Source organism: Colletotrichum jinshuiense, chromosome 6 (assembly GCF_051148585.1).
Source record: "Colletotrichum jinshuiense chromosome 6, complete sequence".
NCBI lineage: Eukaryota > Fungi > Ascomycota > Sordariomycetes > Glomerellales > Glomerellaceae > Colletotrichum > Colletotrichum jinshuiense.
The window spans coordinates 2,090,110-2,211,697 of record NC_139313.1 but is presented as its reverse complement, the minus strand read 5'-3'; the positions used below and the strand labels follow the sequence as shown (position 1 = coordinate 2,211,697).

At 53.0% G+C, this 121,588-nt stretch overlaps 22 protein-coding genes across 22 annotated transcripts in view; 12 read left to right on the top strand and 10 right to left on the bottom strand.

Moving 5' to 3' along the window:
• The window catches only part of EsH8_VI_000566 (protein kinase RIM15), a gene marked incomplete at both ends in the record, with an annotated part of 5,723 nt that extends 2,463 nt beyond the window's left edge, over positions 1–3,260 (top strand). The window contains one exon of the mRNA XM_083271819.1: positions 1–3,260. This exon is cut by the window's left edge and continues 1,912 nt beyond it. Coding sequence (XP_083126993.1) covers positions 1–3,260 — 3,260 coding nt within the window.
• A 4,991-nt stretch (positions 3,261–8,251) lies between these two features.
• Positions 8,252–10,355, top strand: EsH8_VI_000565 (major facilitator superfamily domain-containing protein; the record flags this gene model as incomplete). The annotated part of the gene is made up of 2 exons (XM_083271818.1): positions 8,252–8,758; positions 8,820–10,355. 2 exons carry the CDS (start codon positions 8,252–8,254, stop codon positions 10,353–10,355), a joined length of 2,043 nt encoding a protein of 680 aa, XP_083126992.1.
• A 13,353-nt stretch (positions 10,356–23,708) lies between these two features.
• Positions 23,709–24,704, top strand: EsH8_VI_000564 (uncharacterized protein; the record flags this gene model as incomplete). The annotated part of the gene is made up of 1 exon (XM_083271817.1): positions 23,709–24,704. The coding sequence occupies one exon, from the start codon at positions 23,709–23,711 to the stop codon at positions 24,702–24,704; it is 996 nt and encodes a 331-aa protein (XP_083126991.1).
• Positions 24,705–26,389: 1,685 nt separating this feature from the next.
• On the top strand, positions 26,390–27,969 carry EsH8_VI_000563 (ankyrin repeat domain-containing protein; the record flags this gene model as incomplete). Its single annotated transcript, XM_083271816.1, has 3 exons — positions 26,390–26,705; positions 26,793–27,818; positions 27,926–27,969. The coding sequence occupies 3 exons, from the start codon at positions 26,390–26,392 to the stop codon at positions 27,967–27,969; spliced, it is 1,386 nt and encodes a 461-aa protein (XP_083126990.1).
• A 2,888-nt stretch (positions 27,970–30,857) lies between these two features.
• On the top strand, positions 30,858–31,631 carry EsH8_VI_000562 (riboflavin synthase; the record flags this gene model as incomplete). Its single annotated transcript, XM_083271815.1, has 2 exons — positions 30,858–30,888; positions 30,967–31,631. The coding sequence occupies 2 exons, from the start codon at positions 30,858–30,860 to the stop codon at positions 31,629–31,631; spliced, it is 696 nt and encodes a 231-aa protein (XP_083126989.1).
• A 126-nt stretch (positions 31,632–31,757) lies between these two features.
• EsH8_VI_000561 (crossover junction endonuclease MUS81) lies at positions 31,758–33,530 on the bottom strand (the record flags this gene model as incomplete). The annotated part of the gene is made up of 1 exon (XM_083271814.1): positions 31,758–33,530. The coding sequence occupies one exon, from the start codon at positions 33,528–33,530 to the stop codon at positions 31,758–31,760; it is 1,773 nt and encodes a 590-aa protein (XP_083126988.1).
• A 754-nt stretch (positions 33,531–34,284) lies between these two features.
• On the top strand, positions 34,285–35,957 carry EsH8_VI_000560 (phosphoacetylglucosamine mutase PCM1; the record flags this gene model as incomplete). The annotated part of the gene is made up of 2 exons (XM_083271813.1): positions 34,285–35,043; positions 35,097–35,957. 2 exons carry the CDS (start codon positions 34,285–34,287, stop codon positions 35,955–35,957), a joined length of 1,620 nt encoding a protein of 539 aa, XP_083126987.1.
• Positions 35,958–37,288: 1,331 nt separating this feature from the next.
• Positions 37,289–40,680, bottom strand: EsH8_VI_000559 (uncharacterized protein; the record flags this gene model as incomplete). The annotated part of the gene is made up of 2 exons (XM_083271812.1): positions 37,289–40,109; positions 40,223–40,680. 2 exons carry the CDS (start codon positions 40,678–40,680, stop codon positions 37,289–37,291), a joined length of 3,279 nt encoding a protein of 1,092 aa, XP_083126986.1.
• A 7,204-nt stretch (positions 40,681–47,884) lies between these two features.
• On the top strand, positions 47,885–49,291 carry EsH8_VI_000558 (Zn(II)2Cys6 transcription factor domain-containing protein; the record flags this gene model as incomplete). The annotated part of the gene is made up of 1 exon (XM_083271811.1): positions 47,885–49,291. The coding sequence occupies one exon, from the start codon at positions 47,885–47,887 to the stop codon at positions 49,289–49,291; it is 1,407 nt and encodes a 468-aa protein (XP_083126985.1).
• A 1,096-nt stretch (positions 49,292–50,387) lies between these two features.
• EsH8_VI_000557 (protein-arginine omega-N methyltransferase HMT1) lies at positions 50,388–51,803 on the bottom strand (the record flags this gene model as incomplete). The annotated part of the gene is made up of 6 exons (XM_083271810.1): positions 50,388–50,866; positions 50,952–51,283; positions 51,352–51,461; positions 51,545–51,564; positions 51,633–51,646; positions 51,721–51,803. 6 exons carry the CDS (start codon positions 51,801–51,803, stop codon positions 50,388–50,390), a joined length of 1,038 nt encoding a protein of 345 aa, XP_083126984.1.
• A 675-nt stretch (positions 51,804–52,478) lies between these two features.
• EsH8_VI_000556 (DNA-directed DNA polymerase IV) lies at positions 52,479–54,905 on the bottom strand (the record flags this gene model as incomplete). Its single annotated transcript, XM_083271809.1, has 1 exon — positions 52,479–54,905. The coding sequence occupies one exon, from the start codon at positions 54,903–54,905 to the stop codon at positions 52,479–52,481; it is 2,427 nt and encodes an 808-aa protein (XP_083126983.1).
• A 1,042-nt stretch (positions 54,906–55,947) lies between these two features.
• On the bottom strand, positions 55,948–57,686 carry EsH8_VI_000555 (ammonium transporter AmtB-like domain-containing protein; the record flags this gene model as incomplete). Its single annotated transcript, XM_083271808.1, has 4 exons — positions 55,948–56,528; positions 56,606–57,366; positions 57,433–57,497; positions 57,570–57,686. 4 exons carry the CDS (start codon positions 57,684–57,686, stop codon positions 55,948–55,950), a joined length of 1,524 nt encoding a protein of 507 aa, XP_083126982.1.
• A 5,754-nt stretch (positions 57,687–63,440) lies between these two features.
• On the bottom strand, positions 63,441–66,721 carry EsH8_VI_000554 (mediator complex, subunit Med16; the record flags this gene model as incomplete). The annotated part of the gene is made up of 8 exons (XM_083271807.1): positions 63,441–64,681; positions 64,729–64,842; positions 64,897–65,016; positions 65,071–65,290; positions 65,340–65,779; positions 65,826–66,075; positions 66,129–66,483; positions 66,540–66,721. 8 exons carry the CDS (start codon positions 66,719–66,721, stop codon positions 63,441–63,443), a joined length of 2,922 nt encoding a protein of 973 aa, XP_083126981.1.
• A 2,428-nt stretch (positions 66,722–69,149) lies between these two features.
• EsH8_VI_000553 (uncharacterized protein) lies at positions 69,150–71,243 on the top strand (the record flags this gene model as incomplete). Its single annotated transcript, XM_083271806.1, has 1 exon — positions 69,150–71,243. One exon carries the CDS (start codon positions 69,150–69,152, stop codon positions 71,241–71,243), a length of 2,094 nt encoding a protein of 697 aa, XP_083126980.1.
• A 1,473-nt stretch (positions 71,244–72,716) lies between these two features.
• EsH8_VI_000552 (chromatin-remodeling ATPase CHD1) lies at positions 72,717–77,748 on the bottom strand (the record flags this gene model as incomplete). Its single annotated transcript, XM_083271805.1, has 5 exons — positions 72,717–72,879; positions 72,929–77,045; positions 77,111–77,198; positions 77,255–77,281; positions 77,335–77,748. The coding sequence occupies 5 exons, from the start codon at positions 77,746–77,748 to the stop codon at positions 72,717–72,719; spliced, it is 4,809 nt and encodes a 1,602-aa protein (XP_083126979.1).
• Positions 77,749–80,701: 2,953 nt separating this feature from the next.
• On the top strand, positions 80,702–82,639 carry EsH8_VI_000551 (Fe-S cluster-binding ribosome biosynthesis protein; the record flags this gene model as incomplete). Its single annotated transcript, XM_083271804.1, has 3 exons — positions 80,702–81,161; positions 81,224–82,554; positions 82,610–82,639. The coding sequence occupies 3 exons, from the start codon at positions 80,702–80,704 to the stop codon at positions 82,637–82,639; spliced, it is 1,821 nt and encodes a 606-aa protein (XP_083126978.1).
• A 757-nt stretch (positions 82,640–83,396) lies between these two features.
• On the bottom strand, positions 83,397–86,086 carry EsH8_VI_000550 (uncharacterized protein; the record flags this gene model as incomplete). The annotated part of the gene is made up of 6 exons (XM_083271803.1): positions 83,397–83,597; positions 83,657–84,430; positions 84,482–84,598; positions 84,650–85,697; positions 85,746–85,894; positions 85,946–86,086. The coding sequence occupies 6 exons, from the start codon at positions 86,084–86,086 to the stop codon at positions 83,397–83,399; spliced, it is 2,430 nt and encodes an 809-aa protein (XP_083126977.1).
• Positions 86,087–86,701: 615 nt separating this feature from the next.
• On the top strand, positions 86,702–88,633 carry EsH8_VI_000549 (TRAPP trafficking subunit Trs65-domain-containing protein; the record flags this gene model as incomplete). The annotated part of the gene is made up of 2 exons (XM_083271802.1): positions 86,702–86,879; positions 86,931–88,633. 2 exons carry the CDS (start codon positions 86,702–86,704, stop codon positions 88,631–88,633), a joined length of 1,881 nt encoding a protein of 626 aa, XP_083126976.1.
• A 224-nt stretch (positions 88,634–88,857) lies between these two features.
• On the bottom strand, positions 88,858–91,808 carry EsH8_VI_000548 (DNA replication regulator SLD3-domain-containing protein; the record flags this gene model as incomplete). The annotated part of the gene is made up of 5 exons (XM_083271801.1): positions 88,858–89,420; positions 89,478–89,989; positions 90,041–90,762; positions 90,812–91,564; positions 91,626–91,808. 5 exons carry the CDS (start codon positions 91,806–91,808, stop codon positions 88,858–88,860), a joined length of 2,733 nt encoding a protein of 910 aa, XP_083126975.1.
• Positions 91,809–105,319: 13,511 nt separating this feature from the next.
• Positions 105,320–107,072, top strand: EsH8_VI_000547 (uncharacterized protein; the record flags this gene model as incomplete). Its single annotated transcript, XM_083271800.1, has 2 exons — positions 105,320–105,467; positions 105,811–107,072. 2 exons carry the CDS (start codon positions 105,320–105,322, stop codon positions 107,070–107,072), a joined length of 1,410 nt encoding a protein of 469 aa, XP_083126974.1.
• A 2,687-nt stretch (positions 107,073–109,759) lies between these two features.
• Positions 109,760–111,138, top strand: EsH8_VI_000546 (histone-fold-containing protein; the record flags this gene model as incomplete). The annotated part of the gene is made up of 4 exons (XM_083271799.1): positions 109,760–110,056; positions 110,166–110,299; positions 110,434–110,552; positions 110,675–111,138. 4 exons carry the CDS (start codon positions 109,760–109,762, stop codon positions 111,136–111,138), a joined length of 1,014 nt encoding a protein of 337 aa, XP_083126973.1.
• Positions 111,139–114,545: 3,407 nt separating this feature from the next.
• Positions 114,546–116,813, bottom strand: EsH8_VI_000545 (chromatin remodelling complex Rsc7/Swp82 subunit-domain-containing protein; the record flags this gene model as incomplete). Its single annotated transcript, XM_083271798.1, has 5 exons — positions 114,546–114,913; positions 114,968–115,396; positions 115,457–116,302; positions 116,428–116,511; positions 116,747–116,813. 5 exons carry the CDS (start codon positions 116,811–116,813, stop codon positions 114,546–114,548), a joined length of 1,794 nt encoding a protein of 597 aa, XP_083126972.1.
• Positions 116,814–121,588: the final 4,775 nt, after the last annotated feature.

Here is a 121,588-nt window from a genome sequence, read left to right as displayed (position 1 = left end):
TGAAGAAGTACCTTGGTGAAGTGGTTCTCGGCGTAGAACATCTTCATAGCCGGGGCATTATCCACCGCGACCTCAAGCCAGACAACCTGCTCATTGACCAGAAGGGTCACCTGAAGCTGACGGATTTCGGCTTATCACGTATGGGTCTGGTCGGACGACAGAAACGAGCCCTCGACAGCCAAAACTCCGATCCGACGCCCGATCTCCTTAGACAGGGGCCATTTGCTCGCTCGGCGTCCCTGGCATCATCTCGCTCCACTTCGCTCGACCTTCACGGTCATGCCCACTCGCCCAGCATGACGCCGCAGATGACACCCGACACCGGGTCTAGCGGTGGACACCCCTCTTACTTCGCCCTGGGAGGGTCAGAGGCGCGGCGTGTCTCCAGCCACCGTAGCGACAGTGGCGGTAGTGAGACCCTCGCACGTATGCTCAACAGCTTTTCGTTGAACGACCAAGATCACAACTCGCAGGCCCAAAACCCACCCCCGGCGCAGGAGGACGCAGCCGAAAGCGCTAGTCAAGTCTCACCAGACCTGGCGGCACTACACCATGCCAGCACTCAGTCCAGCACTGACTTCCTGGGCAAGAGCACCCCTCCTCAGTCGTCAATGATGCCGCCGCCAATGGCTCTTTTCGATCCAGAAGACACAAATCGCCGTTTCGTGGGAACGCCCGACTACTTGGCCCCCGAGACGATCAAGGGCGAGAAACAGGACGAAACCAGCGATTGGTGGTCCGTTGGTTGCATCATGTTCGAGTTTCTCTACGGATTCCCGCCTTTCCATGCAGACGAAGCCGAACAGGTCTTTGAGAACATTCTGGCACGCAAGATACAGTGGCCCGACGAAAATGAATGCGAGCCAATTTCCGACGAGGCGAAGGATCTAATCAACAAACTGCTCTGCATGGAGCCTCAATCACGCCTTGGAGCCAACCGAGAGGAGAAGTTCCCCTGTGGTGGCGACGAGATCCGCAACCACCCATGGTTCGAGGCTATCAACTGGGAGACCCTGCTCCAGGATGAAGCACAGTTCGTCCCGCAGCTCGAGCACCCCGAGGACACCGAATACTTTGACGCTCGTGGGGCCGTCTTGCAGTCTTTCGCCGAAGAGATGGAGGATCAGCTGTCTCCGCCTATCTCTGGCGCAGGTGCCGACTACCATGATCGACCGCACGACGCCCTGTCCCGCGTTCGATCTCAGGTCAATTCCATCAAGCGGAACCTGATGCCTCTCCATATCCCTCCGCATGTTAGAGACTTGAAGAGCAGACGGCTTAGCGAGCCCGTTGTTGCCGATGATTTCGGCAGCTTTGCCTTCAAGAACCTTCCAGTGTTGGAGAAGGCCAACAAGGATGTCATTCAAAAGCTTCGGGCAGAGGCTTTGGCGTCCCAGAACAAGCCAACTGTCATCAGTCCTGGGGGCAGTGTCACATCACCTGGTCCTGCTCTCGAGGGGAGCCCAGTGTTGTCCAATCCGGTCCAGAGGACGATTTCGAATGCGAAGAACCGGCCGCAATCGCCGTCTGGTCTAAGCCACGCCAACTCGTCCCCCAGCAGGGCATCTCAGCCATCATCGCCGCTGCTTGTCTCGTTCGTCGCCGGCCAAGGCACCGAGGGCAGGCGCAAGGCATCCAGCAACTCATCGAGTCTCTCCCAGCAATCGAGCGCGTCTCACCAGCCCATCTCACTCGATATACCACGGGTTCCGCCAAGCTTGCAGAAGGCGGCGACGAGCGCTGCCGCCTCCCCTGTAAAGGGTCGTGGGGCGGCGCCTCCGCCGTTGGCTCTTTCGCCGCAAAAGATAGTGTCGACACCCCGGCAGGCTTCGAGCAGCCGATCGAGATCCTTGACTGTGGGCTCACAATCTCAGGAAGGCAGCCCAATCACTTCGGATGTTCTGTCGCACCATCGCAACCGTCGTAGCCAGGTTTTCGATATGTCGCCTTCTTCGTCCGACAACGAAGGCGACAAGCACAACGCTCTTCTCCGGGTGCAGCGGCGCCGCCAGAGCTCTCGTCGCCTCTCACAGATTGCGTTTGATGGGGGCCCGATGTTTCGGCCGTTGGATGTGCTGATTTGCGAGGACCATCCGGTCTCCCGCATGGTCATGGAAAAACTCTTGGAGAAGCTGCGTTGCCGAACCATTTCAGTATCCAACGGATCTGAAGCTGTGAGGTACGCCATGAGCGAGATCAAGTTCGACATCATTTTTTTGGAGTATAGGCTGCCTCAGATCAACGGCGCCGATGTGGCTCGGATGATTCGGGAGACTAAGAACACGAATTCTCACACACCCATCGTCGCCATCACAGCATATCTGAAAGAGCTCCAGGCTCCACACTACTTCGACTCGTTGATTGAGAAGCCGATATCGAGCTCCAAGCTTACGGAAGTCCTCAAGAATCTCTGCCAGTGGAAGCCAGAATCGCCTGGCGTCAACTACTCGATGTCCCTGTCGCACCCCCACCCCGTTCCGTCCGGACTTCGTCAGGCCAGTTCGCGGGCTGACGACAGTCCAACATCGAGCTCATCCATTTATGCTGGACGCCCAGGTAGCAGCTTGGTCACGTCGAGCAGAGAGGACTCTATCGGCTCCAGTCTTTTCGGCGACTCTGAATCCGTCTCGACCGACGATGTGCCTGTGGTCATCAGCCGAAAAGCCACTGGTGATTGGGACGAAGGCGGGTTGGGCATCAGGGAAGATGAAATTGTGCAGCCGCTCCACTCCCCCAAATCACTGCCGCAGCTCGTGACGCAACAGTCCGCACCAGGACAGCTGGAGCATACCCGAAAGCCCGCGCAGCAGCATTCGGTGGAGAAGCTGAAAGCCAGGAAAGAGCACATGGAGAAGCGCCTCGCGGATGGCACGGACTCGGCCGACGACGAGGACGAAGAATTGGGCCTCGGCCGGGAGAAGCTATTTCGAGGCAAGCCGCTGTTGCCCAGCTCCAAGCTGGGGATCGAGATGATGAGGGCCGACAGTCACGACAGTGTCACGATTGGATCAGAAAGCACACCGGAACCTGTTACCCAAGTCGTGACACCCTCGAAGGAGTTTGACATGCCTTCATTCGAGACTTTACACGACGCAGCGACCCGAACCCCTCCTGAGAGTGGCGACAGCTCGGGAGACCAGACGCTCGTCCCTGATGTCGACGAGACACCGAGACCGCTACCGGTAAACCGCGAAGACGTTGCCGACGAGGAACCCACGCCGCGTCCATTGGAAAGGTCTGGTCTGCTGAGCAACCAGTAGGACGGGAGCACCCACCGCAGCTGAAGAGGGGGTGCATACATTTATCCGCCATCGAACCCCACATCGATTGGGCGGCTTCCAACAGATACGGATCATCTTTTTCTTATTCTTTTTCTTCAGTCGTTTTCTCGACAGCGAGGCGTTCAGTGGGGACAACAGCGTCACGCAGACTGCATCTTTTCCTTGAGTTTGCCACGGGTTGGGACGGCTCCGGCGTTTATGAATTTTACTGGAGTGGTTCGGTCTTGAGGCCCCAGGGGGAACGATGGGCTGGCTTGTGAGATCGAACGATGGGAGGTTTTCTATTATGTTGCATTTGCATGGCAAGGCAGATGCGAGGATGTTGCATTGTCTTGCATGCCACCTTTCATTCTTGCACAGAATTCTTTTTTGCGACCATTGCGCGCACCACTACCAAAACACACTACTCTGGAACTTTTCCCTTTTTCTTTCTTTTTTTCCTATCTATATTGTTCAGTGTCTACACAATTTAGGCTCTCCTACAAACTGCATCGGGTCAAGAAAAGGGAGAGGTGGAACGGGACTCCAGGCGCGACAAGGTCAGGTTATTGCAACTTGGGCTTTGATACTGAAGTTGTAGACCGAGTAAACACAGCGTGGTTCTCAGGCATCTCAACATGGCATCGTTGCGTCAGGGAAGGGAGGGCTTTTTGGTCGAATTTTCCGTTTTGGTTTCTTTTGTACTTTGGTCTGATAAAGTGACCGCTAAAAGAAGGGGGGAGTCACGGCTAAAGCGAAACGACTGGCCCCCCCCAAAGACAAGACTGAATACAAACACTTTTCAGATTTGCACACATAAAGGTGGCCAAAGGCAGGCGTGTCGTCACCTACACTTCCATATCGTTACGACGTGGTTGATTAGGTTCTCGCTTTTTTCTTCTTCTATTTCGTCCGTTGTTTGCGACGTGGCTGCGCCTGTGTGGCGGTGATCTACTCACGTAGACGATCTTGGCGTTGTGACATGGGGGACACGGTGCCCTCTCGGTGAGACCACGCTTGCTGATGAATGTGACGAGTGCGATGACGGCAGCGGTGAAGTTTAAACTGCGGCTGAGCGCATCACGGAGGAGGTGGAGGGGCTCGGACTCTGGGATGGCGAGTTGGCCGGGGAGGACCTGGGCATTGGGCTTGGCGGTGAAGAATGAGGGATAGCAAGACAGGTTGATCACAGGATGTGAGTGTGTGTAGTTGACAGCTATGGCCAAGTCCGTCCGAAGAGGAGAAGGGCAAAACTAGACGGGAGGGGAAGGGGCCGGCCATTGGAGGAGAGGAGGGGGAGGATGAGGAGAAGAAGGGGGGGGGGGGGGGATTCTGGGCCGGCCCGTCTTGCTAATATCCAGACTTCCTGGCTGGGATTTTGCGTCGGTGAACGCGGTGGTCCATTTTGTCTTGTGGGCGGTAAAGACGACGAGGTTCTGGCGATGCAAACTCTACGGAAAGAAGAACTACTTGAAAAAAACCCACGCCGTCATTGGGGGAATAAGCTACGGTGGCATATTCCCGCGGGCATCGTGAGGGGTGGTGCTTGGCGGACGACGACGAGGTGGTGTTTTAAGGTGTTCGGGCCAGATGATTTTAGTATGTCCGTAACACCGAAAAAGGCAGGTGCGGTCACTACTTAAGAGAGATAGATCACCAAGCGGCAAAAGACTGGGCGGCGCGAAGTCAAAATAGAAGCAGGAAGGAAGGGAGGGCCCGGTGGGTGATGATGTGTTCGGTGGTTGTCGACAGAAAGAATAATTATGATGCATCAGTAAGGTTTGTTGTTTCTCACACACCCATTGGCTCAGGGAAGATATTCATCCCAAATGCAAGAGGGCTCCGTCCTGTATCATTCTGATGAAATAGAGAAGTTTAGGGTTTACGGCGCCAAGGATAGCTCTTGTTTTGGAACACGCTTCTCCTCGGGCTGCGGATTTTTTATTTTTATTCTGTCTGGATGTTTAGGCTCGGGTCATCACAGAGCTGACGTCTTGGGCGTCTTGGCGGTTTGGGAAGAGAAGAGGGGGGTGGGTTAGTGAGGAGCTGTGGGTGTGACGGTGTGACGGTGTGAGCGGGAAAAGTGAGAGCGAGAGGCAGAGAGAGAGGTGGAAAGGAGGATGGCATGGACGGAGGGACGAGTGAGAGAGAGAGAAGGACGTGGTAGAGAGGGACGTGAGGATGAGGGCGAGACGAGAGTGCAAAGAAGCTTTGCCAATGTGCGTGGCTTGGGAAAATCACTTGAGCTTGGCACTTGGCGAGCTACGGTTGTACGAGGGCGCGAGGGAAAAAGAGGAAAACGAGCACGCGAGCAGTTTCTCGAAGGCGGCTAGCGAGAAAGGGTGGAAAATTGCAAAAAGGCTTGGCGATGGCTCGGCATGCGGGAACGTCATGGATCGAGTGAGATTGCTCGCATATTTTTTTGGCCGTACGACTTGTCGTCGGCCGGTCGATTCTCAACGTCCATCAAACGCAAGCAAGCTTCATGCAGCCACAACGACACACCTGGGCCAGCCATGCCGGAAGTGCGGGTTGGCTGGCAGTCAATAGATCTGGCACGTTTTCCATCTGGGCGACGTGATTGGTTAATCTGGCCAGTTTTGTTTCGGTCGGGGGTGGTTCGGCGGCTTGTTGCTGAGACGTAATTCCTTTAAGCTCGTCGGTTTTTTTTAGGGGGTCCAGGAGGGAGGGGCGGCACAGTGGCAGCAGGGTGGGGAATGGGATGGGTAGCAGCGGGGTTATTTTATGGAGAGGATGGTGAAGAATGGGAGAAGATTGGCTCGAGCTGGGTTCTTTGTGGGATGGGCGATCCGGTCGGTGGTCATCTCTCTGCATCAGAGAAAAGGTGCAGGGCTTTTTTCCTGGGGGGAAGACGGCGGAGGGAGTGGAGGGGTGGGCGAGGAACCAAAAAGACTGCAGCATCTTCCTGCAGGCCGTGCAGCAAGGGCTCTGCAGCCGCAATTGGCGGGGGCGAGTCAGGAGGGCAGGCATGGAACGACTGGGCGACGTGGACCGCCAGACAACAGCTCGACCTCGGCCGGGAGGAGACATGATGTTGGGGGGATTTGGGGACAGCAAGATGGTCATGGGAGACTCCCGGGGGGGACCCGGGTTGCAGCGGAAAAGGAGGTTTCTTAGAAGGTGGCCGCGGGAGGGGACTGCCTGGTTGTGAACGTGGCCGACGATGGAAAGCTAAAGCCCGAGCTCTCTCTCTCTCATATCATGGAATTGAGGCGGGAATGACAAGAGCACACACAGGTCCGGGCTGAAGGCAAAGGCAAAAGATACCTAGCACCAGCCAGCAATGCATGGGGGCGGAGAGCAGATGGTCGGTCGCCCGTCTCGTCTCGCCTCGCCTCGCCTCACTCACCGCAGACATCGGGCCCGATTGATAGTCCAAGCTGAATGAGTACGTACTGCGCGTGTACTTACTTGTACGCATCCACACATCTTGGCATCGTACTATGGAAGATACCTAGGGTGCATAGCATCCAGGCGCCAGAATTGGTACGTACTGTGTGCTTGATTGAAAGTGGTGAGTGCTCGCGTGTCCTGCTACATGGCTCTTCTCTCGCTTATTAACGAAGGCGAAGACAAGAAGCTCCGAAAGGGCACAGGTAGGCAGGTGTAGGTGCCTGGCCTTACTGGCTCGGGTTACTGCGGTTTGAACGAGACCAGCCCAGCTGGGTGACGTAAAGCTAGTGCGCCCCGCCGTCCTCGGGTTTGCCGCAGCTGGTCCCTGGTATCAGGTTTTTTTTTCTTTTCCTCCCGAAATCTTCTTCACTCAGAGCGCTAGCAACGCACACAAAGCACTGGCTTTTTGGCCGCCCTTGTTGCCCGCCTCTTCAACGGCATGTGTCGCCTCCTCGGTACCTCTCTCTGCATATGTGCAGTATTGCCATTCTCCCTCCGGGACCCATGGATCTTCCGCAGTCTGCTGGATCATGCAGATAGAAGTGGATGTGCGTCCGAGGTCGCCGTGGACGAGGACGCGGGAGGCAAGGTCAACCAAAGGGTCCTCCTATGCATTGCCCGCCTGATTCTCCTCCTCTTCTTCTTTCTTCTTCCCACACAGTACTTTCCCATTGGATATGGATGCTGCCAATACCGTGTTGACTATGGGCGTTCCCCTCCATACCATGCTGTCCCATGCTACTGCCATGGATCACAACCCAACCCCCAGTGGGGGTGTAAGTGGGCGGAGTGGCCACACCCTTCTCCTCTTCCGTCTCTGTCCACATCGATCCCCCGTCCATCTTGGATTGGGGGGGGGTTTGGTCTGTCCATCCAAATCACCCGGCCCAACGCGCTTACAGCAACTTTTCACTTGTCTTTGATTACTGTTATCATTTGTGTCTGTTTGAAATTGGTACGGACACCCCCTTTCAATTTCTTACGCCTAGCTTGCTTTGCCGCCGTCAAACGCCCAGTCTGGAAAAAGACTCGACACTACCCTGGACCGAGGGGGCCCGTTCGGCTCATAGAGAACCGTTGACCCGCCGGTGAAGCACCACGGGATCTAATTCTCAACGGAGACTGGTCCAGAGTCGAGCGGCTCCTCGGGGTTCGGCCGTTTCCACAGACCAAGAACATCGATCTTGTCACTGAGGCAAGGCGTCGTCCCCGGCTAGACCCTCCACCATCCCGGGATCAACTTGGCCTATATCTGCTCCCGTCCCTCTTGGCCGCCCGTCCTTCTTCCCTTTCTTCTCCCGCCGTGGCCAACATCATACCCCCTTCTCCCCTTGCCTGCTTTCTTTGGGTAAAGCAAGGAGCCACTGTACTAGTGAACCTTGTTCTTGGGTATCATCCCATTGTCTCGAGGTTGCGCTTGGTCTCCCCGCAACTCCCGCCGAGACGCATCTAAATACCACACCCGCCCGCCTTCGACACCGGCGCGCCTTGGTCTTTTGCCATCTGAACCACGTCGTCTTCGTCCAGCCTTCGCCCAGGACCCAAGCCCGTGTCTCGGACACCACCCTCCCTTCACAATGGCGACCCAGCACCAACGCCATTCCGCCCCCATCGGCGTGATTCCCGTGCCCCACGGCCCAGAGACGGGCCAGGAGCATGAGGATTACCCCCGGGAACACACCACTCACCATGAGCGAGAGATCTTCGGTCATGTGACGCGTCCCGACGACTCGTACACACCGGACGGCACCTACTGGGCCGACTTGCCCTTCTGGAAGCGCGTCACCTTCGTGAGCAAGGTCGACCGCGCCGAGGCCGCCAAGGAGCTCCGTGCCACCGCCGAGATGATGAAGAAGGACCCCCTCTCACCTATCAGCTGGTACTTCCGCAATGCCGTCCTCCCCGGTGCCGGTCTCGGTCTCGAGGGCTACGTCCTCTTCTCCATCGGTAACCTTGAGCCGCTGTTCGCTGCCGTCTGGCCCGAGTGCTGGGGCAAGGCGCACACCGTCTGTACCCAGAACTGGGTTGCCTCTGTCACCTATCTCGAGATCGTCGGTATCATGATTGGTCAGGCTGCTATTGGTGTAAGTGCTAGATTCCAGAAAAGAAGTTTTGGAAAACAACAAATTCTGACTTGAGTAACAGGTTATTGGTGACTGGATTGGCCGCCGCTTTGGTCTTATTCAGGACGCTGCCATCATGTTCGTCGGTCTGCTGCTCCTAACCGGAAGTTGGGCCAGCTCTCTCCAGGGCTGGGTCATTTTCTACGCCTGGTCCCTCTTCTTCTACGGTTTCGGTGTTGGCGGTGAATACCCCATCACTGCCACTTCCTCCATGGAGAACTCTGTTACCGCCGGCCGTCTTTCTACCCGCGAAGATCGTCTTCACCGCGGCCGCAAGGTCACCATGGCTTTCCTGATGCAGGGCTGGGGTCAGCTCATCAACCAGGTGGTCCTCATCGTCCTGCTCGTCATCTTCAACCGCGGCTACGGTAATGGCCCGTACACGGTGTCCGCTGCCCAGTACACCTTCCGCCTCTCTTTCGCCCTGCCCGCCATTGGTACCCTTTGGCTCGTCTACTACCGTACCTGGAAGATGCCGCGCGCAAACCAGCAGCTTGCGCTGGCCAAGAAGAAGCAGGGTGTCACCGGTTACGACGTTAACGCTCTCAAGTACTGCTGCCAGCACTTTGGCGGCCGTCTGCTCGCTACCGCCGGAACTTGGTTCTGCAATGACGTGTTTTTCTACGGCAACAAGCTCTTCCAGGGCCAGTTCATCTCCATCATTTCCAGCAACCCCGATTCCCTCCTGACCAAGTGGAAGTGGAGCTTGATCAACGTCGTCGTCTCCCTCTGCGGTTACTACCTCGCCTCCCTGTTCATCGACAACAAGCTCTACGGCCGCAAAATGATGCAGCAGGTTGGCTTCTTCATGTGCTTCGTCATGTTCGTCATTCCCGCCTTCAACTACGATTACTACGTCAGCCCTGCCGGAGTCCACGCTTTCCAGGCCATGTACTTCCTCAGCTCTTTCTTCAACCAGTTCGGTCCCAACTCGGTCACCTTCCTCGTTGCTGGTGAGGTGTTCCCCACCCCCATTCGCGCCACCGCCCACGGATTCTCCGCCTGCATCGGCAAGGCCGGAGCCCTCCTCGCCTCTGTTCTGTACAACTACATCGACACCCGAACCAAGTTCCACGTCGTGCCCTGGTTTGGTCTCGCCGGCATGCTCCTCACCTACCTTTTCCTGCCCGACACCACGGGCCTGGATCTTAAGGAGCAGGAGCGTCGCTGGACCTACATCCGCAACGGCAAGGAGGCCGAGTACCACGGTGTTGCGGTCCACCCCAAGCATCTCAGCGTTTGGGAGCGCCTTCGCGGCGTCGGAAAGTACTACGACGCCGAGAAGGACCACAAGGCCCAGATCGAGGACATGCGCAAGGAGTGGGAGGAGAGACAGGCCATGCAGGGCGAGAAGGAGCCCGAGGTCTGGGAAGACCCCGACCTGTTCTCCGAGGCGATGCACGGATACTTCAAGGGCCAGCACAAGGGCCAGAGCTCAGGAGGCGTGATGGCGAACGACGCCCAAGCGTCTTCGTCCTCGTCGGCGCGGGAGAAGGAGGCTGACGACGAGATCCGGCCCACTCCGGCCGTCGGGGAGCTGGATGAGAAGCGTGGATAATGAGATGAACATACATCATAATCAGGAGTACAAAAATGGGGTCTGGAGTTTCTATGGGGGCGGCTTCTTGTTTTGAACTGGGTTTGAATAGAAGCATACTTAGCATGGCGTATGACACGCCCGAATATTCATGACATATTATGACTACTGTCATTTGGTTCCATTGTTCACTTCTATCTGTCTTGGTTACGGCGGTATTATTTGTTGCCAGCTCGGTACACTCGCGTTTCCTTTTCAAGCATTGGATACCATCCGGCATTTCAACGTTGGCGGCTGTCGACGTGCCCACGAAACGGGACGCTGCGAGTGAAAGTCGACATTCATTGCCTGGCTTGTAAGTAGAAGACATGATACTTGCGGAGATGATATCATATAACACCACGCCGGCAGTGACGTAACATATTTGCTAGTAGCAACAGACGCAGTCGGCATGCCTAACGGAATGAAGACGTGGGGAAGAAAAGGGGGACGGATGAACTTTAGACTGATGAGCCTTGCGAGCTTGCCGGAACGTTTGGTGGGTGTTATCGTATAAACACCTGTAGACGAAGACGTGGAGAACCCGCCCCTGCTACGCCCATATCTTTTGTACGTTTCGATAAAGGTCGTGTGCCTCCTATTCAAATCAACCCCATACTTATAGACTGTGGTGACTTTGAATGTGCAAATGCTCTCAATGTTAGTCGCATGCGTGTTTGAGGTCTTGAAGACCCATCAGATGATTTGAAATCTGCAACGGCTTTGCTTCGAACCGGCTACACTGGGGCAGCATCTGCCTTCAAGGTCGATGGCCGACGCCTCCAGCCGCACAAACCCACATCCTCTCTCCCGAAGACGTCACGGCCGCCGTTGTCAGCGCATCACCGCCGCATCCTCGAGGTTCTCGGCGTGAGCTACTTGGTACCAATATTGCCAGGTTGTCCATGCCATCCTTGCTCACTCAATCCGGTATTTGTTGCAACTATTGAAAACCTTGAGGAGGGCGAAGACGACGAGAAAGACGAAGAGAAAGACGATGTGACTGTAAAACGGCGAATAGGCAGTCTAATTTCACGCTTGCAAATAACTCCAATGACTACACATCGGCCCCCGTCCTTCGTACTCGCGCGGGCTACCACGAACTTACCCCTATCTTTGGCCTCAACCGAACCCGATATAAACATACTGGGCACTTTGATTGATTCGGGATGCTTCCTCGAATGAGACAGATACTTTATAATCCTGCAACAGACTCTCAGGATAAGACTTGTTGAGTATTTCCGTTCCGTGATACTTCTAGCTTCCCAGAGGAAACCTGCGCCCTGGTCGAGTACGTGCGTTCGGTCACCGGTCCAGAACCGATGGGAAGGTCACTAAACCGCACCAAGCTGCTTTCATGGGGGTTATCTTTGACGATTCTGGTGATGTTACTAGGTTTGTTAAGCCGCCCGAAAAGATGAAGCTTCTTTCAGAGGTGGAAATGTGCCACCATACAGGAGGCGTATACGTCCTTCCAACACCGCCAACTGCCGGAGACCCGCAAAGTCAGTGTTTGGACCTGAGCAATGGACCTGGAGTTTTTTTTTTATCGGGAATGGATGAGCATCTTGACTGTCTTTGATAGAGCTAACGGGTTCTCGGTGACGGGATGGACTATCGATGTTGCAAACACCTGGTTTGCGATGTGTTTGACCTGTACGAATGGATTGTTCTGGACGGCACCTATGTTAACCATGGATTGATTTGACCGGTCAAGCCACAGCCTTCTCCGGGACTCGACTCCAGCAGCGTTGTCAAATACTAGCAACAAGAAAGCATACGAAGTAGAGAAGTAAAATGCTCACCAAGGTGATCGTAACGTACAAGTTAACGACACACTTCTTCCTAGCATCAAACAGTTTTATTGACTGCCCATGATTACCAATTCGAACAATCTAAGATGGTCAATTTCAAATAGCCTGAGTTGATCTGGAGAACCTCTGTTAGGGTCTATAGGTTTCTTGTGAACTGCTCTTTAGTACATACGGCCATACCCACTGGAGAACTCGGTGTGCATTTATTGTATATTACTCTTATTTCCTTTTGTCAGATGTAAGCTAGTTAAGTAATAAGAGCACCAAAATCAACTTTTTCTAGCCTCCTCTAGCTGTCGATTAAGTACGCCATCAGATACGAAATGATTGTAGAAAGGCACAGCTGGCTGCAGCATCTCATAAAGGGTGTCTCCAAACCCTGCAAGCCCATGACTACAGAATGTCACACTAGGAGAGCTGTATTTCGGATGGAGATGGGCAAATAGCTGCTGCTTGCGGGGTTGCCATTCGACTTCAAGATAGCTACCAAAGCGACTTGCATTGGAGTTTTTCTTGAGTACGTGAAACGTCTTTTCGATGTGAAGCGCCTCCTCCCAAGGCGCCACCTCTACATCGTTATCGCCATCGTCCTTAAAGCAGTTGAGAGCGAGGATTTTCCGCGCATACATGCGATCCATGATGCGCTCAGGTAGAAACCAGGAGGCCGCCTCAGTCTTATCAGCAATTAGTAGGCGGCTCTGGAACTCCTCCTCATGGTGGCGGATGCAAGCCTCCACGCGCTCATCGTCAGATAAGGATGGCGGCAGGGGCAACGTAACAACCTCAATCCGGTCTGGTTGCCAATCTCGCGCTCTGCGATAACTGATTGTGCGGTCAAACAGAGCTCGCGCGAGCCGGGCACTACGGGTAGGGCAAGCGGTATGTGTTGCATCGTAGACAACGAGGGCAAATGGGGGACGTAGAGGCCGGAGTTCAGGTTCCGTTTCTGGGGTGCTCGCTGGGACTTGGTACGCGGCAAAAATTGGGGTGCCGTCGTGGCTGGGCGCAGGTTGCACAATGGTTTTTTGCACTTGGAATGGTGTTGATGGTGGGCAGTATTCACCCTCCTCTTCCTCTTCCACTTCCTCTTCCTTGTTGTTCACTTGCGCCTCTTCCAACTCTCCTCTGGAATTATAGCGGGAGGGGAACGGACCGGGGCAAAGCTGACACATGGTAGGATGCGATATCTACGATGGCTGAGGAGCATAGATTTAAGCTGATATTTGTTTTTTTCGTGTTGTTGTTTTAGGCAGCCTGACGGCTTGTGGAAACTCCATATCGGCGTTAAAGCAAACCCGAAGGTCCAGGTTCATAGGGGCTGCCCGGAGGTGTGGAGCAGGTGGGAATGGGTTGCGCCGTACGGAGGTGCCTCGCAAAAGTTTTGACTAACCCCCCTGCCAGCGTACCCATTTATTCACCAGCCAACCGGGGATTCGCCGGCGCCTTACCTAAATAGGCAAGGGGCTCTACCCCTCCCTATTGCTCTTCCAACTACTGTAATCTCAACCAAACACCACATCCAGCAGCAGCCATCAGCAGCCAACAGCAGCTAACAACCTACTTTTCGCCGTAATGGCTCCCAACTCTACGCCGTACGAACGGGCTCTTGTACTTGCCCTACGAAGTCCCTATGGAGGCAAGACTACCTAGGAAGTATCCCGGATTCTCGGTATCGATGTTTGTAAAGTTAACCGGATTTATACCCGGGTAATCAACTGCGGGTTTAAGCCTAACCTTCCTACGTTTGTAGTTAAACTAGAGTTTGTTGAGGATGCTATACGGTCTGGCAGGCCCTTTAAACAAATAGAGGATATAGTTAAGGTGGTATACTTAAAAGTTACCTGCGATCGGTATGGAAGAGAGAGGAGCTATGCTGATATTACTGGTGACGTCAGCAAGAACGGCATTAAGATCTTAGCTACTACAGTTTAGAGGATTCTCTATAAGGCAGGCTTCTATAAGACGAAGCTAATAAGGAAGCCTAGGTTGATGAAGAAGATGAAAAAGGAACGACTTGATTGGTGCCTCGCCTACCGTTACTAGACCCTTAACGACTGGAAGAAGGTCATCTAGTTAGATGAGACCTCTGTTGTACTCCTCTACCGCTAGGGATCGTACTACATCTAGCGACGCCCTTACGAGGCCTATACTTAAAGCTGTATATACAAGCGGTGGAAAGGATACTCTAAGTTTATTGTTACGACCCAACAAGTTACTAAACATAACGCCCCACCCAGCAGCAAGGACGCAGGCGGCACAAGCCTTTATATACGTAAGAACATAGGGATCAGGCTCAGCCTAATCGGTAACGGAAGAACTACAGGAAGTCACGTGATAATAAAAAGGATTAATAATTAATAAGCGGTCCTATAGGGTAGGACTAACGGACGGGAAGCGGTCCCATAAGGGTGGACCAACACGCTAAAGGCGGTCTAACATCAGGACCGACTTCTAAGTATTAGTCCTAGGCCTACTGTAAAGGATTATAAAAGAGTATAAGACTCTATAACTAGAACTAGATAGATTACTTCCCTTAGCTCTTTAGTAATTAACTTTGTAATTTATTCCGGAATAACTCTCTCTATCCTATATTAGTAAACTACTACTAACTCCCTCTATTAAACGTATAACTAATTACTATACAACCTACAACCCCTAGCTACGCTATAACAACTTACAGTACGTATAACTACTATTAAGTATCTACTACAACGCCTGTTAGTAGAAAACACTACTATCGGATACCTGACTGTAACACTTTAATTGCTCCTGTTTAGTAAGTTACCCTTAATACTTACTAAACAGTAAAAACAACAACATTATATCTACTAGAAGCGCTACCCTACAACCCCTAGCTGCACCTGCTACTCTAGTATAGAAACCAGCCCCTACAGTAGCCCCAGCTATACCAAACAATCAGCAACTATTTAACATAATAACGCAACTCCAGGCTAAAAATAAGGAGCTGCACGCTTAACTTGCAGCTCTACAACCGGTTCAGCCCCCCCAGGCTAAGTACCCTAACCTAGACCCCTTTAATAGAACTCTAGAAACGCTTTAAGGATACCTTACTAGGACTAAAGCCTACCTATAATTCTATAGTAACTCCTTTACTATAGAAGCAGACAAAGTACACTATATAGTATCCTTTTTAAAAAAAGATACCCTTACCTAGTTTAAACCAACTATAAGGGATCACCTAGAGAACACCAAGAAAGACCAAGACGATAAAACCAAGAAGGTCTTTAATAACTTTAACTACTTTAAAAAACGCCTTAAAGAAACTTTTAGTAACCCTAATAAGGAATAAGTAGCTAAACGGAAACTTATAAACCTAGTCTAGAAGACCTCAGCTAGTAAATATACTACTGAATTTTAATAAATCACCTCTAAACTAAACTAAGGAGAAGAGGCACTTATAGCTAAATTCTATTAAGGACTTCATAAAGAAGTTAAAGACGAACTTACTTATACTAATAGGCTAGATAAATTCCCTAAGTATATCGATATAGCTGTTAAAATCGACAACCGCCTATATAAACGACAACTTAAACAAAAGGGATAGCAAACTTAAAACAGCAAGGTTGAAGCTAACGTTAGTAAGAAATACCAACTAAAGCAGGGTAACTAAAACTAATATAGGAACCATTACAACAGCACTACCTATAGCTACTATAGTAGACCTATAGACCTAAGTGCTAGTATTTAAGACGATAAACGCCTACCTTAAGACCCTAAGACTATTAAATATTATAACTATAACAAGATAGGCTATATAGTATAAGACTACAAGCAACCCAAGCAACTTAAATTCCAACCTATACTAGAACAAACAAGAAGTATTAGTATTATAGAAGCTACTAGGAAAGAGGAACAGCTATATAAACAACTCTTCTAGACCGCTTGCTTTAATAACGACTATTCTACATACTAAGACAGCAAGAAACAAGCTGGATAATACCCTAAGAAGACTAGTACTAGCAAGACCCTAGCTGTCAGCTATAAGATAAGTATAAATAAACCCCTTATTAGTAAAAACGACGCCTAACTACTAGAATAAGGAAACAACCAACTTATCCTTAAACTCTATATAGTAAGAGACTACGTTAAACAACAAATTAATAAACTATATATAACAGACATACTGGATGCTATTAAAAAACGAATTTATATAAGGATTACAGTATAGGGAAACTCTTAATAGCAGTTTCACCTTACCTATAACCTTATACTAGCTATAAGAAAAGAATCTAAAAGGACCTATAGATTTAAGGATCTTAACGATAATAAAGAAGACTAAATTAAGAACGTTATTACAATAGGAATCCTAAATAGATAACTCCAACTTAGTTCTACCACCCTAATAGAGGAAGAAATACGTAACCCCTAACTTTAGGCGTAAAAGAATACCACCCCAAATGAGAAGGAGGACGTAAAGACCCTTTCTATAGGATTTAGATTCACTAGAAAAGTAAACTAGCAACTAGACGAAATATTATAAAACTAATAGATTATAGGGACTTATTTAGACACCTTAAGGCTAGAACTTTAGTAGGCTATTATTAGGAGTACTAACAATTACCACCTTAATAAGACGGATAAAGAATCCTAAATAAAGGATGATCCTAGTAAAGACGATAAAGAATATAACGATAAGTATAACGTGCTTAACAAACTTATAAAAAAGGAAATCGACCCTTATAACAATAAGCAAGAAATTTACCTCTTTAGGATTTACCTAAAAGATTTAGAATACTTCTTAAGCGTAAGCCTAACCCTAGGGGACTATAAGACTCTAGAAATAGAATACTCCCTCTACTATACTGTATTCTAGGCTGAATATATTAAAGACGAATACACCCTTTACTTAGAAAAAAAATATAACTATAGATTCTTCTTATAACGATATAAAGTAAACTTCATTCTAGAAGTATACTAAAACCAACAGCTACCTAAATAAAAGCTTAAGAAAATAGAAAGAGGTATTACTATATTTACACCCTCTCTTAAATACCCTATAAAGTATATTAACAACAGCAACCTTTACTAATAATACTACAGAAAGGACTAATACTAACTACACTATATACTTAAGGCTGCCGCCTAGAGGCATACTAAAGAAGTAAAGGAAGGACGACCTAGCCCTCCCAGGCTAAGGATCTAATCTTTAAACAGTAAGGGATTAATAAAAAACAACCCCTATTGCCTGTAAAGGGACTCTAGATGATAATAGAACGTAAGTCCCTATACGCTACTAAGGGCTAATAAAACGACAAACACCTAAGAATTAAGGTGACTATTAATAAAAGAACAGTAACTGTAATTATTAATAGTAGTATATAAGGAAACTTTATATTACTATAAATAGTAAATAAACTTAGTATCCCCTAGAGGAATAAATAAAATATATATACTTTTAGGAATATAAAAGGAACTACAGTTAAGTATAGTAGAGGCACTATTAATAAGGAGACTATATAACTCCCTTTAGTTACCTATAGCTAGAAAGAACAACTTAGCTTTAATATTATAACGATAGGAGATATAGATATCATCCTAGGAATCCTATAGCTATAAAAGTATAACCTATAGATAGATTAGAGAACCAGCCAGCTCTAATAGATAGACTTAGTTACTAAGTAGTACTATAAGGAACAGGCCTTAAATAAGTCTTTAAGACGACGATATATTACTTATATTAAAACCAGTATAATAGAAACAGAAAAACTATTAACGAAATACACCTTAGCAGACATCCTAAAGGAATACTATAAATATACTAAACTATTTATAAAAGAACTAGAAACAGGGTTACCTAAATATAGCGTATATAACTATAAAATTACCCTTAAAAAAGAAATACACCTAAAGTTCTATAAGATCTATAGACTTAACGAAACTAAACGAGAAGCCCTTAACAAGTATCTTAATAAAAACCTAAAGAAGGGTTATATTTAACCTTTTATATTACTAGCAGGATATCCTATCCTCTTTATACTAAAGAAAAATAGAAAGCTCTAATTATATATAGACTACAGGCAGCTTAATAAGATTACTATTAAAAATTACTACCTACTACCTTTAATTACTAAGCTACAAGATCTACTATATAACGTAAAATAGTTTACAGCTTTAGACCTTAAAGAAGCCTACAACCTAATTAGGATTAAGAAAGGTAAGGAATAGAAAACGGCGTTTTATATAAGAAGAGGATACTTTAAGTACCTTGTAATACCCTTTAGACTTACTAATACACCTACTACGTTTTAAACTATAATTAACTACATCCTATAAGAGTTCTTAGATATTTTTATAGTTGTCTACCTTAACGACATCCTTATCTTTTTACTAATACTTAAACTTTATAAGGAACACGTATATAAGGTACTTTAGAGACTACAGGATGTAAAGCTCCTAGTAGAACTTAAGAAAACAGAATTTTACAGTAAGAAAGTCAACTTCCTAGAATTTACTATTATACCTAGCGAAATCCATATAGAGAAAGGAAAAGTCGCTATAGTTAAGAACTAGCTGCAACTAAAAACTATTAAAGATATTTAAGTATTCCTTAGATTTATTAACTTCTATAGGCGATTTCTTAAAGGATACTCTAGTAAAATCAACCTACTCGTTAAGCTTACCTAGAAAGATACTCCCTTTAAATAAAAGAAAGAATAAAAAGAAGTATTTTAAGAAATCAAGCAACAAGTACTCTTAAAACTAGTTTTAGTTATACTAGACCTAGTAAAACTATTTAAACTTAAAACTAATGCCTTAGACTATACTATTAGAGGACAACTTAGATAACGTAATAAAGAAGGAAGACTACACCCTTACGCCTTTTTCTCTAGAAAACTAAGTAGACCTAAGCTAAACTATTAAATCTATAATAAAGAGCTTATAGCTATTATTAAAGCATTTAAGGAATAGAAGCTACAGCTGTTAGGAACTAAATATAAAGTTAAGGTTTATATAGACTATAAAAACCTAACATACTTTACTACCTTAAAAGTACTTAACAAGTAATAGATTTAATAGTTGGAATTCCTTTTAGAATTCAACTTCTAAATTATTTACGTTAAAGAAATAGAAAACGGACGGGCAGACGTACTAAGCTGAAGGCTAGATTATAAAACCTTAGTACTAGAGGAAATATTAGTTATCTTTAAAACAGACGACTAAGGCAACCTAGTGTTAATATAAAAACTCCTAATAATTAGTAATAAAGTTAATACCAGCTTAACTAGTAGAATAACAAGTAAAGTAATTATAGAGATTTATAACGCGCTAGCATATAGTTACTAAGGTGTTACTAAAATATAGAAATATATATAATAATACTACAACAAGAAAGCTATATAAGTAGAAGTAGCCTAAGCAATAAAGGACTATAAGCTCTATAAGAAAAGTAAAAACAGCCCTTATAAACCCTATAGAAAACTACAACCCCTACTAGTACCCCCTAAAGTATAACACTTAATCTTACTAGACTTTATTATTAAACTCCTAAAGTTATAAGAACTACTTAGTAAAATATAGTATAACAGTATACTTGTTATAGTAAACAGACTTACTAAGTACGCCTACTTTATCTTATACCTAGAAGCAAGTACTATAAAGGAACTTATATACACCTTCCTAAAGTATATTATTAGTAACTATAGATTACCTAAAGAAATTATATTAGATAGAGATAAACTGTTTATATTTAAGTTCTAGAAATCCCTAATTTTACAGCTTAAAGTAGATTACAAGCTATTAACCTCTTTCTACCTACAAACTAACAGACAGATAAAATAAACAAATTAGATATTAGAATAATACCTTAGATGTTACGTTAATTACAATTAAAACAACTAGGTATTACTCTTACTACTAGCGTAATTTATATACAACAGCACTATAAGAGAAAGTACTTTTAACTTACCTTTCTACCTAAACTATAGATTTAAACCTACTGTATATAGCGAACTACAGTAAGGACCTAGAGCCTTAAAAGCCGTAGCAGATATTAATAAGATGTACGACATCCAGAAGGAAGTTATAAAAGACCTAGAATTCGTTAGATAAAGAATAAAAAAATACGTAAACACCTTAAGGATTAGAGGACTAATCTTTAAAGAGGGGGATAGTGTATATCTTATACAACAAAACATTAAAACAAAGCAACTAAGCAACAAGTTAGACTATAAAAAACTTAAACCTTTTAAAATTTTAAAAAAGGTCTTAACAGTTAACTACAAGCTTAAACTCCTAGATATAATAAAGTACCACCTTGTTTTTTACATCTTACTCCTTAAACCAGCACTATAAGGATTATATATAGAGGACTATATTATTATAGAATCTAATAAACCGGAATATAAAGTTAAACGAATTATTAACTACTATATAGAAGATAATAAAGAATAATACTTAATTAAATAGAAAGGCTATAGATATAAAGATAATTTATAGGAACCCGTTAAGAACCTCTAGTACTACTAGAAGATGCTTTAATAGTTTTACTAGATCTTAACACTAACAGCCCTAAATTAGCAAACTCGCCACCTAAACTAAACGCCTCCTAGTTAGTATCGTTAGGAATATTTAGCGCCTGTAAATCGCTTACTACCTAATACTTGTAAGCATCTAACGCTAAAGAGACACCATCTTCCTTATCTAACTCCTATATACCCCGTTTAAACGTCTCCTGCTGACGCTTATACACCTTCTTCTAGATTATATAAATCTATAACAAACGACTTACAGCCTCAGCCATCTAGAACTAAAGCTAAGCAAACTGTTTATAAAGAGCCAGGAGCTCCTCACCCGCCTTTTCTTCTTTCTCATCCTACTCCTTTTGTTAAGAATTTAAACGCTATACTATAAGAAAGTCAGCCTAAATAAAGATAATACGAAAACACTAGATATACAAGTAGACGCCACTAAAACACCATTATAAGGCTTTTTAGCCTTAATATATATATAATACCGAGAAGAACCCTCACTAAAGCGACAAGATACCTTAATATAAAAACAACAAGTGTAAGGCATATCAGTAATAATACTTTAAAGATTAACGTAATTAAGTAAAGTTTAGCGCTTATAATCCTTAAGGACGGTTTTTATAGACTTCGCTTTAGAAATACAACCTAACATGATGTTAGTATTATTAAAGGAAGTATAATTAAATAATTCCCCAACCTAGAAACTACTACCTACTTATAGGCTAACAGTCTATAGGACTTAAACCTAGAAGGGGAGACCTAATGTTATAACCCAACAAGTTACTAAATATAACGCCCCACCCAGCAGTAAGGATGCAGGCGGCACAAGCCTTTATATATATAAGAACATAGGGATCAGGCTTAGCCTAATTAGTAATAGAAGAACTACAGGAAGTTACATAATAATAAGAAGGACTAATAATTAATAAGTAGTCCTATAGGGTAGGACTAACAAACGGGAAGCAGTCCCATAAGGGTGGACCAACACGCTAAGGGTAGTCTAATATTAAGACCGACTTCTAAGTATTAGTCCTAAGCCTACTATAAAGGATCACGAAAGAGTATAAGACTCTATAACTAGAACTAAATAGATTACTTCCCTTAGCTCTTTAGCAATCAACTTTATAATTCATCCCGGAATAACTCTCTCTATCCTACATTAGTAAACCACTACTGACTCCCTCTATTAAACGTATGACTAATCACTATACGACCTACAACCCCCAGCTACGCTATAACGACTTACAGCACGTACGACCACTGTTAAGTATCTACCGCAACGCCTGTTAGCAGAAAACACTACTGTCGGATACCTGACCGTAACATTTATGTTCTAGGGATGCTTTTTATACAACCAGAAGGGGCCCTGCTACTATTGGCTCCCTGAGACTGCCTAAGAGAGGAAGGCCTCTACTAATAAGATTACTGCTCTGAATACTGTAATCAAGCCTATCAAGCGTGCTAAGTAGGAGCTGATAAACCTAATGTCTCGTCTTAGGCTGTGGAACCATCCCGGCTGTAAGCCAACGTGGCGGTTTAATAAGACTAACGGTATGCTTACTTGTAGTAGGAAAGGAGGGATCGACTGGTATTAATACCGTAAGGAGATCCTCCTAAAGAAGGTATTCCCGTTTGCCTAGCTACTCGGCCTAGGTACTATTATACAAGAGGATAAAGCTCCTGCCTACGACCACTAGTATATCTATTATACCTATAGTATTACTAATATACAGAAGCTGCTCTAGCTAGGTAATAGTCCTGACCTCAACCTAATAGAGCCCTATTGGCCCTAGATGAAAAGGGAGACTATAAAAAAGAGGGCACCAAAGAGCCAGGCTGAGGCTATTCGCAAGTGGGAGAAATGCTGGGCCGATTTACAGCAGCAGCGAATTCAGAGTTGGATTAAGAGGATCCCGCGCCATATTAAACAGATTATTGCTTTAGAGGGCGGCAACGAATACAAAGAAGGTCGATTAGCTGGCAGATACCGTAAAAAATAAGTCTTCCGCATTCGGTCAATTCTGCTGCTGAATGCCGCCGACAGGGGGCCCTGGCCACTACCCCAGTTTAAATCAGCAGGGGTAGTCAAAACTTTTGCGAGGCACCTCCGTATATGGAGGTGGAATTACCTCTGCAATTGCCGCGCCCGCTTAAAGTCATACCCCGAGGGGCAACCCCCAAGTGTTAAAAGGGATTACCTTAAAAGGTAAATCAAGAAAACTAGCTGTCGTCTGGAGCAATTGTTCTTGATTCACGAGCTCATCATTTGGTAATGACTCGGTCTCGAATTGTACATAGTAGTTGACCTCCCTTCCAGGGCAAACACCACAATTGTTAGCGTCATGGCTCCTGGTATTATACCGTGGGCTATCAGATGCGGCCATGGGACCCACCTCTACATAGGTACATAGCCAGATTGATGCATCGGTATATTGGTGTAGTTCGCGAGGCAACCGATGGCACGCACGCTTCGCGATACCGAGGTTCCTCTCGATTCACGGTGGTTTAGAGACAGGTGAGTTGCAAGGCTCTAACAGCAGGGCGCCTGCTGTGCTGTCAGCCCGTAGGTCACTCTACATAAATGCCAGCCATCATCGTGAGACCTGTGTCAGATGCAAGCATTTCAAGCGCCGTCAAATCACGCATCACAGCCAAGCCAGTTAAGACCAGGAGCATCCAATGAACAGTGAAATACTACATATATAACGCAGGGAAGACACCACAGCGGGATACACCGTCTTTTGGTAGCTCGCTCACCGAAAGACGAAAAGACCTATGCCGTCCAACAATTCATGCAAGCCCAGAGCGAATCTGTCTTGCTGCCGCGGCGCCTCTGCGATCTGCAGCAGCTCTAAGGCGATTCCTTTGTCTACATCCAAGTCTAGTTGCCACATATAGGTTGGGTAGGCTGCCTCTTCCGCACGATCATCATCCCTCCCTCACAACACTTCCCCGCGTTGGGCGCTCTCCAAGTAACAAGATCAGGCTACCACCAACAACCACCACCAACCCTTTTCATTCCCCTCACAAATATGTCGGACCCTCAGAATTATACTGTCGGCTGGGTCTGTGCCATAACCACAGAGTTTGTCGCTGCACAGGCTCTTCTTGACGAAGAACACGAGGGCCCCCGGGAAGTCGCCCAGAATGACAACAACAGCTATGCTCTGGGCAGGATCGGAAGTCATTGTGTTGTGATTGCCGTCTTGCCGGATGGAGAATACGGCACGACCTCGGCGGCAGTCGTCGCTACGGACATGTTACACAGCTTTCCCAACGTCAGACTGGGATTAATGGTCGGCATCGGAGGCGGCGCGCCGAGTCAAGAGCACGACATCCGCCTCGGCGACGTCGTGGTCAGCAGCCCACGCAACGGCAAAGGCGGGGTTTTCCAGTACGACTTTGGTAAAACGATACAGGCCCAGGCTTTCAAACCTACAGGATTCTTGAATCAACCGCCAGTAATCCTGAGAACGGCAGTCAGCGGGCTAAAGGGACGATACGAGATGAGGGGTCATCAACTCAATGAGACTATTGATAAGGTCTTTGAGCAATGGCCCCGGCTTCGAAAGAAATATTCCCGACCAGCAGCGCACTTCGACAGGCTCTACAAATCCGACGTCATACACCCTCCAGATTCTTCCCAAATCTGTACTCAAGTGTGCGGCAATGATCCGCAATACCTGGTGGCTAGAGCAGATCGCGATGATCACGAAGACAATCCAGCAGTTCACTTTGGTTTGATTGCTAGTGCAAACCAGTTGATGAAAGATGCCAGTATCCGGGACAAAATGGCAGCTGAAAATGATGTCTTATGTTTTGAGATGGAGGCCGCGGGCCTGATGAACCATTTCCCGTGTCTGGTCATCCGGGGTATCTGCGACTATTCCGACTCGCACAAGAACAAGGAGTGGCAAGGGTTTGCGGCCATGGTCGCTGCAGCATACGCGAAAGACCTCCTTCGCCAGATCTCGCCAACCAAGATAGAAGCCGAAAGGAGGATAGCAGAAATCCTAGAGTCTAGTTAGTATTTCTAACTCTTTCTAATAAAACTGTCTCTAATTATTCTAAGTGAGCGGACAACTAGATGTTATTCAGTCTACAGCAGGCGAGATCCGGACTTCTGTTGATGCGATTAGATCGGACAGTCATTTTGAAAAAATCAAGAACTGGCTTTCGCCACCTGACACATCGTCTAATTCTAACCATGCGAGGGGAAAGCGACACACAGGAACTGGGGCATGGTTTCTCGACAGTACTGCCTTCAGAGAGTGGAGGCTTGGGACACGCCAGCATTTATGGCTTTACGGGATACCAGGATGCGGCAAAACCGTTCTCAGCTCTACAGTCCTCGATCATCTAGCTCAGATGGACGATCGTACTACCCTTGATTTCTTCTTTGACTTTAGTGACAAAGCAAAACAGAAACCTGACGACATGTGCCGGTCGCTTGCCTTTCAGCTCTACACTCGGCGGGTCGAATCAAGAAAGGAACTCGACAGCCTATGGACGTCTCATGACAATGGTCGAAAATCACCGACAACGGAATTGCTTTTTGAGTGCCTTTTGAAGATGATGCAAATTTCCGGGAAAGTGTGCATCATAATCGATGCTCTGGACGAGTGTGCCACGATAAACGACCTGCTTGCCAGGATGAAGACCCTTATGTCCAGCCCTGAACTCGCCCAGGTTCAAGTCATTACCACGAGCCGGGCAGAAGAAGAGTTCGTGCGTGATTTACGCCCTTGTCTCAGCGAGCACAGCTGTATTTCGATTGATCGGGAGTCTGTAAACGCAGACATTCGGTCCTACATCGGCGCTAGACTTGGGAAGAGCAAAGAGTTCAGCAAGTGGACCTCAATGCCGTCTGTACTACAGAAGATTCAGGACGAGGTTGGTGGGAAAGCAGATGGAATGCAAGTCTTCAAACACATGCAACGTGAAAACAACTAACACCCTTCTTAGGTTCAGGTGGGCTGCATGCCAGTTGGACAGTCTAGAGAATTGCCTTGACCGCGAAGAACTCGAGGCCACTCTCAGAACCTTACCGCGAGACTTGAATGAGACATATGGCCGTATTCTTCAGAACATCCCCCGATCCCGCAAGGATAAGGCTATCCGGCTGCTCCAGTTTCTTGTTTGCTCGGAGCGGCCTCTGACTCTGCAAGAGGCTGTAGATGCCATAGCCGTTCGTCTCGACAGAAAGTGCTTTGACCCAGAAGATAGGCTTCCCTGCCTGACGGATATTGCGAGATTTTGCCCAAGCTTAGCGGTTCTCGTAGAAACCCCTGGCGAAACCAGAGCAAACAGCGTGATACAATTGGCTCATTTCTCGGTCAAGGAGTACCTGCTACATCATGATTGTGAAGGGTTTCGCGGGGATGAAGCTAAGAGCAGCATCACGCAGGTATGTCTATTCTACCTGTCCAGTGTGGAAGAGGACGAAGTGCGCAAAATGAGGTCAAAATTCCCACTGGCGCGGTACACGGCAGAGGTTTGGATGGACCATGCAAAGCCCGCCGAAACTTCAGAAGATATTGCAGCAACGATTGTTGACTTCCTGCAAACTCCGACAAGGTTTCGTACATGGGCGAGGCTGTTCAATCCCGATAGGCCATGGAAGGACGATCCGGGATTACCAAATGCGTCTGGGTTGTACTACGCATGCCTGAAGGGACTCGCAGTAACAGCTGAAAACTTGATATCAAGCGACATGGATATAAATGCTCAAGGTGGCTATCACAACACTGCTCTATGTGCCGCTTCAGCTAAAGGCCACCTAGAGGTTGTCCAGATGCTCCTCAACAAGGGTGCAGATATTAACACTCAAGGTGGCTATTACAACACTGCTCTATATGCCGCTTCAGATGGAGGCCACCTAAAGGTTGTCCAGATGCTCCTCAACAAGGGTGCAGATATTAACACTCAAGGTGGTCTTTACAACACTGCTCTATGTGCCGCTTCAGCTGGAGGCCACCTAGAGGTTGTCCAGATGCTCCTCAACAAGGGTGCAGATATCAATACTCAAGGTGGTCTTTACAACAACACTACTCTATATGCCGCTTCAGCTGGAGGCCACCTAGAGGTTGTCTAGATGCTCCTCAACAAGGGTGCAGATATTAATGCTCAAGGTGGTCTTTACAACAACAACAACACTGCTCTATATGCCGCTTCAGATGGAGGCCACCTAGAGGTTGTCCAGATGCTCCTCAACAAGGGTGCAGATATCAATACTCAAGGTAGTTTTTACAACACTGCTCTATATGCCGCTTCAGATGGAGGCCACCTAGAGATTATCCAGATGCTCCTCAACAAGGGTGTAGATATCAATACTCAAGGTAGTCTTTACAACATTGCTTTACATGCCGCTTCAGCTGGAGGCCACCTAGAGGTTGTCCAGATGCTCCTCAATAAGGGTGCAGATATTAACACTCAAGGTAGTCTTTACAAAACTGCTCTAAACGCCGCTTCAGATGGAGGCCACCTAGAGGTTGTCCAGATGCTCCTCAATAAGGGTGCAGATATCAATGCTCAAGATGACTATTACAACACTGCTCTATGTGCCGCTTCAACTAGAGGCCACCTAGAGGTTGTCCAGATGCTCCTCAACAAGGGTGCAGATATTAACACTCAAGGTGGCTATTACAACACTGATTACAACACTGCTCTATTTGCCGCTTCAGCTGAAGGCCACCTAGAGGTTGTCCAGATGCTCCTCAACAAGGGTGCAGATATTAATGCTCAAGATGACTATTACAACACTGCTCTATATGCCGCTTCAGCTAAAGGCCACCTAGAGGTTGTCCAGATGCTCCTCAACAAGGGTGCAGATATTAACACGCAAGGTGGTCTTCACAACACTGCTCTATGTGCCGCTTCAGCTGGAGGCCACCTAGAGATTGCCCAGATGCTCCTCAACAAGGGTGCAGATATCAATACTCAAGGTGGCTATTACAACACTGCTCTATGTGCCGCTTCAGCTGGAGGCCACCTAGAGGTTGTCCAGATGCTCCTCAACAAGGGTGCAGATATTAACACGCAAGGTGGTCTTCACAACACTGCTCTATGTGCCGCTTCAGCTGAAGGCCACCTAGAGATTGCCCAGATGCTCCTCAACAAGGGTGCAGATATCAATACTCAAGGTGGCTATTACAACACTGCTCTATGTGCCGCTTCAGCTGGAGGTCACCTAGAGGTTGTCCAGATGCTCCTCAATAAAGAAGCTAACGCTAACATCCCGGACAATAAGGGACGGACGCCAGTATATTCAACGTTAGAGGAGGGCCATATTGAGGTAGTCAAGCTGCTTCTTGAGAAGGGGGCAGACGCTACTGTTTTAACCCAATATGGATGGACGCTAATGCATTTAGCATCATGGGAGGGGCATGCTGAGGTAGTACAGTTGCTCCTGAGCACCCCAGATATCGAAGTCAACACGATCGACAAGTACTCCCGCACACCTTTATTCCTAGCAGCGAGAAATGGGCATTATGCTGTATTGCTACTTCTGCTGGCCGATAGCCGAATTGCCCTGGAAGCTACTGATTGGTATGGCTCGATACCGTTATTCGCTGCAGTTAGAAACGGCCACGTCAAAGCGACCGAGGCCTTACTGAAATTCGCACCTGTAAATACTGGAAAGGAGGCTCAAGACGGCTTTGGATGGACTTTGCGATGGTGGGCGCAACGAATTGGGAATCTGAAGCTTGTGGAGCTCCTGACGAAGCACGCTGATCGAGTTGGCAGCCCTATTCACGAAGCCGCTCCCGTCGATACCCTCTCTGTGACATTTAATGATAAAGGCGTTTGGTGCGATGCGTGTACAATGAGCATTGCAAATGGCTGCAATATAAAGTGCGGTTGTGAGGGATTTGATTTGTGCAGCGAGTGCTTCAATATGGGCATTAAGTGTCCAGACGAGACGCATACAATGTTGCCACCACCACCACCACCACCATCACAATGAGTGGCAGATTATGGTCTCAAGCATAGCAGAATTTGGAGAGATTGTCTTTGTTTTATTTTTGCTTGGGCGGCTATTCTTGAAAGGAGTCATCTATCTATGAGCCGCTTCTGTAGAAAGGGGGGGGAGGGCATTACACATTGCTCTTGCAGTGCAGTTCGGAGGACAACAGCACAGGTCAAACAAACCCGGCCATCAAGACTTTACTATTCATCAATAATTTTAATGGAGGTTAGATCTATGTAACATTGGATTTGTCTCAATCGTTGTTTCTTCCTCTGTTTTCTTATCAGCCAGTAGCTGTAAACTAGAGTCGAACGCGTTTCATTCCCTCCTGCCCCTGCATCCTCACAGTTAGATCTGCTAGTCCAATGACGCCGATGTTCCATTTTAATATTCCGTATCCAGTGCTCAAAGTTTGTATCACCAAGTTGAAACCATTATAGCCACCTTCGAAGCCTTTGATGAGGTCGTCGCCAATAATATTATCCGACAGCTCACAACCCTAGGTACCGCCAAGCCACTGTAAGTAAAACCAGGTTCCTGCACCATCTGCCTAATATCCAATCAACAACATACACTTAGGGTTGGATTTGATCAAGATATTCTTGGTGACAATGCCAGCTAAATAATTATCGTTTCCGTCGTCGACAGCGGGAACCATAGCGCAAAGTAAAGCGGTGTTCGTTCATGCAGGTCTACTGGGGTTCTCTCTTGGACATTAGATCGTTGTAGGCGCATAACCAATCGTCGAAGACCGGCGGCCCAAGACATGTGAAGGGTTTGTCAGCTCTCTGAAGTTGGAGATGATTATCGGTTTCGGATTGGGCCGGAAACTGAACGGCAGGTGTACTGGGTTTTACATGATGCGAATAGGGGCTGGCTAGTGTCCTATTATTCCAATGTTAAAGGCGTCAAACATCAAACCCATGAAGAGACCAACAAACGACACACGGAGGATATAATACTTCCTTTGTTTGATAGAGGACTCGATCATATACAGCAGTACCTCCCTGGCAAATTACTGAGAGGCTGCCGATGCCCCTCAAAACGTTATGTATCAGATACCTGGCCACGTCAGGCTAAGCCATTCCACTAGTCGATGTGTTAGAAAGCACACAGCTGAAGTATCAGTTAGCGATGCCAAGGCAACGTGAAGCAATAATCAAACTCCATCCAGCCTAGGATATATGCGAACAAGGTTAACCAACAACAATTGCCAACGGGGGCCAACAAAACAGATCAACGATGATAACAAGCAACGTTTAATGAGGCTGGACACAAATCCGTTTGACTAGCCAAATGTCCAATAGGACTGGCTAGAGGCACAGGGTGATTGGTCATACTAAAGTTTAACTGACCGTCACCACCGCTTTTGGCAGGGCTTTACTATCATCATAAGGGAATCTATCACAGAGGAAGGAGTGGATATTACTTGGAATAAACGGTCAATGGGCCAGAATATTGGCAACGTCAATTTACCTCGTATGAGTGACCCTCTCGTCATGTATTTGCCGCAACGGTTAATTACTTGCCCGTGACTAGGAACTTCTAAAACCGCAAGCAACAAGATCCATACTTTGACAACGATGAAAATAGGGTTCTCTCGAACAGTTGTTCAATTACCCACATCTTGGTCAAGGACCAACATCAGCAGGTCAAACATTGTCGGTCTTCCGATCTCTTTACCTGTGGTGATGACGCTATGTACCTGTCCCCACATTGCAAGAGCCGCGCGGGTGGGAGAGATGAGGGCAAATGCGCTTACTAATACATGATAAGCAACTGCGAAGCCAGGTCGAACGTCGTAGAAGGAGTGGAATAAGCAGGGAGTGCGCCAACTGTAAGCGGTCGTGAATAGCCAATGACGTGACCAATCCGAGGCAAATAAGGCATCGCGCTGCATAGACCCTTCCAAATAATCGGAGGAAGGGACAAAAAAAGGGTACGGATAAAGGGTAATTAGTTAGTAGTGGCCGGTCACACAATGGATGGCTCTTAGTGGATACTGCCCGCCCGTTGCAGAAAGGTGGGGGAGGGAGGTTTTGGAGGGGTCACTGACAGCTCCCCATAGCTTCCGAAGGCGTCAACGACCTCTCATCTCAGACACTCACTCAACCCATCGTCAAACCCTCACAGACTCCGTGGCTCTGCAAACAAATCAATTCGTACAACGCTCAAAATCAGAAATTAGACAGAAAAAGGAAAGCAGGCAGCCATGTTCACAGGCATAGTCGAGGAAATCGGAGGTCCGGACCCCTCTCACTCTCATCCCCATTGACTCACCCCCTCACCAGCCCCTCGCAACTAACACAACATCCCCCCAGTCGTCTCCGAACTGAACGCAAACGATGAGACGGGCGGTACCTCCCTCACAATCACACTCCCCGAGGCGTCCACTCTCCTCTCGGACTGCCACCTTGGTGACTCCATCGCCATCAACGGCGTCTGCCTGACCGTCACCCAGTTCGAGACCTCGCCCCCGTCCTTCAAAGTCGGCGTCGCTCCCGAGACCCTGCGCATCACGAACCTGGGCTCCCTGGCCAAGGACTCACGCGTTAACCTCGAGCGCGCTGTCCGCGCCGACACCCGCATGGGAGGCCACTTCGTCCAGGGCCACGTCGACACCACCGCCGCCATCCTTGCCGTCACCCCCGATGGCAACGCCCTGACCTTCCGCTTCGCGCCGCGTGACCCCGCTGTGCTGCGCTACATCGTCTACAAGGGCTACGTCGCCCTGGACGGCACCAGTCTCACCGTCACCAAGGTCAACGACGACGAGGGCTGGTGGGAGGTCATGCTCATCAGCTACACGCAGGAGAAGGTCGTCGTTGCTGGAAAGAAGCCCGGCGACACCGTGAATGTTGAGGTTGACATGATGGCTAAGTACGCCGAGAAGAGTCTGGCGGGTTACCTCGGTGGCGCCGGGAGTGCCCCGTTGGAGAAATTGGTAGAGCGTATTGTGGCTGAGGGTCTGGGTGGAAAGTCTTGAAATCATGTATGGAAAAAATTCTTCGTGCTCTTCATTTTTGCGTTTCAGGCAGGCTTGCTCGACAAATGCCGTATCCTAACATGTTTGGTTCATAAAAGTTGCCTCCCACCACTGAGTTTATATATATCAAGCATCACCCCAGACCTCAGCCAGTCGCTGTCCGACAGCCTTAGCGATTTTCTTGCGGCCCACGAGGTTTGGCAAACCGTTGATGACCATCTCCCGTTTCCTCTTAATTCCCTGCTCGCCCGAACCGCACTCTTCAAATGCCCTGATCAAATCACGAGGTGTCTTCCAGCGTTTCTGAATCTCCAACGCCTTCTCCCCTGTGATCCCCCTTGTTGTCATAAGCATCTTCAGATAAATATCTCGTAACGTCATCATATCCGACTTGGACGCCAGAGACGCAAACGCCGGGTACGTTATATGGTACCCCGTTGATGGTTCTTTCTCCCGAAGGTGTTCCAGCAGCGGTAGGTAGTTCTGTGCTGTCAAGACAGTGGTTGGAATTACGAAAAGAGGTTTGCTTTCGTACATTTTCTTGAGCATAAATGTCATCCGTGCCAGATACCGGATTGTGTCGTCCATCTTCTGCGTCTTTTTCAAGAAGTAGCCGTTAACTACTTGGGTTGAAGCGATGGATGACTGAATCATCTCCTCGACCTTTTGGAAATACCCCGAGTCCATCGCAATCTCTTCGATGACATAGACGACCTTCTTGATCCCTGATTTTCGAAGCCGGAACTTTTGCTCGTGAAAACGTCCGTCTTTGATACTGCTGACCAAATCGTCGAGGCGCTTGCGCTCTACAATCCAGTCCAAGACAATTTCATCTCCCTCTCCGCCGTGGTGGGAAAGGGCAGTAGGATCATGACATTTGGCAATCCATTGCGCGTCGCCGATTTCCAAGGCCCGCATAATGGGTTTGACCCCCTTCTTGGTGAGCTCCTCTTGCATGTAGTCGCGGTCCTTTACTGCTCGGACTTCGCGAATGTCTAAAGCGAGATGGACTGTGAACGACCCCGGAGCAAGCCGAATTGGGGTGAATGTCGGTAATGAGGCGTCACTTGAAACTAGTGGGCCGTTTGCGACAACACTTTCGTAGACCGACTTCGGCTTTGGGTGTTCTAGTGGTTCAACTGATTGGGAAGCCTCTCTTTCCATTGTATTTGCTCTTGTAACCGGATCCAGCCTCGTAGCAGGCTCGGGCCGGATACTGGGACCTGCCACGACGTCATCGGTTCTACCGTTTGATTCTGTTGTCTTTTTGATGCGCCTGGCAACCTCCCATCCTTCGTCCGTGAGCGAGTAACGTCTTTGCGGTCGTCCCTTTTCACAGACGAGATCTTTCTCCAAGAGCGTTTTCATCGAGTTCCATGCCGTATAGAACTTGGTCGGGTCACTTGGGGCTGTGAATGATGAGTCGCAGTGTTCCTGGGCTAGCTCAACGAGAGCTGACTTTGTCATTCCAAGCTGCGCATCCTCATCGAGTGTCGAGAGTGCCATGAGAAGAGCATAAGGGCCGGATCGATACGTTGGGACGTATGGCTTCGCCTTCCGCGTCTTCTTTGGCGGGGCTTGTTCGTCATCTTCCGCAGCACCACCGAGGGATGCGCGAGCCTCTTTCGACAAACGAGGATTACTGGGCATAGGCAGGCCATTGGTCTCGCAGTGTTCCTTGAGCTTGTCCGTAAGACGGGAGGAGAGCTTGTCTCCAAAGCCCTTCAGCTGGGTAAGCTGACGTGGATGCTTGAAGGTGATGGGGCATGCTTTGAGGGACTCGTATGCGTTTCTATAGGTCGATGCACTTTTCATGTTCCGCTCCCTCGCATTTTCCAGCCACTCCTTGACCCAATCGAGGAGCAGAGGGTTTGCGTATTGCTCATGTTCGCCAGCCATTGTGCTGATGCGATGTGCGTGGGATTGCTGGGTAGTTCCTCGAGGACCATCACCAAGAGGGACGTGGCAATTGCAGCATTTTCAGGAGGTGTAAACGCGACCCAGAAGCTACCTGAGAACCCCAAGCCCAACAAAGAAATCGAGTGGCAATGGGCTTCTGAGCAAGGCAGGTTCAGAGTCCAAAAATAGGTCGATGGAAGTAAGGTCGCGACGCGTCGATACAACACGAAATCTGTTGCGGTGGCTAGAGTGCAGTCACGAACCCACGTGACTCGTATATGTGCGCTGTGCGCAGGCCACCTAGTGTCCCGAGTGCGCTGATCATCTCCTGAGCGCCCGTCAGCAAGTATGCTATGGAGGGGCTTCCGGGCTCCCACCCCACTCCTTCCTCTTGCGGTGTGCTGCATCCATCTGACTTGCATGATTGCATCACGGGCAGTGTCAGCTGGCGGGGCCCGTCTGCTGGCTGCCGCTGTCCTTACACAAGGTAATGGCGGGGAGCTGAGGTGAGGAGGTGAGTGGAGGACAAGGTCTCAAAAAGAGGACACTGGAATGGCGGCCTCCACGTCCCAGTGTTCAGCCAGCAAGCAGGCTTTCCGCCCACTGTTTTCTCGCAAACACCCATCCCCAGATCTGCTTTGGTCTCTTCCATCTGTCAATTGCTCTTTCGACCCTCTGCCCCCCTTCTGAGTTGTCTAGTCCCGTTGTCTACGAATAGCTGCATCCCAGGCCATCCTCACCAACACCGCCCGGCATGGACGAGAAGATTATCGCCGCTTCGCAGAAGCACCCCATTGTGCCCAACCACACCTTCAAGTATGGCACTGCGGGGTTCCGGATGAAGGCCGATCTCCTTGAGGGTGTCACTTTCCGCGTCGGTCTGCTCTCCGGCCTGCGTAGCCGCAAGCTCAATGGCCAGACCATTGGTGTCATGATTACGGCCAGCCACAACCCTGCTGTCGACAATGGCGTCAAGATTGTTGACCCGATGGGTGACATGCTCGAGCAGGAGTGGGAGTCGTATGCTACCAAGCTCGTGAACAGCTCCTCCGACCAGGAGCTCGTCGACAACTACAAGGCCCTTGCTTCCCAGCTTCGCATCGACCTATCGGCCCCCGCCCGCGCTATTTACGGTCGAGACACCCGTCCTTCGGGTCACAAGCTTGTTGCTGCTCTTGCCGACTCTTTCGAGGCTTCCGGTGTCGAGTACGTCGACTACAAGATCCTCACCACTCCCCAACTGCACTACCTCACCCGATGCATCAACACCGAGGGCACGCCACAGTCGTACGGCAAGGTCAGCGAAGCTGGCTACTACGAGAAGTTCGCCGACGCTTTTGTCAAGGCCCTCAAGGGCCGCAAGGTTGATGGCCAATTGACCATTGACTGTTCCAACGGTGTTGGTGGCCCGAAGCTGGTCGAGTTCCTGAAACATGTTCCTAAGGACGTGACTGGTTTCGATGTCAAGGTTGTCAACGATGATGTCCTCCGCCCCGAGGTCCTCAACCTCGACGTAAGTGTCAATTCAGCGAATCAACCCAAGTACATCTAACTAACATGTGGCAGTGTGGAGCAGACTTCGTCAAGACAAAGCAGCGCGCACCCGCCTCTCCTAAGCCCGTCCCCGGGGCCCGCTACTGCTCCTTCGACGGTGATGCCGACCGACTGATTTACTACTATACCGACCCGGATACCGGCTTCTTCATGCTGGACGGTGACCGGATATCTACCTTGGCGGCTTCCTTCATCGGCGACCTTGTCCGCTCTGCCGGCCTGGAGAAAGACCTGCGCATCGGTGTTGTCCAGACCGCCTATGCCAATGGAGCTAGCACCAACTACATTGAGAAGCACCTCGGACTGCCCGTGGTTTTCACGCCCACTGGTGTCAAGCACTTGCACCATGCAGCCCTCAAATTCGATATTGGCCCCTACTTCGAGGCCAACGGTCACGGCACTGTCTTGTTTAGCCAGGACGCCATGCGTGCTTTCCAAGAGACAAAGCCCCAGTCGCCCGCTCAGAAGGACGCCCTTGAGACCCTTGCTGCTGTTGGCAACCTCGTCAACCAGACCGTCGGCGATGCCCTTTCGGACATGCTTATGGTTGAGGTGATTCTCGCCCACAAGGGTTGGTCGCTCAAGGACTGGTCCTCAACCTACTCGGACCTCCCCAACCGCCTTGTCCGCGTTGAGGTTGGCAACAAGGACGCTTTCCAGACCACCGACGCAGAACGCCGCCTCAGCCACCCGGCGGGTGCTCAGGACGAGATTGACCAGTGTGTTAGGAAGTACACCAGCGCCCGTTCTTTCGCCCGCGCCAGTGGCACCGAGAACGCCTGCCGTGTGTATGCCGAGGCGGCCACTCGTTCCGAGGCTGATGAGCTTGCGAACAAGGTTGCAGGCATCGTCAAGCAGTACGGCGGATTGTAGGCACAATTCCCTGCTGTGGCTGCATGATCAGTAACAAGCCACCTTTTGAGGTGGTAGACAGGTGGTGGTTGGGACTTCCGCCCAAGCCTTCACGAATCAAAAATTATGGCGTTATTCAAAAGCTAGAGCGAAATGGTTGCAAGGAGGAAACTGGCAAAAGAGTTACGAAACAATAGAATTCAAAGGGTGAAGAAATTGAACTGCTCTCTCCCCCCAAACCCTTTTAAGTCGCAAAATATGTGACGTCTGGTACGAATCATGGTTAAAGCATCTGGGTGGGGGTTTCCCTGTCTTGCCAACAACCCGGACCTGGCAGTGGTTATTGCGGCCTGCCTGTGTGGCAAGCCTCTCTCCCCAGCTTGATGTGTCCGATCAGCACATTTTCTCGTCCCTCAGGACTGTGCGGCCTTAAAGACCTTCAGAGAACCAAATGCCCATTTGACTTGACTTATCAACCCAGGAACTACAGGCCAGAGACACAGGGCGGCTGACCCGGGAATCAATGCCCATGTCAACTCATTATAGTCACAAGAATCGCAAATGCAGTGCAGTATGGCTTGAGTCGTCAATTCTTCTCAGCTCTTCTCTATCATACATGATTCTCTTCAACCACCCTATTTGACGCTTGCGTTCCTCGGCCCTTTCCAACACGACCAAGTCACTCTTTCTTAACTCTTCCACTGCTCCTTATCTTCGACACACCCTCAACCCCTTTTGCTCCTTATTTGTACAGTCCTTTCACGCGCGAGTCAACCTTGGGGACCTTCCACAACAGGAATCCCCCAAGAGCCGACGGGGTAGAAACCCGGAACTAAATAACACATTACACACAAACACAGTTGTGCTTGCCCGCCCACTAATTATATAGAAAGCGATATGGAAAATCTGCACATTGGCAGAGACAACAATCATGTGCTGTAGTTTTCGGCCGTCAAGGGCGCTTGTTGGAGCGCCCAAAAGCCTATCTGTGGGGAATTGTGGCACGCTGCCTCGTCCCAAAGATGGCTGTAATGCTCCGGTGCTCCCCCCAAAAATAATTCGACATAAAAAAAGTAAACTTATGCGCCCTTCGCTTTCCCAATGCATGGTTTGCTGGTGTTAAATTAACCAGCAATGCCGCCAATTATTAGTGGTGACCTATTTGTCAATGTTGGAGTATGTGATCTGATGGCCGCGGTGTCGAGGTGATTGTTGTTGAGGGAGTGACCTGGCTTAGCACGCCCAGGCACTCATCCTGAAACGAGGCTTGCAGCAAGCCAGTGACGGGTATACGATGCGGTATTATGCCGTGGCACAAACCCCTATCCAAGCCACATCATTCGTTTAAATCATCAAGCGCTCCCGCTGAGGGACTTGAACCGTTCTTCAAAAGACTTCATTCTCTCCTTTTCCAGCTCTTGCTGGATGCGTCTGGTCTCGCGCCTCGCGGCCTCGCGGTCTTCCTGCAAGTTCAAGACCTCGATTTGCGCGGCGCTCATGCGTGCAATGACGTCTTGCATCTCTGAGTCGGCGTTGGTGAGCGCAGTCTCCAGCTCCACGACTTTTACGCGCAATCTATCGATCTGGGTCTCATCTTCGACGGACTGCTTCGGCATAACGCGCGGCGATCGAGGGAAAAGTGGCGAGCGCATGGGGCTCAGACTCGGGTTGCGAGAAGATCTCAGGCCGTTGCCGACCGGTGAGGGGCTCATCCGGTGGAGCTGAGAGCTTTGGGCCTCCTTGAGATCTCGCAACTGCTCCTCGTGCCGAGTAACACGTTCCTCGGAGGCGGCCTGGGCAGCTTGGAGCTGCTCTTCAAGGTTCTTGAGGCGGCTTTGCAGACGCGTGATACGATCGGCATTGGCCTTGCGGTCTGCATCCCCACGAGAAATGGCGTCCGCAAGTCGTTGGCGTAGCTCTGAGTTTGCAGAAAGCTGCTTCTGCACCTGCAAGGCGAGGTCTTCGACACGACGCGCAGAAGTGTGAAGCTCATCGGCAAGAGCACGTTCACTTTCCAGATGCGCCGCCTCGCTGTTGGCAAGGCTTTCTAATTGATCCTTGTAAGCCAAAGCATCTTCCCTCGCGGCGTCACGATCAATGACAGCGGACGTAAGGGACTGCTCAAGCCTCTGGATGGCCAGCTGGATGGACTCGTCCCCAGCCAATGCGGGACCATTGCTTTCCAATTCCTTGATTTTGAGAAGGGAGTCCTTGTACGCAAGCTGGAGGTCCTTGAACGCTGCCTCGAGAGACTCTGAAGTTACGGCAACTGATAATGTCGTCTTGTCCACACTTGATCGAGCCATCGAGGGAGGGATGAGAATGTCCTTTTCTCTCAACAAACCGCGAAGGGCAGCAACCTCTCCTTCGGCGCGGTCGAGATCCATCTTCAAGCCGGCGAGACCCTTTTCCACCTGCCACTTCTGCTCAGCAGCCTCGTCGGCACGACGACGGAGCACGTTGATTTCCACGCGCAAGTTGGAAACCTCCTTCCCAAAGCCCGCCTTTCGCGGGGATGTGGCCACCAGCCGGTCACGCTCCACCTCGAGAAACTTGATCTTCTTCTCATTCTCCCGATTTTGGAACTCTTGTCTTTCGAGCAGACTCTTTAGCGCATTGTGGAGAGCGTCTCTTTGAGCTTCGACGTCCTTGAGGCGCTCCGACAACTGCTCACGAGACTCGGTCACACCAGACTTAACGGTGTTGGACCTGGTTAATCCCATGCCTGTCGGTGCCTTCTGTAGAACGAACGACGCGGCTGTGACGGAGCTGGACCTGGCGATGCGGGTAGTGGAGCTCCGAGCGCGAACCTCTGGTCGAGGCTGTTGTCCCGAAGCCTTGAGCGCCTTGTTCTCCTGTCTCAGGACTTCGAGCTCCTGCTGCATCTTTGACGATTCATAGGTGAGGTTGACATACTCGGATGCCTCGGCCTCAAGCCCGTCAAGCTTGGCCTTCAGCTGTGGCACGATTTCATCGCGAAGATTGTCGCGCTCATTGGTAGTACTCTGAAGTTCGACCTTGAGGACCGAGAGCAGGTCTTCGAAGTTAGATTTGACCTGAACTTCCTCGCTCAATCTGCGTCGTAGATCTTCGCATGTGTGCTCCAATTCCCTGAGGCGGTTGTTGGCATCCTCACTGTTGATCTGTGCCATGTCGATTTGTGAGGCCTTCTCGGCCAGCTCTTTGATTTGCTGGTCCAGCTCATTTCTCCGCGATCGCTCATCTTGAAGTTTGTTAGTCAACTCCAGACGCATTGAGGCTTTCTCTTGTTCTGCGTGTCGTTGTATTCTCTCAATTTCTTCCTTGCTCTGGTCATAGTCGCTGAATTTGGCGGAACTATAGCCCGAATCGGAAAAATAGTCACTGGTTCTCCTGCCAGGTGCTTGAGGATTGTTGACCTCGGATTGGAGTCGGTCAACAAGGTCTTCCAGGTCCATTTCACGCCGGATGGACGAGGCCAGCTCGACGCTGATGGCCTTTAGCTCATCCTCCATTTCTTCGATTTGTAGCGAAGGGGCTAGGGAGGAAGGCGGTGGGGTATAGAGGTTTGATTCGCAGTATCCAAGCGCGTTAGTAGGTGTGGCATTCCCCTTGCGTGATTCTCGGTGCAGTGACGGGACCCCGGTGGTAAGAGGAGTATCATCTGTCAACGTGGTATGGCCCGGTGATGCCAAAGGCGAGGAGAGAGAAGAGAACTCGGTCGTCGACGGTGACGGCGAAGCTCCCCAGCTGAAAAAGTTGGCTAACTTGGAGGAGCCCGGTGACTTGGGCAAGGGCTTGTTGAGCGAGGGGGTCGGGGTTGATGTAGAGGGCGTCAGGGGCTGCCGTACTTCTATTACAGTCGTAACTGTTTGCGAGGAATCGTCTCGATCGTTTTCAAGATTCAGATGTGGTGGAGTAGGTTTGGAGGCGGTTATGGACATGATAGAGTTCTCATTCGAGTGGTGACTGTAAATTGACTCCGAGTCGTCGTCCGTGTCCTCCTCCTCGATGATCGGCTGAGGTGTCGGTTTCGGTAACCTCGGGGAGAAGGTTGGGGTGACGTCGGAGGTCAGATAGGCAGGTTCTGACAGGCCGTCTGAAGGTTTTGTTTTAGGAGATGCAAGGTTCGTGCTTGGGATGTTTCGCGAGGCAAAGTAAGCCGCGTCGTCTGCCGCGTCGGTGGGTGGGGGTCTGCATGCGAGAGGACAAAGTGTGGTTAGCAGTTGCTGATAGAGTTGGCAATAACCTGGCAGCATATGCCGGGCGATGAATCTGGGATGAGAGGCTATGATGTTCGGACTCACTGGATGTCAAGCTTCTGATGGGCGGCCGGGGGCGCGAAAAGAGGGCGAACGTTGTCGGGATATTCGTAGAGAGTAGGGCTGTCTACAGAATACGATCTTGAAAAGCGCGTTTCCGGCAGATGAAAGTCGTAGGGCGACAGTATGGATGGAGTGCTCGAGCCGGAGCCGGAGCCGTAGCTTGCGGCTAACTGAGAGGCTGTAGAGGACAGAGGCTTGCGCTTGAAGGCCTTGGCGGTATTGAAGGGGGGCGTTACGACAGGCAAGGTCTGTGATCTGGTGCGTCCAGGCGAGGGCGAAGGGGAGGTTGCAGCGCGGTGGGAATCGCGGTAAGGTGGGCGGCCCCGGAGTGCGTCAGATGAAGCGTTGGGAGTCTCAGAATATGGAGGGTCTCCCGTGGCACGAGGAGGGCGTTCGGGATGAAGGTTGAGGTGAGGTGGGCGGGGATCGCGGGCGGCCATGATTAAATTCGAGATCTGAGCGTCGGTGGCTGTCTCTATGTGTATGTCTTATCTCCTCACGAGATGAAGGGGCCAGAAACAGAGCATGCGAGAGATGCGAGACTTCAGACTCGTCGTCCATTGGAAGAAGAGGGCAAAAAGAGGAAATGATCCAGGTCATCGGGGGTATTGGAGGGCAAACGTTCAAAGAGGTCGTAGGGTGGGATCGCAAACGGCGACTGGTCGAAAAGGGGCCATGTTCGCGCGCAGGGACCCTGGAGATGGAGTGGAGTGGTGGTTGTAGCGCAGCGCTTCTCCTTTGGCGCCATTTCCCGTTTCGGCGGTTGGGGTGGTTCCCCCAAGCAACCCTGGGCCACTGACAATGGAGCTGTACAGAGTACCTGATATCCGTGATAGGGTATCGAGTAAGGTGTGCCAGGGCGGGCCGAAACCAAGCTTGGGGGAAGGGTTTGCTCTTCTCCCATTTTCGGTGGGCTGAGGACTGCGAGTCTCTGGAAGGAGACAGAGGGAGAGCGTTGGCAGAAGGTATCGTTGCCGTGGCATTGTCGACAGCAGAGATGGGAGGCTATGGGGAACATGGTAGCCGCTTGGGCGAAGGCGTTCACTAGCCTACGCGAGGGACGTTGAGGTAAGTGTACCGGTCCGTCCGGTTGTTCGTTCCTTGGTTGGTGTGATGCGACTGGACAAGTGCTGCTGCACTTCACGTTCAATACGCGTTCACTTCGGACTGCTGCGGCGCTCTTTCCCAATGAAAGCCGGAAAGGCTAAGCAAGGACTACTAGATGAAGGGCCCCAATCGATCTTACTTGGAGCCTCGGCGTACCATAGTACATGGCAGCTCGGGCGGCCAGTCGAATAGAAACAAGGAGCAAGGAGCGCATTGGTACCTTGCTCTAGCGTCCCTGGCAGGCGGCAGGGGTGAGACAACCGTTTTTCGACGAATTCGAACTGGTGCAATTTTAGCCTCCTGGGCTGGACCCACCCAATCAGGTGGGAAGGGAATCTAGTCCCATTCTTGCACCTTCCCCTTTCCACCTCCCACCTCAGACTGCCCCCTCCCCCTCCCCTCCTCACCCCCGTCGTCTGTGTCCGTGTCAACGTCCCTGCCTGTCCCTGTCACTGTCAGCTGTCTGTAACTGTCATCCAAGGGCCACGGCCGCTTCTTTGTGTGATGACCTCTCTCCTTGTGCAGAGAAATGAATGCACCCGCCCGCAGACACCACACCTGGCCATGCCAATAGCATGCATAGGGATATCCACAAGACCCAAGAGCCTCCCTTTTGACACTGTCCATCACACCGCATGCGTATTATCATCTGTTGCCGCCGCCAACATGTCATAAATCTCACTCATCTTACGAACGTCATGACTCTCGTCCACACCTCTTGCTGCAACACCACCACCATCGTCACCATCACCGACTGTACCAGTGCAACCTCTTGCCATGCTTTTTCTGGCCATCTCACAGCCTCGCAACCGCCCAAGCCTTGAGCCAACTGCCAAGCAGTGCTCGTCCAGTGTCGCTGTCTTTCTCGATTCGTCTTGTGTTGCGGTCCGCTACCCGACACAAAGACAAGAAAGCAAAGCGAAGTCGATGCGAACCAAAAAAAAAAACTTAGGGTTCCCAGCTCAAACGCCGGCAAGAGAGCCCAAACTTACGTAGTAGTGCCAGTCTGGTAACACTGGCAGCTTTTTCGAAAACACCGAACAAACATGACCTTGCCTGGTCTTAGCTTTCTTTCGGCCAATGTTTCGTGCGCACTGTCGAAACATTCAAACCTTCAGACCTGCTGCCCCCCAGGTAAATCCCCGTTGTCGCCTTGTCAACCTGCAGCATACTCCAGCCTCACTTACGCCCTGCCTCTCGGACTTGACATACTCTTTTCTTTACCCAATAAACTTCGTCTGGTTTTCCGCAGGGCTTCCCTACCTCGAAGGTTCACCCCATTCCGGCAAGCTCTACTACCAACAAGAAACATCACACTCAATACCACCAGTTTGGATGCAGGGTATCGAGTTTGGATTGCCGTCTAAAGTCAACACCGGCAGCTCGGATCACATTGATTGGTAACCCGCACTACATTCCGCACAGACGCGCCCACCTCAAATACATGCTACATTACGCTGCCAATTCGGATTGGGGACACACGCACATACACACACATAGAATTTACCCCCAGACTCTGGCCAAACCGTGGGTCACAACGTCAGCCGCGTTCATTGCCAATCTGGCCCACAAGCTCTCATCAACAGGGCCGAGGTAAGGTCAGGAGCCTCCGTGCTCCACCATAGCCTCACAGTCGCCTCTAGAAAAGTAATATTCAAGGCGAGACGCCGGCATCTTGGCTGTCCGTGCGACCACTAAATTATCACACAGCGCCTCCTCGCAGATCGGGCACATGGGCGAATAAGGTTGCTTCTACCCGCTGAACATGGACGGTAAAAAGCAATAAAAACATCGTCTAGTGCTCGAAACTTTGATGATTGGCCCCCATGCCGTTCCCGAGATCTCCCAGACATCGCACATCACAAGCCTGGCGGGCCGAGGAGGCGCTGTCACAGGGTTTCACGCTGGAAGCGGCTACGATTGCAATCTCTCCATTGGCCGCCTGCAAGAAACGTCTTCCCTCGCAAATGGCTTAGCGTCAGGGACGCGCATCTTGGTTTTTCTACCCCTGGCCTGTGTGAAAATTATTGTATGAGGCGGCCCCCAAGGCTCCTTGTGTTTTATTCCATGGGTTGTGGCAATAAGGGGCGTCGTCGAATCTTCTCTCGCCAGTGTTAGCCGGCCTTCTTAGCATCCGTCGTCGGTGCAATCTCAACTATGACCAGAGATCCACATCGGGGGCCAAGAGCGAGAGTGGTCGTAACCCATGAACACTGGCCGCCTCACCAGGCACTGACGGCCGGATTTCCCGAAAAGAAACAGGTGGTCAGCGCTCCCTTTTCATATACATTCGCAGAGCTGGCAACTCCATTTCTATGCGGATGATCGTGCTCTCGATGACCAGGGGCCTCATTACCACGTCCTTGATGGATGGATAGGGACGCGGTTGCTTAGTAAATGATCGTCAACTCCCTTCCTCTTCGTGCCTTCAATAGGCAATGTTTAACGAGACAATGCCCACTACACCCCCGCAGCAACCTGCCTTTCTCGTTTGGAGAGTGGTTATTGGCAAAAGTGCCCCCAAGTTGTCAGAACATCGCAGACAAATGAAGACTATCCCCACAGGCCATCACTACCATGCTAGCTGTTATTTTAGGATGCGGGGGTATCTCGTTGAATCTCCCGTTTTGAGCGAAAAGCGCATCGATGCACCCGTTAAATTAACTGACATGCATGTCAAACCCTAGGCCTCTGTCGTCGGCCAATATTGCAGTGGGCGGCACCGCCTCACTGGATCCCCCGGGCCGGAGATGGGTGCAAATTTGCAACCCGAACGCTCAACCAGGCCACTGACGCCCGCACAATGAGACTTGGCCAGCAGAAGCGACAGCAACCTTACATTGTGGGTTTCCCTTTTACTCGCCCGGTCGACCCCGCCGATGTTGAGCCGTGCTTGATAAACTCCGTCCGAAAAGGAGCGTGTTTTAGACTGGGACCTTGACCATCCCCCCGGGGTTCCGATGCCGTACTTCTCGGCATGTGGGCCGCCACTCTCGGCGGTCTAGAATATTGACCTGTTGTCTGCTACCGTGTTGCAGAACGGCAGCATGGGGGGGCAAAAGCGAGGACGCAGTAGGCATGACACACGTAGAGCCCCAGTATGCTTGACCGCTCTTATATCAAGCCCTTGGTTGTTGGCAAATTGCTAGACGCGGCAAGCTCGGCTTCTGTTCATGGGAAACTTCGCAGGTGTAAGACTGAGACATACAGAGAGCTCAAGAACTCCATCTCTTCTGATAGAATCGTAAGGAATCCACCAAGGAGCCGATTACCTCCATTGGGGTACTCAAGAGCACACGTTTCGAACGATCAATATGCGTCGTCTCCGAGTGGCCGAGTGGCATTCTGCTTTGAGGTGCCGTAACTGCTCTGCAGCCAGTGTTGGGGAAACGGCGTCGCCGATTTGGAGGCAAATTTTTGTCACCCCTACCGTTCCATTTATTATTAAACGGAGTTGTGGCTGCTAGTCACTTCTTCTGGATATTTCATTGCCCTCATCCGTGAATCCGCGGTTATGACGTGTGTCAGCTAGCAACGTCTGTCAGCATTCGCCTTCCGTGGCTTATCGCCAAGGCGCTTTTCGTTGTCGGCGAACCAAGCACTCAAAACTCAGGGTTCCCGGACTCCGAACCCCGAACCCGCTTCGTCTGAAGCGTCACCGCGAATTCAGAGAAGTCTCCGCGCCTTGAAGGACTGCGTGTACAAAAAAGGAGTCGCCATACACGTACTCAAACGCAGTTTTCGCTAGAGGAAGTGTATCGAACTGCGAGATCGTTCCGAGCGATGCGTTTCATGGGAGTGGCGACGCCGAAACAGAAGCAACGCCCACCGAGTATCGCAAGCAAGTGCTGGTGTGTGGAAAGGCAGGCGGGAAAAGACAATGCGACGAGCACCGGGCAAGACGAAGAAGAGAGGTGGAACAAGCAGTCGAGGTTGAGGAGACGTCGACTTTAGCAAAGCGAGAACGGTATAGCTCTGCTGCAGAGTTAAAAGTTCCTATGGCAGGGAGCCAGCCCCACACCCCCAGCGTCGTTGTGTTTCTAAACATAGTGCCGCTACGGCAACTCGGGACCTCAAGTCGACCAACGTTAACCAGGGATTGCTGGCGGTGACATGATCGCGGGGTTTTTTTCCTTCTTGCCTTCAAGTGATGAGTGGCCCGCGGTCCGCAATGGTGCCATTATTCCCCGCCACTTTACGAACTAGCCAGTCCGAGCCGTTGGGCTGATTGATGCCGGGCCCCGGAGTATGGCCGTGGGAACGGGGTCGGAGGGGGAGGAAGATGGAAATGGAAGTGAAATGGCTGAAGACGCATTAGTCGGCGGCATTTCCCGCGGGGGAGAAGAACACAGGGGGACGACGACATTCCAAATACTTTCTTGGTTCAATGTTATTTTGCTTTGCTGCCTGTGGCCAACGCTTCGCTTCTCGGGGGTATTAAGGGCTCTAAAGTGGGATACGAGAACCCGCGGTGTGTGCGGTTGCGGGCGGGTGGTGGCTGGTGGCTCGTTTTTGGCTGGAATAGCTTCAACCACGTCACATTTCCCCGGGTCCAACGTTGCCAGGAGGCGATTAGGAACTTGGCCGCCGCCGATGGCTTTCCCGCGTTGTTACATGGCTCACCGACACCTCGGGCTTAGACATAAGCTTACAGACTGCGAGGTCGAAGAAGGCATGGGTTGTGGGGAGTGGATGGGGAGGGGGCATCACGTTCGAGGGGGGGGGGGTCCCGCTGGAAATAGTTGATGTGGGTCGCAGTGTTGAAAGGTGCTCCTTGGTTTTCTTTCTCGTCGAATGACGCGGCATTTCTCACATTAATATTATCAAGGAACAAGCACAGTCAGTATCGAACCCACAAAACAAAAAATTGAGGAGCGTGCTTCATAAGGCTGAGATGAGTCGTGAGGTTGCAAGACAGTTATGGGGTTGCTTACAGCATGCTTGGGTGAGGGTGACAAGGTGATTATGTGACGCAATGGGACAGATGGGGGATACCGGGGTGGAGGGTACCAGAACTCGTGTCTGCAGACGGGGGTGGATGCGTGGTCTGCCCTCTCGTTCGCTGTACCAGCAGTCAGGGTAGGCTATTTTGGTCCTGGCGTCGGAGGAAAGCGGTGATGGCTGCATATGCCTCGAAGCACTTGCCTACGCAGATAAGCAGCGCGCGGGAGGGAGTTATGAGACAAAGTAGAACAACGAACAGCATGTTGTCTCGTGGGCAAAGCTGCTTGGTAAGATAATTGCCCCATTTGGAAGACAGTCTGCACACGGTACCCGATACTAACTTGTCTATAGGCCGTAGAGGTCTGGTGCCAGGAAACCCCCCCCTTCGAGCTCAATACCGGCCACGACGAGAGGGATGATGCACAACAACTCAAATTCAGCTGCATGTCCCCATCGCCCCAGATCTTGCTTGCTGGTCCCCTGGCGTGCCGCCTAGCTGACACACACAACCACCTGACGGGGTACCCAGAAGTCCCCCCCTCACCTCTCTTTGGGGGTGGGAACCATGTCCAACATGAGGGCAACATGTCCCGCACATGCGCGCAGGCGGGCGCGCACACAAGCGTCTCTCATCAGTGCTTGGCCCCCTTCATTATCGATCTTTCTCGCCTATTTTTCTCAGCTCCTTGTCAAGCCGGGGGCGGGCCCATCCTCTGGTCAGTCACTTACGCACGCTTACTCACGAGCAACGTTCGATGACTTAACCAGCAAGGCCATGGCCCCGTTACTAGTGTTATGAACAAATGCTTACCTGGGTCGAGTCGGGGCAACTAATCGATTCTTCTCGATTCATCCAAGACTCCTCCCGGTCGTGTGGCTCGTGTGGGCGAGAGCTCGCGAGAGCGACGCGGGCCGCATCCCACCCATATAAGGAGGGCGGCGGGCTGCGGTCCACGACCAATTCTCGAGGAAAAAAAGCCTCCGGGTTTCCTCAACATGTCCAGTGACCACCTGCGGAGCACCGCCGCCGAACCGACAGATAAACGGGCCATCACTACTGTGGCAACCCCTCCCCTCGAAATCCAACGACGCGGAAAGCCGTCTCCCGCAGCGGAGTTCCACTCACACCAAAAGCGGAGAGCCGCAACCGCTTCCGCTACCGACCCCCGGGCCGGCGACAACGACCACCACCACCACCGCCACCAAGCAAGCCCATACGGCACCTGTAAATTCTATAGGGCAGAGGCGCGGGTCGGACGCACTGAATTGTTAGTAGCGGCCAAGTCGGGCCAAGAAAAAGGGGGTGTAGAGCCAGAGATACTCTACTCCACCGTTTTGTGAAAACGGCTTGCTTGTGTCTCCGCGTGGCAGAAGAAAGCAACAACTTTTCGGGTCCCAACAACAAGGAAACAAACGCACGAGTCACTCCAGGTTACGCTCTTACACGGCACAGCACGCACACCCCTCCGCGGCAGCAGCAGCCAACAGCTTTAAACCTTTCGCTACCAAGACATCACGCCACCACCACCACCACCACCACCGCCAACGCAGCCGCGCGCCCTGCGGGCTGCCGCCCTACGAGACTCGACCACCATGTCGGTCCAGTCAAGCTCTTCCTCACCCCTCATATCGACCCGGCGGCGCGCCTGCACTGCGTGTCAGCAAGCAAAGCGCCGCTGCGATCAGCGCCTGCCCCGGTGCGGCCGGTGCACCCAAAAGGGGTTCGAGGACTGCAACTACCCGTCCCTCGAGGCCACCGTCGCGGCCGCCGACTTCAACTTCTTCACAGACGTCCTCAGCGGCTCCGCCGCAACACCGGACTCCCTCCACAACATCATGCCCGTGCCCGTCGTCCCTGAGACGGAAAACTCGTGGTCCATGTTCTACAGCAACACGGCGGCCGCCGCCGCCGCCGCTGCGGGTGCGCCGACGCCCTCGCCCTCGGTCATGGGCCCCACCGGCAGCGACTGCCTCTCCCGGGACGCCGTGGCCTTCTGCAGCGAGCAGTTCAGGTGCTACCCGCGGCGCTGGGTGTCCCAGAACGGCGTCGCCCCCTTTATCCACCCGGCGCTGTACCTGCCCACCACCAACGGCGCCGACGGCCTGCCGCCCGTGCTGCAGGACTGCTTCTGCGCGTGCGCGGCCTACGCCGCCAAGAACGACGAGAACGCGGCCCTGGTCCTCGGCGTCGTCGAGGCCAAGGCCACGGCGCTGCTCTACGTCCCCGAGCAGGCGACGTGGACCCTGCCGCAGCAGGTCGCCGCCCTCCAGGCCCTCGTCATGTACCAGATCGTGCGCTGGTTCGACGGCGACATCCGCCAGCGCGTCCTCGCCGACTCGGTCGAGCCCGTGCTCGCGGCCTGGACGTCGGCCCTGCAGTCCCGCGTCGGCGCCGCCGTCTTCTCCGCCGAGGAGGCCCTGCCCCACGGCATCATCCCGGAGTCGCACGTCGCCTCGCAACAGCAGCAGCAGCAGTCCTCGTCGTCGTCCTCGTCGTACCCCCAGCACGACCTCTCGCCCGACAACTCCCGCTCAAACACCCCCGGCGGCCGCCTCACCAAGGAGGAGCTCAAGGCCGCCTGGCGGCGCTGGCTGATGGCAGAATCCATCCGCCGCGTGCTCATCATGGCGCACCTCGTGCGCGCCGTGTACGCTACGGCGAAGCAGGGCGGAGGGGGCTACGGGAAACTCGGCGGTGGCGGCGGCCCGGGCGGCGGCCAGCACGGCGGCGCAGGCGGGGGGCACCATCACCACCAGATGGGCCTCGCCGACATGGGCTTCACGGCCCAGGGGCGGCTGTGGGCCGCGACGACGCCGGAGCGCTGGAACCGGTCACGCGAGGGCGACACGGCGTGGTGGGTCGGCCGGATGGACTTCTCCGGCCTGCTCGCGCTGGCGGACCCCAGGGAGGCCGACGAGTTCACTGTCATGCTCGGCGTCGTGTTCCGGGGCAAGGACGCCATCGAGGACTGGATCACCCACGGGCCTGGGGGCATGTGATGCACAGCCAGGAGGGAGAGGGAGGGGGTGCTGGGGGGGGGGGGGGGGGGGGGGTTTCCAGGAGAAATTATCGGACAAAGAGGTGGTGGATGCTGGTTTTTTTCTTTTTTTTTCCCTTATTCCCTTTTTTTTTTCTTCCTTTTTTTTTGGTTTTTTTTTGGTTTTACAAGGGGCAAAAGCGAAAGGTGCTTATCAATCCCATCGCGAGATAAGCATTAGCCGGCTTGGCGTTTATGGCGAAAAACCAAAAAAGGGGGAAAGCAACCGGTCTCATATCCAGGCATTCATCACACAGCATCATAGCAGCATCCTTCCTTGTTTCGCGGTGGAGGAGAAGACGATACGGCCGAGTTCCTTGCGAGAAGCGGGGGAAGGGGAGGTGGGGAGTGGGGATGGGTTGTATCTTATCCTTCGTTTTATGATATTTATATTGTTTTATTAGACGGCGGCAAGTGGCAGGAGGGCTGGAAGACAAGGCTATGTATGGCATAGCATTGCAACATTCATAGATGGTATGGGCTACGTGATGAGAATTATCACGGCCTCAAGAGCGACGGACAAAGACGAACGAATATACCATAGCATATTTCCATCTGACTGCAACGTTCTCAATAGTGACGGCAGTGACTTCATGATTTATCACGGAGCATGTACGTGTATGGAATCAGATATATGAGGTTCATGTCTGGTTCATTAGTCATGGTCTATTGTTGCAGGCAACGACTGCGAATGCCTTGGTTTCTATCTTTTCATTTTTCCTCCTCACGGCCGCTCATCGGCGGTACCTCATGTCATTAAAGACTAGAACAGGCAAAAAAAGGGATCATCTCGAGGAAGAAGGCCGCGCCATGCCTTCTCGCCGGCGCAGGTTACGCAGCCAGGCAGGATTCTCTCCTTTCAAATGTGGGCGCAAATAGGCAGGCCCGTCGTCCGGGGAGCAGAAGCTGGATTTCTGTTTCCCCTCCTATCACAGGTGGAGAACCCCACTTCCTTACACTGACTCCACTTTTGACGATGTGCTGCAGTGCTTGGTGATGGCCTTTCTTCCATGGCCAACTATCCAAGATAGGCGAGTGCGAAGTCAAGACGCTGGTGCTTAGCACATCTTATACTCGCAAGAGCCCTCAGCGGCACGAGTAGGGTCCTCGGTGAGGAGCTTGTACTCAACCTTGATGTCGAGGTCACGGCGGTTTCTCTCGTTGGGCTTGACGTGCAGGGTGGCGTCGACCTCCTCGCCGGTGGACATGGTGAGCATCTCCTTGAGGTAAAAGACGGTCTGCTTCCAGTGAGTGTACTTGGTGTGGGGTCCGGTGGAGAAACGGACGGGCTTGTGGGCGGCGGTGAAGTCAATGTCGAACCAGGCGACAAGGGCGTGGATAAAGTCATCGCGGCGGGAAGAGAGCTTGAAGGACGTTGTGAAGGCGAGGTCAGCGACCTGGCACTTGTAGAGGTCCAGGGTCAAGACGGCCGTGGGGTCAGTCACGACAGCCTTCATCTCGACGGTGTCGACCAGGGGCTCGGACAGAGCTGTGGACTTGAGCGGGCTGTAGTCAAATCCGTAGACGTTGTCCCAGACTAGGTAGGGTCACAAAGTTAGTAATGGTTTGCATGGTCTGGCTAAACGTCGCCAGACAACGGCAGGGGCGGCATAAAAACTCACATCCAATCTTCTCGTCCTTGTAGTCGCCATCCTCGATACCGGCAACGAAGATGGTGGCCTTGTCGGGGAAGATAAGACCGCCGGGGTTCAGGTACCTGTCACGGGCGTACAGGACGGTGTCAAGCATGGACTCGTAGAGAAGGAAGTAGCCCATCCACTCGGAGATAATGATATCGACCTTGGGGAAAGGAAGCTCGACCTCCTCCATCTTGCCCTGGATGAGGGTGATCTTGTCGGCCATGCCGTTGACCTTGACGATCTCGCGGGCCTTGAAAATGATGGTAGACATGTCGACACCGATAACGTGCTTTGCGCCAGCCTTAACAGCGAACCTGTAGAGCACATTGGTAAGTATTCCAGCTTTTTACCATGGCGGATTCGGGGCAGATTGGATGCGTACATGGACAGAATGGCGGTACCGCAGCCAACGTCGAGAACGACCTTGTCCTTGAACAGGTGCTTGTTCTGGACAATGGCGTTCATGTAGGAGCGCGTCCGGACCTCATCTTTCTGCAGAACAGGTTAGCGAAAAAGTTCAGTGGTCCCAGCCAAGGAGGGGCAGCTGGTGCAACAGATCCGGGTGAGGCGCATACCAACATCTCCTCGTGAATGCCTGATCCACATTCCCCCCGGTTAGACACATTGTTCCTGTACTGATTCGGATCGCGAGACAGGACTTACCATGGTGGTCGTAACTGGACAAGGCTCAACGTTAGCAATGATGTTCGTCTCGGGGGATCACCAGCTTCCTGGGAAGAAGCCGACATACCTCTTAAAGTAGTGCTGCTCAGAGTGCTCCATGCCCTTGAGCTTGGCCTCGGCGGCGTCAACCTCCATGTTGTCGTGACCCATGGTGATCTTGGTTTTTCTTTTCTGGGGTAGAGGATGAATGGACGTTGAGGTCTACACTTTGAAAGGGGAGAGAAAACGAGAGATGTAGACTGTGAAAAGAAAATAGATCGACTCGAGGTATCACTGGGCTCCTAGGTTTGGAAGGAGGAAAATTCTGGAGGGAAGGAAACACGGACGGGCGCGCGGTGAAGAAGGAAGGGTCGGTCGGCGGGGCTGGGCGCGGACGGGGACCTTTCAACACGATCGGGCAGAATGGACCTGACAGAGACTGGAGGGGAGGGCAAAAAAAATAATTAATCCTGATTGCGCCGCTCATGCCCGTCACCGCCTGCACCCTGTATCAGCCAGTCCCCACATCCCTCTTTGAGCCCAGACCACGAGCTTTTCACAGCTGGCAGACCCCTATTGCCGGCCCGATCCTCGCCACCGCGCCACGTCTCTGGATAAGATCCTGCAGGATAAAGTTGGCTTCCCTAGCCCGTTTGCCGAGGGGCATTGATTGTACTACCTGTAGTTAAATGGCCGAATCGCGATCAAGCGGAACCACGCACAACTGTTGAGCTTGCAACTGAAGCTGTATTTGATCCGAGGCCGAGAGGCAATCATCTAACAAATCAAACCAACGCCGCGCTATGCTATTCGACGTCCCTTGCGAGCGTGACCCAACCGCCGGCCTTAACACCATCGCTCATGAGGTTCTCTCCACTTTACCCCCAAGATCTCAAAAATCTTTTTCTCATCCCGGCCTTCGACTAGCTCGCCTTCAGTCAGCTTGGCTCGTCCAGGGCCCCTCATGACATCCTTGTAAAGACCCCTCTGGTTAAGCCGCATTCCTTTCCTCGATGCCAGCAACCGAATGCTTCGGTTGAAAATGTCATTGCCCGTAAAGTAAATCAAGGCCGCTCCAATCTCGGTTTCAGGGACCACGAGAAAGTCCACGCGTCTCCAGACCCTCCTGTAATTTTCATCATTGAAACCCTTGATCTTCGGCAGGACACAGCACCCATGCCATTTGCTGCCGTCCGTTTCGTCTCTGGATCCTGCGAGTCTCGCGACGAGAAAGTTTTGTGCCTCAAGGGCCTTGACCAGGCCATGCAAGAATGAAATAAGATCTGAAGTCGACTTGGTACCTTTTTTGGTAACGATAAAGTCTATGTCACCGCTGTCTTCAGCTCCCCTACGGTAGCTCCCTCCAACAATGAGCTGGACAGCCGGATCCAGCCTTGCCGCTTCCGACCTCACCACTGCCCCGAGCAATTTGACTTCTGCACGGGGAATGCGCGTGTTGAGATCGTCGTAGTGGTCAACACCAACTCGTTGGTTTGGAGTCAACTTGGCTTTCTCTTTCAGATCGCCCAGTGTCCGGAACCCTTGCGCAATAAAATGGCTGGCTTGCACGCTCCCCACGCCGTAAATCTTGAGAAATGTCTGAAGAGTCTTGTCCATCGGTTCTGTTTCTGCATTCTCTAGTCGTTTGAGTCTGTTCGTGGTGACGATTTCCTCGATCTTGTCCGCAAGTCTCTGGCCGACACCAGGCAGCCGGATCGCCTCTTCGGTCGTGGATATCTTTGTCTGTTGCCGCTTCAGCTGCGTGATGGCTTTTCTGTACGCAATGGGCCGCCATGTATCATTGACGCGCATATAATAGTCGCACATTTGCTGCAAAATCTCGATTGTCTTGCTGTTGGGGTTTTGCTGGTCGCCCCCTTGGGTGCCTCCCTTGTGGCATGCGAACTTGTCCTCCCATGTCATGCCTTTCCGCCCTCTGGTACTTGTGGCCGCTCTCTTCGCCGCTACCCTTTCATCTTCAGACCCTTCCTCTTCAGATTCTTGCCCGGTAGGATCTGCTACAGTGGCCGCATCATCTTCATCGTTTTCCAGTGGCAGATCCCTAAACTGCTGCATTTGGGAAATGACATCCTCGAGGTCGTCCCCGGGGGTCGGAGGAGGTTTCTCAAGTGTTGCAGGGACCTCATCATCGAATTCTTCGCTTAATGGGCTAGAAGGCTCCTGGGTGTTTGGCGGCTGTACAATGGCGGTGATATCTCTCAGAATTGAGGGCGACACGACATTCAGTTCTTTCTCGGTTGTTCTGCTCGACGACCCTTGACTCATGTATGGAGTCGAAGGCGGCGGAACGGAGTCCCATTGTTTTGGATTAGTCTGACGCGGCTTAAGCGGCAAATCTTGCAAGGTTGGTGCTGATGGCGGAATAGATTGAGGATCAGTTGGAGCAACAGATGGTTCTGGGTAGCCAGGCACGCGATACTGATTCTGCTGAGCATTGAGCAAGGTCCTGAACCGTACACAGTCTAAAGGGTACTCTTCGTTTACAACTGTATACGAAGGCGTGTGGGCTGTCGAGCGAAGGATCGACTCAATGCTCTTCCAGGAGAGGTTCCTGTCGACAATTACATGTGTCGCATCCAGTAGCGACCGTGTCCAAACGGCGCCAAACTCTTGCGCCTTCCGGACCCGGATCTTCCTAGCTGGTGCAATGTCGTCGTTGGGGATGAAGTAGAATCGCATCCCACGAAAGATTTGCTGCTCCTCTGGCACAGTCTTTACGCCGGAATCTCTCTTCCTCTTCTTCATCGCGACGATAGAAGGCGAGTTGTCCATCCGACGAGACAGCTTGTGCTTGGATACTGGCAGCGGCGTAGTGGTGCTTCTTATGAGAGTGGATATAGGCTGAAGTGGTGGCCTGGACAAGGAATCCGGAATGGGTGTATCTTCAATAAAGCTGGTGTCTGCGGCAAGAGCGTCCTTCCTTCCGGGACCCTTTATCTCAGCAAGTGGAGTACGCTCAATTACATCCTTCCGCCTGAGGTCGGTGAGTGGCACTGGAACTGGAGCCGACGACGTCTCTATCGGATTCAAGTCCAGTTGTTCAGGGAGTGGCGACTGCAGTTCTGTCTGGACCCTCTCCTGGAGTGGCTGGCGAGGTTGCGACGCGGCTTGAAATGCCTTTAGTTGTTGCCTGTGACGTTGCTCATTCTCGTGGAACTCATCATCATCGTCGTCGTTGCTCAGTCTACTGAGCGACTCAAGTTGGCGGAAAAAACGCGCTTTGTCTCTGAACGACGTGTTCGTGTCGGCCATGGTGGTTTGCAGGTGTCAGAGAGGCGCGCAGGAACCCTTTATTGACTGCGAATGAACCAGAATCATGTCGGTGGCGGGTCGCTGCTGCCTGGCCCCGTTGATGTTGGAGACAAAAGATGAAAGAAAGCCTGGGTCACGGCAACACACATTCAAGGTAGGGTAGCCGGTGGTGAGTTGTCATTTGGCGAGGTTGTTAACGGGAGGGAGGGATGGATGCCTTCGAAGGACCCATGATTAAGGATGATGGACAGGGCCAAATTTGGTACACTGCGTGGGGAAAGCGCCGCATTAGTGCTGTGGCCACCTGCAGGTCATCCAATTAAGGTAAGTAGAGCACTGACACCTCTCCACTGGAGGGCACGAGGTAGGAACCACCAGCGCCCGATAGGCTCCTTCCGAACTGATTGACTCTAGGTTGCATTTGATCGACCCAAGGTGAGTGTTCTTCAGTAAAGGTGCTTGGCCCTCGTCAGAACAGGGACTTGCTGATGATTCAGCGGAACGGGAGCTCTATGGGCAAAATCCTACGATTCGCCGCAGCGCAAGGGCTCCGGCTCAGTTTCGCACACTATTAAATGTACCAGCGATGAGACACGATCCAGTTGAGTCAAACAAAGAAACTTCTTTCATGGTCTATTGGCCAAAAGGAACAACCCAAGATCGTTACGGGGTCTGTTTTGCTTTTTAAAGTAATTACAAGTACAGCGGTCAGGGAAGGACCGTCTCATCCTCCGCCTCCCATGGTATCACCGTGTTTTAAACCCCAACTATATGTACAAAGAAAGCATCACTCGTTTCCTCGTCCTTCAGCGCCCAGCGGTCGGTATGCCGCATTATCGTACAGCCGTCCTCGGCTTGCATGAGTCGACAGTCGCAAGCAGGCTTTTCCTAGTTGAACCAGCGACAGTGCCGTGCGCTAAATTTGGTATCATGACAAATAGCAAGGCTTTGTCGAACTAAGAACTTGTCGCCATTTCTCATGGGGCCGAAGAGGAGCATTCTGCGGAGAGAGCATGACACCACAGCTTCATGAGCCTACGACTCATTGAGCATGGCCGAATTGTGGTGTGAATTGTGATGACCCGGCAAAGTTGCGGGCATCCATCAGAGGGATGCTGTTCTTTTCCACGGGTTGGAAGGAGGCCATGTCGTTCGAGTAACGGCTCGCCGCCTCATTCTCCATGTCGTTGAGCACCTCCCTGGTGAGCTCAACGTAGTCGTATGCGAACTCGCCAATCTCGGCGTCATCGATACCCAGAATCTCCGCCTCCTCAGTGGCGCGCAGGCGAAGACCAGGAATCATGTTCATGATGAAGAGGATAATGCAAGTGCCGACAAAGGAGTAGGCACCGCCGCTGAAGGAGTCGGCGAGTTGGTAGCCGAGCTGGATCCAGTTATGGTTGATCCAACCGCCGTCGATCTCGGATACTCCATCGAGATGAGCAATGTAGTTGGCGGCAAAAAAGGCAGTGCAGATGTTGCCCACAAGACCGCCGATTCCGTGGACAGCGAAAATATCAAGGGCGTCGTCGATTCTTAGGATGAACTTGAGCTTGGTGGCGTAGTTGGCAAAGGCGGCCCCGAGGACACCAAATGGCACGGCGGCCCAAACAGGGACGTATCCTGCAACAAGTCAGTCAATCTAGTCCAGCGATTGATCGTACAAGGCATTATTGCCTCGAGACGGTTGTATCACTTACCAGAACCCGGGGTGATGGACACCAAACCAGCGACCACGCCAGAGCAGAAGCCGACAGTGGACCACTTGCGCTCCAGTCTGTAGTCCAACACGCACCAAGTGATGCCGCCGACACAGGCGGCCAAGTTGGTTACGACGGCGGCAATGACGGCGCGCAAGTTGGCAGACAGGGCCGATCCCGCATTGAAGCCGAACCAGCCAACCCAGAGGAATACGGTGCCGATGACGATGTGCGTAACGTTGTGCGGCCGGTAGTTGAGCTCGTGGGTACCGTGGCCGCGACGCTTGCCAAGCATCATCGAGTAGGCCAAAGCGGCCGTGCCGGACGCAATATGCACGGGAGTTCCTCCCGCGAAGTCGAGGCCACCCATCTTGTTGGACCATCCACTAGGATTCCACGTCCAGCAAGCAATCGGATCGTAGATGACGGTCGCCCAGATAAACATAAAGATGACGCAGGGGAGCATGCGACCGCGCTCTGCAACGGCACCCGTCGCGAGAGCAACGGTGATGCAAGAGAACATGCCCTGGTAGATGGCGAAAAGAAGATCGGGAAGGCGGCTGGAGCCGACGGATGGCCGGCCGAGTACGTCCTTAAAACCGAAATTTGACAGGTCACCAATAAAGGCGCCGGCAGAATGCGAAAATGTTAGGGAGTAGCCCCAAAAGAACCACTGGAAGCTGGTGACGGCCGTTGCCATGACGGAAAGCCAGATGAGAGAAAGGGCAGACTTTCTTCGAGCCAATCCAGAGTAGAAGAAGCTGTACAGCCCGTGTTAGTCGACCAACCCGCGGGACACCAAACAAAAGGGCTTAGAATGTTCTTACCCAACGCCTGGAATCATGAGCAGAACTAGCGCTGTGGCCGTGATCATCCATCCGATATCGCCAGTCTACAAGGCCACTTATCAGTATGTCGCGGGGAAACCAGACAGACGGCAGCGGGATGTCGGACAACGACATACCTCATACCAGATGTTCAAATCCTCGGTCAAAGAATCGCCGCCATTAGGGCCGGAGCCGTTGTAAGGCACGAGGTGCACATATTCGAGGTCGCCGAGGTCAACGTCGAGGGACGCCATTGTGCCCAGCTATTAAGATGTCTGTCTTATCGCCGATTCGGCAATTGGCCAGGGCGAAGCCGTGAGGTATGTCGAGAACAAACCACACCGAAGGGCTGGTGGTGGCAGATCGACAGTTGACTTGACGTCTTGGAGCCTGTCGGCAAGCTCTCGTGTGAGCAAAGCCTCGAAAGTGAGCGCAAAGGTTCGTCGCGGGGTCGTCGGAAAGGACAGTAATGAATGAGACGACAAGACTAGGCAGAGCGGGCGCGGGATGCGCGAACCTTATGAATGTGGATGCCGGCGCCCGACACAGAGAGTTGCCTTGCGGGCGGCATGATTACTAGCCCTGATAGGAGCGGGCAAGCTAACGGGGTGTGTAGGCCTCGTCCGACGGCTTCATAGGCAGCAAAAGGCAAGTGAGAGACTACAGGTTGCAGCATTGCTGGGCTGTCCCACCGAGGACTGCCCTGTCGCCCTGGGCCAAGACTGCCGGCAAAGGACTAGGGGGTGGCCAAAGTTTTTCGGGGGGCGTGTGGGAGGTCGTGGGAGGCCCTGCACACACCGACGCTAATCGGTACGCTGTAGGGGGGGGAGGCACGGGGGTGGGGATTTTGTCGGTTGCAGATCCAACCCTCTCGCACCCCGAAGGAGGGTCGGCGAACGCCCTGACGCAATGGATAGCACTTGCACATCCAGCACACAAGTGCAGTTGAGAAAAGCAACGACATGATGCAGGGAAGAAGAAGAAGAGGATGAGGACGGGGATGAGGATGCAAGAAGGAACATCAAGGTGGACGATGGGAGAGGGCTGGAATCCGAGACCAGAATGGCTGGCTGATCAGACGACTTCAACACACAACACAACGGCTTTTGATAGGGAGCGACCGCCGTGCTGGGCCAGCGGCACCAGCTGCCTCGACATGGCAATCTGCTCCGTTCAGTTTAATTTTGTTGGCTTGCGCATCATACAATGGATTGGACGTCGCCAGGTGGTTCTCTCCGGACCTATCCATCCCATCATATCGCGGCCTCAAGGGTCTCGCAGCACTTCGCAACTCTTATTGTCCGCTTGAACGAAAGTGCAGTGGAAAATGCATGTGCTTCATTAATCTGACCACGGCCTTCCCTGTCAAACAAGGGTCGAAATCGCCATAGGGTGGCGGAGGATGGATGGGGGGGCTTAGAAACCTGCAGGCCCGTCGTTATCAAAGCAGGGGTCTAGCGTGGCATGAGATAACGTCCATAATTGCAGCCGTTGATGCCGCCGCCAATAGCTGCCCAGGCACGACAGAAATACCCGTATCCGCCATCTGCTGTGTACAGAGTTTTGTGCCATTGTTGGCCCGACCATGGTACCGAACCCCTTTCAACGGTGTTTTCTCCCAACACGAGACGCTGTTATCCGAACTTTTTGCAGGCTGAAATCTTCCAACCTTGGGTAGACCGAGACAGCAGTGGACTACCCCGCCGCCGAACTGCATAGCTTACTGTGGCTTTTCACAAAGCAACTAGGGATAAGGTCCGACGCTCGGTCTGTTCGTGCCGCTTATTCGGTGTTTCGAACCCCAAGGGTTCAGAGAAGTGAAGGGCAGTGGGATACCCAAAACAATGGCGCCCATTGTACCCGTGCCACCTGACCAACTGACCGGCAGAGCTCAGGGGCTGCGGCTCGTTGTGACGGGCAAGGCACTGTGCGTGATGTGACTGAGCAGGAGTATCAAAACGGCAGCTGGATGAGGTGAAGCGGCCGCAGGGCATGTCAGATCGGGCCAGGCACAGCCGTCTGCAGGCGACGGAGCAACGGTTGAGCCTTTGTTTGCGGGCGGGCGACTGTGCCGGCTAACCGTCGCACAGGAAAAGCACATGCTGGCTAATTCCGCCATTGTGGCAGCGTGGCTGTTGGAGGTCGACGGGAGAATGTTCGGATGTGCTCTCGGAAGGAAAGGACGCCAGGGTCCGTCTCACTAGAGAGTCTTGGCCAAACACTGAGAGAGTTTAATGTCTTTTTTGCAAGAGACAAAATAAAACAGGCTTTAAGATCTGCGCATTAGCGAGCGTGTCGTGTCGTGACTGAGCAGTCATTGAGACGGAATATGGCGTAGTAGGCCGTCATCTCATGTCCCGCTGAAACGGGCGGGACTTGAGCTGATGGTTTCCTGCGGCAGGGCGGGAACTCAAAATCTGCACTTTATGCGATGCCGGATAGATAGAATTTTGGGACAAGCCATGGTTGGCATTGGTTGTAGACCATGTTATCATTTTGTTTTGTGCTCTACCAGCTTCCGTTTGCATCACCTCTGGTGTCTGCAATGGTTTTCGATGCTGATGATGTACTGCGGACTGCGGCGAATTGCTTCAACATCGGCAGGCCCCTGGACTGCGCGGCCGTCCTTCCCATCTTCTTTCAGCAATATCAAACGCCTAACGCCGGATTTGGAAAGCCAACAAGGATGGAAGCCAGTCCCGCCGCTACCATCCTGATGGGAGACCGAAGGCAACCTGGCATCCCAGCGACAAAAGAAAGCAAGGGCACCAGGTCGATGTAGCCGAGTAACTGCACTTTGTCATGATAAGCTCTCCCGACATGATTGGCCGATATGCCCCCCCGGCAGGAGCCCGGCAGGTCCCCGGTCTAGCCAGCGGCGGTACAGGTGGGGATCTTTGCATTTAGAGCCAGCCTTTTTTTGCTTTTTCCAAACCACTGTCACCCATCAATCATCCCTCCACACTACCGTCACCCTGGCTTTCTCACTCACAACTCAAGACACCCTGTGAGTCTCGCTCCTCGACCTACATATCGCACCGCAAAACATGACATGTTACTCCGTATCGCCGGCTGCAAATTGCCATCGACGAAGTCTTGCTCTAGAGTTCTGTTTCATCGGCGACGCAGTATCCCAGTCTCTCGTCGTTCTCCATGGCTATTCGACCATCTGAGCGCGCATCCATACTATAGTCCCACATGCCGGCCAAGCATTCCCACTTCCTACATAATACCGTAATACTTCGCCAAGAGGTAGGTCTTCTTGAAACAGAAATCCTCCGGCACGCTCGCCTTGTAATGATACGTCGTGCAACCAAATCACCAGTGCTTCATCTCGGCCTGCAGGGGGGCGCCCAACCTACCTGCCCTACTACTTGTCCCACTTGGACTCATGGTCCGTCGGCTGCACCAAGCCTCCCGGCTGTTTGTCCTCGTCGCTGGTATCCAGGTTGACCTTCTTCCTTCTAGAAGTTAGAACCAGTACTTTGATCGGCGCCTCGTCCTCTTTGCGGCAAGTAACTTACGACGCAGTCAACTAGCGTAATGTTGTGCCTGGCAGTTGTGGAGTTGTTGGGATGGCTCGGAGCACGGTATTGGAGCCGCTTCGTTTCCTTCCGCTGTCAGCTTAGAGCCCGTGCTCAAGCTGAGCTGCCTCTTCCCCCACGGCCTGCGTCTCCATATCTGTCGAGCATTTGACGGAAGAACGCGTGAATCCTCATTAAAGGTCACTGGCAGGGGTGTCGAACGGCCCCCAGCCCAGATCGTATTGATCAATCCTTCTTGTCATACTATCAGTCGCCAGGATATCTATCTCCCCGGATTAAAGGGGGTTGAATGCTCGCCCCCAGGAATCACCTCCTGGCTGCTTGTCACGTCATTCAGCAGAGACTCATGATCCGCACCAGGAAATACGCCTCTCAAGGGCTTGACCAGACCCCTCTGCAAGCTGTGCTCTTATGAGACTAGTGCTGTGTTATCTCGTCAGCAATAATATTACCAACGGGGCGTTGCGAAGCCCAAGTATCCATAACCTCTTTCGGTGGCCGGAGTCAACCATGGTTATTACTGCCCTCTTGTGCCGGAATGGGCTTCACTGGGATACGTGAAGGGGATATGCCACACCGTTTCCCACCATATGTGATAAGAAAGGAAGGAGCCAACAATGTTGCTTTGCATATTCAGCAAAAGAAAAAACTTTGTCTCGGCATGGTAAAGATGTTCAACGGCTTCCACAACCATTGGAGGAAACACCGTCGAATGGCCAAAATGTTAAATTACATCACACAGCGGTGCAGAGGCGGGAGCTAGGCTATGTGGCACACGAAATTATACTCCAAAGGGAAGGCTAGAAACCCTCGTCCAACTGCCCCTGGGCCTTGGAGCACGATTGAGGGGCCGGCTCGCATCATTGTACGCATGCTCGTATCTCCATTCGGCGGAAGAAGCCCTGTCAGGGGGAGGCGTGGTCGTGGCTTGCCCTCCTCGACCCTGAGGAGCCGCCTGCAGACGATCATGCGTGGTGCAGATAATGACCGGCCAAGCCAGAAGCGGTTCGCAGGGCGAACTACCCCGTGTGCCATCCTGAGGTCCGGACACAGCCTGGTGTTTTGTCTGCCGACGCTAACGACACGCCGATATTGGGACCTCGTCGGTCAGTAGGGCCAAGGCACGCCTCGGCAGTCCTGATAATGGCCAATGTCCCATCCGCAGTGACTAATCTCCAGATATAACCTCATAGCCATGATATAGCATGATGATCAATCTTAAACCTGGGCTAGCCAACACATGTCTTCCAAAGTCTCGGTATGAGCGATATGAGGGATAATGCGCACATCTCAACGGGCCCGAGGCCAGGCCGCTTTGGGAGTACGAACTCCTGGTTCCGAACCAAGAAAACCATAGGGTTAGGCTATACCGAGACGGCCAGTCACTGAGGCTCAGCTTCTGCAACTTATTGATAATGGGCTGAAGTTGTCGGGTTATGATCGCTGGGGGCCCCCACCCCACCTGTCCGTCACCGATAGTTGAGGACATGCATGGCTTTGGGGCAGAAGAGGAGGCGCACAAATACTCGGGGGGAGGAGTTCTAGTCTCCCATTCAGACGGAATGTCGAATGAGCGGGGGCCATGGGCCTCTCCCCGAGACAAAGCAAGTCTCCTACACTCTCTCACCCGTTGTCCTGGGCGATCAATAGGACTGCGAGGCAAGATAGGCGAGCGGCCGCGCGTGCGGTTGATAACGGGGGTCAATGACTTGCAGGGCTGGAGACAAGATCCTGAATGAGTGGCTTCCTGCAGGATCCGAAAGGCCCCCCTTCCCCACGAGCCGTCAGGCTACATACATCTCAAGCCTTCTTCTTCACATTCCTTCCAGTCGTACCGTGATCCCGTTGTGGGGATGCTTTGCCTACACTCTCTCGGCATCCTTGGAAGGCCGGAGATATTGAAAGCCGAAATATTTCAAGAGGGCATGGGCAGTTAGCTTCTGTGTTAACCGTCGTCCTATATCACCAAGGAGGGAACCAATAGGAAAAGGAGGAATAAGGCCGCAACAAATCATGTGCAACTCGGCGTAGTACGTGGTTCGCCGTCGACTATCCGCGTTTTAAGTCCTAAATCTCTCTCCATGACAAGCTATTCACTTGCATTCTACATACTTACGTACATGTTCAGTGCCCCTGAACAAGGCCATGACCACCCAGTCTGGCCACCGCCGCCACCCCGGCCAAGATATAGAGGGAGCTCGCCATCTCCCTTTCGGCCATGACGATGCAGGTGGTAAGGTATTGGAGAGGAATGGTCGGTGGCAGCAAGTCAAACGAGATCAGCAGACCATTAAGATTGTAATTTTAGGCTGGAAATAGTGGGTTATCCTAAAAGCAATATATACACCTAGATATCGTTTCCAACCAAGGAGACATCAACCCAAAATGGTCAACAACACGTGCTGGAATTTCGCTGACTTCTTTCTCGCTCCACAATCACGTCGAGATATTCCGCCTGCTGGTTCAGGGTATAAGAGCTCCCCGGGGTAGGAGCCCCCAGTGGCCGCCACAGGAGCACTTCCTCTGCTGGGCCAAGACGAATGTGAAGCCCGGTCTCGATCCAAATACGTCTTCCATAACAGCAGAGCAGCGAACGCACCGTCTCCACTGCGGTGTCTTGGCTTCTTCGGCCTCCTTTGCACCCCGGACCGGTGGCCCAACCAACTCGACACGCTTGAAGACGTCGATGTACCGGCCCCTAGCCTTGCGAGCCGAGAGCGCCCGGCGGTCGTCGTCGATCTCGAGGAGGTCAAAGTCGGCGAAGAAGAGCTTGGACGGATCAGCCTGAGCGCGGTACGCCTTGAGGTCAGTATTGAAGAACTTGAGTAGCATGCCAAGGAAGGCCGGTGGTGGCGATGACGCGAGAAGCATGTTGAGCTCGCAGTGGATCTGCGCGTTCTTGATCTGTGCGTCGATAGCCTTCTGTCCACCAGGGCCCGCGGGGTTCTTGTTCGCCAAAGACGCGAGCGAGGTCTGGTAGACGGTACGGATGTCGTTATTAAGGACAGTGAGGAGGCGATCAAACTCCTGCACCTTGATGATGCTGCTCGAGGTGACGCGCTGCATCTTCTGGTAGGCCTTGTACAGAACGACGTGCGGGCCCTTGCTCTGGCTGGCCGGGTCCGTGGCGCTTTGCATGGCAGCCCGGCGCTCATAGAACTCTATGGCGCGGTTCGAGAGGATCTCGAGGTGGAGGATACGGCGGCAGACGGCGGAGAGAAAGCCGCGCGTGGAAGAGCACAAAAGGAGGTGGAGAGATACGTCGGAGCGAGATTGCAGATAAGCGCTCATCTCTGAAAATCGCTGCGGGGTGAGGAGGGCGATAAATTGGGGGTCGTCGAGGAGCGCGAAGAGGGAGTCGGTAAGCCAGGACAGCAGGTCCAGGGACCACTTCGCGCAGCCGGAGAGTGCGTCGACGACCTCGTGCTCATCGAGTGGGCTGAGCTTTTCGCGGAAGTTGACGGGCGTGTTGCTCGCAATCGTGATGAGAATAACTACGTTGCGCGCGTTGAGAGCCAGCATGGCGAACTTGCCACCAAAAGATCGCGGTTGGAACATGCCCTTGTACCCAAGATGGTTGAGAATGCTAAGACACATTTGAAGCGAGCTGTTTCTAACGAGGCTATCGTGGTGGGTGTCCTCGGAGTAGTCAACCGGGACTTTCAGCATGCGCACGATTTCGTTGATCCAGTCGAAGGTGAAGCCTGTACAAGTCAGCAATAATTGTTGTCTTGGAGTCGAGCAAACGTACGCTTTTTGTCTGCATACGGTCGAGCTACGGCTAGGATATCGTCGTAATTTATGTTGTTGAATGTTGCTGTCGAAGCAGCTACCGTCAGAGCTGCCAGCGTGGCGGCGTATTGCGCTGTTCATTCTTAGCTTTTGCTTTCGTGGAGAGTAAACGAGGGGATGTAAGTACCGTCTTGGTTGGAGTTTCCAATATCACCCAAGGGGTGGTGAAGTTTGCTCCATTTGACTTTGCCATCATCTTGTACTTTGACCAAGGAACAGTTGGTGGGCGAGAAGGCCATTTGTAAACCTGAAGCCCGAGTCAGTCAAATTTCGGAGATCTAGGACGGAAAATTTGACCTACAGGGAGAATCATCTTGAAAAGTGAAGCCCACCTGATTCAGCGTCATAACTCGGTCAAGATTCATTTCGTTGTAGATCTCCTGCAGAGTAAACCTGTCGCGATACTCCACAGAACCATCACTGAAGGCAAAACAAACAACTCTGCCGTACTGAAGAGTGTGAACACCGATGATGGCCTTGTTAACAACGACGGGGTCGTGTTTCTTGAGTCGGGAGGTCGGCTTTGAAGACGTTAGAAGCAAATACTTTCCGACATGAAAACTAACTTACGGCTGGAACCGAGCCTGTGCTGTTTCTACGGCTTCCCAGCTGCTCAAAAGCAGGATGAAGACCTTGAGGTTGGTCATTGAGGACTTCCCATTTGTCGATAATGCTCTGTGTTTCCTGATACGGAGTGTTTGGTGTTGGCACGTATGTGCGGACGGCGAGAATGATAAGCGGAGCCCAGCCTTGACCAGTCTGATCCATGGTTGAAGGCAGAATCTCCAGGTGTGTAAGTTGGTTCGCGGCGGAGTCGATCGGCGTGGTAGATGGACCGCCGGGTAGCCAGCTAGAGATGGCTACATGCTTCTCTTGCATTGTTGGGTTCAGAGACTGGCTGCCTGGTGGCGGTTTGTTATCGGATTGAGTCTGCGGCAAACCCCAGTGGATGCCAACTCGGACAACTCGCAGCTGTTTGGAGGTGGTGGCCAAGGCAATCCACAGGTTACCTATGCATTGTCAGCGGGGTTCACCGTCGAAATACATGATACTGACTCTTGTCGCTATGCAGCGCTGCGTGTGTGATCAAGTCATCTGACGAATTGACGCTCTCCAGCTCGAGTGTCGTTTCCTCAATCTTGTTGTTGTTCTGAGCCCAGAACATCTTTAGATGACCGTTCGTCGTCACACATAGCAGAGCGCTCTTTGAAGGATTTGGGTGCCACGGGCCGTAGGCATGTACAAATGAGCTTTCATAGCGGTATGAGTTGCCGTCCTTTACGGCCGGGCCGTGGCTCACGTAGTACTGATGGATCGGTCAGTCGCGTGAAGAGGATGAGGACGTTCAATGCTATTTACCTGCTTGCTCTGGGGAGCAAGCGGAAGCCAGTAGCTTCCAACAATGGCTTGAAGATCGTCACTTGGATCATGGTCCCATTTCCGTGTTGCAAAAGGGCGGTTCAGTGTGATTGAGTAGGTTAGAATAGCGATCCGGCCAGTCGCATCGATGACGGCGAGTTCCGGACTAGCAGTCGAGGCCCAAGCAAGATGTACGATGGGGCTAGAAGGGTTAATACTGATAAGATCAACCTTTGTGGGCTCGCTGAGGCCCCAGTCGCCGTCGTCGGGATGGGAGCGAAGAAACCTGGCCTCCAAGGACTTTCCATCCGGAGAGATAGATGCGATTGCACCGGATCTGGACCATGCTACTCCCCTGCAATACGCGTGAGAATTCGAGAGGGAAAGGGTGTAACCGGGGTGGGTTCTCACTGGCAACAACCGCGAGTCCGCAGCTCATCTATTCTTTGCCGCAAGTGTTTGGTCGGCGGGCGGGCCGTATGAAGAGACAGACCAACACCGTCGCCGAAGAGATCGTCGACGTCGAGCTGATCGACCTGCATAGACCCATTCATGCCGTTTTCGAGCATGAGCGGCATCTTCTCCTCAGTCATATGTGCTATTACTCCAAGACTTTGCGTCTATGCGCATGCGCATTCAGAGGTGTCAGTCGGGCACGGTATGGGGCGAGGCTGCAGGGCTGAGTTAGGACGACTCTGAGAGCCGGCGGAAGCTCATCTTATACAATGGATCGAACAAGGTTTGTCGTATCATACAATGGCGTGCCAAAGGAAAGCTTTCCGCACAAGACTGGCACTACGAAGAGATGTCGTTCTGTTCTGTGTGGCTTTGATTTGAGCCTTGACAGACTGATGGATAAGAGTTCATGGTTGGTGTGGCTGGTGGGCAGAAAGATGCAACCTTACCATGTAAATTGGGGGGGGGGACCGCGGCTCCTGGAAGACAAACTGGACCAATGGAAACGAATACTGTCTAGAACGGACCCCACCAGGCCTGGCGTTACCTCAGCCTCAACCTCACACACACCTGGGAGGGAGGAGGGGGTGGAGAAGCACATCGCGAGCTAAACCTAGCTCGGGAGATAGCCGTGTGGGAGTCAAGCCACAGTGAGGCTGAAGCACGCTGCTTGCTGCAGGCAGTCCACCCAATGTCGGCGCCGTGGAGAAGGACACTGAAAGACCCGTGACGTCCATCCATTGACCCCTGCAACTGAGGGCCGGGCCCCCCATCGACTGTGACAGGGAAGACGGACTGACGTGGGCAGCGGCCAGGGCACAGGAGGTCAATGTTTCCGAGCAACGGGCGTCCAACCCCCGTCCGGTTCGCCCGCCCTGTGGGTGCGGTTGCGGGTGCATTGGTGTTGTGCTTTCATCACTTTTTTTCTGGCCCCCGCGACTCGGCCGCGTTTCAGCCGACCGCCTCGCACGCCGATATTGTGATGCTGTGATATTGGCGACGAAAGCAAGGGAATAAACAAGAGAGCGTATCATTCGGTGCTGGGGCACGGCATCAAAGCCTCTCTCTACCCCGATATCCATGATCAAGATTGAATTTCTGCTCATTTTCGCGGTTCCAGCCCGTTTAGAGAATGACGTCGTCTGTCGCCAACTCTGATTTTCGGGTGAGACGGGATTCCTCAGAAACCACGTCGTCCGCCGTGAGATTGATCATTCTGATTGCTGCAGCGAGCAGCGTTGTTCGCGGATATATTGGGTACCATGAAGGGACGTTAGATCTTGCAGTGGGTGCATTTAGCTGCAGCTCACCGCTGGATCGACAGGCTGCTTGCGACCTTGGACGACAGCCGCCGTACGCTTATTCCGACTTGCAAACCCACAACAGCTGTTTCTTTCGCATGCTGCCAGTCAATCAAGAAACAAAATAACACAAAAAGTCAACAGTAGCAGCAACGGGGTATGGGAGAATAGGAATAATGCCATATATGGCCCGTGTCAGCGTCTCCTTAGCTTAGATATTAACTCGAAAAATCAATATTCAAAGGAAGGGCCGTCTGCGGGATAAAGCAGCCATTGTGTCTGAGGCCCCCGTCGAGTCATATTTTGTTGGCAACGAGGAACAAACAGCGGGGTGCTCTCGTCATCATCTCTGATGTCGCATGCTCCTGAAAGGACAAGAGAGAGGACGGGATGCACGATCAATGAGGCGAAAGAGAGGGGAACGGAACAACAAACAAGAGGGGGGGGCGAGGAGCCAGAGGGGAGCACACCTCTAGGATGCAGTGCATGAGGCGATGTATCTTTCCTGCATATTACGGTAGAACGGTACTGCGTCGCAACTACAGACGGTGGAGTAACTGTTAGGAGGATTAACCACCAACTAACTCGAGGCGCAACGAGAGGAGAAAGAAAGCAACACAAAACTTGACTTGGCCGGACCCAATGGGAGATTAAGCGACACTTTGGATGCCGGAACCAAAACAGAAGCGCGTGCGCACCGAACCCAGTACCGTATCAGCAGCACTAGCCACCGCAGCACCGCACCGCACCGAGCCCTTTCACTTTCCCTCTCCCTCTCACCCTCCCTTTACCCACTCTCTCGCCCGCATTTTGCTGCCGCGCCGGCCCTGACTGGATCTGCTGGTCGGGCTTGTCCTGACTTTGTTGACGGCACTCAGGCTCTGGGCCGCCTCGCTTCTTGTTCCAAGTCACGTCCGCTCCCCCCTCCCACTTCCTCCCACCCCCGTGCCCCCTTCCCCGTGCCCCATCCATGTACATGTACGTCTGCGTGCAGGTGCGACCGATGTGTACTTGTTAAGGTACCCTCGCCCGTCCTCTCTCCACACTTTGTCTTTCTTCAACGACACTTCTCACCCTCCCGTGAACGACGAAAAACCCTTTCAAATCAGCACTGGAGAAAGGAAAACACAGCACCATCAAACGTCGAACAATAGCCATGGTATAGGAAACTCTGCCCATGTACATGCGCTTCGTCTCCTGGTTTCTTCCCTTCTCCTCCTCCTCCTCCTCCACCTCCTCCCCGTCTCCGACCCCCGACCTCAAAATGGACGCAACGCCTTCCTCCTCAAATATGGACGTCGACGCGCACCCCCAGCCCTCTTCTCCTGCAGATTCGGTCCTTTCCTCGCCTCTCTCAATACTGTCAAAATCACCGTCAATACCACCATCGCCTGAAATCACCCTCGACGCGTCCAAACGATACCCGTCACCGACGTCCTCCATGCCTTCCGGCGCCCAATCGCCAGTCAAGTTGGAGACTGCCGACGACTCCGTGTCCGTCATCAAGCTCGACGATGCCGCCGACTCTATCAATGTCAATGCCAGCGATGCTCCCGATGGTCAGCCTCCCCGAAAGCGGCGCAAAGTAACGCCTCCCAAGGAACGTACTACAGAACACCTTGACCTGCACGAATGCAAAGAAGACGACGAGAATTTGGCGCGTCTTGTCTCCGCGCTGAAGAAACGAAAGAAGATTGTTGTCATTGCCGGCGCTGGAATCTCGGTTTCGGCAGGTATACCCGATTTTCGATCCAAGACGGGCCTCTTTGCGACATTACCGAATGAGCATAAAATGAAGGGATCCGGAAAGCACTTGTTCGACGCCTCGGTCTACAAGCATGATTCATCTACCGAAAAATTTCACAAAATGATTTGCGACCTGGCTACCATGGTCAAGGAGGCCAAAGCCACCCCCTTCCACCACCTACTAGCCTCGCTCGCAGCAGAAAACCGACTACTGCGCCTCTACAGCCAGAACGTCGACTGTATCGACACCAACATGGAGCCGTTGAAGACGAATGTTCCCCTTAACACCAAGGGCCCCTGGCCCAAAACTATTCAACTGCATGGCAGTGTCGAGCACATGGTCTGCTCAAAGTGCACCGACATTAGGCCGTTGAAAACTGAACTTTTCGTGGGTCACGAGGCTCCACTGTGTGAGGAGTGCAAGACAATCGACCAACTCCGAACCCAGTTCGAGCAAAGGCGAAGTCACGGGATTGGTCGGTTGCGCCCCAGGATGGTGCTTTACAACGAGTTCAACCCGGACGAAGAGGCTATTGGGAAAGTGTCGAGCGTGGATCTGAAGTCGCGTCCTGACGCAGTTATCGTGGTTGGCACCAGTTTGAAGATCCCTGGCGTCAGAAGGCTTGTGAAGGAGCTCTGCCAGGTCACCCGCAGTCGCAGAGATGGATTTACTGCATGGATCAACGTTGATTCTGAACCTCAGCATAATGACTTTAAAGACTGCTGGGACCTAGTGGTTCGCGGGAAGTGCGATGATGTTGCTCACTGGGTCGCCTTACCGCGGTTTGACGAGCCTCACCAAGATCAATCGCCCTACCTTAGCGAGGAAGAGGAGCGACGACGCCAGGACAGACTTAACAGGGATAATCTCGAGGTGCAACTCATCTCGCCAACGCCCGATTCGCCGACCAAACATGAGTCTGGCACCACGGCCGAGGCCAAGAAGCGCAAGCTCGCCGATCCGGTTCAATGCATACCGACACCCACGGCGAGCCCGAAGATCAAGGCTGCCGAGGCTGCAAAGAAGGGTTCCAAGCCCACGAAGCCGAAGCAAAGCAAGCTATCTTTCGGTGGCCAGCAAGTTGCTACTTCAGGAAGCGATACGTCAGCCAAGAAGATCAAGAAGGCATCAGTTAAGAAGCCTCGCAAGATCAACAAGAAGGCTACCGAGCCGCCCAAGAACACTGTCACTCAAACATTCAAGACCCAGAAGAATCGGGAGCTTGCCGATATGCCTCAGGAGACTCTGGCAGGGAAACTGGACAACCAGCACTACCTCAAATACGCTGAGGACAAGCCCGATTCTCAACTTCCACCCTTGCGACCAGTGGTCGAGAAGCCTATCCAGAGTTTTGTCTACAAATGCGCAGAAGAACTAGCCAACGAAGGGTCGAAAGGCGACAATGAGTCATCCAAGCCGCCTTTCGGGATGATCTCAAGGCCATCGTTATTGGAACGACCGAAATCTTCGCCTCAGGCTAGTGGCTTGGTGGAGGGCGGCAAAAACAACGCTGATGCACGCCCTACGACACCTATGCATATTCGACGCAGGTCGGCCGACACTATATCACCTGAATCGATTCCTCGAGGCATGGAGGCCTTGGTGGATTGAGCACAGCTCAGTGCGGCGGCCACACCGATCATGTGACCATTGGCGTTCATTATATTTTGTCACTGGAGATAGAAGGCATCGCCCGGTTGGCACCGAAGAGTTCGGGCCATCGGTAGCGATCCATGAGGGTGTATTTCACGGAAGGAGTTGGCATGGATCGTGTCGCATTACTTATCATGTACATACATTATCATCTGCCCTCCTGTACAAAGCAGCGTTTGTCAAACTCGGAGAGACTCACAAGTCACGATGTGGGCTACGCAAGCGAGGGCTTCTTTCAGCTGTGGGCATCACGAATCCCTGACGCTGAGGGTGCTGATAGATAAAGGCGTACCGAGCAATATCGTTAATATACCACTTGGTGTGAGATGCAATCACATTATTTAACATTGGCCCCTGACATGTCCACCATAACTACTTTCCCTTGAACAATGCTCATACCTGGCATGAAAGTAAAGTTAGCGGCAATCTCCCTACGGCGTGGTGAGCGCTGACCACCACGCCCCCTGTTGGGGCACGCACCGACAAGCAGTCCAAGAAACGACAGCCAGCTACTGCCAAGAGCCCGCAGTCGCTGACCTAGGACTTTGGGGAGGAAAAGGAAGCTCTCTGTGCTGGGGACTTCGGGGGGCCAGCCCCCAAAAGTGTTTGCAGCGCCACCCGCCATTTCAAGACCTGATCGATGCCAAAAGGTGAAAGACGCCTGCTACAAACCGGTCACAGACACATTTTTGGGGCATCCAAGTGATTTGCAAGGCGGTATATGCTCCGCAGTCTCTTCATGATGCTATCTGCGCTGCATAGGACGTTCCCTCCCCCCACACTCGGTCCATGCTTCCACCAAAGAGTGGCACGCGCGTGCGCATCATGCTCACGAATCAGGGCTCTTTCTGGCCACGAAAATACCTAGACACATGCTGGCTTCCCCCATTTTTTTGTGCTCTCTGACTCCGGTTGTAAATACTCTGAACATGAATGAAGGAGTCTCTTTTGGGGCACTGAATCTAGGATCAGATGCATCGCTCATCCGGTGCTTTGTCCGACCGACTGATGAGCCAGCGCCGTGGGGACACGGTTCCATGCCCACCACCACGCCACAGCCGAAACAGAGCTGACGAGGCTGCAGTCAGAACATGGGCGAGGCTAACGTCATGTGACCGTCGCCTTGATACCCTCACAAGGCTGCCTCCACAAATCAGCAGTCAAAGCCTCGTCACCTCCCCCCAAAAAAACTCAAACGCAGGAGATAAGACATAATGCTCTCGCAAAACTCCAAAACGGGTCGTCCTGTACCATGCAAGTCCGGGTATGTAGTTTATCTTATCATTCCCTCGCCTCGACAAATATGCCTTCCCCCTAGTACCGAAACGCCAGGCCAATGCTGAAATTAGACACGTATCGTGACTTGATCGAGACTGCGCAAAATGAGAAATCGTTTGCCCCTCCGTGTTTTTATGATGTGAGACCCCGCACTTAGGAGGTGGCCGGTGTACCATTTGCCGGGGCAGCTGCCGGCTTGTCTCCGTTGTGCTTCTTCACTTCCCTGTCCCGCAGGACTCTATACATGGCGCTCAACCGATCGCCGGTCACTTCATTGCTAGTGCTGTCAACAGGCCATAGGTTTGCCAAAAATTCCCTGGTGATTGGTTAGCTCTATGCGGGCTTCCGGGCTGGGTTGGACATACCAGAAGCGATTCTTGAGCGCGTCATCTCGCTCCTTGACGAATTCGCGATCCAGGAAGTTGCCAATGACAACCAACTCCTCGCCAAAGATTCTCGCACGCTCCTTGCTAGACTTGACTCTCTCCTTTGTCGTACACAGAATGGCTTCAAAGTTTCCTCGAACTGGTTTCAGCAGGTACCACAACATGGCATCTGCATCCTTTTCTCTCTCCTCCTTGTTGTCTCCCATTTTGCGAAGTTGGTCGAGTCGGCGGAGAGCTTGGTTACGACGCTCGCTGTCAGGCTGACTTGCTCTTGGGGTGTTGCTCGAACGGCGACGTTCATCTCCATGGCGGTGATCCTCCGGGCGACGATGCTTGTGACTGCGTTCGCCCTCATCGCGGTGCCTAGACCGATCGGGTCTGGGAGAGTGCTGGTCATCGCCGTTGCTCTTGGTGCGCCGTGTCTCATCCATCCTCCGGTGCTTGGGGATACGGCCCTCGTCGAGACCGGAGTGCTTCCTCTTCGAGTCTGGCCGCGGCGTACCCCTTTCATCAGCATTGCTGCGGCTGCGATGATGGTCGCCGTGGCTGCGCTCTCTGTCCCGATGCGAGCTGCTCTTCTTGAGGGCCGGCGGAGCAGGAGATGCAGCACCGCTGCCCACATCGCTACGACGATGTCCGTTCGCCAACCTTTTGTTGTTCCGATGGTGATTTTCAACGAGTCGATGCGCTGTCGGATCACTCGAGTGCTTAGCCTGAAGTACAGAGAGCAGGTACTCTGAACGACGGACGAGATGGACAGCTCCCGGAGAGTTGACCCCCTTTTCCGTTGCCTTGTTTCGCTCCTCCTTCTTCTCGATTCGATGTTCTTCGAGGAAGAACTTGTCTGACATATCTAGCTGCGCATCGTCCCGGATCTGGGTCCAAGCACCAAAACCGTATTTGTCGATGCCCACCAGAAGCATACCGTCCTCCCGCGCACCCCACTCACACGAATAGTGGGCTGCCTTGGTCGCATCGGCAAGACGGAATGTCTTGAAGTCTTCGTTCTTCTGTATGGTTTGTCTCAACAGACGTAGCTGTCGCGGACGTTCGACGGCCGTCTCTGCATTCATCTTCCGAACTTCGCCAAAATCAATCAGAACCGCCTTCTTGTCCTTCTTTGTTAAAGATTTGCCAAGCTTCCTCTCGTCGTCCATGAGACGTGCGCTGTTCTCGTTGAGCGCATCTTCGCAGGTCTTGACAAAGTCGTCCAAAATCGATTTGATATAATCGCGATCGCGTTCCGCAAGCCGGGCTTCTTGAATGATTTCGTCGCCACGGTCTTCCATAGAACCGTAACGGAAGAAAGCTTTGAGAAGATTTCGCGTTTCCTTTTCGTTGAGTGGCCGCTTAGGATCAGCTAGCAGCGCACGCTGTTCCTCTGCCTCCTGGCGTTGCTGTTCCTCTCTCTGCCGCTTCTTGGCAAGACGATCGGCTCTATCAGTTTCATTGTGTCTGTTCTTCATTGTAGCCCTACGGGGAGCGCTCTCCGCGGCAACCTTTGCCACATACTCCTCGTTCTTCCGCTGATCTTCCTCGGCCTTGATAACGGCGAGCTCTTCCGCGGGGATAATCTGATCCCAGTCGAGGGCCAAGTCGTCGACCTTCACGTCGGTGTATTGCATAAAGTTGTCCCAGTCGATGCCGCCACTGCTGAGGTTCATCTTGTCGTCAACCTTCGTCTTGGTGACTTCAGCATTCTCCAGGATTGAGTCGATATCCAGCTGTTCAAGACGCTCTTGGTTGCCACTTTGCTCAAACATCTTCTGTGAACGCATCTTGAGGATCAATTGGATGTCCTCGGCTGAGTTCGGGCCATCAATCTTCAATCCCTTCTTGTTCATCTCTTCACGGAACGCCTTGCCGTCATCAGTGACGCCAGCTTGGATAGTGAGATACTCAAGCAGTAGCTTGTTGCGAGCACGCTCGAGGACTTCTTCTTCGACAGTCTCCTTTGATACCAGACGGTAGATGCTCACAGGCTTCTTCTGTCCGATACGATGGGCACGTCCCATTGCTTGCAAGTCAGCCTGCGGGTTCCAGTCGGAATCGAAGATAATGACAGTGTCGGCAGTCATCAGGTTGATACCCAAGCCACCCGCTCTGGTGGACAAGAGGAAGCAGAAATCATCGCTGTCCTCGGCGTTGAAATGATTAATCGCCATTCGGCGAGGACCTGCGGCGATGGTGCCGTCAAGGCGCTGGAACTTGTAACCTCTCAGAGCCATGTAGTCGCTGAGGATATCCAGCATCTTAACCATCTGACTGAAGACGAGAACTCTGTGGCCATCTTTCTTGAGCTTTGTTAGGAGTTGATCCAGAAGCATCATCTTTCCACTGCTGGCAATCAAGCCTTTGATTTGGTCCTCGCGACGGGTACTGCCAGCGAGCACTCTGTCTTCGGCACCAGCAAACATGTAAGGATGGTTGCTAACTTTCTTCAGTTCCATCATGATGTTCAGCAGAGAGTTCTTTTGGCCTGTTGCATTGGACAACGCAGCGTAGTTCCTGGTGAGAATATTCTTGTAGTACTCCAACTGAACGTCAGAAAGCTCCACACGGATAATCTTCTCGGTCTTTGGCGGAAGGTCCGACTCAACAGTCTCTTTCGTGCGGCGTAAGATGTACGGCGCAATGGACTTGTGTAGGTCTTGTAACTTCTCTTGGGTATCAGTGCCGGCAAGATCTTCCAATGCCTCATCAATGACGACTTTGCCGGGATTGAGGAAGTCCATCAGCGCAGAGAGCTCGGCCAGATTGTTCTGAATGGGCGTGCCGGTGATCAGAATTTTGCAAGGAACACCAAAGCTCACAAGCCTCGCGTATAATTGAGACTCCTTGTTCTTCAGACGATGGGCTTCATCAACAAGCAGAGCCTGCCATTTGATTTGCTGGAGAAATTGCCAGTCTTGAAGGATCATTTCATAAGAAGTGATGAGGGCGTTGAACTTGGGCTTCTTGGGGTTACCGCTGACCATGAGTTCGTTATCACGAATGGTACTACGAGAGGTCTCGTTGCCGAGATACACAACGTAGTTCATATCTGGAGACCAGTTGTCGAAGGTATCGCCCCACGCGGGGATGACACTGAGAGGTGCAACAATGAGGAAGGGGCCCTCTTGTTGGCGTTCATTGCGGAGCCAGCTGAGGAATGACACGCTTTGGACAGTCTTGCCGAGACCCATTTCATCGGCAAGAATGACGTTGTTGGCGCGAGTCCAGTTGAGGCTGAGGAAGTTGAGACCTCTGAGTTGAAACGAGCGCAATTCGCCGCCTTTGATGTAATCCGGTTGCGCCTCAAGCTTGGTCATTCTTGTTCGAGTGTCCGGGTTTGACTCTTTGCGGTTGGATATCCATGAACGTGAAGACCGATCCAAGAACTGGTCGATCTTGTCCTGAAACTCCGAGTTGATAACAGATGCAGATTCCCACGTACACTCGTCGTAATAGCAACCCTTCCACTTGACGAGGTACTCGGTCTCATCTTCGCCATCTCGGACAGAGACGACTCTGTCCACCTTGGTGTAGTCTTCTAACGCTTCTTCGGCTCGTTCGCGATCCAGAAAGAACTGCTCCTTTGTTTCGGGTGGGATATCCTCGCCAAAACGTATCAGAAGTTCGTTCTCCACGATAAGTCTGAAGTAATTCTCAACCCTGCGGTAGCCTCGCAGGCCTCGGAGGGTCTCTGCCGTCTCCCAGGTGTCGTGTAAATGTGACTTGCCTTGCCACTTAATGAAGTATTCAAAGTCGTTTCTAGTTGAACTCCAGCTGAGCTCGAGATCATCCTTTAACTTGTGTCTGAGAACCTTGTCGATGTATGGAGAGTCGTCGACTACGTCTGCCGCGTAGTAATTGGGTGTGAGCTCAGAAGCATCTTCGTCTTCCTCGTCGACATCGCTTTCCTCGTAGGCGCCTTGCTGTACCTGCGCCGCCCGTCTGCTTGACCAACGCTTCTCGGAGAAGACCAGGTTTGGTTGAGCTTCACGCTGACGACGTGCTTTCTTTTGTAGGCTTTTGGCGCGTGCGCCACCGTAGTTATCAGAGTCGGAATCAGAATCTGTCGAAGGCTGCCGTGCAGGTGTGCCTCTTTTCGAAGCTAAGGAAACGATGGTTAGCACTGGCAATTTCGATCGCATGGTGCCGATGGTGTTGGGCTCTTACATTGCCTCGATGTCTCGATACGTCTTCTCTTGACGGTCCTTCGGTTGGCAGGAGCTACATCGGAATCGGAATCATCAGAGGAGTCGACCTATCATCGCCAAGTCGTTAGTTGCAGACTTTAAACAGGCAGTCCGTCGAACTCACCATTTTGCGCTGCTGCGTTGGACGAGACTGCGAGCGATTGTCAGCTGATGTTGTCATCTGTCGGATCAATTTCATCGTACACTTCTTCTTAATCCATACAGTTCCGGGTTTGCTTTTATGTAATCATCCTCTCTTGCGACGGCTTTCCGTTTTGTTGGCCGCTGGGAGTCATTGGAACTTGAGTGGACGTCACCAGCCCCATCACTCTGGGCAACGGAAGCTGCGTCGTCGTCCATATCGAAGTCGCCATCATCAGAAGCGTTGTTGTCATCGCCGGAGCTCTCGCTTTCAGCGAAGTCGGGCGCGCCATTCATGTATCCGGTCGAGTCGTTGGGGTCCGGTGACGGCGACGATGAAGCGAGGCCTGCGGCATTATCGCGCACATCGGAAAGGTCACTATCGCTATGGTTGCCGCTCGCGACTATGGGGGAGGGAGAACCGCCCTTCGGCGACCGGTACCCGTTTATGGGACCGGGTTCGAGGGGGCTAGACATGGTGATGGTCTAAGTCGAGGCTGCCTGCTATGGATGGAACGACGTTAGCTCAGTGCCTTACCACTGGGGAGCAGAAGCACAAAGAGCGCGTAGTAAATGAGGTCTGGCGACCGAGTTCATGATCAAACAACGGTAACAAACTGGAGATTGATGGAGCAATCAACCTCGTCGCATCGAGGGGACGCGGTTGATGAAGACGAGGCTGAAAGCTGATGGCGATGCCATTGTGCCCGTCATACGAGGCAAGAGCGCCATGACGTGTCACCAGGGCATCGGAATCATCCAGAGAAGTCATCTCCATTAACTCGGAGCGACCCAGGGATCGCTGAGGTCATGCCCGATATGGATATCAGGATGCGAGCGCGCCGTCCGAGGCTGGCTCGATGGCTCGTGATGGAGAACTGGCTGGCCCTTGCAAGGCCAGTGCCTAGGGCAAGGAAACAACTTACAAGTCATTAACGAATGGCCTCCAGGCAGCAAGTACCATTGATTTGGCCCAGGTGAGGTGTTGAAGAAGAATGTGGACGAGTGACGTGCCTGGGTAGTCCAGAGGCCTGGCGGGTGAAGGGTGGTGGTGGATGGAAAATGTACTGGTGGAGAGGCAGGAAAGAATTGAGGTGGATGCACGGGTGAGGTACAGGTGGTTGTAGCGCTAGCCGCACTGAATCACCCCCAAAAAGGATCGCGTATTGTGGCCTGAGGCAAAGTCCAGTCTCTCAGGTACGTATCTGGTCTATGGAAGGCATGGTGAATGGGCGAATGGGAGGAAGGGACAAGATGGTGGGGCTCCCAGCCTTGGGGTGCACACGCCGCCGCGAGCGGGCATTGTTCACCGAGACTCGGAACCCCGCTAGCACCGACCTCACCGCTCCCGTCTTACTTCCCCACCTTCGACGACGCAACTCCGATACCATTCAAGGCCGTGTTTCCGATCTTTGGACTCTTGTATTCTTATACTTCGAACTCTTACAAGGCTATGTTTATTAGCTTGAGCCTTCCGTTACCACATTGTTGTGTTTTTGTAGACCGAACAAAGAGACGGTGCCATTCGGGATGCCCTACATGTTTCTCCTTGGTGGTATGACACGTGAGAAACGCCGAGACTATCGCCTTGACCTTTGGTTGGGCGCATGCCCGTCATCTGACCCAGTCTCGGGCACGCATGGGATTAACGTTTGTCCGCTAAACAACGATGGGAGTTTGCTTACTGTAGTTGACATTTGGACTATGGGAATGAGGCCAGGTGCCGTGATATGTTGGTAAAATGCAATAACATTGTCTTTTTGTTTGTCCACATTGCCCATTGGCTTCGACATCCACCACTGTGACGGAAAGGATTTTGTTACATGGCGCTCCCATGATCTTGCTTAATAGATACTTGACGCAGGAAAGTATAGAGTCTTTCGATGATTAGTTAGTATAGCAGCAGTTGCAGGGAAATATGGATTCAATAGTCTCTACATTTTTCGGATATCCAGCCACAAGTACACCGTCATCAACCGTGTCAATTACACGCGAGCGTAGCCGATGCAATACAAAGTTTTTATTAACCCTTTTCCCCGAGTGTTTCTTTCCTCTGATTAGTCGGTTTGGGGTGTTCTCGGCATATATCATTGTCCACATAGTCCTATAATCAGATTAGGGGCCAGCTGTTAGTCGTCTAGACTGAGTAACATTTGCCTGGCCTACTGGACCCATGGCCTCGATGGATGTGTCCCTACTCAGAGTCCAACGATACTAACGAGAACCGTTTAGAACCGCGTATATAGGCGCATATTATTACAGACTATTGCCAAGTTGTCAGGTGTTGAAAATACCGCCTACCGGCCCATGAACATATCAGCATTGTACATCACTCACCAATACACGAAATGACATGAAACCGCAAAGAAACACAGGGTAGGGCGTCTGTGTACACGACCGCAAGCACAGAAGGATACCTAGACGATACTAGTATTTGATACTTTAGTGACTGACTGTCTCAAAATACAGGTAGAGGGACCCGGCGTTAATGAAGGATTGGAAATTATCGTCTTGATGGTGTCGGCTTCTTCGCCAGCAAAGCCTGGAGGGCCTCCAATTCGAAGGACGGCCAACACCTGAGACATCAGAATATGCAACACAGGAACCAGCTGTAGAAGGATAGAATGAAATCGTTTAACCCCACAGGTGAATGCCGCTGGGCAATACTTCAGATCAGTCTATACAGCACAAAACAGAGAAAGGAGCCACATCGTTGTAGTCCCCATGATTCTGCAGACCTGAAAAGCAAGTCAGCAAAGAAAGCAGTGGGGACTGGCTGACTTTCATGTTGTATCAACGCTTCAGCTGCAATTATAATAGGCGGTCAGCCTTGTTACAAAGCTGTGCACAGGTGCATTCCAAGCAAGTTTGTGGTTGGCACGTCTGCATCGGGCGTTCTAGGCCAGGGGGTTTGGCCTCACACTGAGCTGGTATGTCAGGTGTTCCAAAAGTACTGTTGATGTACTTCCCTTTGTGTTTTACAAATAGAGTGACTCAGAAAGTACCTGGAAACCCTCGCTGGCGGGGTAATTGGTGGACGGTAGGGTAGGGGAATTGCCCCGCCAAAGTTTGGACAATTCGCACACTCACAACCAGTGACGGCGCACACAAATTAGCTGACCGCTGTATTTTGCTGCCGCCGTAACCGTGTCTCTCTCGTCTCGGACACTTTGCAACAAACACCAAAATCTTTTCCCTCTCGTCACCTCAGACAGAAGGCCAGGTCGCGACGCACCGACAATCCTCGCCGCTTTCCCGGTCCTGTTGCTTTTTGCCTCCCTCTTAATTCTCTCTCTCTTGACTCGCTTCTACCCGCGCGCGGTCTCTTTCATCCTTATTTTCTCTCGAGCAGTGCACACAGAGAAAAAAAATCCCTGCCCCACCATCGTATCGTTAACCCCGCCTCGATCAGTCGGGCAACATCATCACTATGTCCGACAAACTCACCCGTGTCGCTATCGTCAACAGCGATAAGTGCAAGCCTAAGAAGTGCCGTCAGGAATGCAAGAAGTCATGCCCTGTCGTCCGCTCCGGAAAGCTTTGCATCGAAGTCAGCCCTGAGTCCCGTATCGCCTTCCTCTCTGAGTCGCTATGCATCGGTTGTGGTATCTGCCCCAAGAAGTGCCCCTTCAGCGCCATCACCATCATCAACCTGCCCACGAACCTCGAGACCCAGGTCACTCACCGTTATTCCGCCAACAGCTTTAAGCTCCATCGCCTGCCCATGCCCCGCCCCGGTAACGTGCTGGGTCTTGTTGGAACCAACGGTATTGGAAAGAGTACCGCTCTCAAGATTCTCAGCGGCAAGCTCAAGCCCAACTTGGGTCGTTATGACAACCCCCCCGACTGGGAGGATGTCATCAAGCACTTCCGTGGTTCTGAGCTCCAGAGTGCGTCTCCCCAACTTTGAACTGCTACCTTTGCCTACCAGCCACTAACTTGTCTTCCCAAGACTACTTCACCAAGCTCCTGGAGGACGACCTTAAGGCCGTCGTCAAGCCTCAGTATGTCGACCAGATTCCCCGAGCCGTCAAGGGCCCCCAGAAGAGCGTCGAGGCCTTGATCGACCTCAACAGCTCCCTCGGCAACAAGAAGGAGGTTTGCGATACTCTGGAGCTCAACCATATCATGGACCGTGAGATCAACCTCTTGTCCGGTGGCGAGCTGCAACGTTTCGCCATTGGTACCGTCTGTGTCCGCAAGGCCGACGTGTACATGTTCGACGAGCCGTCTTCCTACCTCGATGTCAAGCAGAGATTGGCTGCTGCCCGCATCATCCGCTCCCTCCTCCGCGATGACGACTACGTCATCGTTGTTGAGCACGACTTGTCAGTCCTGGACTACCTTTCCGACTTCATCTGCGTCCTTTACGGCAAGCCTGCCGTCTACGGTGTCGTCACCCTGCCCCAGTCCGTCCGTGAAGGTATCAACATCTTCCTCGACGGTCACATCCCCACCGAGAACTTGCGTTTCCGTGACGAGTCTCTCACCTTCAAGCTGTCCGAGGGTGCTGAAGAAATGATCAACGACAAGACTCGTGCCTTCAAGTACCCCAAGATGCAGAAGACCATGGGTAACTTCAGGCTTACTATCGAGTCTGGTGACTTCACCGACTCCGAGATTATTGTCATGATGGGAGAGAACGGAACTGGAAAGACGACCCTCTGCCGTCTCCTTGCTGGCGCCCTTAAGCCCGACACCAAGGCTGCCGTGCCTGAGATGAAGATCAGCATGAAGCCCCAAACCATCACACCCAAGTTCGAGGGTACCGTTCGCCAGCTGTTCTTCAAGAAGATCAGGGCCGCCTTCCTCTCTCCCCAGTTCCAGACCGACGTCGTCAAACCCCTGAAACTCGATGACTTTATCGACCAGGAGGTCAAGAACTTGTCCGGTGGTGAATTGCAGCGTGTTGCCATTGTCCTCGCCCTCGGCATACCCGCAGACATCTATCTCATCGACGAGCCTTCTGCTTACCTCGACTCCGAGCAGCGTATTATCGCCTCCCGCGTTATCAAGCGCTTCATTATGCACGCCAAGAAGACCGCCTTTATCGTCGAGCACGATTTCATCATGGCCACCTACCTTGCCGACCGTGTCATTGTCTTCGATGGCCAGCCCGGTATCGACGCCCACGCCAACAAGCCCGAGTCTCTCTTGACCGGTTGCAACAGCTTCCTCAAGAACCTCGATGTCACCTTCCGTCGTGATCCTACCAACTTCCGCCCTCGTATCAACAAGGGTAACTCTCAGCTGGATCAGGAGCAGAAGGCCGGCGGCAACTACGTAAGTTCCAAGTCACATGCAGTATTTCTGTACAGATATGCTAACACCCACACAGTTCTTCCTGGACGATGGAGAGACGAGTTGAAGAGGGCATCCTTAAGGATGTTTTCCCTCGTCGTCAAGATGCATTCGACTCAGGCGTTAAGGGCGTTCAAAAGGGGCATAAGCGGCAGCTGGGGAGGCGCGCTTCCGGCGGTCAGGATCATGGTTTTGATTTAAAGGAGGCCGGCGTGTCCGAGGACGACGACGCCGAAGGCTAACAACGGCGACGGCAGTCTATCCCCTGTTGTCTGGTTGTATGGAGAAGGCTTGGGTTGTCCCGTGGGCTGGATTATTGGGGGGAAAAAACACCAAAAAAAGGCCTTCGAACTGTGCGTTTGAACAAGCCATATACATTCATTTGGGACAACACCACTCCGTACATAGAGGGACAATGGATCAAGCAGGATGACTGTCGTCAGTCTCGCCATAATTTTGTGGTGGGACTCGTAGATATAGTTGAAAATACAAAAGACCGATTGTTACGAGACCAATTAATTCCTTTCGTATTATTGCTACTTCTGTATCATGTGCGCACCTACAATTAGGGTGAAATGAGAGGCATACATACTAGCTAACTGTCGTCTGAAGAAGTAACTCCTGCGACGACTTGGGCCGCTTGCAAACTTGTCAGCGGGAGAGCAAGTCTGCAGTGGCAACGGAGAAAAGCCGAAATGTGTGGAGGTGATGCCAGTTGTCTGTATGCACTGCGGTCATCATGCTCTCGGCGACAGCTGGTGATTCCGATACGTACTCGAAAGTCACTTCATGGTCTGCAATCGTCCCGTGGCTTCGTTTTCGACCTAGTCTTCTTCGATCTCGCCCTCTTCAGATCCCGAATGGACACCAACGTCCTCCTTGGCCTCCTTAGCCTCCTTGACCTCCTTGGTCTCCTTGACGTCGTTGACTTCCTTGTCCTTGCTGGCTGGCGGCGGGGTCCTGTTCTTGTGACGTGTATCACGTTGGGGGGTGCGCTCACGGGGTGTTTTCTCTCTCTTCACTCTCTGCGTCATTGTTAGCGGTCTCGAGTCCAATAAAGTGGGCGTTAGTGGATGTCTCGTACCTTGGAGTCCCTTGAATCCCGTCGGTCGCCATCGTCCTCCTCGCGGCGGCGGCGGGATCCAGATGGGCGCTCATCCCCATAAGGGAGCTCGTCATAAGACCCCATACGGCGCCGGTACAGTCTCTCGCGTTCTTCCTCCCTGTCTCTTCTCTCACGGTCGTAGTGGCTATCGTCATCGCGGCGGGATCGATGGCGGTCATAGTCACGGTCGCGCTCACGCTCACGCTCGCGGTCTCTGTCCCGTTCCCGCTCCCTCTCACGGCGAGGGGGTGGTGGCGACAGGCGGCGGTCCCGCTCCACCGAGAGAAGGCTCTCGGCCATGGTTGATTTGCGGTGGTTACGTTCGCGTTCGGCAATGGCCTTGCGCCTGTCCGCCTCATACGCGTCTGGCTCCGGGCTACGACTTCGCCTAGTAGCACGGCCACCGCTACGATGAGATCGCTCACCTCTAGATCGGGGTCTCTCGCGGTACAGGTCGCGCTCGCTCGAGTCGCGACCACGTCTGCGACGACGGTCGCGGTCGGCCTCTTCCTCTTTCTCGCGAAGTCTCTTCATGTACCTGTCAAAGGTGGCAATACGAGCATCTTCCGAAGTGACTGCCTGGAATGCGGGGTTTTCCGCAAGGCGAACCTTGACCTTCTCGTACGTGTCATCGAGGATGATAGGGGGGTCCATACGTTTCATATACGCCCGAAGATCGTCAGCTGCCCTTCGCTGCTGTCGCTCTAACTGTCTCTCGTCATCCGACCTCTTCGTGGACCTCTTCTCCTTGGCCTGCAATAAATGTTAGCTTTGCCAAATATCCTTAGGGTTCTCGATACATACGCGTTCGAAGAGTACCAGGAGGGTATCACGGTCAATGTTAGCAGTGCGTCGACTCTTCTTCATAACGGCATGGAACTCCTCGAAGGTGGTCTGGGGGGTAATGTCAAAACGTTCATCCTATGACTAGTTAGTGAATTGTAGCAACGTTGGCAATTTAGAACAACATACATCGATGACGTCGTACACGTCGTTTCTAGCGCCGCGGATGGCCTTTTCTTCTTCTTCGACGAGATCCCAGAATAGTTCCTGGGGGGTCGAGCCTCCTTGGCCAGCCATGGCCTTGTACCGATCGTCGTTTTCGATGAACGGGTGAATTTGGCGCCACTTGGTGCTGGCGTTGATCTTGCCGTCTTTTCTGAGTTCGTTAAGGAGGGAGATGAAGCCATCACGAGCCTTGCGCTCCTTGCGGAACTTCTTGTTCTTCTGCTCCTGTTTAGAGTCGTTGAAAGCACGCTCCAAAGCCTTCATGTGGTTTTGGAACGCAATCAAAATATCAAACTTGCTCAGGGTCTTGTACTTCTCATCGTTCTGGAAGGGGGTCGTGGATGAAATGAGGCTCTGGGCGTCGGACCAGCGCGTGTAGGGCTCCAGGTTAAGCTTTGGCAAGAGATCAATCAGACCGTCCATAGCAGTCTTACGCATAGCAGCTTGATTCTCCATGTGGGCCTTCTTGAGCTCGATGAGGTACTCCTCAAAGAGTTGGCGACGTTCGGCTTCTTTGTCGGTGGACCTGAAGATAGTCTCACCCTCAATCATCGGCCGAGCAGTCTTCCACCTGGTGTAGTGCTTGATCTCTGGGTGGCGCTTGAGCATGGTCTCAAAGTCAGTACGCAGCTTGGTTAGTCTCTCCTTTGCGCGCTCCTTGTCTTGGACGATCATGTCATGGCAGTACTTCTCGAAAGCCGCTTTACGGTCCTTCGGGTCCTTGATGGCCCTGTACTGGGGGTCCTTCGCAATGGTCCGCAGGGTCTGCTCCCAGGTCCAGTCAGTCTGGACGCCACTACGCTTGAGCAGCTTGACGAAGGCGGCTTCAGCCTCTTCTTGTGTGGCATACTCGGGCTCGTTGCTCGCAGGGACGAAGGCTTTGGCCGTCGCGTCGCCGCCGTACGTCAACTGGCGCGACTCGTGGAAGGTATCGCGATGGTCGCGGTAGGAATCGTAACCAGCATTGGAATACCTGTCAGAAGGCGCTCCTCGGTCGTACTGCGTCGCAGGCCTGTTGCTGTCAGTTAAAGCAGGGTGCTGGGACCTAGGGTTTCCGTACGCAGGCGTCGCGGGGCCTTCATTGGCCCCGAGAGCATTTTTGTACGCTTCAGGCATCTCCCAAGAGCTCGTCTTGGTCTCGGTGTTGTACCAGTACTTGCGACCGCCTTCCGCGGTGTATTCTTTCCATGGCTGGTTGGCGAGGGCTCTCTGACAACCAATTAGCAACCAATCGCACAAATTCAGCGGGGGGCATCATACCTCGGCCGGAGTCATCATGTCCTCTGGCTTGGTCCATTGCGTGACCTTGGTAGCGGGATTGTAGTAGTAGGCTCGGCCGTCCGGCGTGCGGTGCTCCTGCCACGCCGGAGGCTGGCCATATGGGCTGCCGGCACCATTCATGGTGAATGTCGTCGATCGATCGCTGATTAGAAAGTCTTGGGGCAGTATCCGAAAGTTTATCGTCGCTGTTGACTACAGTGGCGATTTGTAGACACTATGGACGGCGAGCTGGCGTAGAGGATAGAGGAGTCGTCGCGTGGAGGCGTCGCGTGGAAAGGCTGAGAATATTTGCGACCGTCGGTCGGAATGAGCAATTTGGCGCTTGGCGCACGGACTGGGGTAGCTTGGTGGCTCCGCTCTTTAGCCTGTCAAGCCATTATATCTCCGCTGAAGTAAGCCAGTCAGGGGAGCTTGCGCACCGTGCTAGTGGCGCAGAACACCCGGAACTCAGACTGTCTGCATCTCAACCCATTGGACCTCTCATCGAGGCCCTTGCCGCATTATACTCGTAACAGCTGAGAGTTGTTGCATTCATTGCTAGTCGCACTTCTTCATGTTGCAAGCTCAGTCCAAGGGTTGAATTTCCATACTGTGAGGACTTTCCGAGATACTCTCGTTTCCGGCATAGGAGCCCAGCCAGCAATTCTTAGAAGACACCGTTGTGAAACTGCTCTCCTATTCCCTCGCGGTTGAGCGATGAGCCGTTATATCCCACAGTACACAAGATAGCCCGACATGGCTATAGATGAGAAAATAAGAGAGCCTGCCGCTGTGGCGGACTTCATTGAGAACGCATTTCTCTCATACTTCATCCCTAAAGCAACAAACCTCAACCTCGAAGAGGCATTCAGAGGTGTCGACGACACCAAGGCCCTCTTCGACTCCATTGCGCGGAGAGATGCTCTTTTCTTTGGTAAATCAAAACACCAACACTCATAACCTTCTACGCTAAATTGTGTTTCAGATGAGACCGTTGACGTGCTCCTCATCTTGAGGGCACCCCTTGTCGACGAAAAGACGCTCCGCTCTCACTTTAGCCGCCTGGCCATCATACTAGAAGCCCAAATCGTCAACAGCCATGCTTCAGACCGCGAAAAGCCCTCGACAGATGTCATATTTCAGGGCAGTGTCGAGGACACCTCCGATCCCTTCATTGTCGTAGACGAGCCAGAAGACGACGAGGACAGCAAAGACGAACCCGACGATGGCAACCGGAGGCAACCACACATATACGCCGTTTGGAAGCTTCCCGTCTTCCTCTCTCGGCCACGCATCCGCCTCCAGGGCCCCTATGCCATCTTCACCGCCTCCGCCGGCATAAAGCCAGCCTCGGCAGTTAACTCCGGGTCAGCGACGCCGGTGTCCCCCGACGGCCGTAGTAAAAACGCTTACGGTGGTGGCTACCTCCAATCCGGCGTGCCCTCCGGGCTTAACCTCCTCGAACCCTTCACCAACGACCCGGGCCTCGGTGGCGTCGTCCCTCGCCTCTCCGCTCTTCGCGTCTCCCGCGTTGCCCCCGTGACACAACCGAAAGACCAGACTCGGGGCCTCCGCGCCCTCGCCCAACTGCGCACTCGCATCTTCCCCGCTGTACACACCCGCGTCCGCTTCTCTCGTCCCAACAACATGCCTACCAGCCCAGCCCTTATTGCCCTCCTCGAAGTCGACTTCACCCCCTACTTCGATTGCCCCATCGAGCTGACTAGCATTAAGCTCTCGGTCGCTGACGGTGGCGTCGTCGATGACCTGAGCTCCCCCGCCGGCCTCTCCCTCCCCATGGCCTGCGTGCCTCTCGACCATGTGACCTTCCTCTACCGCCTCTCCCCGCAGCAGCTCGACCTCCCCTCCAAGAACCCCAATCGCGACCTCAACATCCACATCGAGGCTGTCATCCAGAAGGAACCCAACGTCTGCACACCGCGCCTGAGCATGACCTGGACCACGACCCTCGACTTCACTCTCCCCGTCAACCCGGGATTCAACGCGGCAATGCAGCCAATGCAGCCTATACAGCGCTCGCACCGCCCCTCCCAACTTTCCATAAGTGGTATCGAAGCCGCTCAGTCCCTCATCGCGCCCGCCGTGTCCCGTCCGGACTCCCTCCCGGCCCTCGAGGCCGCTACCCGGACGGTCGAGGCCCCGCTGCCGGAGCTGGGCATCACCATGACCTTCTGCGGACCCACGGAGCCCGTATACGCGGGCGAGGTCTTCTCCTGGACGGTATACGTCGTGAACCGCAGCACGGAGACCGCCAACGCCGCCGTCCCGCCGCGCAAGCTCGCCCTTGTCGCGCTCTCGAAACGCCGGCGCAACGAGATCCGCCTCATGCGCCCGCCCTCGACGAGCGGAAAGGGCAAGACGGCCGCCAACGCCAAGGAGCTTGCGGACGCGGTTCTGGACGAGAATGTTCTGCACGCCATGCAGCGCAACTCGGCCGTAGACTCGACGGAGGTCGTCTGCCTGACCGCCGACACGAGGGTCGGCCCGCTCGCCCCCGGAGCCTGCCACGTAGTAGACATCAAGTTCCTGCCATTGAAGGAGGGTCTCGTCGGCATCGAGGCAATTAGGGTGATAGACTTGGGTTCCCAGGAGCATGTAGACGTCAGGGAGCTGCCCATTATGTATGTGGAAAAGCGGCCGGAGGAAGCGGAAGAAAAGACAGAGTAAAATGCAGAGGATATTGATGCGGCCCCGCGCCCCGTTTAAGCTTAATCTATCGCCAATGATAGCCTTCAGGAATAATGCTACCCATATGCAGACCTCGGCTCCAAGCGATGCTATGCTAAGTCATGTTCATCAAGTGTATCCCATCCCATTCCCTGGCCCAAAGTTCAGACCCCATGGTATTCGCATGCCTGTAATCCATACACGCCGTATTAATGCAACGCAAATCATAACAAATCGTCAAAGTCGTCATCCCATCCAAGTCGCGCGTAAATCGACTTCGGTTTCTCTTGTAGTGGCGGGCTTGACTTGGCCATCGGCGTGGCCGCCACCTCGTCTCCCAACACATCCGTTGTTCGCTGCTTACACGGCGTCGCCGGCAAACCCACGTCCGGCGACGGCGATCGCATAGGATCGGGCCGTTTCCGGATCACGCTGCCGGGCACACTCAAGTACGGAGCCCTCGGGGGCTTCCTCGCCATCAAAGGCGATGATGGAGGTATAGCGGGCTCGCCGCTTGGCGAAGGGTCACTAAAAGGCGCTCCGCGCTTCACAGGAGTGACTTGAATAGCAGAGGATGGCGTGCTGCCGAGGATATCGATATAGCCCCTCCGGGGCCCAGTCGAAGGAACCCTCGACGCACTCGATGGAGGAATGCTCGACAGCGGTATGGGTATGCTGCCGGAACCCTTCGATTCTGCTGCGAAAGCATCCCTGAAGCGGTTGCTGGCCGGTGTGACCTTCACCTGGACCGCATCGAAGAGCGGGTGCCGGGTCGGTTTCTTTGATTCTGTGGCAAGAGTCAGCACGGCACGATATTAGTAGACCGACGCACACAAGGACATACTCTTAATCGAAGACAGCCCGCCAGAAGCCCGCTTCTCCGCAGCCTCGACGATGGCTTTGCCCGCCAACTCGCGGTTCGGCCTTCTAAGAGCTGTGATAGCATCCTTCAGCTCGGCCTCCACCAATGCCTTCTTCTGTGCCTTGACATCATCCAAGGCCGTCAAACTATTACTCCGAGAAAGCAGCCCCATCCTATCGACGGATGACTTTCGGTCGAGGTCGCTATTTTCTCGCTTGAACCCGGGGATATTTGCAGACGTTGCCGATCTCAACAACGCAATCGCGTTGCTTGGGCCTCTGGAGACACTACGACGCGACTGCTCCTTGAACAACGCCTTCTCGATGTTCTTCGTCGCCGGCTTGGAGGCAGATGGCCGCTTTGCCGCAGCTCCTGGCTTTGCATCAGATTTGCCGGACGATGGCTTCGATTTTGGTTTGGGCGGGGCAATAATGACAGGCCCGCCAAGTTTACGGCTGATGGAGTCACATATCTCGGGTAGCCGAGCGGCGAAGCTTGACATGTTAGCCAAAGAACAACAGCTCACCAAACGGGCCCGGACTTACAATGGCATGACGATGTCGGTGCAGAAGTCCTTCAAGGGGTCTGCCGACGCTCTCTGGGCCGGCTCTCCGCCAGCTGGCGCAGTTACCTGGGAGTCCTCCAGCATTCTCATCTCATCCGAAGCAGTGGACTGCCAAATGCACAACCGATCGGCGTGCACGTCCGCCAACACAGGGAAGTTGTGCTTGCTCCGTTTCTTTGGTAGAGCCTCGGGGGCTTTCTCGACCTCCGTCTCCCCTAAAAGCCCGGGCAATTGGCTTTCTCCCTCTCCTTCAGCTGTCCGCAAAGGTTCAAGCGCAAGGATCTCCAAGATGAGAATCATCTGCAGCTGCGTCTCTCGGGTCCTTAGAAGGGTTACGTGGGACTTGATCTGAGTCGGCGTGATGGTCGCATCGTCGTCATTGAGTTCCGGCTTGTTCGAGTCCCACCACTTGCGCACAAGGTCGTCCTCGCCGGGGTACATGCCGTCCTTGCCCAGCTTCATCTTCTTGGACTTCCTCCTCTTCGGCTTGTTGCCATCGTCGGAACTGTCAACATGCGTCTTGAGCTTCGAGATTACATCTGGTATTGTTTCGCGGTACTTCTTGTCGATCTGAACTGTGGTCATAACAAGGCTCTTCAAGAAGTCTATAAGATCGTTCATATTCATAGTGCCGTCGCAGTCGAGATGGAACGCAGCGCGAGCTCGAGATAGCGGTCCTTTTGCAAAATACGCCAGAGATCCCTGTGTCGCGATGTCAGCCCAAACTCCCCATAGAAGTAAACAAACATACCATTGACTTGTAGAGCGCTTCCATGTATTGCGTCCTGATGCTGTCCATAATATCGCCTGCTGTCTGCTGCATGCTGGGTTCGGGAACCGGCTGTGGTGTCGGCTCCACGGCATCCAGATGTGTCTCGATCCATTCTGTTGGCTCATCTTTCGCTGCCACCACCTGGTTCAAACCGCTCGGGGTTTGCGGTCGCGAAATATCATCGTCAGATCTGGTCCGCTTCTCCGCTCTTGTCGCATCGTCGAAGGTCGACACGGACTGCGAACGGCCCCGTTTCCGAACAATCGACTGCTGCAGCGCCTCGATCGCCAGCCTCTTCTCCTTGTGTCCCTTGTGCAGCCCCGGCGTCGTCAGCGGCAACTCCTGCCGCTGCTGGTGTTCCCTCATCTCCTCCGCCAGTCGCATACGCGCAACATGTTTTCCCGTCACTGTGGCCTTGGCTGACAATGCCAATAAATCCACCCACGAACCGAGCTTGCAGACGGTGTATAGCGCGTTGGTTCCGGGGGAAGCGGCGCGTTCAAGCGCGTAAATTGCCTTGGAGGCATCGTTGCGCGCAAGGAGCAGGCTCGGTTTTTCTGCGACGCGGCCTTCGAGGTCTAGGATCTTGACGTGGGACTCGTGAAGTCGGCTGGATGGGAGGTCGCCATGCGGCGCACCAAGGTCGAGGCAGGACAGCGGAAGGTCTTCGCGGGGAAGCAGCATGAGCGGCTGCAGCGTGCATGGCTTCGCGATTATGCTGGGGGGGTGCGCCTACGGCGGCGGTCAGCGATGGACGGCGACGCGATGATATCCAGCGGGAGCGGTGGCCTACCTTGACAACAATTGGTGCTTTCAGAAGATCTCCCATTGCGTGGGAGCCACTTTGCTTCCTTTGCATGAGATCCGCGGGCAGCGCTCCATGTTTGGAGTTTAGAGAGCCATCGGAGCTGGGCGTGAGGATTCCCGATCTTTGACGCGACGCGTCTGAGGGTGGGAACAGTTTGAGTGAAGACATGGATTCATGGGTGAGAAAGTGCTGAAATTCTGGAATAAAAAAAGGATTTTCAGGATAACATGAAGTCAAGTCACACACGTAAATCGTGGTCCAGGCCTTGCAACATGAATAGAGTAGCTAGGTGAAATCACGGACGGCTGCACATGGGTGGAGGGGCAGGCGAGAAATTGATTGAAATGCTTTGCATGGCGTCACGCGTTGGTGTTTTAGCGCATTCCAGCGTGTCTATGACCCGTGTGGAGCGCGGGAGCGGCTAGCCGCTAGCGTTTTCGGAGGAAAGACGGCCCCACTATCAACATCTCCGTTCCTCCGTTTCTCAGTCACTTGCCCCCGAAGCACCTCAGAACAACTAATGGATGATAAATCACAGCCTATCTTTGAGATTCTCTATATGGTGGGTTTTTCTAATTTTCTATAATAAAGGTTACCTTCATCTTCCGTAGTATTCAAAGTGTATTAAAATATACTTATAACCAATTTGCCTTTTGCATGACTACGGGTGTTGGAAATGTTGAGAGAAGGACGAGTCGTCATCACTAATTCATGTCCTCTCTTTATTATCTCATGCGTAAGCATCAGTATTTTATGAGTTTATGTTATGCCATATGAAGTTGGTTCTGCGCCATGATTCCATCAAGATTATATGTAATCCGACAGTAAACACGGAGATACGTCAAGTAATAGCTGCGTTCTTAGGCAGGCAGCGTAAGGCGAGGAGACACTGACGCCTCCGTACTCAATTATCTAAGTCACAATTTACTCTAACTCTTCTCGAAGAAAAAGTACAGTCAGATGAGTCACCGGAAGCTCCAATGCTCGCCTTAAGCTTGGTGCCGAGCCATTTTGGCCTCACCACAAATTGGCCTCAATCCCACAAATTTGGCCTCACCCATCTCCGCCTGCCCCAGAAAACCTATATAATCCCCTTTCCTGTACTCTTACCTCGTTTTCTTTTTCTTTTCTTCTTTAGCTCTCTTAGCCACAAGGCTATGATCAAGTGTAGTATCTGTTCTTGTCAGTTTAACCAACTGATACGCACTCCACGGAGTGTGAAAACCAACTGGTTTAAACCATTCTTTAGAACTATCCGGGTAGGACAAGCCTCTGTGTCACAGGCATCCCTCCCCTCTGGCGTGCATCCGTGTACCCTTGTGGAGGAGGTTGTCTCATCACACATGTTGTCCTTTGCCCACTGTGTCCCTGGTATTACACTGCCTCCAGGCGACGCGAAAGTTATTTCTATCCTTCGTTTCCTCATTGCGGGTGCTCTGGCTTGTCCAGGGACGTGAAGAGGATACAAAAGTGTGTCAGGTCACGGCACAATGAGGCTATGGATATACATCATCATGATTCGGCAAACTACGCTGAATTACACACTGCATCATGACTATTTAGATCGAATATCAGGAAGCGCCTACAGGCCAAGGGAAACCTGTTATTTAGCCAGTGTAAATGTTTCTCACGAGTTAACATGTATGCGACTCAATCCAAATGTGATACTACTGCATTTTACCCTCTCTTGGTTATGGCTCATCGCCACTTCACATCGCCGTTCGGCCATTTCCCCTTTGCCAGAGCTCACCAATAGAGCACTGATCCTTTAGTGAACCATCTACCCCCGTCGACCAAGCGTCCCGAAGACGAAAACCTTGCCCTCTCAACCTCATAGGTGCCACAAGCTTCGCTCAACTCGTCAATCCATCCCGGCTCCCAGCCTCAAACTCCTCCTCGGTTTGAGCAAGCCGGCTGCGGTCTCCGCCCCTCTTCTCAGAGTTCGACCCAGCTGTTCCCTTCCATACTTCAACAACTGAAACGAATTTGGGGGGGAGGCTCCGTCGGAAAGACCCATCCGCTCCGCTGAAGCTAAACAACTTCCCGTCAGACTGTCTTGGACGAGGGACACAAAGAACCAGGGTCGTGCTGAACTCGATCCAATTCTCCTCGTCTACCAGATCGTGGAGTACAAGTATTCATAGGGCCAAGGACAAGGGCATCACACCCGTCCAGATTTGACACATGCTACAACGTTAAATCAAGAGAGGTCGCATTCGGCTACATTCATAGGACGATGCCAAGACACGGAGGCTGGCGACTTTACGTGCGCTGGGAGGAAATCGAACATGGTGACGATGGATCAAGGAAGGCTACCATGACCTCGGAGGTTGGCAGCATAGTCATCGCCATCTTCTTCATTTGCTTGATAGCGAACTCAAGCACGTGGCATGTTTTACAGGCAAAGGAATTCATCCGGCCATGCTCTGCAGGCATGCCGTGCGTCATACAAACTCGGCCCTCTTCTCTCTGTCCCCCCCGACAAGTCCGCACGTACGTGCGAGCAGCTAAATCTGCCAAAAAACCAGCTCGGTCCTCGTTCCAACACGGTAGAGTTCCTTCTATTCTCGTCGTGTCTCCGAACTCATCTACTCTAGTACATGCACACGTCCTCACCCTTCACTTTACCGCACTGGGAAAGGTCCTGTGTGCTTGCATCGCCCGAGCCACAGATCACTTTCGTTTGTTGCTAGGGACCATTTCCTTGCATGACAAGACAAGCACGGAGAAAGGGAGGGGTGTGGGGTGATCTTGCAGGCGTTCCAAAGGGGTTCCCATAGTTTGGACCTTCATGCGCAGGGCTCCTGATCCCTGGGGTATATCCCACGATGCTCTCACAACCTTATCCTTCATAAGCATACAACCCCCGACTGTTTCCAGTCTCGACCAGATGCCATCTATGTTTGAGCTGATTACCAGTTGCCAGATCGGGTGTATTCGACCTCGGCCCGTGCAAACAACCCTGTGGTCGGCATTGCATCGAAATCCTCAGCCGACGGATGCCAGACGTCACATCGCAACGCCCTCCAGCCCCCCCAGCCATCGCCAATCCCATCCCAGACAGCCGTCGTTACGCTACCAGCTGCGCAAGGGCTCTGGACCCAGATTATCGAGCGTGTTGGGACGACACTCTCGGTGACAGAAACGTGTGTGCGGCTTGCGTCGCATGACTTGAAACGCCTAGGAACACCCCCTTCCTCCCTACAGCAAGGCAAGAGTTTCGAGCCGCCAGACAACTGGGACCTGTATAAACGTCGTCGTTGCTTGTCCCGTCGTGGGATACCTGCCTGAATTCTGATGTGGGCAGTGAAGCAAGATTTCTGGATCTAGGGTTGCCCGGTGTGCCGGTATCACCAAGAGATCAGTGTCACCAGTCTGCATAACATGGAATTTCAGACGACATAAGACAACTGTCAGGGAAACATTTCTAACACCTGCCATGCAACCGAGAAGAAAGATAGGAGGAAAAGAATTGGCTCCCCTAGGGCATCTGGTGTTGGTGGTGTTTTACATGGCAAAGTAGATAAACTCAATATTCTCCAAGTGAGCCCCAAGAGTTCATCGTTGCAAGGGCGAACAGCCACCAAACATGATTCGAGGCCCGTCCCGCTCGCCATCCTGGCTGCTGTCAAAACCCTAGATAGGTGATGTTTCAACAGAGATATTCCGGTCGTTTCTTGATAGCTCCCTGCGACGAGGCGCCCCCCAAAAAACAAACCAAGGCCACGCACATCCGTGTGGGATATTGGTCCGCTGGAAATGCTTTGATTGCGAAGCCCGGCGTCGCCGAGTCACAGGGTTGATATTGGCCTTACGCAAGCAAGTCAAAGTTCCCATCCGTGGGACGACACTCGGAGCCCTGATCGACCCGAGAAGAAACCGTGCGCTGAGACCTCGTCTTCCTGCTGGCGTCTTGCGATGCGCTAAACTGCGTCCTCTTTGCTATGTTGAGGAGCTTTACGAGATTAACGAGGTCTCGCACGAGCATGAACCACGGAGAGGATTGCCATCCCCACTTGACAGAGTGGCATTTGGAGATTCATGGCTTGGGCAGAGTGAGTGGTATTAATTTTTTAAGCCAGCGATTTGCATTTGCGGACAAGAACCGAGACAGAGGCGGAGACGAATTCCCGACTTCATTGGTATGTCTGTCTTAGACAGTCGTATTGGACAACTGCTTATTGCAAGAAACCGAGGCCCAGTGCGGACGAAAGCTTGGGTGGCATGTTCACACATCCTCGTGATCATTGTGCACCGGATCGTCAAAGAATCATTTTACGCCAGCGCAACGGCCGGGGTTTGCCGAGTCATGAGAGCCATGCCCTTCCAAGGTCGCTGCAGAAGCTTGACTGAGACATACTGCATCAGACACTTGGGTTCCGTTCGCGTTCTGCCGACCGCTCTCTCCTAAGCGCCTTCTCCCTAGCCCGCCCGGCATTATGGATCAATATTGAGGGGAAATACATGACTGGCGCCGGCTTGAGACAAGCGTGCAGTCAAATCTCCCGACGACGGTGAAGCTGCGCTCCGGGGAATCGAAGGGAGAGCACTGGCCCTTTCGTTTGCAGAGGGCTTGGCAAGAACTTTAGGCCGTTGCCTGGCGGTGAAGCATGGTGAAGTGAACAGGACGCCTTCTGGCAGCGTAGCTATGTAAGCACACACACACTACTAGGGCCCTTGTGCTTGGGCCAGTTCACAAAGTCCCATTCAAAAAACAGCAGCGGCAGACGTGCTGTCAGTCAAGGCCACGGTTTGTACGTGGCGCAGTTGAGAGCTAGAAGCGTACATACGTCTAATTTTGGGTAGATGGATGAATTGGAAACACCGGATCTGCCGCCGCCGGGGCGCCGGTGACTGCGGAAGCTGACCACAAGGCGAACGGCCCGTGATGGTCGAACCTAGAAGAGTCGTTGGAAGCGAAAGTGTCCGTGGGTTACGCCGTTGGAATTGCCATGCTGGACACGACTCCGCGACTAACACAACTTGGGCCGTGGATTCGCAATTAGACATCTCTAAGAAGAGGCGGTGAAGCGTCCCACATGACCTACGTCTCCCTCATACATCGAGACAATCTTGACAACGAAGAAATGTCCGGGTGATGTTTTGACACTTTAACACCCGAATATGTCATGGATGACCCAGTTCTTTCGAGGGCGGCACCCTTCAGGGACTATCCTGGTAGTTCCCAGGGCAGATCGTCTAACATTGGCGCCGTCGGGTAGGATATGGGTTTGGGAAGTTTTGGACGAACTCGCCTAATGTCAGTCCTCGAGTCCTGGGTTCAACGGGGTGATGTGCACTTGATTCAGTAGTGTCATGTCCTGTCGATCCAAGGAGCGCTCCGATGCAAAATGTGTATCGCCGGAGGGGGTATGTTCCGCCCCTCTGTTGGTTGCGGTGTCTGCAGGGCCGCCTGCATCGCTGCAAGTCATTTGGTTGCGCCATGGTATGGGAGGGGGTTACAGAACTAGGCAGCATCGCAGTGCATGGTTACTGCAGACACGACAGCGTCCAAAACTTGAATAGCATCCCCGTCTGGTTGGTTGCTTGGCGCCGTCAGCGTCTTTCTGAATCACCGGCTTCGGCGATTAAAAGAACGGCGTCGGGCAAAAACAAGAACAAAATCGTCTTGTGCCCCGTCCCTTGCAGTAACTCTGCAGCATCTCCCCTCTTGGCTGGGGCGGACCATGATGACGGCCAAGTGAGGGGAAACTAACGCAGGGCGAAAGAGAGCAAGTTGAAGCCCGAGACGACGACAGCGAATAGAGCTCCGGCAAAAGGGCGGTGAATTGGAGGTTACTGCACGCCATGATCGTTGGGATCCCCACTTCTTCAAGCCGCAACATGGTCAGCAGATGGCTTAAAAATCCGCTAACGAAGAGAAGGCCACGATCTATTGTTCCTGGTACCTGGCGGGCGCTGCGTCAGAGTTTAGGGCGTTTTGGAGATGGTGTGATGGTGTCAAGGGCTTATCCTATCGACAAACGAACCAGCTGTCCGAGGTCCACAGCAAAAATCCTTTACACTGCACTACACCACACTCTATTCTTCACGACGTGGCAGTGGGTCCGACGCGGGCGAGCAATCGATACGGACCCCACAGGGCAGAGGTCAACCAGGCCAAGCAGCGTCGATCCGATGGAGCATGGATGGGTCCTGATGTGACGAGACCGACGGCTGTGGGCTCTCCGCATTTTGCCGAGAGTGTTCCTCGACCAGCGGTAGATCTCTACACTAATCATTGATGGATGGACATGGGTAGTAGCAACGGCGATGAACACGACTTTGGTGGCACAATATTTGCAACGACAAACTGGCCATGGGCATCCCTAGGCCGGCGGCCAGCATGCGATATTGTCAACTTACACTGGTTTGGCCTGGACAGGTCTTCTGCCATTGTGCGGCTACGCTGGGCCGGCTCGTTTGCTGTATCTGAACGCCACCGGGCACACAGCTGTTGTGCTTGCTGCATGCCCTTCCGCTCCATTCGGGGTGTTTGCCCGTCGGATTACCACTCTCATCATGATAGCGCGGGTAGTTGGTGTCCGTGACCATTGATTCCATTGCCCCGTCGCGCGGAAGGATTTGCACCGGACTCGGGAGAGCAGCCTAGACTATACAAATGCCATGGATGACCCAAGGAGGAGGCATGATGCCTGTTGAATTGCCTGCCTGCTCCCTGAAGGTATATGAGTGAAACTAGATGGCGGAGAGGGGCCACAATGGACGAGGTGAGGGGTGCCTGTTAATGGCGTTTGTTGGTTTATCGATAACAAGGGCTAATGGTCGATAAATCACAGTGTCGCGGGAGGAGGGGTAGATTCCTTGGCTGGTGTGGGCAACGTGACACCAGGCGCGAAGTCGGCCAGTGACGATGCATGTATCCGAAACCCTCTTCCGGCGGAGTCCACACCGAGTTGGGCTGGAACCATCCGCTGTCAAACCATCCAGCTAAACTCGATGTAGGCTTGCCGGCAGACTGGCGACATGTGGCCTGGTATGCCAGACTGCGATCATTGGGAAGGAGAAGAAGGAGAAGAAGAAGAAGAAGAAGAAGAAGAAGAAGAAGAAGAAGAAGAAGAGAGCATAGGATTTGCCAGAAGTACATCCCACCAGGAACCATGGACATGAGCCTGTGAACGAGCCAGCGTCAATAGTTGGATTGCAAAATCCAACGACGAATTGCCGTATTGGCGAACTCGTGCAGGTTGTTGGCAGCATGTTCGTGCCCCGCACTTGAAAGACGGCGAGGTGGAAGCTGGAGCGGAGATGCCGCTGCGAGAAGTGCGAAGCAAGGCCAGACACTTCAGGTGACAGAGCCCGCCAGTCAGAGCTTGTCTGCTGCTCAGGGCTGACTGCTGTTCACCGTGCCTGACGAACCTGGCATCTTGGACTCCTTGAGGCGAGGAACGTCTCATCGCGGTGGAAGACTCTAACCAGTACCGACACGACCGTTGCCGCTGGCCGCCTCGATTCGGAGGAGAGCGTGCCGAAGCTGGCCGACCATACCATCACACCGTTCTGCTCCTGTGGCGTTTGCGGGGCACAGCAAATGCGGCGTAGCTCGACTTTCCACCCTTGATGGTGGCTTCCTCCTCAATATCGAATGGCTTGATGGACACATCACCTGCCCCTCCATCTTCTGCAATGTGTGTGTGTGTGTGTGTGTGTGTGTGCTAATGAGCGATAGTGTTGATGCTGAAAAGAGGACTTGTCTCGCCCGGGCGCAGAGAATCATTTCGGTCATCTTATCGTGAAAGCAGATCGTAGAGGGGTTGAAAAGGAACGAGAAAAAAAGAAAGAAAGCCAAGTGCGCCTATTGTTAACGGCGCAAAACCAACCAATCCATGGACTCAATTGAAGCTGTGGGAGGCCAGTTCAGCGTTCATGGATACATAGGTACTGTACTCGGTGCCTGTGTGCCCAGTCGGTGCGCACTGCATCTCAGCATGCAAGGTACCAGGGGTAAAGATGGCGACAGATGGGAGGAATATCCAAGCAGCATTCCAGGACAACAAGACCGCGGTGAGACAACGAGAAATCATCATGGAGGGGAAGAAGAAAGAAACCACACCAAAAGCATGACTGAGAAGGTGGTATGGGTGATGTGTGACCGCTTCTGCCGCCGATAATCGCCCAGTGGTGTCTCGATTGACATGAGCCGTATCCATGAGCACGAGGACGTCCTTGCTAGAATCCAGCAGAGAAGGTGGACAGGGGAGACATGTCGTGACCGTGGCCCGAACTAGACCGGAGCAGGTATACGAAGTTGTTCCTGGGTTTCCTTGTTTGCTTATAGCGTATGGCCGCCAAAGGCGGATCGGCCCTGGTCCGTCTCGAGAGGTGCGGGAAACAAACTAGCTCCGTTTGGGTTATCGTTGTTCTTCTAAAAGGGATTTACTCCGAAGCACAACGGGGAGCCCCCGAGCTCCGTGGCACATTCCTGTTCCGACTGTATTGGCCGTATTGCCCTAGACTTGAACATGAGAATAGTTTTGCGCACCGTGCCTAGTATCAGGTGAAGTACTGGTGGAAGAGCCAGGTTCGAACTTTGCAGAGCATTCCAGCGCCGGCGATCTGACCATAAAGGTATGTCCTCCCAGCTGGAGCTAGCAGGCACGGCGGGTTTCTCATTTCAGTGTTGCCAGCAACAGAAAGCGAAAGCCCCCACTGCCGGAAGTGAACAACCGAGAGAACCCAGATGATAGACAAATAGTATGGGTATGGAAGAAATGACGATGTTCAGTAGCGCACGGTCCGAAAAGTGACAGATGAACATTTGGCAAGTGAGCCTTTCGCGACAAGTTGGTGGCGAGAATGGTCGACGGAGATTTTCGTCTGAAGCGAGTTCCCTCGTCACGGCGGTGTTACATGAACAAGCACCTTTTGCATCCTCACATGACGGAGCTGGAGAAATTGAGTGGTTGCATTTGGGTGTTGGCCGTCATTATTCCGATGCTTATTCGTCACGCATGTACCGACCCGAATTCTTGCTTGCCCTGGCACGCCAGACCTTTCGAACCACCGAACACGGGTCGCATTTGGAAAAGCGAGGAGAAAGGGTGTGGCATGGCAGCGCGGATGGCTACTTGATCGAGGTGTCGCCCGGAGCTGGCTGGGATTAAAGGCTCCATCTGCACTAGAGGGTCCAAATTCCAAGCCCGAGTTTGTCAAGAGGGACGGAGACCGTCTTCAATCTGTCATGCCCCTTGCAGGGCCCGATGGGGAGGCCTGATGGCACCGACCTCAGACCAATCAACGAGAACCACGAAGGGAGCGGAGGGTTGTTTCAGTGCAGCTCCTTGGGGCGAGGATGGCATGTCTAATTGGACTGCATGTGCAGTAGTGGTTGCGGTTTGTGCCTTGTACCTGGCGCTGACTTCCCCGCGCTGCGTTGTTCCTTTTTCACCGGGCGTGCTCGCCGGTTTTCTTGTTGGCTTGGGCCAGAACCGAGTTGGAGTGAGGCGGGTGGATATGGAGGCTTATCGACAGGTTGAAGCTGAAGGGCGATTCGGGTATTCAATGAGCCGGTACAGCGAAATGGCTGCAGTCGGTTGACGGTGGCACGCGCTATCATGGGCAAAGACGGACTGTCATCCCATCTACTTCTCAGGGCATCCCGAGTCCAGGCCAAACTTTCGGGCGTGTTCACGTTCGCACACCTGGTGGGTGTGGCTGGCTGGCGTCTAAATATCGTCGGCTGGCGTGGTGCGTGGCAGACAGGCCTCCTTGACTCGCTCACCGCTTCGGGCACAAGGCGTGGGGGACCCGGGCTGCTTCTTTGGCTCGGGCGTCGCCCCGAGCATTCAGTGGCCGGCGCCAGATATGACCGGTCACAACCTCTGGCGCAAAGCTTGGTTCTCAGCTCCCATCTCGGCCACGTCTTTCGGTCGGCATCGTGTCGAAGGCAATCATCAAATGAGTGGTTCCGGACTTCGCTACCGCAGCCTCCTGAGTTCTATAGCATCAGAAAGGGAAACAGACAACGGCAGGCATAGCCATGCATGCCAGTTTGCGGCCTTGCAGGACAAGGAAAGCACGGGTGCAGTAGGACCTGGTCGAGATAGTAGTGTAGCAGAGGACGGCAGCAGGTTGGCTGGCTGGTTGGTTGTGTGGCATTGAGGGCAGCTGTCATGGCGGTTGTGTCTCGTCAGATGGCTGCGACGTGCCTGATCAGTGGTGCTGCGGGCTGCGGGCTGCGGGCTGCAAGGTTGCGGGGAACCAGACGGGAGCCCTGTCGATGGACAAATTGCTTGCATGGAAGCGAACCGGCGAGGGGATTCGAGCAAAGAGCATGCTTACGATGGCTTGGCTTGGAAACCGTTGGAGCGAGGGGAACGGCGGTCCAGGCAGTGGCGGTTGCGGCTGTGGTTGCACTCGCAGCTTGCGCAGTCGCCATTGCAATTACAATCGTCGGCAAGTGTGCGCCGGGGGCCCTTCCATTCCACTACCTACCTCAGCTTACCGGACGGTCAGGTCAGTGGCTAAGATAAGATGCAGGGCCGGATCGGTTTGTATTGTTTTAGCCAGGACGAAAAAAGATCTATCTAGCACGTGCCTTTTTGGCAAGGTAGCGTGCCACAGGTGTGTGTTTTCGTAGGGTGCTGCACGGCCTTTGGCCACCTCACCGTACACATCCGTGCAAGTTTTCGAGTTCGAGGTCTGTGGGAAAGGTGAGAGAGAGATGGATCGACGGTTGTAAGCGCGTCGAGCAAACGGAGTAGAGTATCCGTACGGATACATGGATAGTAATTAGGTGGTGAGGTCAGACACCCACGTTCGAGGAGGGGCCGAAAGAAAGCTCCCTCCCTCGTGGATCCGGGTACGTACCTTTCTCTCACTCTCTCACTCTCTCTCTATTGTCTGGTACACTATCCGTATCCGTACTCTGGTACACTACCAATACACACTATAGCACCATCTGCTATTCCTATGGGTTCGGTCCCCTCGTCCAACGTTCCCGCCCCGTGTCTTTCACCTTATCCAACGTAGTCAGGCACACGGCGCACACTTGGAATGTTTTGGAGGCAAGCAGAGATGGATGGCATTTGCACCAGTAGTCGGCAGGGGCGTCCGTCCTGGCCATTACTTTCTTATTCCACATTTGCACGAGGCATGTCTGTCTCTGCCAGCCAAGACAGGTAGGTCCCCGCGGACGCACTGCCATAGCATGCAGGAGGTTTCAAACTCCTGCCAGCAGCCCGAATTAGCAGCATTCCTCCCAGCTCCGGACCGGGCGGTACGCAGCACAGCACATATGGAATGGGAGGCGGTAGCTTGATGTTTGCACGTCGCACGCTGCTGCACTGCATGGCCCGCGCAATGAAATCTGCACGAGATCTATCTTTTCACGTTGCTGCTGGGGTATGTCCCATTTCCGTGCTGCACCGCGTCCGAACGGGCTCGAGAGGGGAGGGGGGATTGGGAGCCTCCCAATCGCAGCCATGCCCTGGCTGGGTACGTACCCTGATTCCATTCCCGGGCATGCATGTTTTCTTATCCTCCGTTCCTTCTAACAAGTTGCTTTTCCTCCATGTTTCCTCTACCGGACGACGTTCAAGCAAGGCAAGGCAAGGCACGGCAAGAAAGGGACGCTGCCTTGCCTTGGCTGCTTCGGTACCGACACTTGCCAGCGAACCCAGCCCAAGCCCGCTTCTGGTGCGTCGCCCATAATTAGATGGTTCCGTCAGGAGGGCGGCCTCTAGTCCCTCATTCGTCCGTCTGTTTCAACGCCATTTCTGTACCTTGTTGTTCCTGGGCTCTGGTCTGTGCCCGGGGTTCTGGGTGTGGCCTCGAGGGAAAACGGTCTACGGCGGGGGAGGCTGTCGTCAGGAATCAGCACAGAACCACATGGCACCACCCAGGGCATGCAATCCACTCGTTGCTTTCCAGCTCGGGCAGCATCACATATGCCTGGCCTACCGTCTGCTCCCCCTCTCTGCTGTCTGGTTATCGATACAAGATGCCGGTAAAAGTAAGACGAGGCTGCTTACGGTACTTGTAGCATGCGTACAGCAAGAAAGAAACCTCCGAAAGGACCGGCTGAACCGAAGAACGAAGGGAGGGGGGCATACGGGTTGCTTGAACGTCATATCATCCATGATGCAGTGATGGCGATGGCCGCGCCGCACCCATGGCTCGCCGTTGATCAACTGTAGCTCCTGAGCCGTCGGCACCCGTTTGTTTCAATCCGGAACCTAGGTATTGCCCAACCTCGTTCTCGTCTTCCGCTTTCAGAAAGCAATTAAGGCACAGCGGGTACGGATAAGCATAGGTAAAAGCAAAGAAGGAGAAGAAAAATATGCAATGCTTCCTCGCCCCTGGGCAAAGTTCGAGACCCTTTCTCTCATTCCACCTCGTCATTCCCACGTTCTCTCTCATTCCCGTCTTCATCACACTCTTCCCATCATGCATCGCCCACCGACGCCCGTCCTCCTCAGTCGGCCCAGTTCATCCACCAAGTCGAATTTTAGAAACACCACGACGTCTCTCCAATGGCTGCCCGCATCCATCTGTTCAGGCACCCGTCAGGGCCACCCCCCCCCCCCCCCCCCCCCCCCCCCCTCTTCCACGTCGCCACCCCTCTTTCTGTTCCTATTCCTGTTCCTGGGTGTGTTCCCTCGCGCACTCACCACCACCCTCCACTCACCATTCACCACCCACCGCACCAACACCGAGCGTTCCTGTTGCTCGGTTTGTCCTCGCACCCCCCCGGTCCCCTGTCATGCGACCCGACACACATCTCAACCTCCGAGGGCCCCACAGGGCCCACCTCTCCACTGTCTTGAACTTGTTGCGTGCAGTGTGGTTCGTTCGTTCCTCACCACTCGCCACGGACCACTGCTCTTGACCACAGACACCAACACAGGAACCCGCAACCGACCACCACCATCTTCTCCCACATACAACTTACTCGCTCTCAGATTCTCGCCGCTTCTCACACGCGCGCACACCACACTACTCGACACCTGCATCATGGATCATGGCCACCCCCGTCGGGGACCCATCTTTCCCCTGCGGGATTATTCACATGCCGTCGTTCCCAAGCGGGTGCACGGTTGTACAGCTTATCCCTACCCTGTCTTTGCCTTTCTTTCCGTCTGCTGCGAGGGTGGTGTACATCGTGTGCGTGGCTGCGAGGTGGTCCAAGGTGCCACCGCCCGCCAATCTATACATCTTTCCCATGTCAGTGCTGCCGCAAGTGCCGCATCCAAGAAACCATGTACTCTCTACAGGTTCCCCCCCCCCCCCCCCCCCCCCCCCCCTTAGCACCACACACAGCTGCCGTTTATACATAACCCGGGGCAGCTGTCCACTCTTTCCCTCTTGCTTGCCGCGAGCCTCCCTTTTCGTCTCCAGCCCTCTACCTTCTTTCTCCCGAAGGCATTCAATGTCATTCTGCTCCCAAAGTCATTATTGGAGTAGTGGAACTTGACCTGGTCCCTAGGTCGAACACCCAAACTGTTTGTCTCCCTTTCCTTATAATCTCTTATTTCCTTTCTGTGTGTTTGCCTGGCTGGTTCAGCTCGGAAGAGCATATATTCGAAAGGTGCAAGTTGCCACAGCTGCCGGATATGCTTGGACCTTGGCCCGTAATATCGAACGCTGTATTGTCGACTCAATACATCCACACTCCCGGGCTGGCCCACGCAAGGAAAAACCGAACATAATATTGGACAATGTCGAGGACAAAGCTGGTGCTGGCTGCGGCCTGGCTCTCAGGTCGCTCACTTCCCATCAGCGCCTTGGTTCTGAGGCAGGACACCGGCGACATCGACGGATATAAAGACGGCGAGAGACAGGGCAAGGGCAAGGGAAAACGCAAAGGTAGGAACCGCAACCGGCTCCTAAACCCGATGCTGAGCTTGCGCTCCTGGCATCGTGGGCACATGGAGCTACAGCAACAAGTGCGCGGAGGATCCCATTAATCCCAACCAACACAAGAGCACAAGAAGGTGTATACGATTTGGCACAATCCTTCACTAAAACACTCACCCATGCGATATCTACACCTCATGGTTCTGCAGTCACTGCTACAGTTGTCTCGATCGCTTCCTCGATCACCGCTCTTCACGTTGTCGACCTGCCGGGTGCCCTGGGCATTTACTTTCTGTCTTTTGCTCTTTATCTGACTGGTATCCGTGGAACCATAACTAACATTACCTGACAGAGCCACCTCCCCCTCCGGAAAATCCAACCCCGGAGCAGCCACCTCCTCCACCACCTGGCGAAGGGCCTCCACCGCCGCCGCCGCCCGAGTCACCAGCTCCTCCGCCCCGGGAAACCACTGTACCGCCTCCCACTTCATCCACTTCATTGACACCCCAACGGTCGACCACGACGCCGCTCTTTGTTCCCGCAGTCTCTACTTCACAACCGACCGTCCCCATTGCTGTATCTTCTTCTCCGACCCCGGCCCGTTCTTTCTCTCCTCCGAACTTTACCCCGTCGGTCCCTCAGCCAAGCTCTGCGGTCCCTGTCTTCATCCCTGTAGCGCCGCCGCCGCCAACAGTGAACCCGCAGACTCAGTCGTTGCCCACTGCCCAGGTGACTGATGCTGGCAGCATACCCCCAACTTCTCTGGCGCCAGCTGCACCAAGCTCAACCTCTTTAACGGACCAGCACGGCGCCATGAACGGAAACAACTCTCAGGGCATCGGGGGCAACCGGAGCCTCGTCATCGCTTTGAGTACTGTGCTATCATCGCTGGGAGTGGTGCTCATCATCGGGACAATTTATCTTTGTTATCGTTACCGGCGTGGTCGCCTTCCATTCGGTCGCAGGGGCAATACCCCTATCGACGATGAGGAAATCGAGTCTTGGAAAGCTTGTCGGACAACTGAGAAGCGCTCGACTTTCATTGTTGACAAGCACGACTCGGCTGATTCTATCCGCAAACCGGCCAGCGTGATTGTCTATCAGAACCACAACCAGCACCAGCCCCGTCCCTCCACCGATACGGCAACCCGCTCTATCTATCAGAAGCGGAGCATGGACAAGAAGAGTATCGAGATCCCCCACGCCCCCGTGCAAGCCCGAGCCCCCAACGCCCGTGTTGGTCTTACCGATGACGCCGTGGAAGGGGATCTCGCCTTCCTTCCTTCCCCGAGACGACCCAGTTCGAGGCTGTCCAAGCTGCCGCAGATGTCGCCCCGCCACGGCAGACATCGCAGCTCCCGCAGCAGTGCTAGTGCCAGCAGCCTACGGGATCATTGGTTTGGCTACCAAACAGACGTAGAACTGTCTCCTCGCACATCCACCGATCCTTACTACCGCATGCCCTCCTCTGCACACTCAGATGGCAAACACCAACGGATTTACTCGTCTTCGTCGAACCCTCCAAGGATATCACTTGATGATGAGTTCTACATGAGTGGCCTTTCCCCCCGCCCCTTCCCACGGCAATCAGAAATTGGACTTGCAGTGGGTTGAGGCGACAATTGGCATTTCTGCGCTGGCCGAGCAAGATGTCTACAACCAACCTTTACGTTTCTTGCAGCAATACTTTGCAACGCCGCGGACGACCCAACGCGCCATACCCTACACCACCACACTCGTTTCAGCCCTCGCGCTCTCCCGCGGGTCTGGAGAAAGTGCGGGGTGCTATCGTGGGCAAACTGTTCCACATCCCGATAGACGGCAGCTTGCCACAACGGCATGCTGCCTGGACACCCAAATATTCCAAAGCGGTGTGCGGCCGAGGCGTGGCCAGAGATAACATCACCCCGGAAGAGGGGTTTGATGAATCCAATGCCACTGTCATTATGCCTGGGTCTCTTCCATGTCCTTTTTTGGAGCGGCCGCGCTGGAAGACTCGGCGACGCCTGCAATGCATGCACCTCCCACCCTTATGTTCCTCTTAATTGAACGAGCATACTCTGTTTCACCATGGGTAGATTCCATGGCGATAAGCTTCGATGTCTGGAATGGCATCTTTCCCTACGGTTTTCGGAAGCATTGATCTTGGAACACCACATATTGGAATGGTGACGGATATACCCATATGAACGGACTACTACAGCTGCGACGCAGCCATTTTCTATCTTAACTCATTTCTTGGATACTATTAACGGGCAGTTTGAACAAGCCCCGAACTACATCAGAATAAAGTCATACATCAAGCATTCTTTATCCTCGCAATGGTGAACCCAGTGGCAAGGTTGTACTCACATGCGCTGCGAACCATGAGGCACTAAGCTTCAACAGATATGTTACTATGTCCAGAAAGGAGGACGGACTGCCAGCGCGAATTGTTTGTCATTCCTTGTACATGATAACTCGTGGCCAGCCACTATGCTGACAACAGCCACCCAAAACGTTTTAGTGAAACGTGGTCGGGAGCACAGGATGTGTGTGCTCCAACGCAAAATTTCAGAAAGACATGATTTCCTAAACAAACAAGCAAGAAACCAAGATCGATCCTCTCTTAGCGCTGACGAAAGACTACGCTACGACATCTGTCATCCCAGGAAGACGGGTACGATGCCGGCGGAAGCTGAAACCCGGTACCCCTGTCGAGTGAGTGTGCGAGTGAAAAGAGGGGCACTGGAACGAGGCGTAGTCAACACTGCGTGTCTTTGGCAGGGCATTTGTATGTCGATCTCGCCTCCTCTTACATTAGGATACCTAGCATTGAGAGGGTTGGGTGGTAATGGAGGGGGTTGGCCTTGCTCGTTGTTTCGTGCAAGGCTTTGAAGTCCGAGATAAGGAGCCCATTCGATGTTTCTTGGAACAACTGCCAGATTGGGCCATCTGTTCGTCCTTGGCGGGATGGAGGCGGCCGGGGTAGTAGAGTTTGCCCGTTTTCTGACATCTCGTTGACATCTGTCATGTCACGCTTTTGGATACCCTGGTCACTGTTGCCGTGTCGGATCTGCGGGCTTGAGGTTTATCGGGATGCGCGGAATGAGGCGAATGGCTTGTCAATATCCGGATTGGGGGCGGGGGACACCCAACTCATGATGTCAAGGAAACGAATCTGAGGCAGAGACACGGGAGTTTAAAGAGGAGGATCGGGGGAAGTGTCAGCTGGGCAGCATCCCTGCTGGGTTGTGAATTGTTTGAATGGGGGGTTTATGTCGTCGGGTTGGGGGGTTCGATGCTAGCTGGGCAAGGCTTTTTGGGGTGGGGAGCCGTGAAGCCGCGAAGCCGTTGAACAATTGCGTCTGTTTTCAAGACTGCCTGCGTTGACCTTTTTAAATTGGATGCTCTTACGGGGGCGACGTAATTCTTATCGTTCAGGGAGAGACGGGGGTTTTGGGGTTGGATATATGCAATCTGAACTGGTGGTAGGAAAGTCATGTTTGGAAGACATGTGAAGGAGGTTAGCCGTCTTGCATTTCACGAGAAACTTGAAGCCCTCTCGAGCCTTTAGGGGCTCGGGCAGGACAGAAACTTAAGACGAGAGGCAACCATGATGAAAGTATGAGAAACGAATGAGAATGACTGAGACAACGATGTTGTCTGAGTATGAGAATTAAACGGGGTGAGATGAAGTGAAAGATGCACTTAACGCGTCCCATATTGAAAGTGGGACCGGAAGGTCGCGTCTACTTGGCGCAAGACGCGCTGGCCAACGACCGCAGCACACCCGATGCGCCGTGACCTCTCATTCCACGTCCCCACTGCCACAAGCTCGACTCCCAGAGGCACGGCTGAGCCTCACAACCTAATTTTGAAGGATCGACTATCTCCCTCTTCGCGGACAATCCGTCTCAAGTTTCAGTGAGGCGCAAGACGTCAATTGACCACAGTCTTGCACTCTCATAGACTCGGATTCCCGGCTTCTTGGCAGAGTAATCGCTCACGACAGCGACTCATCCCGCAGGGAACCACTCACTCCCCTTTCCCTCTGTCCCCTGAGAGTGAAAAAAAAAAAAACTTCAACGTCTCATCAAACCGCCAACAACAACACATAGACCACCTCAAAAGTACAAAAACAAGTAGCCTCCACCCAACCCACGCGTCCCAATTCCGCAGGACCCCGCGCAGCTAGGCAGACCGACTCTCTCTCCGGGCAGGGGGGTTGCCGCCCAGTTTTTTCTCCACCTCTACTTCCCAAAAGTGCTCCTGCTGTACCTCGACTCAATCCCACCTGGCAACTCAAAAGAAAAAGGACCATGCCTCCGCGCAAAAGCGACGCCAGCCGCAAAAGCGACGTCTCCAACGCCGCCCGCTTCACCGTCATGGACGAGGACCCCGCCTCCACACCGGCCTCGGCGCCCTCGGCGGCGGCGGCGTCGCGGACGCCGTCCAGCATGCCCGCGCCGGAGCCGACGCCCGGCTCTGCTGCTGCGGGCCCGTCAACGCCGCTGACGACGACGACGGTGCTGCTTGCGGGTTCCGACAAGAAGGACAAGGAGCCGCACGAGAAGGCCGCCAAGGACAAGACTGACAAGGATGCTCTCACCATTGAAGTATACCAGCCCCCTCTGCTTTAAATATATCCTAAAAAGGAATGAAAAAGAAGAAGAAAAAGGATGAGAAAGCGTATGAGACGTGGCCCATGGCTGACACATGACACAGGACCTCAACCTGCCCAAGTCCATCATCACAAGGCTGGCAAAGGGCGTGCTCCCGTCCAATACGCAGATCCAGGGCAACGCCGTCCTGGCCATGGGCAAGAGCGCGACGGTCTTCATCAACTACCTCGCCTCGCAGTGCGTCCTCCCCTTTCTGTCCCCGTGCCGGAGTCTTCGAGACCCCCGCCGCCGCTACGCGCTGCGTCTCCCCAGCCGCGGGGCCTCTCGCTCTCCAGGAGAAGGACCAATCGAGAGCTAACCCGGGGTCACAGTGCCAACGAAAACACGGTAAACGCCAACAAGAAGACCGTCAGCGCCGAAGACGTCTTCAAGGCCCTCGACGACATCGAGTTCGGCTTCTTGCGCGAGCCATTGGAGCAAGAGTTTGCCAGTTCGTTCACCCTTTGCCCCCGATTTCCTTCTACTTCTATTCACGTGTCTCGGCCCTGCGGTCAACGTCCACTTACCGACGTGACTCGCACGAGACCATGCCGCTAACCCGACACGTCTAAGAATACAACCAAATCCAATCCGCAAAACGAACCTCGTACCGCCAAAAAGTCGCCGCGAAGAAGGGGGGCAGCGCAGCAGCAGGCGTCGCGGTTGGTGCGGCGGCGGGAGCGGCAGCGGGGGCGGCGGCGGCCGATACCTCCCTCCTCTCGGCCCGCAGCGGCGCCGACGACAGCGTGCTCACGACGGCGTCGTCCGAGGACGCGGCTCCCCGCACGAAGAAGGCCCGCGTGGACGACTCGGCCATGACCCTCGATGAGGAGGCCGACGACGCGGAGACGGAACCCGAGGAGGAGGCCGAGGATGACCAGGACGAGGACGACGAAGAGGCCGAGGAGGATGAGGAGGAGGAAGACGACGACGAAGACGAGGCGGGTAGTGGCGACGAGACGCAGGATGCGTTGGAGGAGAAGGGCGAGGCCGGCAGCGAGGTTGACGAGGCTCTCGACGGCGACGAGAGTGACTAGCCGATGATGGACGTCGTCTCTGGGAGGAGAAGGGAAGGGGAGAGGGGGGTGGTTCTGGGTAGGGTTACGTGCCTACATGAGGCGAAGGGAGGCGAGATGGCGACCTCCCGTCAGAAAGAACGAGTTTACGTGGTGAAAGCGACGGGGGGATTGTGAAGGAGCCTTGACTCTGGTTTGGTCATGATGGAAAGCAACGCATCGTCAATTTTTTTTCTCTCCGTAATAATCCACACTTCTACATCAAGCGCCCAAAGGGGGGGACGAAGACTCGCTCGTCGTTGATTATCCTCTCCCCCTTTGTTAGGAGGAGGCGGAGGGGGGAGGGAGGGAGGACATTGTATCGCGAACACCCCAGAGCCAACCATATCCCAAAATGGATCTTCCGTCTTCAAGAGGCAGGCAGTGCATCAGTCGAGCATATGGGCACATTTCCAGACGGGGTGAATATGTTTGTATACATTCAGGCGCCAAATCCTCCGCCTAGATGACTCTTTTGGAGGGGTGGGAAAGAGCGAGACGGCAATCCAGCTTGACATGACGGTCCGCGGAGAACTGAGAATTCGGGTGTTTTTTTGTCTCATACACAACAGTGTACTCGAATAGACCCCCCCCCCCCCCCCCAAAAGGATTCACAGATTTCGTGCCCAAGTCAACAGATCAGACGACGATGGGATTCTGTTCCCCCCCCCTGTCCCCCAACTTCGTCTTTGGCTTCTTCTGCTGTTTCTTCCATGCTTCTATCCCATCTTCTAAGCCTTCTCATCTCGGCGATTTAAGTTTACTGTCCAAAACCGCTACTCCGAGGCAGGCTAACCCACAACGTCGGTACGAAGAGAAGAAGAAACCTACCTTTCGTTCGCCAACATCACGACGTCATGCCCCCCCCCCCTCTTTCCTTCCAACCTTTCTCTAGAACTTGTAGACGAGATGAGACGAAACAACAACAAAAAAAAAGAAAGGAAGAAAATGAGGGAAAAAGAAAGAAACCACCCCGGGGGTGGGGGGGTTCTTCTCCGACCATGTTGTCGGCAAGCCTACCGCATCAGTCGGACTCGGGTCCGCCCGCTGTCTTGATCGATCGTCGTCTCAATCCGTCGCATCGCAGCCGTTCTCCCTCCCCCTCCCCCTCCCCGAGTAAAACCCCCCCAAGAAAAAGAAAGAAATAAAGAAAGAAAAGAGAAGAGAGGGGAGGAGAAAGAAACAGCCCCCCGATCTCTCCATGTTTCTTTTGATCCTTCACGGCTAGGCCACCGCCAAGGTCCAAGAATCAGCCACTCCAGGACTTCCCGTCCTTCCCGCCCGTTCCGCGTCGTCGGACGCAACCACAACGCGCCTTCCCGTCTTTCCGAAAGTCCCGACGGCTTTCGCTCTCGCTCTCTTTTTCTCCGTGTCTGTCTGTCTGTCTGCTCCAAAAGAGTCACTTCACATGCCACCCCTCGCATCAAGGACATAGCAGACCGATTAAGATTCCTTCCCTTTTCACACAGACCCCTTCGCACGTCGTCTCCTTCAGCCCCAATGTCCTCGGCCGAGAGAAGGGAAAGGGCTGAACCCCATGAACCCTGACAGTCGCGAGACATGAAATGACAAAGCGGCAAGGAACCGTTATTGTCAAGAAGGCGGGGGAGGGGAGGGGAGGGGGGTGGCATAAAAACATGGTTTTCCTACAACACTCACTTTTCTCAGCAGGGCACACAGACCCTTGTCTCATGGCCGGCTTTCGTCCCGATAACGAGCCCTCCATAAAAGAAACCTTAGATTTATTAAAGTAAATAAACCCCCTCGACCAGATGGCACGCGGGAGTCCCGGGGCACGCTGCTACCGGTCACCCTCGCCCGTGATTTAAATAGTCGTTCTCAAAGAACCCACTTGAAAAGTGTCAGGCTAGTTCCAAAGAAAACGTGCTTGCATTGAGCTAAAAACCTAACCTCCCGGGGTCCATGTCTCAAGCCCCCCAACCACAGAAACATCAGTCGTGAATCAGGCGTACAACAATGACAGGAAAATCGAAAGACACGGCAAGTGCTCGGTCGAAACAGGGCCCATGCAACACCAGGAAGCCTCCCACCACTGACATTTAAGAAACGAAACATATCCTACCCCAATGCCGAATCATGGCGCTTCCCGAATTCCTTGTTGCCAAATATGACAGTCAACAAAATGTCTCACACCAAGCAAAAAACACACACACACAACTCCTCCTTCGATGCTGCCGTATCAGCTGACGAACATAAGATAAAACAATGCCAAATTGATTTGACCGCCGGCATGCAGGTAGAAAATGTCCTCGTCCATGTCGAGTCCCAATACCAAATGCTGTTTCGTGTTCTTTCCCCTCGCAGAGAAGAAAACGGGGGGCGGTGCACCGTGGGGTTGCTGGCAAACCTTAAAAACCACATCGTAACTTGCCCAGTAGTCTGGCCAGCTGCCCCTCGTTGTTCTTTGCATTCGCGCCAAGCTTCGTATAAGAGGGTGAATTGCCCGGACACACGGCAGGTACCGGACAATACCAAAACACAGATGCCATCCATATATTGCAAGAAGATAGACAATGCATTCAGCGTGATGGTTTTAGCCTCGCCTCAAAGTTGCCAAAGTCGAGCGAATCTGCGTAAAGGTTTGTATAGGCAACTTCCACAGCCGGCCGGGAGCAGTGCTGCTGAGTGACGAAGTCTGACAGAAGTGGGACCGTCAATGATAGCTCTGATGCCCATGTCAAAGTGTGGCTGGACGATGCGAATTGGTTTGCGCGGCGAAGAAAAGAACGCGTGGACGGAGTGTTCGTGGTATCGTATTCGAGAGGACGAGAAAGGACTAACTAACACAGCGCGCGAAGCGGATCGGCGACAAGAAGACGACGCTGGTATCAAATTGAAGTCGAAAGTGCCCGTGTGCCAACGGCAAAAAGAAGAACAGAAAGTAAAAGAACAAAAAAATAAAAATAAAAATAAAAATCGACGAGCAAAGCCCAGAAGGCTGACATAAATGGAAACTGAATCGAACGAAAAGCCAACCATTGTGAATGAACAATGCATCCTCTCCAAGATGCCAAAATCGGAAGGAAACGAACAAGACGCGGTACAACAAGCGAAACCATTCCCTCTCCTTGACCTGAGGTGATGTGTTCCCGGATCCCCGACGACTCCTCTATCCATCCCTTCTCGGCCAAAATGCTGTGTGAAGACTGACAGGCCGACGGCCCAAAAGCACATAGCCTCCACCAACTGTATGCTTGGGTATCCTTCAGAAGGGCAGCAACACGTCTGCCAAAACCGGCGAAAGCCATGGAGTCCACCGCCGCATATATAATAAAAATGATGAAACTATAGTAGTTGACAAGACGCTGTTGGAGAACTGAAGTTGCGAGAGTAAAACGGGCTCATCGTGTTTCGCCGTGTTTCCACCTTTATTGAGGCTGGTTCGTCCACCACTGCGCTGGCGTTTGCTGGCCGGACCAGGCCTGCGTCACGGCCGGCGATCCTTGGTTCGGCTGGGGCATGTACTGCCTAGGAGTCTGCTCCTGTGGGTATATTCCCTGGCCCGCACCGTAGCTCTGTCCCATACCGGGCATACCCGAAAACTGCATCGCTGGTTGCACGCCGCTGGCTGCGTGGCGTAGCTGAGGAGCTGGCGATTGCTGGTGCGGTTGCTGGTTCTGCGTCGTGTACCCAGAGTAGTTGTGCTGGGGATTCTGCTGCGTCTGAGGCCACATTTGGCCGGATCCCGGGTAGTGATAACCCTGGGCCCCCTGGGGCATACTGCCCGCACTCCCTGCTGCAGGCAAAGTCGTTGGCTTGCTGTTCTTTTGGGAAGACGGTTGGGCCATACCTCTCATCGGAGCCTGACTGATCGGATTCTGCGCGTGGATCGACTGAGAGTAGGGTGGGGCGGTCATCATCATTTGGGGGCTCTGGTTGGGTACGATACCGGACTGCGGCATGTTGCTGGCCGTCGTGTGCGGCGACTGCGTCGCCCGCGTGGCGGGCACTGCCGCGTCGGTCGTGGCGACGTTCTGAGCAAGGTTCGTCGACTGCGGCTGCTCGTGCGGCCGTCTCCAGAGGCCCTGCAGGTAGTCGCCGCGCATATCTCGTTGAGTGTTCAGTGTTCGGTTGTATTCCGCAGCATGATGCGCCTGGGTGTGGACCTCTCCAATCTGGGCAGGTCGCGTCTGGTCCTGGTAAGCCGGGCCGGTGATCTCCTGGCGTGGGCCGCCCTTGAGGATTCCGCTATAGTCACGAGGACGGTTGTCGTTGAGCTCTGATCCTAGTGTTATCACGGGCATTCTTGTCGTGGTTCCGGTTGGCGCTCCAAGCATACCTGGTTGGACGATTTGGGGTTGAGGGGCGCCGGGGAACTGGCTGGGAGTGTTGCTATAGACAATTTCACCATGTGGGCCTCCCAACAGGACCTGGTTCTGCGCCTCGGCAGCGGCCTCTCTGGCCTTGGCCGCACCGGGACGCTTCTCGCCAGCGGGATCGGCCTCCGTAAACCCTTGCTTCCGGGCCTTTGTTTCCCAGTAGTCGTCACGGACTCTTCTGCCATTGACAATGACGCGGCTTCCAAATTGGCGGAACATGGATCGTGCAGTGACTATGGCGATCTGTCTCGACCGGTAGGAAAACGGCAGAATCTCCTGGCTGACAAGGTCGTCCTTTTCGGGCTGACTGGCTATGATCTTGTAGAGAGACCTATTCTTGTTGAAGAGCAGATACGAATCGCGGTATCCCAAAACCCTCGCGCATTCCGTAGCCAGCATGAACAGCTTGTCGCCCCGGTTGGGGACCAGGAAGGTTCGGCATCTGTATTCGCGGCCACCCAGGAGCTGGCCGTTGGGCATCACCTTCTTCTCTCCAAACTCGTCGATCTCTCTCGGTAGGTATTCATCGCCGGCGGTGTTCAGCTGATCGGTGGTGTGATCTCTAACTGTAGGCAGGGCTTTCAGGGTGGTCTTCGTAGGGGTGGTCTTTGGCGGCGGCGAGGCCTGGGAGGGCGCGTAAGCGATGGCTTGCCCCCCGGGGAGCGGCGCACTCTGGTTCTGGGGGGTTTGCGGCGGCGGGATGTTTTGAGGCATGTTGGATACGGGGGCCTGGCTGGTAGTCTCGGAGATGCTTCCAGATGTTCTGGCCTTCATTGATCTTCCACGTTTTCTCGGGTTAGAGTCACCTGCCGGGGAAACACCTGTGTCAGCCTGTATCGCGTTGCGCACCGCGGGAAGAACCCAAGAGGGTAACACGCGTGGCTGCTGGGCAGCACGAGCATGTCGGGCTGGATGCTTGGATTGAACATACCGTCATCACCTGCAGGAACGGTCTGCTTAAAATTGTCCGGGGATCGGCTTCTTTTGATGCCGCGGGAGCTTGCGTTGAGTAGTTCTGGTTAATTATAAAAAAATCGTCAGCAGGGCGACGCGGCAAGACAGTGATGCAAAGACAGGCCATGACTTTAACGAGTGAGGGGCGCGCAAGTGGTTGCGCCTGGGTTGAATGTTTTGTTGCCGACACGAACAGGGCCTCGCAGTGGAATGCAATGACGGCTAGCGGGCAGGCTGGGTGGAGGGCGGGGGCTGAGACTGGGGAGGGGGGATTAAAGAGCAAATAAGCAACATACCAGCAGAGTTGAGGGCAGCCGGGTTGATTGTCGCACTGTCAGCACCGTTTGGCTGAGTGGAGTACATTGAACGAAGAAACAACGTCTCCCAGCAGGTTCGACAAAATCAGGACCACGACGACGTGTCTTGATATAGTTGGATTGCCTTGCGGCCGGGTCGCGTTCGAGGTCGACGCTGGGTCTGGGGGGGGGGAGGGTGCGCTGGGCGATGCAGGGCAGGCTTATGCGTGCATATGGTTGGCGCAAAGCTCACAAATGTCCCTGGCGGGAAAGGTATCGAGTAATAACGGGTAAGGGGGGAGCGAGCTGAGAAGAAATCGAATGGAAGCCTTTTTGTGCTTCTTGTTCGCTCTTTTCAACGCAGGGTAGCGAAAGGGGGGTATGGGGGTGTATGGTTAAGGAAAGTTTGAATTCAAGATGAAAATGCAAGAGTTGAGTTGCAGCACCGGTACAACCAAGCCGTAGAACTCAATAGAGTATGGGTAGGGTCTGTGTCCTGGTTTCCGCGGCGGGTAGGTTCTTTGGCGAATGGGCCTGTGTGCAGCAGGTTTGTAAGATGCGAGGAGCGTGTGGCGAGTTTTGGGCGATTTTCGCGTGTCGAGGACGGTCCTGTATGCTCTGTACCAACTCAATAGGTAATAAGCTGGCAAATGCCCTTGCAGTCGGTGATTGCAAGAGAGAAGTGTGTGAGAAGAATGGAGGTTGTCGCCGGTGGAGATGCGCGCGCGCGGTGGTGAAGGAGGGAAGATGGCGGATGGTTGGCTGGTGTTCGCAAAGATGCCGTGTGGTAAGGTATAAGGTAGGCAGATGATGGATGGACGGGGAGAAGTGGGCGACTGAGAACGGCAAGGCAAGGTAGGGTGGATGGGTGGTGCGTCGCTCTATCTTGCCGTCGGGGGTGTGAAGCAATGTACCTTGGGCAGGCAGCCAGAGGGGGGTAGTACCTAGTCAAGGCGAGGCAGGCAAGGCAAGGAAGGCAAGGAAGGTGCCTTTTGGATGGGTGTAGCGGCGTGGTCGGATGCTTGCGCTTGTCAACTTGCAGCCGTATGCGCTTCTGGGCGACTTCTGTGCTCCTCGGAGGTCTGCGCGAGAGTGTGCAGAGGGGGGTGTGTGAAGAAACGCGCCTCGGCGAATGAAGGTTGAGGAGCAAAAGCGATGATGTCTCGCAAAGGAACGAGTCGGCCAGGTGCTATGATGAAGAGTGGGTGACGGCAGTGAGTTTGTTGATGGCGGACGGCGGATGCTGGTCAGGCGTGAGATGGGCAAGGCAGTCGCGAGGGCAAGGCGATGCGACGCGGTGATGGGACGGGATGGGAAGGGGAAGGGAAGCGCCGGGGTGCTGGGAGAGCCGGTTATGGTGAGGTAACAGTGCCTCTATCAGCAGCGTTCCAGAGGTAGGTTTTGACGTTGTATGCTGAAGGAGAGCTTCTTGTTCAGGACGTCGCGTGGTGGTGGCTGCTTGCTCAGCGTCTGTGGTGTTGCAGTGTATCTCGGACGGTGGCAGAAAGTGGTGATGGACCCCGCGACAAGACGAACGGGGCTTGGTGAAGGGAGACAGGCGGATGAGGTCGGGTAGCGCGCAGCTGGGTTGGTCGCATCAGCAGGTGCGATGTGAGTTGATGGTGTGGGAAAGGGCTGGAGCAGGCCGATGCTAGGCTGGTTTGGTGGTGCATGCGCAGAGCAGCAGCAAGTGCAGGTGCAGGTGCAGGTGCAGATGTCCCGGCGCAGAGCGGCGCAGAGGGAAAGCTGGGAATGGAGTGGGCTGGACTGGAACTAGGGACTTGGGCTGGGGTGGTTGAGATTGGAACTGGGACTATGATGACGGTGACAGGGAACATGGACCAGATGAATCCAAAGCGAAAGGCTCAGAAGAGCCGGAGGGGACGGGCGGTCGGCGTGCCTTCGGGTGTGGCGAGCACGCTGCTGGTTTATTTTTTTATGTTTTTATTTCTTTTTTATCTCTTACGGGGGGTGTGTGTTGAGGAACCTGAAAAAGTCAACCAACGGGCAGAGGAAGGCAGGCGAGGGAGAAAAAAAAAATACAGAGCAAAAAGACTGGGGGGGAAAAAAGACTTTGTTTCCCTCCTCATGGAAAAATGACAGGGAAGTGGAGAAGACGGACAGTTCAAGCGACTGGGGCGCCCTGGCTCCACGAGTACGAGAAGCCAGCCAAGACACGCGCACACCCACCCATCCACGCACACTCATCGACTTTTGGGAGCCCGCAAAAGGCGTGTAAAAGGCTTTGCCTGCACCGATGCGAAGGTCCCGTCAGGTACGTACGCACACACGAGAGACGAGAGACGGTTCACATTCATCAGCATGACCACAACTGCAATCCCTGTCCGATAATACGCAGTAGTATGCAGCCTGCTCGAAAAGAGGAGCAGTCACAATATGGGTCCACCCATCTGGGCGTGGGCACGGACGACATCGACGGCGCCAGGGAGACGTTGACAGGGGGGGCATGCATCAGCATCAGCATCAGCACGAGCACCAGCTAGCACTGGCACCAGCGCCGCTGCCAGCGCTGGACTGGACTGGACTGGACTGGACTGGCAATGGGAAGCATGACTGACCCCGCTGGTTTGGCGGGATTATTACCACAGCCAGCCAAGGCCGATCCGCGTCGTTTGAAAGAAAAAATGTCGGGCGGTAAAGCTCTCGTGTGCTCGCAGCATCTGGCAATACTAGAGGAGTCGAGAGGCGAAAAAGACCACGGCAAACGGGACTATGGAGCTTCATCAACTGAAACTTCAGCCCAGCTCAACCTGGGTCGGGGTCGGAGACGGAGACGGGAGGAGCGGAGTGGGCGCGCAGGCAGGCGAGTGAAGCATGTTATGTTGTATCCCTATCTGTAGACTGTCAGACAAACGACACCTATATCTGTGTGTAAGCCGAGTGATGAGCCGGGCCGCTGGACTGGAAGATGGGGACGCTATGCGATACATGCTAGGTACTATAGTGTAGATGCCTGCCTCGATGCTTTGCTCTAATATGGAGGTATCATCCGTCGCTGCATCCTACCTCACCTTGCACCTGCACTTGCCTGACCGGTCGACCTAAGCAGTAAAGTAGGAGCAATTTAGTAACCGCGCTCTCACGCGCCTGCATGGTGGGGAATGCGCGACAAGTTCCCGATCAAAACCGGCAACGACCACGACCACGACGGTATGTACCTACTACATACACTGCTGGTGAGTGTTCCACGGAAGTCCTGCCCACCTACCCAGGCTAAGGTAATACCAGCCAGCCAGGTTGCCAAGATACCTGCCTCCATGATTCGATTGCGATTACGGGAAAGTGCTAAGGGAAAGTCCATGTCCTGCCTGTTGAATACCGCCTTCGCAAGCCTGGTTCCATCTCCCTGAAACCAAGCTACCATTCTCTTCAATTACGTCCTGCCCATTTGATTCAAGAACGGGGAGGTTGCCAAGCTCGAAATCACCCGCCAACGGCAACTCGCTGTTCGGCCCCTGCACGCTTCCTACTGCAAAAGAAGCAACCTCGTTCACCCATTATAACGTCCAAAGCCCATCTTGAGCCTGTCCGACTGCTCTAATCACGCAAGAACCCAGATCGCGGAATGCCATCGCCAATGTGGATCCCTCCAGTGAAAAAGAAACAAACGAAAACCCCTAGGGACCAATGATACGCAGCGCCAGTCTTGCCTCAACCGCGCCTCTTCACGACATGATCTTGAATAATAAAAGAGTGAGTGCATTTTCGGGGAGTATGGCGTCCTGGGGCCCTGTCAAGGGTCTCGTCGCGCACTCCGTACAAAGGCCCTAAGCACCACTTCCTTGAGACTTCATCGCTTCTTTTCGGCTTGCCACGGACTATGGACTCGGAAATTGCAGCCTGCTTCTCCCCGTAGGCTTGGGCGTGGCAATCCAGCGTCCTCCTCTCTCATCCGTATGCCTCAAACCATGCCGTTCCATGTCGTGTCGAGCATCCTGGAGAGATTCTCGCTGCAAAGCAAGCCTAAAGTGGATTTGCCCGACAAGCAAAGTCTTGGATGACGCCAACCGAGGCCCGCTCGGGGGATTACATTTGGATGCAGAAAACCAAAGTCGCGACTTGACCCTCTCCCACGCGTCGTCCGCCAGCTTCTGCGGAACATATCCTACCAAGTCGTCAATGGTAATCCGTCGTCTGCGGCCCGTCTTGACTTCCACTTAGCCTGATCGGGGCGTCGACAGGGGGGTCAGGGAGAACCGCCCCCCCTGCCTCAGTCTCACGACACTGCAGTCGACTGCATGAGAAAAGGAAGCGGGCACAACTGATGCGGCAAAGTGGCTCCCCTGCCTGCGTAGATGAGGTGCGGGAGCGATCAGTCCTCAAGGAACCCCAGAAGGGTACCAGGCGGCAGCTCAGGTCAGACATGCCCACCATCTCACCACCATGCCCACCACGGCCGTCACCCGAACCTCACATCCATGATCCCACACTCCCACACTGTTGTACTCAGCACTCCGTGTGGAGCTTAGAAGGCGCGCCATCGGCTGGCATGGCATCTGGCATAGAAACCTCAGGGGTAAAACGTCGGACGAAGTTTAGCCACTTGAAATTCAGGGAGAAGAACGACGACAAGATACCTCAAACAATCAGGGCGAATCGACTACTGCCTCAAATGAAGTTTACAACCGAAACAGCCCACAGTAGTCACTCCGGCAGGTCCGGCAGAGAGTAAAAAATTGCCCAACTGTCCTTCCAGAAACCTCGGTCGGGCCTTGGTCTTTGCACTCGCCGCTTTAACGCCTTGGCGACACAGGTTCAGATGACGGGCAAACTATTAGTGCCCCCATACCGACAAGACTTCCTTTCATCCATTTGGGGACG